Source organism: Pimephales promelas, chromosome 1, assembly GCF_988280905.1.
Source record: "Pimephales promelas chromosome 1, fPimPro1.hap1.1, whole genome shotgun sequence".
NCBI classification, from domain to species: domain Eukaryota; kingdom Metazoa; phylum Chordata; class Actinopteri; order Cypriniformes; family Leuciscidae; genus Pimephales; species Pimephales promelas.
Genome location: NC_142769.1, coordinates 23558925 through 23703103, shown reverse-complemented (window position 1 = coordinate 23703103; position 144179 = coordinate 23558925). Strand labels below are relative to the sequence as shown.

Genomic DNA, 144179 nt, shown 5'->3' with positions numbered 1-144179 from the left:
GATTGGCCCAGTGGATTGACTGAAACATTGAGCTGTTACACACAGACCGGTGCAAGGATTCTCTTTGATATGTACCTGCGAAAAGCAACAAGTGTTTGATGAGATGAGGAGAAGCTTCAAAATTCCTTATTTCTGAGCAAAGTTGAAAGGGAATCAAAATCACCAACTTCTGATTTAGGTCAACTAACTCGATAAAACACAAAGATGCCTGAATTACATGTCAAGAACACTTCAAAAATAAAGAATAAAACAACAAGTAAAGTGTAAATAACCACCGACATGCAAGAGAGCAGTCCAAATTCCCTTTTCAACCACTGAAATGGGAAAATTTGTTTCGGTGTGATCAGGTTTCGGTGGACTAACACAAACAAATGCCTGCTGCCATCAGATAAGACGGATAGGACAATTGCCAGGCACGTTTTAGGGTCATTTCAATGGGGACAGCAACACCAAGCCCTGCAAAGAGGAATATCTCTCAATCAATATGGCAGGAAAGTGAAAATGTCAGACTAGTTTAGTCCATTTTTATATAAGAGGAATAAGGGGTTAAAAGAGAATGAGGTTGTGACATGCAAAACCAAAACACAGTTGGCTGGTGGAACTTTCCTGGTCATGCTATGAGAAAGAAAAATGTCTACAAATAATTTACCATATAACTGCAGCACATCCACTACATATTCAGAGAATTGCTTAAGGATGGTTGATTTGCACACAACAATTCAAAGAAGCATCCTTATCAAGGGTTAAACTTCAGCCATCTGGTGTCATGTTTGGACTGTATTCAGCATAATGCCTACATTATATTGAAAGTGCAAGTCCCTTTGAGCATTCAGATGGGCAATGGGCAGAACTCAACAGGTCAGAAAAAGACAGAAAGTTTTGATTTAACAGAAAGTAATTTGCACTTGCACTAACACACATCTTTATTGACATGACCAAATATACTAAATAATTGGTGTCAAAAATAACAACATACCCAGACATTCTAAATGATATAGCGGCTCAGCAATAGTGGATTCACAGTAAACGAAATGCTCTCAAAATTCGCTCTCACCTACCATTTACATTTGCTTTTAGAGCTATAACTATCAAAAATCTCTCACAATGGAAGTCAGGTAATTGAAGTATAATTGCCATCATTTTTCAAATGGAACTTGTATCACACATGCATTTTTAACTCACTAAAACTTAAAGGTGCAGTGTGTATTTTTTAGCATCATCTAGCGGTTCGGTTACGAGTTTGCAACTACATTTTTCACACATTAAATGTATGAATCTAAAATATTTGGCCATGGTTTATGAGGACTAGTCAAATTGTATGCATACATCTGCTTCCTATAACTAGCTTTATATGGTTCGTCATTTCAGAAAGAGAGAACAGGAGACTATGGGACTGGCAGGACCTCAAAAGAGGGAGTAATCAAGGACCATCAAATGCTCAAAGATGAAAGGCTGAGAAATGCGATGAGAGACAGAAAGAAAAAAGACCTTTGACAAGGAAAGCAAGGGAAATTATGCCATGTTGCCCTGCCAGCGTAATGGCATGGCTGTGCAACTCATCAGTATGACGGGAGTTCTTCAATGAAATGTGAAATGAAATGAATTTCATTTATTTGGCATTGATCATGGTCCACAACTACAATACATGAACTTAAAGTATATGCATGTAAACAGTGCTGCTTACAAAAATGGAATGAAATGTAAAAATTACCATTAGCATGTTATCTTCCTTGAAACTTTCCAACTTGTTCGAAAGAGAATATTCTCTTGTCAGGGTGGGGGGAAGTAGGGGTGCTGCAGCACTGTTTTCACAGGATTGCAAATGCAACCCAAATTTTTGTCACATTTATTTTATTAATTTTTACCATTTAGTAATTTATTTGTAATAAACACTTTAAGTGGGCTATTAGAAACGTGTTATTTATGTGTTAAATTATGTTTTTTTTGTTGTTGTTGTTTTTTTTACAAACGCACATAGTATGACGTCATATTGAAACGTTGCAGTGTGCGTAGAAAGAATCTGTCCGCTCTACCCCGTTTTAAATGAAAAACAATTTTAGCCGGACTATCCAAATCTTATTAATCTCAAATTTCAAAGAGATTTGCTTTTATTTCTTTGAATGAATTCATCAGTATTCATCTATATAACTCACTCTTCAATCAGAGCATCACCAACCTCCAGTGGGTTCGGTGAAGATTGATTTATGAAATGTTTTTTGCAAGGGGGGCTGGAGAGAGTCTCCTGCCACAGTTGATAATGGCGGTATCTGTAGCCAGTAGTGCCGTGCACAGTAATCTCTTATTCAAAACACTGAGAGAGCAATGTGGCCTCAGCTCTTGAAGACTGAAAAAGCTATTTACAGATCAAGGTAGATATCTATCTGCTAGCACATAATAAATTACCTGCTCAGTGAATATGATCACATTAGAATATTTCTGCCTCAAACTTGTAATGGCAAACTGCTGAAAAATACATTTAATATAAAATAATAAAATATACATATTAAATGTAATAAGTGATGACTGTATGATAGTAATAAACTAGCTCTCTGCTTCTTAAAAGATACGGTGTTGTCATCTAATGGCACCACATTATACAAAGTGTAGGCGTCCAGATGGGGGTGGGGTGGCTTAATAATAATTGACTTGCCAATTATTATCTTAAAGGGATAGCTCACTTTGAAATTAATTTTTGATATGTTTTAGCTTACCTCAAGGGCATCCAAGATGTAGGTGTCTTTGTTTCCACAGTATTTTCAATTTTGATATTTTTAGGTCAAATCATTCTTGTCTGTCAGTCATATAATGGAGCTTTATGGTGTCTACCCTGGGTCCACCTCAAAAAGCATGCACAGAGAAGTCCAAATTAAACATGATTTAATGACTCGTAAATGTAAGTACACATTGATGGCCTAAGACATGAAACGAGTGGTTTGTTTGAGAAAACGAACAGTATGTATATCGTTTTTAATCTTGTAATCACAGTCACGTCCAAGTTATCTGAGGGCGAGGGGGCTTCTATCTGCGCAAGCGCGCCGGAAAGCCCCGGAAGTAATCTCTCGGGCGTGTACGTCACTCATTGTTTACACAGAGATTTAAGAAGTGTTATCCTTCACTGTGAAGATCTAAACATATTTTGATATACAGGAAATTGCAATGGAAGACAATTTCGATATATCAACAGACAAAGTTGATTTTTTTCGCAACCGCGCAAGAGATCACTTCCGGGGCTTTCCAGCACAATTGCGCAGACCGAAGCACCCGTGCCGTCAGATCACTTGGACATGGCTGTGATTACAAGAGGTGAAAACGATATAAATACTGTTCGTTTCCCCACACAAACCGCTCGTTTCGTGTCTTAGGCCATCAAGGGAAATGAATCAACCAAAACTAACTTTAGCTGGAAAATAACATTTTTCAAGAACCGCCATAAAGCTAAAACAATCTCTGTTACCTAAAGTATGTGTTTCTCTGTAAAGCTGCTTTGAAACAATCTACATTGTTAAAAGCGCTATATAAATGAAGATGTATTTACTGGCACGCATATATATATATGACGCCACCAGCACACAACACTGCGCATGCACATAACAGCGTCCACTACGTCTTGGACCATCCAGCTATGTCATCATACTACAGGCTGCACCGAGGACCTCTTGCAGAACTTTGTTGGGAGAATGAGTTTTCTGGATTATTCATAAATATAATGAATAATTGTGTCTAATTGGCCCAGATGCTACATTGTGCAAATAAGCGCAGAGGAAGCATCAGATATGGAAATGGCCATTTTGCTTCTGACATGCACTGTAAGCAGTAGACCAATCACAACAGTGGGCCATCTGACTAATCAGAGCACAGTTAGTGGAAGGGTTTGGAGAGAATCCTTTAGGGAACTGTTTAAGGCATTGTGAGAAAAGAGGTTGAAATGTATATTATAGTGTTTTTTGACCTTGGATGCATGTAAACATACTGTATGAGTACATACAAAACAAAATTAGGAGCATTTAAAACAGCATAATATGGGCACTTGAATATATTTCGAGGTAAAACAGGACATTCGATGAGAAAATTCATCATGTTAGCCAAAAAGCATGTCATGCAGAACACATTTTGATAAGACAAAAGTATTTTTTTTTTTTGGCAACACTTCACACTAATGTCTTGTTTGTTATGTTTTAACGAACATGAACTAACAATGATCAGTTCATTTGTTACAGCATTTATTAATTTTAATGTTAGTTAATAAAAATGCAGTTGTCTATTATTTGTGCAGTGCATTAGCTAATACATTTACAACTTTTGATTTTAATTATGTATTAGTAAATGTTGGAATTAGCATTAACTAAGATGAATATATATGGCTAATTCTTAGTTCATGTTAAAGTATTTAACTAATGTTAACTAATCAATTGTCAAGTGTTACATTTTTTCATAATATGCACTAGTCAAGCGACCAGGAACATGCAAAAAGTAAGTAATTTTGATATCATATTGACTTTATTACTTTATATCCTTTGTGTCAAGATTTTTTTTAGCAGGATAAAAAGATGGTGTAACCCAGCTGGTATCATTGGAGTGTGATATCTCTTTATACAGTCGACATCTACAGTATGTACTGCTGAGTCTCTCCTTCAGTCAAATACTCTCCCAGTTTATGCTGAGATTGTGAATATGCACATCAATCAGCTTATAGTTTGAAGTCTATGCTCATCCCAAAGCCAGATCCACTGATTAAAATTAAAGACTGATAAATAAATAAGAAGCTGAAGAGAGTAATCCCCACCGTGCATCAGAGGAGTAAACATCTTAAAGAAGAAACTTGGAAACACGTCATCTCACAGGAGGATCTTTGAAGGTTTGTAAGATATGACATGAAGTCTGTGCAGACAAATTCACTTTGAAGAACTAGTAAGAATTATTTGTTATTATGGAACAACTGTGTATATGGAACAAAATATAAAAATGTATTTAATTACACAAAGAATACAATTTACATTATTCTGTACAACATCATCTTTTTAGTGACATATTCGGACATTTGCTGTTACTGTGCGTTCACAACGGACGCGAATAGTGCGTCAAATTCGCATCTACCGCGTCTAGTTTGACGCTTGACCACTTTGTGTTAATTCGTGCGTCAAGAGTGAATCTGACGCGCTTAAAAAACAAAGTTTGAAGCGAAATTTAAACGCGTCAGAATCGAAATCCGTTAGCGGCCATTTTTTTATGTCGACCGAGCATTCATCGAGAGAGTCATCTCTCTGTATTTGCTCTGGAGAGCAGAACAGCGGTGTGGGGATCATCGTCGCCGTATTTGTGTCCACCGGACCCTTCGGAGGTGAACTGTTTGGCGAGTTTCACCATTTGCTTGCTCCAGGAGCTGCACCTGGATGACGGTTGCAGTCAGCGGTACTTCCGCCTGTCCCGCGCCCAGTTTGATGACCTGTTGTCCCACATTGGAGCGAGGATCACCCGCGCCTTCATCCATCTAATCTGTCATTTATTTTTGTTTTGATGACAAATAGAGCCAGCCTCCAAAAGTTATTAACCTGTCCTGTTATTTTTTTTCTCTCTCACGTCCAGACACAAACTTATGAACATATGTTGGTTGACTTCACATCATAATAATATTTCATATAATCTAGATATGGAATAAATAACATTCAATACAAAATGAACCTGTCTCACATATTGAAATAAAGTTTTGAGCGATAAAATATTTGCTTTGTTGTGCATTACAACCACACGCATTTCGTCATGTTACAAAATAATTTATTGAAGCATCCAGATACTTCACCACGTGAGCAAGCAGCAGGCTCCTGATTGGTTAACGCGGCGCGTTAGTTCAGATTTTTCAACTCGGGCGGTAGACGTGAATTCGCACGAATGAGGCGTATTCGCATCTACCGCGCCGCGCTCTATGCCTCATTTGTGCTGCAGGGAATTTTTTACACACGTAACACGCCTTTGCATTGACTTAACATTGAAATCATTCGTGCCTGACGCACTATTCGCGTCCGGGGTGAACGCACCTTTAGACAATTTTTTTCAGAAAAACAGCAATCAAAACTCCAATTACACAAAACATATGAAAACAAAATAAGGTTACAATTTATTTTAAGGGGTCTGTGTTACAGTATTCTGCGCATTTAAGTACTGAGTAATAATATTGCGATTTCGATTGCGATTTTTTTCATTGTAAATAATGTGTAATGTTGCTGTTGGTGCATGAACAGTATTTGCAAAGTTGCTGCGCTGAAAGTTCAAAGTAAGCAGAGATATTGTATTTTAAAATTCAGGAAGTTTAAAGGGTTAGTTCATCCAAAAATGAAAATTCTGTCAGTATTTACTCACCCTCATGTTGTTCCAACCCCGTAAGACCTTCGTTCGTCTTCGGAACACAAATTAAGATATTTAAGATATTAAGATCACTCCTGTAAACTAGTCCATAGGCTTCTTGAGGGAATGACTTGCTGGCCTCGAAAAGTCATTAAAGGACATCGTTAAAATAGTCCAAGTGACTACAGGGGCTCAATCTTCAGTTTATCAAACGACAAGAACACTTTTTGTGCGCAAAAACAACAAAAATATTTGTTTTAACTATTCCTTTATTCCCCCCCCTGCCTCAAGTCAGGTTACTAGTTTAATAGCGTAAGCTTCTGTTACTGTACGTCACACGCATCACACACATGACCAGCGTCAGCCAATAGTGAGCCTACGTGTAACGTAGCTCTACGCAATCACACTACGTTAACTGACTACAGGCCCATAGAGAGGGAAGTGAATAGTTGAAATAAAGTCGTTATTTTTGTTTGTTTTTGCGCACAAAAAGTATTCTCGTTGTTTGATAAAGTTAAAATTGAGCCACTGTAGTCACTTGGACTATTTTAACGATGTCTTTGATGACTTTTCGATGCCAGCAAGTGTCATTCCCTCAAGAAGCCTATGGACTAGTATGCAGGAGCGATCTTAATATATTAAATATCTTAATTTGTGTTCCGAAGATGAACGAAGGTCTTGCGGGGTTGGAACAACATGAGGGTGAGTAAATACTGATTTACTGATTTTTGGGTGAACTAACCCTTTAATGCCTACAAAAACGTCTCATAGAACATAGAATCAGGATGAAAACCGGTCGTTCAAATGACAGTGGAGAAAGCGGCTTACAATAAAAGTCAAAAATAAGGCTTTAAAGAAAAAAAAAAACACAGACATGTTATATTGCAAATATATCATGCAAAGAAAAAAAGTAGTAAACCACTCCCTAAACTACCATGGGGTTTGGTTTAGAGTACTTGCATGTAATTATGCATAATGTATACTGCATAATGTACAATGTATATGTACATGTTATACAGAACATGTAACGTGTAACAAGGACATTGTAAAATAAAGTGTTACCCAAATATTAATAGCAATACCATCTCCAACAATGTTTTGTATAGATTAAACCTTTATATTGTCATTATGAAACTATTGACATGTCAAAACAAACACAGTTTACCTTCCACTACAAACAACACATGACAACAAGTCTCAAGAATGACAAACGAAACTAGCTTCAAAAGCAACAATTTGGAGATGCATTCCAACTGTTATTTGCAGTTCGATTTGAACACCAATAGGCAAAAAATACTGTTTTCAAACATCATGTTTTCCTGTATTTTTGCATAATGTTTATTTAGCCTATGTGAAGACAGATTTTCAATGTTCATGTAACAGAGTTCCAACTGTTCTCTGTTGTTCTGCTCTGTTAATTATACACATTTTAATTATACTGTTTCAAAGCAATCCTTTTGTAGAACAGCTGCCATGGCCAGTCTGTCAATCGCACAGTGCAGACAGATGAAGACTGGAGAGTTAAACACACGTCAGGCAATAAAGGCAGCACAGAGAGGCCTATTATCCCTGCTTCTCTTCACTCTCTCCACAAGCATCTTCAGGACAGCAATGGTCTCGCCCGCAGCGAATGCTGTCACATGCTCAAACAGCAGGTCCTTAACTTCCACTAATAACCAAAGTCAAGCGAGACACTTTGCTGTTTTTGTCTGGATTTTCATATGCGCTATAGCTGTGGATGTAACAAGGGAAGAAAGACTCGGATAATGTGTTTGTAATGAATAAGAATATAACAAAAATATAATATGACAGGCCAATAAGACAACGGCATATTTTTCATTTGATTTTAATTCAGGAGAAAGGATAACATTAATAATTATGTAGGCCTAGCCATAATTATGTTGGAGGGGAAGTATAGATTTTACATGTCAGTGTTAATTTGATCCCATCCAGGTTTTAAATGTATTTTCCCTTGTCATGAGATCATGAAAGTAAGAAGATTTATTAATTATTATTAATAATAATTTGAAAACAAGCCATTTTTGTTTTAATGCATTCATGAGTCCAGACAAGCTGTAGGATCATTCCAGGATGATATTATGCAGGTCTTATTCTGACATACAGTACCTGTGGTGAAAAAAGTATCATATTTATACACTGAACAAAATTTAGGGGGAGGGGTCCAAAAACCAGTCAGTATCTGATGTGACCACCATTTGCCTCCCGCAGTGCAACACATCTCCTTCGCATAGAGTTGATCAGGTTGTTAATTGTGGCCTATGGAATGTTGGTGCACTCCTCTTCAATGGCTATGCGAAGTTGCTGGATATTGGCAGGACCTGGAACACGCTGCCGTATACCCTGATCCAGAGCATCCCAAACATGCTCAGTCAACCCGGTCTCATCCCAAGACGTCATATAACTGACGTTTTGGGACGTCTTTTGACCATACGTCAATATTCGCCTTTTTAGGGCCCCCTTAAACGTCAGTAGATGAGGTTATGGGATCCTAACTCTACCCCAGACCTAAACCTAACCCTAAACCTAACCCGTCACCTAACTGACGTAAAAGGTAAAGCGTCAGTTGTATGACGGCCCGGGATCGCCATCTACCGACGTTTAAGGGGGCCCTAAAAAGGCGGATATTGACGTATGGTCAAAATACGTCCCAAAACGTCAGTTATATGACTTTTTGGGATGAGACTGTGTTAGCTCAGTGGATGACATGTCCAGTGAGTATGCTGGCCATGCAAGAACTAAGATGTTTTCAGCTTCCAGGAATTGTGTACAGATCCTTGCAACAGGGGGCCGTGCATTATCATGCTGCAACATGAGGTGATGGTCGTGGAAGAATGGCACAACAATGGGCCTCAGGATCTCGTCACAGCATCTCTGTGCATTCAAAATGGCATCAACAAAATGCACCTGTGTTCATTGTACATAACATACACTTGCCCATGCCATAACCCCACCGCCACCATAGGCCACTCGATCCACAACGTTTACATCAGCAAACTGCTCACCCACACAATGCCATACATGGTGTCTGCCTTCCCCCGCAAACCTAAGCCAGTGGTACACCGAAGAACCTACGTGCCCTCTATGTCCAAGAGGGGCAACACTGAAACACATCTTAGTGGGATGCAAGACCAGGTCACCCAAAGTTGTTATACCTGGCGGCACAACCAGGTTTTAAAGAGTCTTGCAGCTGTGCTAGAAAGTTGAAGGGCAAGTGTGAATGCCCTTCCTCTCCAGTCATCCCGGGGGCAGCTGATACCATTTGTTCGAGAGGGCCTCACCACCTCACCGCCACAAGACCGGACACTGGTCAGCTGGGTAGAGCACGGGACTGGAAGCTGCTGGCTGACTTGGGCAAGAAACTCTGCTTCCAGCTGAGATCGCAGTTACAAACCAGCGACAAGACCTTGTTTTGTGGTCAGCATCACTCAAGCTTGTTTACATCATTGAGTTCACCGTGCCCTGGGAGGGTGCAGTGGAGGAAGCTTATGAAAGGAAAAGGCTGCGGTACGCTGAACTTGCATCCGATGCACAACAACAAGGCTGGAAAGCGAACATACGCCCAGTGGAAGTAGGCTGCAGAGGGTTCGTAGCCACCTCAACATCCAGGCTACTCAGGGAGATGGGAGTGCAAGAGAAAGCCCATAGGCAGGCAGTTAAAGACCTCTCCAGGGCTGCTGAAAAAGGAAGCCAGTGGCTGTGGATGAAGAGAAAGGACTCCGTCTGGGTCGTCAAATGAAGTGATGGCACCTAGGGAGTGAACCCAGGACGCTGGGATACACTGCTGAACCCCCTGGAGGTGTCGTGGGTCAATCAGCGAAACACCAAAGAAGGAGGGCGCCCACTTGATAACCCAAAGGGTGACATCACTCATTTGATTATCCCACGGAGTCCAGTCGGTGCCTCAAGTATGCATGTATCGAGGGATATCAACATCTAGTCCTATACAACAGACCTGCCATCTCCCCTGTACAGTGAAAACCGGGAGTCATCCATGAAGAGAACACCTTTCCAAAGTGCCAGACACCATCGAATGCGAGCATTTGCCCATTCAAGTTGGTTACGACGACGAACTGCAGTCAGGTCGAGTCCCCGATGAGGACAGAGAGAAGGCAGATGAGCTTCCCTGAGACCGTTTCTGACAGTTTGTGCAGAAATTGTTTGGTTATGCAAACCAATTGTAGCAGAAGCTGTCCGGGTGTCTGGTCTCAGACGATCTTGGAGGTGAGGATGCTGCATGTGGAGGGCCTGGGCTGATGTGGTTACACATGGTCGGTTGAATGTACTGCCAAATTCTCTGAAATGCATTTGGAGACAGCTTATAGTAGAAAAATTAATATTCAATTCACGGGCAACAGCTCTTGTGGACATTCCTGCAGTCAGCATGCCAATTCCACGCTCCCTCAAAACTTGCAACATCTGTGGCATTGTGCTGTGTGATAAAACTGCACATTTTAGAGTGGCCTTTTAGGCCACGTTTACACAAAGCCGGGTATTTAGCAAAACGAATATTTTCCCCCTCTCCGTTTACAAAAATAACATCGTTCACACACCCGCATAAATACGCCGTCCAGTGCCATAATAACTATAACAAACCTATTGGCGGGAGTGTAGGGTTAAGGATAAAGCCATGCAAGCCAAACAGAATCCTCAGATTCGACAAGAGAGAACCTAAAACACCGTTTCTCCCAGTTCACACGACAACACATAACCGGCGTTTTCAGAAATCTCCACTTTGGCCGGAGTTTTTAGAAATAATCGTTTTCTGTGATAAAAACAGCAGTTTCGTGTAAACGAGAGGCCAATCCGCAGGGACATATCTGCGTTTTCCCTTCGTGTAAACGGGGCCTTATGGGCTATATGCACGCATAAGTTCCGCATTTGACGCAAGGATGCTCGTCCATTTCCGGTTGTGGAGATTTAAGCGGAGGAGAACCGAGAAAAACGGGATTATGGCAGAGTCTTCAAAATTTACTGTCCTCCCGTCTTTGAAACGAAACGTACATACGTTTAGATGTAATTTTATATATAGTTATGTTTATTTAATATAATTTTAAAAAGAAGTATAAACACAACGAGGGGTGTCTGTTTTATCTGTTTTTGTGACTAACGTTTCTTTATTATAACCATGGAGTATAAAATTCAATATAAATTCTCGGTATTGCATTGGACTCTACGATCGGCGGAAGTTATCGAGCATCCTTAATCCTTCACAGGAAATACCGCCGTGCATAGAGCCCATTGTGGCCAGTCTAAGGCTACGTTCACACTGCAGGGCTTAATGCTCAATTCCGATTTTTTGAAAAAATGCGATTTTTTTGCAAGGCCGTTCACATTTCCAATTAAATGCGACCTTTTGTGATCTCCTGTGTGAACGTGAAATGACCCAGAAGTGACCCGCATGCGCAGAAGAGTAATCAACGGTCCAAGACGTCACTTGTTGTTTGCAGAATAGTTCGTTTTTTTCATATGTTGCGAGCTTTTGTTTTATTATTATTATTGCCACAGCCCATATACAAACACAGACAATAATTATTTTATCGACGGGCAGTTTGCACATAAATGTAAGATTTTTCCGATCCTCACCGACCTCGTCATAATACCCGTTTAATTGATAGTGCGTGTCCGCGGCGCTCCTTGCTTTGTCACCGGCGGCCGCGGTGTTGCCAGATTGGGTGGTTATTCGCTACATTTTAAGGCATGTTCACACGTGTTTTAGCCAGGTTTTCGCTTGGAAGGCTCTATATCTGGCACCCTACTGTACAAAGTTATACTGACAGAGAGCGCACGTTCACATACACCAGAATGAACGTGTTCACAGTAATGTTCATCAGGCAGTAATACAGTAAGTTTATTTCGGGCGAACGTGAATAATATGATACGCGAAAATATGAACGCGTTCATGCACTATCGTTCTTTGAACGCGTTCAGGCACAACACTGGGGAAGAGACACGTCTGCAGTGGCCCATAACAGTGAGGAAACGCGTTGGAGTTAGCGTGTATTGGCTGGCTACAGGTGCTTGCAATGACGTGTGGGTCGGATATATGTGACCTGGCCGTTCAGATTGAAGTCGCATTTCAAAAGATCGGATACATATCGGATTTAGACCACATACCCAAGTGGCCTGGGTCGCATTTCAAAAGATCGGATCTGTGTCGTTCAGACTGTCATGAAAAAATCAGATACAGGTCGCATAGGGGCAAAAAAATCGGAATTAGGACGTTTCAGCCTGCAGTGTGAACGTAGCCTAAGGCACACCTGTGCAATAATCATGCTGTCTAATCAGCATCTTAAAATGCCACACCTGTGAGGTGGATGGATTATCTCAGCAAAGGAGAAGTGCAGCTCATGAAAAATGGGGGCAAAAACAAAAGTGTTGTGTTTATAATTTTGATCAGTGTACAAAGGTGTTGCACAGTTTGAATGGAGAGAGGCTGAACAGTCTCCATTCTCTATCTCGTATGCCTTGCTAGCTTGAATGTAAGTCTTTCCAATTATATTAGAGCATGGGGAGAGTGCAGGTAACTCCATTCACATGGATCTGTAAGGGTCAGAGTTGAGCTGTGGGACATGAGTAGAGACGGAAGAGGATACCAATGAAGCTTTAATGAACTGATTGATGTAAAATATACTGTACGACTGGATATCTCCCATTTATATTTGTATGATGGTGTGCAATGATTGTCCCTTGCACTACATGTCAGCAACTCATTTGAGCTTAAATGAAAGTTTATAAGACTAGGGTATTAGGGAAAGACATAACATTTTTAGCTTCAGCTGGTTTTGGTCACACAGAATTAATCTGAGAGTGACTTTCCCTGGTTAATATGTATTGTAAGTTATTAGCCAATTATCCAAGCACTAAATGCATTAGCATTCATGAGTTCTCACCCCTGTCAGATTCAAGAGCTCTCACAGCCACACCACCCTGCTGCTGTTCTGAGCCTCAACCACAGCCTGAGGCCATCATTACACATGCCACCCCAAAGCAGCCACTGACAAGCCTGTTCGAAGTGCTCCGAGTTCCGTTCCCCTACAGCGCTCCATGTTGTCATTTCCAGGCCGCTCCATTCTGAAAAGTATAGGGTTCTTCTCCTTCATCTCCATGAGAACTTGCTGTCAGTCATTACTTGGTCAGTGACCTCATCATTATCCATGATTTTCATTGTTCAATGAGCCACTCAAAAGGCAGTTGTTTTGCTTTTGAATGAGTCAGTATTTTTTAACAAATCAGTTGAGTGAATTACTCAAATAATTGACTCACCACCACCTGCAGGTGTATCAATTTGCACTGAATCCCCAGATAACATGCGTAACTCTGGAACCCACAAACAAAGACAACCGGAGTGATAGAAACAGTGAAAAGCCTGTATACTTTTGGACTGTATATCAGCACATACGTAGATGTTTCTCATTAATGTGATAATCCTTTCAGCAAATGTCTTTTTACCGGCTCCATATTTTCACACTCTCTTTCCCAGTAAACAATCCTGGCACACATATGGAGCTGATTGCATGTTAAAGCCTACGTCTGATTAGTTCATTGTGTCACAGGGAAGGATTGAACTGTTGTCGGTGGAACAATATATTTAATGTAGGCCTGTGTGTTTCTCAACAGACAAATCTGTCTAGTGGATAAAACAGGTACAAGGATGCACCACTTAATGACTTACAGCACACAGTTTGTCCCTTCTCACTGCTTAGAATAAGCATAATTTACAAGGAGTAAAAAGAGCTGTGATTTGCATGCAAAAGAAAAACAATTTCACTAGCTCAGTATCATTAATGGCACAGCTCATCAGTAACGGGGGTATGGCCTACATTGGCACTCCAAAGTCAGTGAGTAAGATACGCTGAGACACTCTCTTACTCATGCAGGCTTGAAACAAACTCTCCAGTGTGCCTGTGCCAGCAGTTCCTATTCAGTGTGATCAAAGCAGAACCCTACTCTCAATCCCCACGGCCTCTTTAAAAGATTGTGCAGAGACAACGGACTAGACAATGGCAAGCACACTCCATAAGCAAAGGTATACACAGTTTGAAAGTAACAACTTTCCCCCACGCAAAAAAGCACACACTCAGCCTCCAAGGTAGCCCAACAGATAATTACTTCAAGCACTATAGCAGCCATTGTAACTTCTTTGCAAAAACTTAACCACATACAGTAGCATGGTTATGTTTTGGTGAAGGAGTAGTACTTTGTTACCCAGTATGTGAATTCACCACCATATTACTATTCCCACACCTTCTAATGAATCAATAGGAAATTATCAGCGTTTAATGAGAAAACATTATTAAACGAGTCACCTTTTTTTCAAGTCTCACTGTACATTCTTACAACTCAAACATTATAAGCATGTAAGTGGTTATTTGTTTATGTTTTGTGAGGTATGCACATACTGTACAACTTAATTTGCATTAACGCGTTAACGTTCTTCTGAGGACGTTATTCTCCTCAATGCATGTTTAACCAATAGTACCTAGATTGTACATTAGGATACTTTAATATCTTTATTAAGTTCACCACCATTCATTTCAGTTTATAAGCTGTCAGATGAGACCAAACATGACATAGTTACATATTAGAACAGACCAGTAAATAAGAAATTATGTTGTTGAGTCAAGTCAGGTCAAGTCACCTTTATTTATATAGCGCTTTTAACAATATGGACTGTTTCAAAGGAGCTTTACAGTGATAATAGTAAATTAAAGTAAAAGAGATTGTTTTGGCTTTGCAGCAGCTCTAGAGTAAAGTTATTGTCCAGCTAAAGTTAGTTTTGAAAAATTCACTTCCGTTGCAAAGATCATTAGTCATTAACTTAGGGGCCTCTTAAATGACACCATTCTAACAGAAAACACTTAACGCACTCCGGCCCGCTCATTCACAGAATTATTTATCGCGTCCAAGTAGCCATGTGAACCTGAACTATGACAACATTTAATCTGTACAGAGGTAAAGGGATGGAGAAGGGGGCCTTCACAGGAGAGAGACTAGTTGACATTTCAAGACTGCGTTGTCATCATGTCCATACGGCCTGGGTCTGGCAGACTGCGGTAAACCTCTGGATAAACATAAACTTAATCTATGCAGTCTAACATTGAATTATAGAAGTTCATACTGTGTTATGTGTATGCTAGGTAGGTCAAAGAGAGGTGTTTTTAGTCTAGATTTGAACTGACAGACTCTGCTTCCTGAACAATGTTAGAAAGACTATTCCAGAGTTTTGGTGCAAAATAGAAAAAGGATCTACCGCCAGCAGTCGATTTTGATATTCTAGGTATTACTGAAAAAACTGAACCTTACTTCCTAGTTCTAGTAAGAACTCGAGCTGCTGCGTTTTGGACCAACTATAGTTTATTTATTAAGCATGCAGGGCAACCATGAGGTTTTACAAATACTAGACTAATGAAAGATTGGTATTAAAGAGCACACTCAGGTTCCAAACCAACGGTGAGGTTTGACAGAGCAGTCATCAAGTGTTAGACAGTATTCTAGGTTATTTCATGAGAAAGTTTTTTGTTCAATAATTAAAATGTTAGTAGGAAATTACTTGTCATCCAGTTTTTTTATATCAACACTGCATTCCGTTCATTTTGTGAATTGGTAAGTTTCGTCAGAAATATAAAGCTGAGTATCATCAGCATTAAAGTGAAAACTAGTGCCATGCTTCCTAATGATATCTCCCAAGGGTAGCATGTACAGAGTGAACAGCAGCGGTCCTAGTACTGAGCCTTGTGGTACTCCATACTAAACTTGTGATCGATAAGACATATCTTAATAAGTGTGTGTGTGCTGGTGTGTGAGAGAGATACGTGTCACTGAGTGTGTGTGTGATAGTGTGAGAGATAAGAGAGAAACAACCCAGATTGTGACAAATTTAGCCACTGTTTCAAATAAATACCTAGAGTTTTGTTTATTTTCTTCAAATAGGGTTGAAAAATAAGCAGATCAAGCTGTTTTTAAGGCCTCTCTGTACGCAGTCATGCTCTCTTTCCATGAAATGTGAAAAAACTGGCACTGCTTCCTTTTACAGTACTGTACTTACAGTGTACTTACCTAGAAAGTACTGGCTTAATATAAGGTAAGTACATGGAACAGTGGTAGGTTTAGGGGTAGGTTCAGGGTTAGTACTAGTTATTACCCAGTAATTGTAGTTACTAAAATAAGTACATAGTATTTACATGGGTAACTGGACTGTAAAAGGAAGTGTTACCAAAAAACTCTAGTTTTGGTGTCTTCCAGTTGTGCTCCATTTTTCTGGCTGCTCTCTTTTAAGGGCCTGACTGTGCTCGTTGTACTACGGCGTTGGACTATTTTCTTGAAGTTTCTTTAAGCGCAAAGGAGCAACTAAAGTGTCTAAAGTGCTTGAAAAGAGAGTCAAAAGTTTCTGTCACAATATTGAGTTCTTCTATCTATGGATGTTTTTAATAAAGCAATCTTTAGTAGCAGAAGTGATAGGTCTAACATATTTGTAACACGGAGTCGGCTTTGAAGCTTTGGCTAAATGAAGTATACACGAGACTAGAAAATGATCTGAGATGTCTTCACTCTGCTGCAGAATTTCAACAGCATCTACATTGATTCCATGTGATAATTTTAGAGTTTGACTATGACAACGAGTAGGTCCTGACATATGTTGTCTAACTCCAATAGACTTCGTATGCGTGTGGATTTAAAGACATGAAGCTTTATTTACAAGCATTACTGTTGCTTCGAGGAAGCTTATTTATGATACACTTTGAATTTTAATACAATATAGTGCAGTATAATAACTGGCTTGTATTGTAATATTTATTGTATATTCGTATTTCTACCTAATTACATACATTATAGGTCAATTACAACCTGATCTCACGAGAAAGCTTCTTTTTGAGGTAGCGATAAAAGTAAGGATAAATGTCCACCCCTAAACATACCCATCTTTGGGATGTATAAGCAGATCAAACAACAATGTTTGAATGAGAATCGATTTAGCCACCAACTAGCCAAAACATAAAGCAATTGCCATGATTGTGTTGGGCAATTGCCTGTGTCGGCAGTGTGCCCACCTTAACGATTTTTTAAAAAAAAATCACTTATCCTGCTTGTCCATTCATTTACATACATATATCCTAAAAATGAATCCTGTGTGACTGATGTTATGCAAAACAGGTTATTTGAGTTTTGACTCAATGATGCTCTCTGTCAGTTGGACGTTTAAACACTTCTGGTGCCTTTACTGTCAGCTGGTATAGAAATCCTGTCATATAGATCAGTGAGCAAGGCTATTTTTGATTGGCCATTGGCTATATTTGTTACACAGACCTGGCAACCCTGCACCCAGGTTTACCTGCACACCAACACTTCCCAGTGTCAAACTCCCTTGCCATTAAGCCTATAGGGGAATTCAGCTACTACTCGACTTGCATATCGCTGTAATGAGACAATCAGTTTCTAATTGAACTATTTGTGTCTCAGCAATTATTACACCAATTAGTCTACCTTGAAACACTTCCAGCAAATATTCCACATCTATACCTACATCCCACTTTTAATTAAGATCTTGTTGGGTGCTATCAAGCCTTCTGCACATTAATCTGTCCGCATTACCATGTTTAACAAGAGTTTGGTGTCAGCAGATTACCTTGATTGGATAGGAGGATAACTACACCAGGACCAAATTTGCTTTCCCCTAAAGCAATGTTCTGTTCGTTTCATTTATTTTTTTTAATGAGAGGTAAATTGCACAAATTGTTTTTTTTTTTTTTTTTTTTGGCAACAATGGGAAGGTCTGTAGGCAGTAGCACTGTAATTTTTCACAACAGACACTTAAATAATAAATCAATAAGAGGCAGTCTTATGTAGTTTGCTTAGTCAGTATGTTCAAATGAGGAGGCAGAGGCATTTCATTTTCTGTCTCTGCATTTCCGCTCAGTCTCAATTTCCATGTTGCTTTCCAATTGCGTTCTATTGATGGTGGGTAATTGATTTCGACAGCACACTCATCTCTACTTTACACCTCGGTTTTAACATATCAAAAGCTTTAATGGTGCATCGCAAAATCTTATTTATTACTGCCATAAAATAGAAGCTATTTGCCTGTCTTTTTGTGTTTGCCATTGGCCTCCCCGTCTGTGTTGTTGGGTTGTCTTTATCAGAAAAATTCGGTTTTGTAGAACTTTGTCATGTTGAAGGAATGAAGTCATTCAGGCGATGAATCGTGCATCGTTTCATAAGAGTCAGAGCTTGCTTGCCAGTTCAGTCTAGTCCCTGATCTCAGGTCAGCGCGAAAAGCCAAATAGATCGGTATTGTTTCAGCTTGGTTGCACTGCACTGGCTGGATTACGACAGTAGCTCTTACAAGGTTCACTGGCATTCTCTTGTATTATCTGGCCCTGGGCAATGCGCTCAAACTCGCATAGACACATGCATTCGCATGTACAAAGAGAAGTAAACAAATGTTGATTTGTGTTCAAAGGCAAACAGAGAGAAACAAAGATATGGCGCACAAATGCTTGACTTCACATATCGAATTTTGCAGGGCTTATGAAGACAATCCTCACAGGCACAAACAATGCACAGTGGTTTACCTCTTACAGACATGGACACACACACACACACACACGAATCTCGCTCCCTCCTCGACTCCTCTTCACTGTCTCATTAGTATGTACAGTGCCCAATGTGCTATCTAGTCAGGCTGGCAGGACTGGGTTCTTGTCATGTTATCTCCGCATAATCTGTGGCTGTAGACATTTGCAGTTCTGCACTGATTAAAGCTGGCCAGCAGAAAACCACTGCAATCCTCTTACGGCTCTTACGTTTCAGCAGGCCAAATCAGGCACGCTCCAAGCCCAATGACTCAAACCAATCTCTGCACTTACTGGAAACCTTACTTCACTCTCTTTTTTTTTCATTTACTACATCTTGCTTTTTTAAAGTCAGTGTGAGATACACAAGGCTTTGAATTTGGCATAGAGAGTAACAGGAGACCGTTGATATCAGGAAGACGCGATGGCAGACCTGTTTATTTATTAAGAAATAAACAAAAAATGCAACACATATATATATATATATATATATATATATATATATATATATGAAGAGTTCAGATGCAAAAGCCTCTAAATGCCATTTGAAATTTTCTTCTTTAATGATGATTTTTATCAAACTTGTATATTTAAGTTCAGTAAATTCACTTAGATAACAATTAATAGGTAATTATCATTGCCATTTAAGTGAAATTACTGAACTTAAATATACAAGTTTGATAAAAATTATCATTAAAGAAGAAAATTTCAAATGGCATTTAGAGGCTTTTGCATCTGAACTCTTCATATATATAATGACATGAAAAATAATAATTTAGCACTATATTTAGATGATAATATTATCCAAAGCGCATTCATGGAACAACTTCTGGTCTTGATTCAAAACAAAGTTTGGTAACACTATACTGCCCTACAAAGCAAAAAGGCAGTAACTGCAGTTTTGGTAAAGCATTAATTATTACAATTTTCAGGACATTCAAGGCATCCTTTGTTATATGACAAAACATCTCATCTTAAATGCGTGTCGTTTTACAGAAAAATGGTAGTCGTTTGTACAGTAACTGCAAAAAGCCCTAGCAAAAGTCATTTTTCTCAGTTCTGCACTCTGCGTAGTTACTGCCTTTTTGCTTTGTAGGGCAGTATACACTCTTAGAAGAAATGGTTCTCTATAGAACCTTAAAAGGTTCTATCAGCGCTACATATTTGGGTTCTATACAGAACCCTTTTTAAGGGTTCAACAAGAACCCTTTAGGGGAAAAAAGTTCTATATGGAACCTTTTGGGTTCATTCATTATCATTTGTTTTGTCCTTTCCAGATTAAATGTTTCATATTATTGACAAACATCAAGACCCTAAAATGTATTTATGAATGTATGTGAATGATCACAAAATTCCAGATATGGGGGTTAGAAAATGTATATATTTATATCATTTTATGTAGTTAATCAATATCACACGAAGAGTGCCATTTCAGTAATCAGCATGATTAAAATGTGATATTTAGTTACTACAACAGTTTAATAAACAATAATCTAATTACAACTACAAAATGTTGCAGAATAATGAATTATATGAACAAATAGCCTATAAAGAACCTTTGTGCCAAAAGGATTCTTTCTTGTCATTATAGAACCTTTTAGTAAAAGGTTCTTTGGAGGTGAGTAAAGAACCCTATGCTTCATAGAACCCTTTTTTCAAAGAGTGTAGTTTAGGGTCCAATTCTCACTATTAAGTTGCTAATTAGAATGCATATTACTAGGATACTGGCAATTTATTAGTAAGAACATATGAATGCCCAGCCCGTTCTCATCCTTTAACGTCATATAAAACGCTATATGCAAAAACGGCGCTATACTACGCACATGGCACCCTTTATCGTTAATATAACACGCAAACCCAAGACGTTATAAATCCTTTAGCGTGAATATGACACGCACACCCTACCCCACACCTAAACTTATCCCTCACAGCGCGTGTTATATTAACGATAACGGGTGCCATGTGCGTAGTATAGCCCGTTTTGTCATATAGCGTTCTATATGACGTTAAAGGATGAGAATGCGTTGGAATGCCTTATTACATGACCATATTCTACATCCTACCCAATGCCTACCCAATACCTAAACTTAATAACTACCTTACTAACTATTAAATTAATAAGCAGTAATTTAGTTACTAAGGAGTTTATATAGGCAAAAGTCACAGTTAATAGTTAGTTAGTGTTGAGAAATGGAGCCTAAACTAAAGTGTGACCTTGTGGGGTTTTTTTTTTTGGTTTTTTTGTTTTGTTTTTTGTGCAAACAAATCCCTTGTGTCACTTTATAAAATTGAGGTTAAACCACTGGTGTCACATGGATTACTTTAATGATGTATTTCCTATCGACCTTGAATGTGTAAATTGCATTGCTCCCAGTGAAGGGACAGAAAGCTTTTGGATCTCATCAAAAATATTTTCATTCCTGTTCCGAATATGAACGTCTTATGGGTTTGGAACGACGTGAGGGTGAGTAATTAATGACATAATTTTAATTTTTGGGACATTTTTCACTTCTCAGACATTTTAATTCCGATTCAACATGTTCAGTCAGTAAAAACGAGCCCTGAGAGACGGCAACAGACTCCAACACTGATCCAACAAAACCTTTGCCTTCGCATTACAGACATTGCAGTTTAATGACCAGGCCACATCTGCAGTCATCATGCCTACCAGGACTATGGCATGTTCATTCAGATTTTACAACATTTTCTTTAAAATAGAGTATAATGGAAAAGGGATTAAGACGTATTCAAGGTGTAAAAAAACTGGGGTTAAACTTTTCTTAAAAAAAAATTTATAAATGAAGAGTTCAGATGCAAAAGCCTCTAAATGCCATTTGAAATTTTCTTCTTTAATTATGATTTTTATCAAACTTGTATATTTAAGTTCAGTAATTTCACTTAATAGGTAATTATCATTGCCATTTAAGTGAAATCACTGAACTTAAATATACAAGCTTGATAAAAAATTATCATTCTAGAAGAAAATTTCAAATGGCACTTAGAGGCTTTTGCATCTGAACTATTCAAATACATAAATAAATAAAAAATATAGCTGCAAGCAGCAATAAAATAAATACAAAAACCAACATGCGTACAAAGAGAACATTTCTATGAATTTGACATGTTCCTTTTTCTTTATTGTGGGCACTGCTATTTGTCATTTACCAAGGTAAGTGTTTGGACTGAAACGCTCTCCACAATCAGCTCTTCATTTTCATGGATCAGAATCATCCCAGCACAATAGCAATGCAGTTGGGAATCCAGCATTTATGCCTTACGGCATGTCTCCCAAGCAGAGTTTATGAACTACCCGGATCTGCTACTATTATAACCAGATGAATCATTTCTTCATAAGGATTGTTGTCAGCTTGGCAGCTGAAAGCCAAAGCCTCATTGGGAGTGAACTGTTACGAAAAAAAAACTCTGAACCCTTCATATAAAACTAACGATGGAATAACCCACTCACTGCAGCGACCAACATCATTATAAAATGCAGTAGTTGTGTATTCTTTGATGCTGGCTCTCACTAAGTGTGAAATATTAAGCTTGTGAAGAATACAGACGTGTTATACACTGACAAAATTTTGATTCACTGGAGAGGCGAACAGAACAGAGTCTTTTACTGCAGAGGGCCTGCAATTCACAAGCATCTAACAAGTGTGAAGAGTCATACAGAATCAATGGAATATGGATCGTGAGTAGTGTGTGAGGTACTACGGCAGTATATCGATATGAAGTGCTTCTCTCTCCTTGTGGCTATGGATAGACTTTTAAAGAGCTCTGCAACATCAAAGGAGGAAAACAAGCCATCAGAATTAATGTAGACCAACAGTCTGTGAAACAGAGCAAAGCATCAAAATCAGAGGAAAAGATGAAAGTACGAGCAAAATATACATGTAAAGGCCACTGTGGTAAACACAAGCAAATTGATGAAAGATATACATGGCATTTTTTCTTTCCATTGTTCGGTAATCTCTTTCCGGGTCCTGGAGAGGGGGTAATTTCACAGACAATGTCAGAGATTGTTTCCATAAAGACTACATTGCTTCAATCTTTTTATGGTAAACTGCAAGAATGTAATTAGGTCCAACTAAGTAGTTTTCTTGTCTAAAAAAGCAGTCCAAATCAGAACACCACACCTTCTTTTGTAACTCTTTACTTTTGTTACTCTATAACATTTTATTAGTGTACACTGTACAGTGAACACTGATGAGACGTGTGGCTGTAATGTGCACAATGAAAGAAATAGGGAATCAAAACTACAAATCTTAAATCTACACAGAACATTCAGGAGATAGAGGGTGAAAATAAATAAAACTAACAAAAAAAAATTCACCACAAGAGGGCGCAGCTTTAACAACAAGGTCAGCGTAGGTCAGGGGTCGGCAACAGACGGCCCACGGGCCAAAACTGCAATATATTTAGTGTGATCGGAGTCGTAGTGTACATCTAGTGTGATCGGATTTTCGTTGCAGATAAGACACCGGCTTTGCATTTACAAAACTAGGAACGCATAGTTGTCTTGCATTATTCTTTGTATGACTATTTTCTCTGTCAACTTTCCTCTTTAGACTTTAGATTCATCTGGGATAGCTAGATCAACATACTGACCATTGTTACAGCCTCTGGTCTAGGTCAGGTTAGAAGAAAGATCTTCAGGGGTGAGCTACTGCCAAAACAATAAACAAACAAATAAAACTACAAATAAAATGAAAGAAACAAAACATATACCATACCCTACTCGTTATCTAGCCCAATAAACAGAAGAAAAGTAAAGACCCTTTTGGCCTACAAAGAAAACAAGGCATCCCTACGGCTTCACAAATAATAACACACTTACATTAGGGTGCTCATCTTTTAGAAACAGACCACACTATATAAAAATAGTTAACAACACTCTGTTAACACCACAAAGAGCACCAAGATCACAATCTATGTCTACATTTTCACCAGCTAACACACACAGTACAACAAGTGCAGTCAAAGAGGCAGAGAGATCTCCCTCCAGAGGAATTCTGGGGAATTTATAGTCCAGGACTCTTCCTGAAGATAGAGCGGATATTGTGTCATTGACAGGCGACTTTTTTTTTTTCCAGGACGGCCACTTATTTAAAACAAATTTGAATTTTTTTTACGGCAATGGTGTTTTGGGACGCCTAAAAACGCAAACTTTTGAAAACAGGTTTCAAAGTGCAAGTTTATGAAAATGATCCTGTTATTGTCTTGCATGCGTATTACATTTTAAGTCTATTCTTGTCATGTAAATGTATCCTTGGACGATACCGGAAAAAGGAACCAAATGAAACTCAGGGCTTAAATACAGGTGAAACGTAATAAAGGTAAACAGAAACAGGTGTGTGGAATCTAATTAACAGCCAAGGAAATTAGGAACTCAGGCAGGCAAAAACAGGAACAAAACACAGTAAAAAATGAAACTAAAACAAACTATGCATCTGTTGAATAACAGTTATTTGCTACTCTGAACTGGCATTATTCTGAGAAATGCTCATTTACCCTTTGAAAGTTGACACAGTTCTTCACCACAATGTCTGTTGGTCAGAACGCTGGAGGATGGGATCCCCCAGGGCAAAGAACATGGCAAACGGCTTTCATTATGATTGGAATCTAGATCTATAAAGTGGGGCTCCAGATGCCTCTCTGTTATTTTCAGCCCCTCTGGCAACAGCTTTCAAAGGTTGGAACATATTCAATTATATTCATAAATGTAAGATCATCACACAGTTGACAAATATAGAACAGATTTGTATTATTTAAATGCAACCTGGGAGAAGAGAAAAAAGACTGCGAGCGAATAAAATTATAGAGAAAATATGCAAATTGTGTAGGATTAAGATTAAGAAGATGAGCAGGGGCTGGTGAACGCAGAGCAGAGGGCTTATGACGAGAGAAGGGAGGGCTGATGTAGAAGATCAGAAAGACATGAGGAAAGAATGTAGGAGAAAAGAGAGACTTGGAAGAAGGTGAGATTGGATGGGAGCAGGACGCTGAAAGGGAAAAATGAAAATGAACTGAACACAAAGAGCGATGAATAGAGAAAACAAAAAGTGGAGATAAAACGGTTCTGGGAAAGACAAAGCTTTACAAAACTGCAGGCTGTTGTTTGAGGTTTCAGATGTTGCTATGAAGAAAATAAAATAAAGAAGACTGGGTAAAGAAAAAATGATTTCTTCAACTTCCATTTACTTTCTTTAACATTCACAAAAATCTCTTACTACAATAATACAAACTGGGGTTAAACGAAATTTATTGAGAAAAGTGCTATAACATTTTTGTAACCTCATATTTGGAGGTTCTGGTATCACAAAAAAAAAAAAATGAAAAAAAATACAATCCTCTTCAATTCCCCAATCAAACACAAGTTCTGTCATGAAACTTGATGGCGCAGGCGGATAGGTCCTTAACCAATCTGCTTGCAATCACATTGGCTACAGTATGTCAAAAAATGCATACTTTGAGTATTACTTGATGACCGCTAAAAAAAATATGTTCTATATATTATGTTACTTTTGCCCATGTTGTCATTATCGTGACCTATCTGCATCAGTTACGTCACTTCACTGCAATTTACAAATCCTCTCCCGTGGCCTCATGGGACAGTAAAGTGTCCATTGTAAGCAAACTGCAGAATCTCGCTGGAAGTAGATTATCCGGTTACGTTTGCCAACTCTTATTTGAGTACTGTGAATACAGACATAGGCCTACATCTTTTGTCACAAACTGTTTTTCTTCGCCTACTATATAGGGAAGCATGCGATTTCTGATGCAGCCATGTGTTCTCAATAGAGCACAGCTATCGTACAGCAGCAGCAGGTCTCACATGCTCACAGTAGTATTTTGTGTACGTATTGGACAGCAAGTCCAATACTACTCTGAAGAAGCAATAACCAATAACAGTAGCAGAGTAGCAGATCTATTCTGCCCAAACAAAACATATAACATTGTCATATTCATTACCATGCCAAACACTCTGAGAGCTGCCATGATAGAACTGCAATGAATCATTTGTTTCCAAACAGCTGGTGTAAACCTTTATGAAACTCCTTACATAAAATATGTACTTCAGCTCTTTCTGAGTTTATTTGTCATCTGGTTTTATGTTTCAGCTTCATATCATTTTATGAAACCATCTGTTTCTCATTTTGTTTGCTTGTGAAGAAATAAACAGCATTTTGCAATGTCTAACTGAACTGCTATCTTGTTGGAGCAAAGCATCTCATTTAGACAAAGTTTCATGTGCCTCCAACATATCAGTGTAAAAGATCAAAAAAATAAAAAGAGTCAGGGAAATGGTTCAGGTTGCAATTGCTTTCAGAACCTTTAACTCGAAAAACCTAAAAACATTGCTAGGTTATATTATGTTATATTCACAAAAAAATATAAGAAAGAAATGGTATGCATTTAGTAGCCAATTTGAGTGGTCCTACAGTAGCCTATTTGTTTAATTTCTTCTTGTTACTTGCATTGTACACTGTAAAAAAAATAAATCTGTAAAACAAGAGTATTTTCTGTTATTTTACAAATTCATTTTTTAAAGTGTACAATGCAAAAAAAAAAAAAAAGTTTTATAAACACATAGGACCACTCAAATGGTGGACATTATCCAGTAATTTTACGGACATTTCTGTTAACACAATGCGATGAAGTTGAAAATTTCAAAGCACAGGTAAAACATGTAAAAAAAATAAATAAATATGGAAAATTCCATTACTACAGTGCATTATACCCTATTTTTTTTACAGATTTAGAGTGTAACATAATCTCTCTGTTTCACAGACATGGCTTAAGCCTAGTCCCAGTCTAAAATGCATGTCTGAGCTGTTTTAACTGAAAGAAACTTGCTCTGACATATTATCTTAAAATATGTCAGTGTCATTGTTTTGTCTTATATGGTTTATACTGTGTCCTAACTACACTGTGCCACGACACGCGATAAAATGTATCTTTTCATCTATCTATCTATCTATCTATCTATCTATCTATCTATCTATCTATCTATCTATCTATCTATCTAACTATCTATCTATCTATCTATCTATCTATCTATCTATCTATCTATCTATAAATTACAGTAACGTCTGTCTGACTGTGTGCCTGTTATTCCCCCTCTCACACTGCACACTGAGTGGCCACTCCCCTCTTGCACTATAGACACTGAGGGGAGTGGCCACTCAGTGTGCAGTGTGAGAGGGGGAATGGCCACTCAATGTGCCGTGTGAGAGGGGGAATGGCCAGCGGCTAGAGCGGCAAAAGTCAATGTGTGCTTCTGTTACCAATAGATATTTAATGAAATCTTTTACATTTCTAATCCAAATCTCAAACTTGGCACCGCAGTTACTCGTGCCCATAGCAAGACACCTGTAAAGTTTGAAATCTATCAGTCTAACTGTTCAAGAGGTATGCGAATAACAGGCACACCGTCAGACAGACGTAACTGTAATTTATTGATAGATAGATAGATAGATAGATAGATAGATAGATAGATAGATAGATAGATAGATAGATAGATAGATAGATAGATAGATAGATAGATAGATAGATAGATAGATAGATAGATAGATAGATAGATAGATAGATGGATGGATAGATAGATTCCGCCCACACGCTTCTGATTGGCAGTGCATTTTGATTGATTTTGATGCATCTCACAATCGCGTCACATCTAGTGTGGACAGACAAATTATTTGTCGCTGGAATATTATCGCATCGTGTCTGGTAAGGACACGGTGTAAATCTAAGCCATGCATGTCTGTGAAACTAGGCCTTTGTCTATCATTACTGCATTATAGTAATTACTGTAGGCTATTTCTTCTTTATTTTTTTTCTTCTGATTTCTTTCTGTAAATGTGGTGTTATTTACCTCTTGGTGTAATTTACCCAGCCACACCAAGGTGTTTGTGAAGTTTGTGTGGATAAAGAACATCTTTCCCATGCAGCCTTGAATGAAGCAGCGGTCTGTGGGAATCAAAAAAGAAGAATCTTTGATGTTCACACCTGGGATGGACAGTTTGTGATTGAAATTTTCTTCTACGTTGCAGAAGTCTACCTTCAAACCTGAAGCATTATTGTGTCAGCAGCATAGACTACAGTTTGTCTCTGCCACAAACATGATGAAGATGTGGTTGCTCTTTAGTCAGTTCATATACTAGATATTGCTCTCCATGGTAATGCATTATTGACTTCAATGTAAAGCTGCACACAACAGGTCATGGCCTGTAGCTTGATCAAAGCAAGATTTTCAGGCTTGTTCTATACATTTTCTATACAACATTTGCTATTCTCAAAAAGTGAATAGTGTTTAAATAAACATAATTTGCTATAAGGGGCGTTGCTAGACATTAAGCTCTACTGGGGCACAAGTCCCCCATTGTTTGTCTAAGATAGTAACAGACACTAAAGAGAGTGGGGCTTACCGATAAGTCAATTACGTATAAATTTCATATCCCAAAGAATGATTCATTGTTACCACACAAAATCAAAGACAGTAGAGTGCTGAAGGCAGGGGCGTCTGTTTCAAAAACACCAGGATGGGGAATTAGGTAGTAGGTACCTTAGGGAGGTTTGGGGGCATGCTCCCCCAAGAGATATGGATTTCTCACACCTACATATGCATTTTAAGGTGTTTGATGGACAAAAAAATTTGATAACAATAGCTTTAAAAGCATGTTAGTGGGCAGCAGTAGCTAAATGATCTGTCAAGCAGATAACACATTCTTAAATATGAGAATGAGGATAAATGCTGCAATGAAAGATCCACACTACAAAATGTTAATGTGTCAACATTCAAAACTATTTTAACTCATCCAAAATGTGTTTTTACGTGGTAACTCTACACACAAACATAAAATGATTAGCCCACATACACACCAAACACAAAGATATGAATTATGTAAAACACAAGCCTACTCTCGTGTCTTTTGCGTGTTCAGTGTGCTGTGGAGTGTATAGGAGTTTGTCACACGTATAGGCTACCAAACAGCAAGCCAACATTGAATAAACATTGGGTTTTTTTTTTTTTTTTCATCTGAATCATCATTATGGTTGATATTGAAATTTGAATGCAAAATTAATGTTGAATCACCATTACCCTGTCGATGAAAACCTGATGTTCAATCATAGAAATTTGATTGAAAATCAATAGATTTTTGGTTGATCCGCCGATCAAAGGTTAACGTACGCTACTGCACCGGACACAGCTCATTTTTGGACCCTCGGCACAAGCGTAAAGATAAGCTTAATTGTTTGTACCAAATCAAACACTGTTAGGCTGATGCTCTGCTAACTGACGCGGTGCTGCAGGAAATATTTGTTTAACTAACCTGCCAAAAGTAGCTAGGCCTACTTTGCAGTGCTCTTCTAGGTTATAAAGTTAGCAAAACTTCCGAGTACAGTCTGTTTTTGTGATAAAATAGCTCAAAATAGGCCTATGTCTGTAGCCTATTTGATTTAAATTGTTTATTGTTTATCATACCTCCTTCAAAATCTCTCCTTTCTGCTTCATGTCCCTGCTTCGTACAAAAAATAATTATTATGTCCATGAACAGAAGCAAATAATAAAATAATATTTGTATTATTTACAAACTTTTGTTCCGTCATGTTTTCATAATACCGGCAGACGTCGCCGGTGTGCTCAGATGTGTGCGCGCTAGGAAATACAGCTTCTGTTTTCGGTAAACTGCGTTTCTTTTCTAAGCGCTGATTGGTTTATTACTGCGTTGCAAATAGATAATTTCTATTGCATAATATAATTTCTATTAAATACACACTGACAAATAAAATAAATTGTTAAACTTCAAATTTACTGGCACAGCAGATTTATACTGAGTAAAAGGGTAAAAACCCAGCAAAAGGGTCTAGCAACGCCCCTATGGGTAAACCATTCTTAAATTTGTGTTTGTTTCTGAAGGTCAGGGTATTGTTTAGCTTTAGCATGATGAATTCAATGTTCAAGTAAATGCAATACTTAGAACAGTTGTTTTCCTGCCTCAGGACTGCAGGTGAAAATTAGCATTTATAACCTGGCTCATTTACAATCTGTACAGAAATGTTAGATTGTTCATCAATGTGCACTGTCCTGAATAAATAAACAGAAATAAATAACGATGAAACTTTGGGGGAAAAGGCGGACTAAATAAAAATGTTTATTCAAAAGGCAGTGGACATTATTGCCAGCCTGGCGTGACAGGTTATATGTATCTCAAGCTGTTTCTAATTTTGCCTTACTAAAATGCTAAATGGCGTATTGTTTGGATTTTATTTTTCTTCTTTTCATTAGTTACAGCTTCTAATCAAAAAAAAAAATTGCAAAGCAAAGAGCTAGCAAGAGCCAAACAATCTTATGAAAATGATAATCTAGAATCTTCATTAGAGATCATCATAAATGTGTCTTTCAAAATCCAAACGCTCCAGCGTTTCAAAGAAGCAGTTTGTTTTTTGTCCTTTATTGTCTCTCTCATTAATGTGAATATTCATGAAATATTCCTTTAACTAGACACAGGCAATTGAGTCAGTTTACCCAATGGCCTTGTCTCTGTATTTTGTCTTTTCAGAGGTCTTTCAAGTATTATTGAATTTACAAAACCAGTAAACACTTTGCAAATGTATCTCTTAAATCTGCACATGGAAACAACAAATTTCTCACAGCTTGTCTTGGAGAAGGAAAAGTGCACATAATTGCTGAACACACAACTCAAAAATAATTCCAATTAGCAACAGTACCTCCTTCAAGGAGAAACTGTGTCCAAATAAATTGTTGTTAATTTCACCCATGGAGAACATGTTTTGGTTAAATAAGCTAATTAAATCAGATTTTTGTCCCTATTACTTTGCCTTTAAAGTGGTGGGAAAACTCTGAATTAGACACCCTGCCAGATCCATCAGAAATGCCATTCACTAAAACATGACAGGGAGTCAGTCTTTCAAGATGGCTATTTAATAAGCTCTGTGTTCGCATGCCACCCTTAGCTTGTTTAAAAGTGAGAGTGAGTCTTTGATGAATAAATACCCTGATGAAGAAAAGGTCACGTCACAACCTAGCAGCCCTGTTGCATCATACTCCTTGCCCTTGTTTTTCCCACTACTAACCTTTTTAAACTGCTATCACTGCCTCTTTTTTTCTCTTTCAATGTTCAATCATCTTAGAATAAGGGCATTTTCACACCTAGATTGCTTGTTTTCTTCTTGGTACGGTTTGCTTTCACGAGGCAACCTTTCAAAGTGTACCAAAATGTGTTCCCTCAGGTCATATGTACAATTGTCCTCTTGGTCAGCATTTCCTCTGCGTCATCTATCAAGATGATTGACAAGTTCAATCCATGAGCTGGCTTTCAATCCATATTGTGGCTTTATTTGTAACTGTCGAAACACACACAAACACTATTCAAATGAAGCCGTCATTGCCGAAGTTAAATTATATACATTTGTATTAATACTGGAGCAAATTCAAACACAGTCTCTCGCTCCGATCTCCCAGTAGAGCTTAACTGTGTCAAGACTCACGCAAACAATATACAAATGTTATGCAGCTAGAGCAGGAATCAAGCTTCATCGGGACAGCATTCACAGACATAAAAAAAAAATATTTCACAATGATAAAAAAATATCAATTTATAACACAACATACCATAGGTTTAATTAAAAGCCTGCCATTTTTTAGCAAAAAAAAAAAAAAAACCTCATAAATGAAACATTGTCCTTGAGTGTTGGAATCCATCTTCCTTTATATCTTTTTATCTTTTGGAAAGTTGTGGACATGCAATAGTGGATTCTGTGTACCATAGAAGTTGACGCTATACAAGTGTTCTAAAAGCAGTAAGGTGAAAAGTGTCCCATTAGACCATTGTTGGTTTTAAATAAAAATTGTATATTTGTAAAACATTAAGAGCAACACACACAGTTACTTCCTGAATGCAACAGTGTTTTTTTTTTTAGTTGTGTGAATAATTCAATGACTCACTCATTCAGACACTCACATGTTTCATTCCTGAGCGAATCGGGTGAGTGAATCATTCAGTGACTCACTCGCAAAATCAGACACTTGTTAATTCCTGATTCAGTGTTTTGAACAAATTGGTTGAATTCATGATTCAGTGACTCACTCATAAAGGCTGCCATGGCATCACCTTGTAACAATGTAACCTGCAGAAAATAAATCCCTAGTCCCACTAAATACACAGACTAATTGTATTGGTGACTGGAACAAACAGACAAGTGGAGGGATACAAACAGTTGAAAATCTCAGTAAATCTCCATTCTATGAGGCAGTTAAAGTAAACGGGCAGTAAATTCCAGAACCGCTGCAGTCAACAACAACAAAAAAAAAAAAAAAAAAAACACATTTGGCAACGCTCCTAAAAATGTGGCACTGGAATAAATGGCCCTGAGCTCCTTCTGAAAACATTGCATCATTTTAAGCTGCATAGTATTGATGGGAGATTCTACTATAAAAAAACCATATTGATTTCCATTGCCAATTCAAAGACAGAGAGAATAGGGTAGAAAAACACAGCTATGCACATTCTTTCTCCTGTCTGTAAGGAATGCTACAAAAGAATAGCAGACCAAATTAGTCTAATTAAAAGAGAAAAAGAGAAAGACAGAGAAGCAGAGGTTGTTTCATGACGGGAGCTTATTTAATTAATGGTGTTTTTGTGAGGTTTCAACCATATGCTTTTTCTTCTGCTGTGAGTCTGTGTCGTCCATGCTTGGATAGACCAGACACGAAGGGGGTATTGATATGCTAATTTTGCTCCTCATTAGCTGCAATTAATTAGAACTGACCGATGGGCACCGCTGTTTTAGTGTGCTGTTTATCTGGAAATAAGAGGCGCTGCACCGTGATGCAAAACAGACTGACTGAATGACACAGAGGAGATGATGATGTGAAAGAAAGTAATACCAAGGACCAGACCTTGATGAGGAGTCACATCATGACATGAGAGAGAGAGAGAGAGAGAGAGAGAGAGAGAGAGAGAGAGAGAGAGAGAGAGAGAGAGAGAGAGAGAGAGAAGGACAGAGATAATTCTCCAATAATTGTTTTGACTTTTTATGACAAGTTTAGACAGAAGACAATACAATTATAAATTCACTATGCCCCTGAAGACCCTTATAAGTTAAAGGGATAGTTGAGTAAAATGACTTTAGTGTCAGTTACATGACGCGATCCTACGGCATCATCTAACTGACACTAAAGGGCGCCCAAAGCGTCAAATATTGAAGCATGGCCTTGGGGGTGAGAATGGGCTGTTAGTTACTGTCAGTAGGCTAATACGTTTATTATCCACAATCGCTCACAACATCAACTTACAATAAATGCAATCAAATGAGACTAATTCTCTTGGTTTAGTGATTCCTTATTTATTTATTTATTTATTTATTTATTTATTTTTATTGATGTTCTAATCAGGCCCAGTCGGGCAAGTAAAATTATCTTGTCCCTTCAAAAAATCCACTTGCGCTTTAATGTCGAGCCCTGCACATACAGTAGTAAGTGGCATGTAATTCATTAATATAAATCTTATTGTTAATGAAATTACAGGTTTCAGTTAACCATCATTTAATTACCACAATTTATTCTGAATAAGTTAGGCCATACTGCCGTACGTAATTGGTATGTCGTGTTAGATGAGAACCCTGTTGTCACATTTATGAATGTATTTGACATGAATGTAATCATAATGCAAACACAGACAGAAAATACACACCATCGTGGAAATGAGATAAATAGCACATTACTTAAGGGTTATTTAGTTTGTTTAATAAAATAAATTGTATTCTGGTGCTATAACGAAAATCCAATCAAATTTACTTTACCTTCAAGGGGGGCGGGACGAGCTGTTAGGAGTGCGGCCCCCCTTATACAATTGTAGGGGAAACACTGCCTTTACTTTCATTGTATGGAAAGATGCATGGGGGGGGGGGGGAAACATTTGAAAATATCTTCTTTTGAGTTCCACAGAAAAGTGATTCAGGATTTCAAATGATATGTGGGGAGAGTGAACTGCTGGGTGAACTGCCCCTTTAAGACACATTGCATACAACACATTCTGTTCCTCTTATTTTGTATTTATTTCTTTATCTGTACCAAACAATTGAATCCTTGGCTAGCATAACCATTTACCAAGCAAACTAAAGTTGACAAACTGACAATACAATGTAATTAACCCAAAACATTACAGAGTTAGTTAACAACCCAAAGGAAGCAATTTGTACTGGCAATACAATATTTGTAATCGTGTTTGAAATTTTGTTGAAACTCTGCATTCAGATGCATTTCTGCATTCCTGGTTTGCCCTTAATTTAATTTAATATCTATCATTATTCGTTTTGGTGCATCAATATTATGTATACTCATTTTCCGTACACATAAATGACTGAGAAAAGAGAGCTGGCTTGTGTGCTTGTGTATCACACCTGAATCTAATAACATTGATACTTGCACTGAGATGCGTGTTGAATAGAGAGAATCAACTTACCATTTTTGTTATGCTGTTCTCGGGAATACTTGACTTTGACTGGTCAATTACAACATTCCCATGTCAAATATTCACTGCTAAACTGCCCATTTATTCATAATGGTAATCATTATGAAGTATGTCCATTTATTATTTATTTACAGTATTTGATAAGCAGCTGCTGTGTAAGTAGGAAGCATTTTTGGCAAGTGTAGATTATTGCTCAGCCACAATTCAGAATATTCTATACTATATTCACATTATGTATCTGTGTTGAAAAGGATTGTGAGTTTCTCTTATTTCTGACTGGCCGTTTCACAAAGGATTAACTGTTCTGGCTGTTTAAAAGGGATAATTCCGTCACAAAATTAGCCCAATGGCAAATCAAAAACAGCCCAAAGTATGACCATATCCCAAATAGGCTATCAAAACCCAAATTATGCCACTCCTAAACCTAAAATACACATTATATCGTACTAGTGATCGTAAACACAGATCAAAGGCTCCCTAGCAGTGGCCCTCCTTCAGAACTTAACATCAAGTTTATCACAGTTTCATGATTGGTAGAATATTAATATATGAATTCAAGGATTTCCGTCAAATAAAATGTATGCTCTCAGTCTCAACCAAGAAAAAAATTCAACTGATAGCAGCACCCGCGAACTTAGCAACCCTGATGGAGTCTCATGGGGGCAGATATGCAACACTACTCATTTAGCTAAACTCAGTACTTTTAGTTTTCATTTGTTTGTATCAATTAATCTCAACATTTAACACAAACTTAGCATTAACATGTAAAACCAGACAGAGTTCTAGTTTTGCTTATTATAATTTCAAACAGTGCATTTTAGAGTCCAAGTTTGATCTTATTTCATGTTTTTTAATACTTTTAAAATTTAAAATGGGATTTATTACAATTTCTGAGCAGATATTGGATGATGTTACAGACATTGTTAATTGCAATGAGGCATGATCATTATGTGCACTTTGAAATTGCCGAATTGTGTATTTTATTGTTTACTTTTTAATGTTTTTTTATATATAAAAAATCTATTTAATAAAAATACTGTTTTTGGTTTTTTTTTACTTTCTCAAACAATCCTGACAAGCGCCACACATTATATACAACATATTATAATGATTTCTGAAGGATCATGTGACACTGAAGACTGAAGTAATGATGCTGAATAGTCAGCTTTGTCATCACAGAAATACATTGCATTTTAAAATATATTAAAATAGTAAATTGCAAGATATTTCACAACGTAACTCTTTTTAGATTGAATAAATCTAAAAAAAAAAATGAAAAACATCGAACTGACCCTAGACTTTTGAATGGTAGTATACAGTATGCTTTTGAAATGTAATCAGCAACCTGCAGTGATCCTCAACTTTAAACCAGTGAATACACTCCTCAAAGATATCTGATTTCTTCGTCTAGTGTCATTTCTATATCACCAAAGTGAGGATGCCAAACCTGTCCTGAACAGATAGTGGATCTGACAGAGAGGAAGCGCTGAGTCATAAGACTCATCTCAGAGCAGAGACTGATCTCTTGAGAGAGAGAGAGAGAGAGAGAGAGAGAGAGAGAGAGAGAGAGAGAGAGAGAGAGAGAGAGAGAGAGAGAGAGAGAGAGAGAGAGACTTTGACTTTTAAAACTCTTTTAATCAAACAGCTAGTTAAAAAGCATTGTTTTCACCCCTCAGACAAGACAGATATATATATATATAGAGATTAAAATAAAATACATCAAAATAATAAATAAATGAAAACTCTACCAATTAAACCATAACTCTCCAAACACATTTCTCACCACAAGAGCATTTTTCACACTCCACCTTGCATCAAAAAAATCCATATTATTTGTCAATTTACAATAGGCATATTCCACCGCAACCCGATACTTTACCAATGATTTAAACATTCCAACCAGATCAGTATTTCTCCCCTCATTTTTACATGTGTGGGATTTTAGAATTGCCAACTTTGCCTGTCCTAATAGAAAATTTCCAAGAGTGCACTGTGCTTTCCATTCCTTGTTGTGCTTCAAACCCATAATAAACAGATTTTTTGTAAACATAAATCCAAGTACAGCGAATATTTTATGCAACAATTCAAACAAGGGAGTTAATCTAAAACAATCAGAAAAAAGATGAAAAGTAGAATCAAGAAGATTACAAAACGGGCATGTAGATGAAACCATTGCATTAAATTTTGACACAAAGCTATTTGTTGCCACAGCACAATGGAGTATTCTCCATTGGAGATCCCCAGATCTCTTGGGAATAGGGAGTTTATACAAAGACCTCCATGATGGAGTTATCTCTGAAGAAACTGATAAATATTCTCTCCATTTAGTATCAGTGCGACTTTTCAGCTGAGCATAAAACAAAGATTTCACACACATTACATACAACATCCTTTTTTGCCCATTTTGAAACAATACCTCATTAACTCCCTTTAATAAAAAAGTATTATTTAAATTGTCACCCAATTCATATTTCTACTATAAGATCAGGAAAAGTCACAGACCTTTCATCATTTTGAAAAAAAATGTTTACAAAGGTCAAGAAAGATTGAGGAAAAGATTTTTTAACATCCTCAATTAACCCTTCAACATATCTTTCTGATCTAAGTCCAACTTGATCAGCTATTGATCTAGCTGTATATGCCATTGACCTTTTGTAGAGTCAGTACGCACTTTTTGGCTTGACAGAATTCAAAATAAAAGAACATTGCACCATACAATGATCTGAAAGACCAACAGGAAAAATACAACAATTTTTAAAAATACCAGTATGATGTTTAAACACATAAAATCTGTCCAATCTTGCCAAAGATAAAACATTACCACGTGTATGTGCCCAAGTATATTGCCTTTTATCCTCATGATAAAACCTCCACACGTCACTTAATTCATACTTATTTATTATTTGAAAGAGACGCTTTCTTGACGGCATATGGGGTTCAATATGATTTCTGTCACAATTACTCACTGTACAATTAAAATCTCCCCCCAGAAACAAATAATCATCATTAGAAACATCTTGTAAAACAGAACATAATGTATCCAAAAACAACATCCTATCAATTGTTGGGGACATACACACAAATAAAAACAAAATTACAATTCTCAACTTGTGCTTTCACTTTTAAAAGTCGACCTTTCAAAAATTATTTAACTTGATATGAAGCTGGATTAAATGTTTTTGCAAATAATATTGCTACTCCTCCACTTAAAGTGGTATTGTGACTGAAAAAAGATAAGCCTTCCCATTCCTTCATCCAATCATTCACATTATTCACGTCAATGTTTCCTGAATCAAAGTGACATCTAATTTTTTCTGCTTGATAATTTCATACAGCTCAGCTCTTTTTCTATAATCTCTAGCACCATTGACATTCAAGGAGGCAATCCGCACTTCAGCCATACTTAAATAAATAAACAAACAAACAAACACAAGTGAAATCATATAACTAAAGTTCTTAGTCTTCATTTTCATTTAACTCCGTGCCAACTTCCTCACAATCTTTTTCAAACGATACACCTCCCTGTTCGAAAGGCACCCATCTACTAATAAACCTTTAGCTTTGTTATAAAACTGATTCAAGTCAGGAAAATTATCCTTTACAACCACACCCCTTTTGTTTTTTGTGGTATTCAGGAAACGTTTTATGTCATCAACGTCATAACTTCTGCTTATAGCAGCTTCACTCTGTGACAACACTGTACTCGAGTCAGACATTTCACTTCCACTTTCTGACTCTTTCTGATCCTCATCACCCTCGACCACCTCACCTTTTTTAAAACACTTTATGTGACTGATCTTTTCCACATGTTTCCGTTTTGTTGGCACTTTGAACAGCCTACTCTCTGTTTCTATATCAGACACATCGCCCATGTTTTCAACATCACTGTTCAACAAAACAGTTTTTGCAGCAACAGTTTCTGAAGAAGTGTCCCTACCTTCATTTAATGATTCCACCGAGGTCGATCCGGCTTCCACAGGCCCCTCAACAGATGCTCCTTCCCCAACAGGTATATCCACAGTCGGCACTGCTTCAGCCAGACCGACCTCAGCCGGTTCAGACGCAGGCTTATCTTTAGTTGAAGCACTACCTCCAGCTGCACTCTTATCAGGACATGAACGTATTAAATGGCCCGATTTACCACATCCAAAACACTTCATTTTATCAGTGGTAACAAACACAACATATTCAAAATCATCCACACGAAAATTTAGAGCCAAGTCCAATTCCGCGTCATCTTTGATGATCATGAACGCAAATCTCCTGAATGAAACTATGTGTTTCAATAAAGGAGACTCGCACCCGATCGTGATCTTCTTAATCGGTGAAACCAACTTTCCATACCTTGATAGTGCTTGTTTCAAAATATCATCACTGAGAAACGGAGGGATATTTGATATTGTGATTTTTTTTGACGGTAACAACAGCGGTAGAACAGGTGTAAGTATTTCATCAATGATTATGCCTCTCGCAACTACCTCATTTGCTCTTTCCACCGAGTTTAAAAAAATCACGGTCGCACCATTCATTCTAGATGCGGAGAGAATGTTTTGGTGACCAACAATCTCTCCTACACCCAGACAACAAGTTTCTACACTCGCCACGGATACGATCTTAACTCCGTGACGGCGTGTTAAAACATCGAGCCCAGTACCAGCCTGAGCTGCCATGCTTTCCAAGAAAGCAGGCAGCACAAATGAACACCACACAAGACAAAAAAAACAAGTGAAACAAACAAATTCAAAAGAAAGAAAAAAGCGAAAGAAAAAACACAAAGAGAAAGAAACAAATACACGCGCTCAAAATTCACGCTCTCACTCACGCTCCACAAACGCCCACGCATGCGCAGAGAGAGAGAGAGAGAGAGAGAGAGAGACTTTGACTTTTAAAACTCTTTTAATCAAACAGCTAGTTAAAAAGCATTGTTTTCACCCCTCAGACAAGACAGATATATATATATATATATATAGAGATTAAAATAAAATACATCAAAATAATAAATAAATGAAAACTCTACCAATTAAACCATAACTCTCCAAACACATTTCTCACTACAAGAGAGAGAGAGAGAGAGAGAGAGAGAGAGAGAGAGAGAGAGAGAGAGAGAGAGAGAGAGAGAGAGAGAGAGAGAGAGAGAGGCTTTCTCCATCTCTATCTCTCCTGTCTTGAGAGATGGCAGAGGATGCCCTTGGGGTGTGTCTGCCAGTCTGAAGTCATGGGATTTGTTGCTCTGACAGCCTTCATCATCATCATCACATGCACCTTCTGCTGTGTGTGTTGAGAGAGAGAAAGAGGGGGGGGGAGCTTTCTCTCTCTCTCTGGACATTATTTTCTCTTCTCATTCTTCACATTGTCCCACCCCTTTACAACATGCCTTCACATTCCCTCCTCATTGCCGCTTTCTTTCACCAGCACAAATGATTGTTAATCGCCTGGACATTCTTTCAAATATTCACATCAAAGGTTTCCTTGCAAAAGGTTTCATCTCCATTTGTCTCTGTGCAAAATCTATACATTTATACATGTCATCCTGTAATCTGATTTGAGCAAGTCAACCCTCAGCCTATCACAATGATAATCAGACCCAGCTGTCTGCGCCCCTATCCCTATAATTGGAATTCACTGTTAGCAGACCAAAATTTTCAGTTGTACATAACAATTCCAACTGTCTGAAAGGCTACAAAATAACTAATGTATTAATAAAATGTGTCTGTTTACTTGTAACAGATGGCTGTTCTTTGTAAAGAGCATTGACATGCAGTTGAAGGCACATACAGAGCTTCACTTCTCTTTTTTTATTTATTCAACCACATCTTTCCTGCAGCATTCATTTGCTTTCTTATCTTCACACTCAGAGAGACATCTAGTGTGTGGGTTTTATCAGGAGCACATCTTAACCTCTTATCTAGTTTAATAACTTTGTAATGCCAGCAACAGGGTGAATCACTTTGATGGAATAAATAATGCTGCAAAAGGTGCATTGTGATAGAATAAGTTAAAAACATTCATAGATCATAGCACTGAAAAAAAAATGTTGTTGGATCAAAAAAAACTTGCTACAAATAATCGTTTGCTTTGTCAAAATTAAAAATAATATATATATATATATGTATATATTAGGGGTTCAGATGCAAAAGCCTCTAAATGCCATTTGAAATTTTCTTCTAGAATGATCATTTCTATCAAGCTTGTATATTTAAGTTCAGTGATTTCACTTAAATGGCAATGATAATTACCTATTAATTGTTATTTAAGTGAAATTACTGAACTTAAATATCCAAGTTGGATAAAAATCATCATTAAAGAAGAAAATTTCAAATGGCATTTAGAGGCTTTTGCATCTGAACTTTTCATATATATATATATATATATATATATATACACACACACACACACACACACACACACACACACACACACACACACACACACACACACACACACACACACACACACACACACACACAGTATATATTTACCCAAATCACATTTCTATAGTCAATTGAAAGTAAAAAAATACTCTTTCAACCAAAGAGATTTGTTTAATTAGCATTCAATTATAAATTATTATTTGGATTAACTTAATTTTTCAAACTTGATAAATAATAAATAAATAAAAAATTGCACACAACATGAAATATCACTATTTTTCAATATCACTATCTTGTGTGTAATTTTTTTTTAATCACAAATATTGTCTGAAAAAAATAGCCTTTTACACTCTGGAATCAAACATTTAATTATTTATTTTAGTGCAATCCAAAGAATTCAAAAGAATGCAAAAGGAAGAATGTATTTTATTTACAAAAGTGAATACTGAAACCGTTTTAGTGCATGACTTAATAAAAAAAACATTCAATAATAAAACCGTCAACAATGTCATTTTGTAAAAAAAAAAAAAAAAAATCCATCAGTAAATGTGTAAATCAATTCCATTTGCTACAGTAAAATGGTCACTCTGACATTTCAGATTACCTTGCATTAAATTTAGGAATGTAACAGAAAACATTTAAAAGCCCTTAATAAGCCCTTAATTATTCTCTTGCAAGGGAAGGTCAGACAGTTATACAAACATTCAGAGCCTCCCTGCCTCCAGAGTGTAAGACGAGGAGGAGGAGCTGTGCAACACCTTTTACAGTATATTCTACCAAGGTCTTTTTCAGCTGTTTCTTTTCTTAGTAGTTTTCCACAAACTTGGGCACACTTTTGCACATGCTCCTATTCATCATACTTCTGACACTGGGATCAACAATTTTTTTCCATTACAGTGCAAAAAAAAAAATGTAAATAAATAACGACTATTCATTTTCTTCTGTGTGGGCCTCAGAGTGAGTTCACGAGAGCGTCACGACGCATGTGCGAGAACTGAGATGATGACGCTCACAATCATTTGATGGGAAAGTGTGAAAGGTAAGCCGTTCATTTTGCGGGATTGGTAAGGTACTTTTATGTTTTCTCGTTGGTTTCTCACGATTCGGACATCCAATAAATGCACACTTTAGAACCATTTTAAACACTACATCGAGACCCATCTGCGTCATCTTCTCAGTTATCCGCATGTGTCATGACGCTCTCGTGAACTCGCATCAGAGGCCCACACAGAAGGTAATGAATGGTCAAATAGTCTTTATTTTTTGCACACAAATAGTATTCTTGTTGCTTGATAAACTCAGGTTTGAGCCACTGTAGTCACTTGGACTATTTTAACAATGTCTTAACTAACTTTTCTGGGCCGGCATATGCAATTACAGAGCAGCCAGGAGTGAGCCAGCTCTCAGATTTAATAAAAAAATACCTTAATATGTGTTCCTCTTCTACAGATGCAACTTTTACTCATGTAAAACCTCACTACCATCAATGACAATGCTGATGTCCAGGAGAGTGCTTAGACCATCACTTTCACAGAGCACAATAATGGCCATGGTGGCCTGCCCAAGTTCTCTCTGTGCTTCATCTTTCTGGACAATCTGAAAGACACACATGCAAAAAACAAACAAATTCTTACTCAGAGAGTTAAGTCATTATTCAACTGCTCTTACCAAAAACAGACCAATTACTTACCATTATCTTCTGACTGGAATACAATGTCTCCAAACTGTTGTCATTCAACATCTGTATCTTTAAAAAAGACAAACGTTTAGTCGAATGATGACAAATGGGGTTTCGCTTAGAAAGCCTATCGACTTCGAGTATACAAATCGAGAGAATACACATATGACCTGGAGGGATACATATGGAGAAAACTGGGGTGTCCAGCCACAGGTGGAATATTTCAACCCCAGGGGTGGTCAGGTGGCTTGCCACGGGAAAGACATGCTCTGAGAGGTGGAAATACATATGTGGGGGTCGCTCAGGGGAGTGACTATGCACACGGGAGGCACCTAGCCGATGCACAGTTAATAGACACTGGTGCCGATGTCAGGAGTGCTGGGGAAGCTCATCTGAGGAAAATATCACAAGTATCCAGTCCGTAGAGTGTAATGGCGAGCAAGCAAAGACACCTGAGCGGGTCCGGTACTAGCTGGTTGAAACGAGTTCATGAGAGGACACAGGCTCCACTCGGAGATTGTAGAATCTGGTGAATAGGTGATAGGTGTTGCCCAGCCTACAGCTCTGCAGATGTCTGTTAGCGAGGGGCTATGCACTAGAGCCCAAGAGGACGCCCCACTCCAGGTGAAGTGGGCAGTCACACCAAGGGAGCACAGTAGACCTCGCTGCTGGTATGCCAAGCAATGACGTCCACTATCCAGTGGGACAGCCTTTGCCTGGAGAGAGTCTTTCCCTTCAGCTTCCCACCATAACAGACAAATAGCTGGCCTTGAAACACTGCATTCTGTCTACACAGGCGCGGAGAGCATGCTGGACAGAGCACTGCCAAGGCTGGGTCTGCATGCTCCAGGGGCTGCGCTTGCAGGTTCACCACCTGGTCCTGAAAGGGAGTGGTAGGAACCTTGGGCACATATCCAGACCGGGGTCTCAAGATCACATGAGACTAGGCCGGGTCGAATTCCAGGCACGCTTCGTCAAGGAGAATGTGTGCAGGTCCCTTACCCTCTTGATGGAGGCCAATGCAACCAGTAGTGCTGTCTTCATTGACAGAAACTTAAGCTCCACTGATTGCAAAGGCTCAAGGGGAGCACTTTGCAGGGCAGTTAGAACCACTGAGATATCCCAAGAAGGAACAAGAGAGGGGCGAGGAGGATTCAGTCTCCTCGCTCCTCTCAGGAACCTGACACGATCAGGCCGTGCTTCCCCACAGACTTACATTCGACTGGGCCATGATGTGCGGAAATAGCGGCAACATAGACTTTGAGGGTGGAGGGAGACAGTCTTCGCTGCAAACCATCATGAAGGAAGGAAAGCATGACAATGATCGGAGGTCTCCAGGGGTCTTCTCTGTGAGAAGAGCACCAGTTGATGAAGAGATTCAACATCACATCAATGATGAAGAGGTTCCACATCAATGCATAGACATGTCTTGTGGACGACACTCTAGCGGAAGTGGTGGTAGCCACCACCGCTGGTGGTAGGATACTCAAACCTCCCTCGTCCCATCCAGGAGCCACACTTGGAGGTTCCAAAGATCTGGATGAGGGTGCCATAGGGTGCCTCGTCCCTGAGAAAGGAGGTCCTTCCTCAGAGGAATCGGTCAAGGAGGTGCTGTCGTGAGGAGTACAAGTTCGGAGAACCAGATCCGGGTGAGCCAGTATGAACAGGCTTTTTCTCTATTTTTCTTTCACATTTTTTTACTGTATTTTTTCTGCTTTTGAGTGCTTTGATTTTTTTTTCATAAGTACCTGATTCTGCCTTTTAACTTTCGTAAGTTCTTTCCTCAGCTTATCATTCTGATCTATCATGCTTGGGGTGAACATTAAATTACCTATACAATTAACGTGATTCTTTTCAATTTTATATTTTATTTAACCATGTTCCACCATATTTGCCATGCTTTGCATGTTAAAAGATGCAATGTTTTGTCTGTCAGGCAGAAATGTCAAATAAAGAAAGGACAAAAAAATACAAAGAAAGACTCAATTATGACCATGCAAGGAGAGGGGAGGTCCTGAGGGAAAAGAGGAAAAAGTAAAGAGATCATGCCAGTTCACACAGAACAGACACCTATAGGGATGAATGTCTAGGACACAACTAAGCGTAAATTCAACACGGGAATAAAACTACTGTAATTACATATTTTCCATTACCGGGTATAAAGAGAAGAAACAAAAGGGAAAACTCAAGGCATTCAGTGTGCAGTAACTTCCTCCTTCAAGAATAGAGATAATGAGAGATGTGGGGGGTTATGTTACAGTGTTTTGTTGTTCCCTGGGTTAAACACTGGATGTCCTCAGTTTTCACAGTGTATGTGCGTTCTCACTACAAGATCCTGCCTGTCACTGATTGTTTATTGCCTTACAGCTGTTTCTCGTCACCCTGTTAGCACTTGTATAGACCATTTCACAAGATGTAAACAACACTGGTCCAGAAGCACTTCCTGTTTCAGTTTCTAACTGTTTTCTTTATTTCACATGTAAAGAAAACATCTTAAAGATGTTTGTTGAACTTTTTGATTCAGTTTTAAATGTTCTGTTGGTTGTATTTTATCCCAGCTTTTATGTAGTGTTAAAAAACTGAAACAGGAAGTGCTTCTGGACCAGTGTTGTTTACATCTTTTGAAATGGTCTATACACCCTGTCTGTTTTAGTGTTTGTTATGGAGTCCTTATGATTGTGTATTTCTGGGCAAAAAAAAAAAAAAAAAAAAAAAAAACAACAACAATGAAAGTTGTGTGAAAGGTCAATTTTCAATTTAAAGCAATTTGTTTAAATTACAACAAAAAAAGAGCGCCTCATGTGACGTATCTCATATCTCTCGGTCTCATTTTTCTCATGGACGATCGGAAACATAAAAGGAGGAGCGATGACAGGGAAGTTTTTATGTTGTTTTTATATATATATATATATATATATATATATAATATGTGACAGCAGTCATCCATGAGGGGCTGTTGTCTTTTGATTTTTCATTTTGTTGTTTGGTTATTTTACGTTATTAAAATCTTTGAATGTTCCTTGGTTCCCGCCTCTTCCTTCCCACAATGTCTTATTTTGCTACAGTGAAAATTAAGAGTTTTTTTTGTGAAAGGTAAGGTTAGAATATAGTTTGCACATATAAAAATAATTATGTCTATGGAAAGTTTGCATAAAATATGAAGTTGCATAAAATAAAATAATAATAATAAGTTGTATTTATATAGTGCCTTTCCAGGGCTCAATGATGCTTTACAATGAACAAGCAACAATACTGGCAATGGACAATGACAAAAAACAAAACAACAGTAGGTAGATGAGCGTACAAGAAAGGAAAATTATGTAGATGGGCGGCATACAGCATACAATCAGACACAACGAAATGTAGTACAACTTAAGAATGGTGACATTGAGAAAATAAGTGAGTTTTGAGTGTAGTTTTAAAGTTAGAAATAGTATTAACACAACAGAGTGATCAGGGGAGAGTTCCATAGTTTGGGTGCAACGACATTGAATGATCTGCTCCCCGCTGAAGCTAGGCGATGCAGAGGGACAACGAGAAGGTTAGAGTCGGAGGATCGTAGAGAGTGATTCGGAGTGTAAGTGTGGTTACAGAGATGGGGGAGCCAAGCTGTGCAGATTTAAAATTGAGCAGGAGGATTTTGTATTTCATACAATAGGCCACTGGAAGCCAGCGAAGATCATACAAAATTGGGGTGATATGGGTAGAACGTTTGGTGTGAGAAAGTATTCTAGCAGAAGAGTTTTGAATGTAGTGCAATTTGGAAAAGGAGCTGGCAGATAGGCCAATGAAAAGGGCATTACAGTACTCAAGACATGATGTGACAAATGCATGGATGACAGTTTCAGCGCCATTGATACTGATGCGATGTAGATGAAAGAATGCTGATTTAGTGATAGAATTAAAATGAGTCAGGAAAGAAAGAGAGGAGTCAAAGATTATACCAAGATTTTTAACAGTACTAGATGGTTTCATGTGAGAGCCAGCAATCTCACAGGTGAAGTTGGTAGGAATTTTGCAAGTGAGTGACGGAGATCCAGTAAAAATGATCTCGGTTTTGTCAAGTTTCAGAAAATTTGAATGAAGCCAATCTTTTATTTCATGCACACAAGCAGAGATTTTGTCGATTGTGACAGATAAAGCAGGTGTACAGATAGTATGTAATTAGATGTCATCAGCCTAAAAATGATAATTAAAACCATGACGGTGGAAGATCTGATTCAGAGGTATTATGTAGATTATGAATAATAATGGCCCGAGAACAGATCCCTGGGGGACACCTTGCTTCAGGGGAACATTAGGTGAGCGCAAATCTTAAACTGAATGCAGAATTCACCTTTGGCTAAGCCCTGCCTCCCTTAGTTACTGTTGCTACATCCGTCAAACTTCATCTGCGCTCTGCATAGCTTATGCTGTGACAGCTCTTCCTGCTGAAATGTTATCAAACTTTTATGAAGCAGCAAATAAAGTGTCCGATAAGTGGGCAAAGGGGGCTGCAATATACGTTCGAAGGCTATATTTAAGACATACAGGTGAAACGCAAGAAACAACAAGGCATCCAAATAGGCTAGAGGCTAAAGCATAACGTTACCGGTCAGTCAAAAAATGAACTACCGCATATCCTAATTGAGATGGAGGCTGGGACTAACAATATCAGGGAGCAACACTGTTCATGCAAAGCTGGGTTGGTCTCTATTCACTTCTATAATCGTTATTACAAAGCAAACGGACTACATGAGTATAACTTTGTATTTGTGTGTGCTAGCGCATCAACAACCGGTATGAGAACCTAAAACATTATAAAAAGGTCTAACTAACTTCACAGTAAGGTTAGAAGCAAAAAAGAGGTGCTTGTTGATGTTTGAGGGGTTTAGCTGACTGAGGACGTCCATTTCAAAGACGACACTTGTAAGGATTTGACTTCGGTTTTGGGAAGGGAAAAAACAGACACCCCCCTCCAACCTCTCTGGGAAACGCGTATCTGTGTTACAAATGCCCCAGGCACAAACGTTTAACCATATTTTTGATAAAACTACGACGGTAGTAGCCTGCCGAGACCAAAAATATGAGACGCCTGTGTTGAAAGTCAATGGAGCGCTGTGAAAAAGTGTCGGACCTCTGTGGGAGCTCGTTCTTGGCTGCTCTGTGATTGGTCAATCTACATTCTAGGGCGTGGCTTAGCCAAAGGTGAACTGTCTGTCAGAGAGATTCAATATCTTGACTAGTGCAGTTTCAGTACTATGAGTAGGGTGACTTATTTTCAACTAAAAAATATTGAACGTGGGAGGCAACAGTACTTTCCAGTAATTTTGTTATGAAGGGTGGATTTGAAATAGGACGATAATTAGATTAAACTGGAGGATCAAGGTTGTGTTTCTTGAGAACAGGGGTAACAGCAGCAGTTTTGAATGGCAGAGAGAATGAAACAGAGGTAAAAGATGCATTGATGAAGTAAGAGATAGATGCAGAGATAACTGAATGGCAGAGATTTAGAAGCGGAGTAGGAACAGGGTCAAGACGACAAGATTGGATTTCAAAATTAACTCAGAGACAGAAGATGATAATGTTTAATGTTCAATGTAATATTGTGCTAAAGACTGAAGCTTTTGCTTTGGGTGGGACTTACCCGTCCCATGTAAATAAAGATAAGAAATTCTTCCCTTATGAGGATGAGTCAGATCATTGGCAGAGGTTTTTACACCAATGAGGATGTATTTATAAATAAAGACATTGATTTTACCTGATAAAATACTTCAAAAACTACACAGTACACCCTTAAGGAGCAAACTTAACATTTAGCTTGCTAATATGTGCTATTTATTGCTAACAGTTTGTTAGCTAACTAGTACTATCGTACAACTCTGTGATGTGACAGAAAATGTGTATAAGATTGATTTAATCAGGGAACCACTGAGACAAATTCAGTTGGTCAATTCAAAACATTTCAATTTGATGATATTGAGGTTATGTTTGTGTTATGTAATGGATGCAAATTTAAAAATCATGTTACATCCATGTTTAAATGGCCACTGGGAATGATACACAGGAAGAATATATCAGCATAATTAGTCAACTTATAATTATGACATCATTTGAGTTGTCAAGAATGTTCCTCATAATGCCCAATTTCTGAAAAAAAAGTCACAACGTAGAAAACATCTAACCCATGACCACACTTGATGCAATTTATTTGTTATCATTTAAGACATAAACATGCAATTATTTTTAAATGAATAAACACCTTGACTGAAATGTGCACTGTCTAGTCAAAGCCTATAAGAATTTTGATTGAAAAAATACCACACCATTGAAATACAGTAGGCCTAGCTGAACGAATTAGTCTATAGGCATTGAGAAATTAAAAGATAGAGATAAAACATATATTTTATTTTTATTTGATGAAAATATCAAATATGTTGTAATTGAACATCTAGGTATAGTAATTTTCAGCAAAGTCAATAGTTTTAAAATTGCTTTCTTCCTGTCTTCCACTCTGGATTATGTAGGTGGAACAGAGGCGTGAAGAATCCCCCTTGTGTCCTGTGCCAGCTTTCTGTGTTTCCTTGATAACTAGCGGGATAATAAGGCACAGAGTGGACACGAATTTCATTTCACATTTTATTGAACACATCCACACATGTAGGAGAAGGGTGGAAGGTGGTAGATATAAATGTATTATGGGCTATAAAGAGCAGCAGGGGGTGTGAGGGGCAGATTAGTGCCTCCTCACTAATTAGTGATTAGTGACTCCTCTTGTCATGGTGGGAGATACACGTTGAAGCCATAGACTGTAAAAAAAATATGGACAAAGCATCTGTGACGTCACCCATAGAGTCTATTGCCCCTTTTCCACCAAAGCATTTTGAGAGCCGGTTCGGAGTCAGTCCCTGCGCGCGAACCAGTTCTTTGTGTTTCGACAAAGAACCAGTTCTCGGCCGGGAAAACTGGTTCCAAAGCAGCACAGAATCTTTGCTGGACTAGAACCGTTCTTTTACCATGTCATGCTTACGTAGGGGGCTGGGACACGTTTAGATGTGTTCTAAACATCTTTTCTGACCATAATAAAGGAGCTAAAACGTATGGCGACGTACACAGTGACGTAACGACATCGTTCCCTGGGCGCTCTCAGTGGAAAAACAAACAGGTTCTGAACGAACCAACTTTGAACCAGCACCAGTTCCAAACCAGTTCAAGGTACTATCTGGGTAAACTCATGTGACAAGTTAATACTATGACGAATGAATGGAGTTGTGTTTGCAACTTCTAGGTAAAATAAGCTAACGTTAGCAGCTAACTGAAAAGCTGCGAAATTTAAAAATATTGCTGTTATTGCGTCACAACATGTAGTTTTAATAGTTTTCAGTCGACAATGTAGTTGTTTAAAGCTCAAATCTGTGGTTTATTTATAAAGATTGCGCCTATTAAAATTTGATCTGACATTTTCGTTGTATCCAGGGGTTCGCCGGGCGCTCATGTAACGTTACTCTGCATGGAACAGCCTTGCCTCGGCTAGTGCTTCTGACGTTTGCCGCTGGCTCTGATGTCTCTAGTCTACTCCACTCCATTAGGCCCTGGAGATGATGAAGCCCTTGCCTTTCTCACAGCCTGCTCTACCTCTTTCCACTTGGGTACACAGACCTCCATTTGGTATTCTGGGGGATTGATAGGTTGTCTGATGGAATTGACATACTCTCATGCTTTTTTGCATCTGTATGCATGTCCTACAAATATCTCTCTAGCTAAACCCTAGATGCTTTTAAAGTGCCTTTCTTCTCCCTGGTGAATAACTTCTTTACGGATTTGAATGGGTCTTTATAGAAATTTGCACGTTTCTTCTTTTTTGTAGCGTTTCTGTAGGCGCTCAGCTCTGTGTAATGTTGCCAGCTTATCTTTTATCTTATAATGGTTTGAAATTAGCAGGTTAAAAATGCTTCACATTTTGCCAGAGGAAAAAAAAAAGACAAAAATGTCACATTTATAAAATCTCGAGCATAGACAATCATTCATATGGGATCTCGGATTCGAATGATCACGTAGTGGTTTGGAGAATGAATGGTTCCTGACTGTTGACCTATAAAACATGACCTATCAAATGGTGATTCAAATGTTGCTAGACAAACTACACTTTCAAATAGCTCCCCCACAACCAACAGTTTACTCAAATCAGAAATCAAGATCATTTACTCACCTGCAGGTTCAGCAGACAGCCATGGTATCCAGCATGGAAAACTGAATGAGCTCGAGCACTTATATTTCTCGTTCTAACTCTCTAATCCCTTTATTGTACCGTTGAATATCATTGTTAAGATTTCTTAAATTAATCGTGGCCTACTTATTTTTAATTAAAGTTGCATTCGTGTGGTTTAAGAACACTCCGGAGAGATGACGAGCTCAGAAGACGTTCTAATTAAGTTGAGGAATGTTTTCTAGATGAAGCGACTTGACTATCATTAAAGATACACACTTGAGCCCTGAACAGTCCAGTGTGCAGCTGGGACTGTCTTATACACATTCAAGAGCTTTCTCAGCAAATAACATAGCTGCTAATCTCTGTCTTTCTCTCTACTTTTGAAAGTTGTTATTATAAGACTGATAAGCACACAATTGGCGCTTAGAGACTGACTTGGGATTTTAATTACAGGGGTTTTGCAAGTTGTTTATTTTCAGTGTGAAAAACAAGATTTATTTGTGTTTCAACTTCAAATTCTACACATTCTACAAATTCTACACGATACCATTCATTTTCAATGGTGAGCGGGCGACATCCGGCGACACGCGCGACAGCGACCGTTGGGGCATGTCTAGCGACGCGACAAAATTGAGAAATGTTTAAATTTATGCAAATGGTATATTCGCGAGCGACAACCAATGGGCTATATGCACGCATAAGTTCCGCATTTGACGCAAGGATGCTCGTCTATTTCCGGTTGTGTAGATTAAAGCGGAGGAAAACCGGAGAAAACGGGATTATGGCAGAGTCTTCAATATTTACTGTCCTCCCGTCTTTGAAACGAAACGTACATAGCCTACGTTTAGATGTAATTTTATATACAGTTATGTTTATTTAATATAATTTTAAAAAGAAGCATAAACACAACGAGGGGTGTCTGTTTTATCTGTTTTTGTGACTAACGTTTCTTTATTATAACCATGGAGTATAAAATTCAATATAAATTCTCGCTATTGCATTGGACTCTATGATCGGCGGAAGTTATCGAGCATCCTTACACCTTCACCGAAAGTACCGCCGTGCATAGAGCCCATAGGAGTGAAGTCAGTGGAGCGCTTCACTCTTCAGTGCTGAGTGAGTCTGACCGAGGCAAGTTGAACGAGAAGCTCATTTTAGCCTTCAGAAACTGTCCTAGTATAATTCATGATATATCTCCGTGTAGGCTACATACAGTGGTGTTCATCATACTGACTCCGTGAATGAATGGTTTCAGGGAACCCAGTTAACTGCTGCAGTTAACTTAAATTGCCGCGATGGCAAAGAGCACTGTTTTTCATTCATCTTTAATATTTTGCATTTTATGCTGATTCCATTTATATTTAGACTTTTCCTTACAAAATATTTGTTTGTAGCAGCAATGAAACGTATTTGTTGTCTAACATAGAGTAACTTCCGTGAATATCAGTCACAAACATTACTAGGCAACCAGTAGTGGGGAACGCCTTCCAGCGCAGCCACAGGCGACCTGCACCGACAACAAAGTCGCGTGTAGTGTGAACGGGGAGTAGGCTATCTGGCTGTATTGCAGTCGCAACGCTTTGACGCCACCTGGCGTCTGAAATAAACATTGGACACATCAGTTTGATCTTTTATTACCTGCTGTGCACCTTTAAACTGAACTTCAATCATCTCGTTTCTTTTTTTATTGTGTTTGCGCGCGCACAAGGCAGGACAGAATCTGGTTTTACATTATTATCACAACCACCAACTCTGGATCCCATTTCTGCCTAAAATGATCTTGCAGGCATCATTGATATTGTTTTTTTTTCTAAAGCACGTTTATCAAAGCAATTTAATGCCCTAATTGCATTAAAGTCTAATCCTGGCTTTTAAACCTTGTCTGTGAAACCAGGCCACCGAGTCAAAATTGGCCTAAACGTCGTAGCTAGTAATGAGAAAAATATATGATTGTATGATGTAAAACGTTGAATGACATTAGTTAATGTTATGTTAACATTGATGTTATGTTAACATCAATGTTAACATTGAAATCTGACATATTTGTCATAATTTGCCAAATGACTTTTTGTCATAACTTTGTATTTTTTGGTCATTTATTTCATAACTAACCTATGACTTTGAATGCTTTTCATCTCATAATTTCGACCTTTTACAATGAAAGATTGTTTTATTATGTGCTTCCATACACCATTCCGAGTCTGACCCTAGGAAATTGATTTTCTTTTTTCTTTTTCCTCACAAAAATGTTAACATAATACAAATGAATATTCTTCACGTCACACAGTTTAAGTACAACTTTTATTAATACTGGAATCATCACAGTGTGTTTTGTTACATTAGCTGTGACTAAACTTAACAAAAATTAGAAGGATAAATATTACCAAAAGGGAAATGATGTTATCAGCAACAGTGGCAAATTAGCCTTAGGAAAACAGCACAATAAATTAAAGCAGAAGAGGAAGCGAGAAATAAGAAAGAAAGAGACGACAGAACCTGTAGCGTTAACTTACTCAACTTCAGTCAGAGGATGACGGGGGGGAGGATGGGATCGGACGAAAAGAACAAAAAAAAAAACAATACACACGTCATATCTTTTACATGAGAAGTAAGTATTCAGAAATAGTCAAGTGTTGAGCGGTAGGGCCTTTTGTTAGGCATGGGTGATGCTACTTGTATGCGAGCGGAAAAGAAAAGACTCTCAGCTCAGGCTAACGGCGTAAGACATACGGCCCAGTTTCCATGACACCCGGTTGCCAAGCACTCTTTCCACGAGCGCGCGGTGGAGATGGCAGTGAGCGGAAATCGCAGTGTCGTGGCTGAACCGAGCGTGGGAGACGGTTGTCTTTCAGGGCATTTCTCCATTTTCCAGGAGCAGCGGGTGGCTAAGGAAGATTGGGGGGCTCTACGCGTTACGGTCTAAATGAGCATTTTATCCCTCTGTCACCCGAAACAAATTATCATTTATTGTCTGTAGCCATTTTAGAGATGTGAAACACAACGCAGAAGGAAATGGGACGACAGAGAAAAGGCTTGAGTGCAGTTAGTGAATGGACAGTGAATATCAAAAAGGCATAAAGTTGCTTAAGGCTAACATTATACTATTGATTGTGCTAACTCTATAGGATTTGGTCAATAATGTAAATATAAAGGATAGCCAATAGATTTATTTTTTGGCATTTGCTTGGTTTACCAACAAATTTGATGTGAAGGCAAAACTCAAGACAATTTTACAGTTTAAAAAAATATATCCAATGTGCTTGCCTACTTAATAATGGTTCTTCAGGTAACAGCAAATCCCATCAAAATGTCTGAAAGGGATGCATTTAATTTTTTTTTAATGATTTATTTTTAGGTGAGAGTGGGAGACGTTTGGCCCCTTTGTTGTGAGATGATGTTAGGATTAAAATAAAGTATTGCTCTCAAAAATCACATTTACACATCAAAGCACATATATTTCTAAAGCACTTCTTCCCTGATAATAACTAGGAACAAACAACCCAATCTCATGAGAAAATGTGGTTGTTTCAATCCATGTTTGGGTCAAATATGTACAAACCCAACCATTAGGTTTAAAAATTCAAGAAAAAAACTTTAAACCAACGCTTGGGTTTGTTCAAATTTGACCCAAACATGGGTTGAAACATCCCAAACATTTTTAGAGTGAGGGTGGTGATTTCGTATAAGTTTTGTACAATGTGATCTGTATGAAAAAGTATGATTTTTAGAATAATAAAACATGAAGGTCCAAGTCTAAACCTTATCGACCGCACTGGGCTCCACTCCAAAAATTCAGCAAAACATAAAATAGTTCAGAATGTCCACGAGAGTGTATTGGACAAATTCTGAATTCTGAGCTTCACAAATTTCAGGTGTAAGATATAACAGGCTAATAAAATCACATTTTCACTGCTGAATTGTGATTGCTTGACTTATAGTGAGAGTATGACATTCAGCAGGAGACAAATGAACATGACGCGAGTAATGTTAAACACAGAGAACACACATGAAAAGAAAAATGTTTAGAATCACCTGAGAACCAAAATAGTCAATCTGCTGTGTGAGTATGTGGGTATATAGACACTGAAGGCTGAGCTCATAAGTGATAGTTTTTCTGTCCCCCCAGTTTCGACTAAAGGGGCGTTTAACTGTCCCCTTGCTTCATGACCTCAAGAGCAGAAACCAGCAGAGACTGACTTTACAATAAAGAGACAACAGTAAACCAACTACCTGCAATCAGGCTTTTGTGTCTTTTTCCCCTCTCGCTTCACTTCGCACCTGTTTCTTTCAGCAATTATTCTCAGCTGACCATGTCTTTCTCACGCTTACTCGTCTCATCCTTCTTTCTCTTTCACTTCTCGTCCAATCTTCCTTCTCTCCTGCCTTTACGTGTCTGTGTATTTAATGCTGTACATTGAACTTCTCAGAGCTTTGTGTGATTTGCAGGCGATGAAGCTTCACATGAAATATATTGATATGTAACAGATATTTTTTTTTCTCTTCGTCCAGCAAACTTCACTATATTGCTGCCAAAGTCAATGCACTTGTCGTTGATTCTTCACGCACCCCATAGCAAGACAACATTTATGTGGGACATTTGTTTTTAGTGAAGCCACAAATACTGTTCACCTTCTTTTACAGTATGTACGTATGCATATGAATATATACAAATTATATCTGACCTGCTCTTTCACCGGCTGGCAGTGTGGGCTTTGCATTGCTGTAACCCTGTTCTCTCATTCCAGCCCGCTCTCAATACGCCCTCCGAGTTCCAGAACGGCATTATTTTAGGCAAGATATCGGTACACTCGTACATACTTTCACAAAGCAGACATACTTTTCCTTTTGAACACGCTACAGGCATTCCTAAAACAGAGTGCTCTATGCAAAATAAATAATTTAAAAAAAAAACAACAACCCGAAAGTCTGAGTATGGAGCAAGTGTCTGGCGCAACAGCACTATTTATGACTGCAGGGGTTTTAGGGAGTCTTGGGAGAACAGAAAGTCACTCACAAACAGACACTACATGACTAAAACTATGTTTTGACCTCCTACATATCACTTCCACATCCAGTATCATCACAGAGCATTGTTTTTCTTCACGTCCGGTGAACCGGGGTAACCTGCGACCTTTCGCGTCATAGGTATTTACTCCTACATTATCTATAACAGGCAGTGGAATGCTTTTATCATAAACAACTGGATGAGTTTCTTCCCAGAGTTCATTCTCTCCACCTCCTTTATTCATCCCCTTCTTCCCTCTGCAGAACCAAAATTCTTATGTCCCAAAAAATGGCAGCCAGGTGTGTGCCTTCATCTTAGCTCATTCTCTCCACTCCTCCGACGGATATAAATCAGGGGACTGTGGTTTGAGGCTTGACAAGGAAAAGATCATTTCTGAAAAACTCAAATTGGAAATTAAATATAATGCATCAACCAATTCCCTTTCAAGATCATTAGTCACACTTTACAATAAGATTCAATTGGTTAACAGTTACCGCAATAGGTATCATAACTAACAATGAACAATATACATATATGAGTGTGTGTGTGTGTGTGTGTGTGTGCGAAAGTCTCTTATGCTCCCTAAAACTGCATTTATTTAATAAAAAAGTGTTGTTTACATCTTGCAAAATGGTCTATATATATATATATATATATATATATATATATATATATATATATATATATATATATATATTAAAATGAAATGTATTCCTGTGATTGCAAAGCTGAATTTTCAGCAGCCATTACTCCAGTGTCACATGATCTACGATCAATCCTGCTTAAAACTTTTGGGAAAACTGTGATTCATTTTATTTATTTTTTTCAGGATTATTTAATGAATAGCGAGTTTGAAATAAAAGTATTTATTTGAAATACAAATCTTATGACACATTATAAAAATCTTTATGTAAACTTTGATCAGATGAATGTGTCCTTGTTGGAAAAAAAGGGCAAATTTATACTGCTTGAAATTTAAAAAAAAATTAAGATTTAGAACAAGTAGAATTTAACATGAACCTAATTGCTGTTCATTGCTAGTTACTGGTAGCTAATGCATTAACAAATAATGTTAAGAAATTGAACCCTATTGTAAAGAGCTTCCAAATCATTTTTCCTACCTCTTTCACATCTTACCACTCTCTTTTTTCTATATCCTGACATTGCTATGCACATTTGTCTCCCTAAGTACCAGGGCACGTGACCGCGGCGTCTCACAGCATTCACCACACATAGTGTGGCCACAGTGACAACTAGTGGTCTAAACTACACCTTGAAAGTGCTCTGCATCCTCTCTATTTCTCATTTTCTTTTAAAATAAGCCACAATTCGACTCGACAAGAAGTCTTCGAAAGCATCTGCTTCCCCGAAGACACCTGAACATCAAAAACGTACAGCTTTATTAAAAGCTGATCTTTGACACCTTCCCCCATCAAAGAAAAAAGAAAAGCATTATTGCTCCACATTATCATGGTGGTTTTTAAACCCTAATTCTACAAAAAATCCACATACCTGACATATACGTTTCCTACTCATAGGAGCTAGGAGGTGATTACTTGCTTGTAAATAAAACGAAACCACAGAAGTGTACACATAAAAGAGAAATCCTGTCCCTCTACGCAACCACAAGCTGACCTGCAGCAGAGCCCTGCTCACCTCCAGACTGCAGACCAACATACAACAGCAATACCAACTAGACTTTCAGGATGTGATGTTAAATTTACCGGAGGTGAGGGTGGGGTTAGAGAGAGAGCAAGGATTTTCAAAGAGGACCTGCGTACCCCATGAGCTTCTCCAGCACTGATTCCTGGGGTCCATAGTTTGAGGAGGGCCGTTATTCTAGGGGGACCATGCGAAGATCTGGAGCGGACCACAAAAATCCCCCAAACATCCTGGCCCCTTATTCTTTTATTAATTCATTGTCTCACTACAGTTCAACTATCCCGCAGTGATGGGCGTGTTAATAAGACAAACATGCGTTCGAACACGCTAAGAGTTATAGTGGCCTGAGCCTGCTGTTACATATCATTTACTTTTTTTCATTACTGTTATTCATTATTTCTATAATGACTTTTAAACATTTAATTTTTTAATCCTCTTTTCATAGCTCGCTTTCTAAAGAGAGTCATTGTGAAGTTTTTTTTTTTTTTTTCTGGGTTACTTCTCTCTTATTCCCCATCTCTCCAGGAGGCATCACAAAATCCGGGGCGCCGAGCGGTCGTTGGAGACGGTTTTGCGCAGTCGCACCCCTCGACGAATAGACCTCAGCATGTCCTCACCCTCCGCTTCAGGGTCCGGCTCGGCCTCGGGGCCCGGCGGGGGCTGATTCGGAAGCAAGGGGAAGGGGAACTGGCCCTCACCTAAGGCGTGAGCGCTGGCCACCAGCTCCCCGATCTTTTCCACCAGGCTGTGGCGGTTTGCAGCCAGCAGGTGATCTTCTTCACCCGGTTGGCCGTACACGCTCATCTCTAGGCCGCCCACGCCCCCTGAACCCCAGGCTGTGTTGGGCAGGCTAAGCCGCTTTGGAGAGGCCTTCACGTACTCAAGCGCTCCCGGGGAGGCGTCATCCGGCACATAAAAGACACATTCTTCGCTGCCCACGCGGGCGGGAGGGCCTGCGTTCCCGCCGGGTGAGTCAGGCACAGTGGGGGTCTTGACTGGCACGATGGGTGGGCGTATAGGAATAGGGCCAGCATTAGAGAGGGTGCGTCTCACCCCGGGCTTCGTAGATGGTGTTCGGCGAATGGTGGCCGTGCCTCCGCCTCCGCCGGGTGGTCCGCCCAGAGCGCCCACTCCGCTGGGCAGGCCTGCTGTGCTAGCAGGACGCTTAGTCTGTATCATGCGCCGGTAGTTCTGTGCGATGTTACTGTGGCGAGGAATTGTGGAGGATTTGTCGAATTCAGCCTGACCGTCAGCCTCAGTGTCTCCATTCACTGAGTAACCATCATAATCGGAGCCTAACAAAAAAAAAAATCCCACTTTTCAAATTTCAAAACTTGTTTTTAATTGAATAATGAGTAAATAGCGGTTAGTTACTGTGTAAATTGAGTGTTTCTGACTGTGCATTACCCTGTGAGGGGATGGTATCTTCTGAGCAGGAGGGAGTAGTTGTCTGAGTGCTGTATCCACTCGAGTACTGAAGGGAGTCTCGGCTGCTCTTCTGTTGCTCCATGCTGAGGCCTCGAGTCAGAACCATGGCCAGATCACTAGCAGCTGGAGAGACCTCCTCACCATGCTGCACCATAACACAATATAGTTATTTTAAGCACAGACTCCACACACTTGTTTATCAAGAAGAAACACGTGTAAGTAAAAAGTGATATAAAATGTTTTTAATATTACTAATATTAAAAAAGGAGAATAATTGTTAAACAAATGATTTTTTTTATTTTGTGCCAATTCCTAACAATTATGTAAAATCTGTGAAAGTATAAGTGAAATTTTTATTTATTATACATTAACTGCTAACTATGAAGATATGCTGAAAATGCTTAATGCAATACATCAATAAATCAATTGAGATGTGGTGGAAATTACGTACACTGTGATTGAAATGTTCATTATGTTGCAAAAATTTAGAAAAATGTAATCTGATGAATGGATGTCAATGTTGGAAACTGTTAATGGACAATGGCTTGCTCAGTTGGGGATAATCAAATGAATTAACCAATCAGTAATATCATTAATCAGCTCTGCCAAACGTGGGAGTTTTTCCACTAAGAAACGAACATTGTTATTATGTTTTTTTGATTGATATTGTGAAGCTGCTTTGATACAATCTATATTGTTAAAGGCGCTATATAAATATATTTGACTTGACAAACTTAATAAGCTAGTAAGAGTAAAATGTGTTTTAAGACTGTTACCTTTATTACAGTGGTTCTCAATTTATTGCCTCTAAGAACTCCCAATCATAATATTTGAAGGCTGCTTATTTTCAAACTTTTTAATTTAGTGGCAATGTATTAAAACAAAATCAAATTCCCAAATTCTAGACGTTTCAACAACCGAACGTTCTTCAGGGTTTACACTTTGTATTTCCTTTTTATTGTGAATTTAAATAACCTTTCTAGTTGTTTGTCATTCCAGGGTTTTTTATTTATTCATGATTTTTTTACTCACAAATTGCAATTTCTACCTTATATATTATATTTTAGAGCTCAACATAACTATAAAAAATTATATTCAGTTTTAAAATTCCCTCCAGGTTTAGAAGAGCATGAAAACTTAATAATAAAATTTAAATGTATAAAAACTTAATAAATTAAAATAAATATGACATCAGTTTACACTTAGATTTTTAATGGTTTTAGCTTTATTTTGAGTAATTTTTAAAAAATAATGTTAAGCCACTGCCTTATTCAATTCTCAAGGCCAGAACCATCCATCTTTGTAAAAACAGCCCTAAGCAAACGAGCAGATTATGTCTTCTACCCAAATAAAAAACGCTAGGCATTTTCAAAATTAAAATCTGCATGATGAATGTTTTATATGGTGAAAGTTACCTTGGCAGCTATTGTAGCTGGGGTCATCCTTGGCCTCTGGGGGTCTTCTGAATGCATCCCAGAATACCCCTGTGACTGAGGAGAGGTTTCTGCCTCCTTCAGCCTATCAAGAGGCTCCTTCCTCCTCTGAAGCGTGCTGGCCAACGGCTGCTCACTGGAACCTACCTTGGACCAGTCCTGAGGAAGTACAAGCGGTTAGTTCAAGGCAGTGTAAAGCAACAAATGCAACGGTCTCAGGGGCGGGAGAGAAGCCTGGCCCACGATCCAGCAGTTTGAGTGTCCTTTCAACAATGTGCTTTAGAAAAAGCCCAATCTCAGTGTTTGTGCCACTGTTTGAGTTGGATAAACTAACAGGTACTGTACCTTCCGTGGCCTGCTCGGTTTAGCAAATCTCACAGCCAGAGATTTGAAACCAGGATCAAACAGCCAACAGCAAAAGTGCGTGTTTAAAAGCAAAATGAGGTAATGGATGAGGTTAAGCAGAATGAAACCAAAACGGAGCACTGTCAAAAAGTGTTATTCAGGAGGCACGTATTCAACACACAAGAACGCACATAAAAGAAGAGGAAATAAACAAAACTGCAATGACAAGTGCCAATGAAGACAAACCTTCCAGCAAGGAACCTTGGATGTGGGAGAGGGTGTGTTGGATCCAGGGGAGCGGTTATAGGGTGGGGACGCAGGAAGTATGACAGAGAAAGGCCTGATGGAGCCAGTGTGAGAGAGAGCAGGGCGGAAGGTAGCGAAGGACGAGCCAAACTGCGGAATGGAGAGATAAGATCGAGACCGTCAGAGTAGCAAGAGACCCCCTTTACACAATGGTATGGGAGCCTTTGCGTGTGACTTTGCAGATGCACGCTGAGAGTGGCAGGGAAGATCAGATCTGATTACAGCAGCACAAAGCTGATGACGGCAAGAAAGAACGTGAAGACCCCAACCTGCCAGTCAGCATCAAAACCCTCATGCATTGTCACATGGACAAGTACAAAATATCCCTGACAGTTTCAGCACATGTATGTCTGGTGGACAGAGCGCCCGTACTTACTGTGGTTGGAGAGCTACACTCACTAACTGACTGGCAGGTCTCAGATGCTTCTGAGGACGCTGAACTTGATGACTTCTGCAAGAGAGATAAGAATAGACAGGCTATAAGCAGAACTGTAAAAAAGTATATGATCAATACGTTATGACAACATGTTTTTAAATTGCTTCTCATCAAAATAAGTTAAGCAATTTTCAACTTATTTCAGTTAAGTTATAAGTTAAGATTCAACTCATTTTTTCAGTGTAATATAATTTAAGTTGAAATGACTTAAACATCCAAGTGGATTGAACTTAAAAAATTTAAAGCAGCAACTTCTATTTACAGCGAGGGAACCAGTCAATGAGGGGCTCTTATAATATATACTTATAATAAATGCACACTTCACAAACAGATAAAAGACATTTTAAATTTAAAACATTTTTTAACCAAAGGACTTTAAGTCATTTGTCTTTTCATATTTAGTGTTGTCATATTAATTACTATTGAAAAGAGAAGAGTTTGTGGTCAGTGATTTACAATTTAAATAGAAAACTGTTAAATTGCAATAATATTTTACAATATTACTGTTTTTACTGTTTAAAAAAATCAATTCAGCCTTAGAGACATTTTAAAAATCTTTTATAATTTTTAACATTTATAATACCTATAATATTTTATCATACTTTTAATGTATTTTAAGAGCTACTTTTTTAGCGCTATAGGAGAGCACTCATTCTCTCTCATTTAATGAGTATGTTGCCATCTGCTGGTTGTTTTCATATCTAGCACATTGTAGAGGTGTGTGAGTGTTTATGGCTAGTACTTTAGCATCCTGGTTAATGTAATAAACCTCTGTAATTAATTATCTTGACCGTTTGACTAAAAAGAAACTAAACGATTCAAAGGGTTGTTTATTCGTGTGCTTAAGGTACCATCAAAAAATTTACATTACCTAGTGTGCTTTTAAATTTTCTATGCTAGGTTGACCCGCAACATGCTTATTCGTCAGTGTCGCATCTCGGCCATGTATTAAAAAATCCTATTTTTATCCCATTGAGAGAGTAGCATGTGAGCTCCGAGACAAGTCTATTTCTTTTGCTTTACACCAAGAAACGTGCTTAAGAAAGTAAAAGTACCTTGTCTGTGTACATAATGTAAAGCCTATGTTCCACATATCAAGCTTCACAAGCTAATTTCAAAGCTCTTTCTATAACACTTTTTCCCAGAGCATGTAAACAATTCTGCCTCACCCACGTTCTGAACATTGGTCAAGAACTGTTTGATATACAGAGTCTTGTCCACAAGAGGTCACTGTAATCTTTCAAAGAGGGAATATTGCTTCATGTTTAAATCTGAGACAGATGTGTGGTAACAATGTGGCTTCTTCAAGCAATTATGTGGGGCTTCAGTTTCAGTTTGTCATTGCCGTGTCAGCGGCAAATGAGTTAGCACAACTTGGTGAGCTCATGCTTACAAACTTATTTTGTATTTAACACATACAGGTGCATTAAATTTATCAAATATGTCAGTTAAAGACTTATTTATTTTAGGTTTAATTTAGGATCATGAATTTTGGATCATGTTACACTGAAATACTGGAGCAATGATGCTGAAAATTCATCCTTGCCATCACAGGAATAAATTACAATATATTCAAATAGACAACAGCTATTAAAATTAAAGCAATATTTCATAATATTACTGTTTTGAATATATTTTTGATCAAATAAATGCAGTCTTGGTAAGTGTAACAGACTTTTTTTCAAAAAACATCTTACTGACCCCAAACTGTTGATCAGTATATGATGAAAACAAACCAAAAAGGGAGAAATAAAATATTTTTGTGCATCAAGACAAAAGTGTCAGCCATTTTTAAACATATTACTGACCACCACAAACAGTAGTGTATATAATACATAAATATTTACCATCTATTACAACAATAGATAAGTTTGCTCTTGTTTTGCAAGGGTCAATTTGACTGATATATCTGAACGTGACTGAAAATTAGTTAAATGTACCTTATAACTTTCCATTACCAACATTTCTTTAAGACAACAGGGTAATAACAAACACAAATAAACAAGAAATAAATACCTGGCTGGTTATATCGGAGGGCATGGGTGATGGGGGTTTGGAGTAGACGTTGGCGTCCTGGGAGATGAAGCCGGAGTCGTGGGAGGAGACGCTGCTGAGGCGGTGTGCAGCGGTTGTTAGCGGTTGGGCCAGGCTGCGGTAGCGACAGGACGAACTGGGTGAGTGAGTCTGAGAGCCACCAGAGGATCGAGAGGCACTACTATGGGCGCTGTTTACACTGCTGCAGGGGCAAGGGAAAGTGTGACAGGGCAGAGGACCAGGGTACAAGGGTGGGGTACGGAGCGTCAAATATGGGCAGGTTATTTTGTGAGAAGTGTGAACCACATCCACAAAGTCAGAATGAAAATGAGAGGTTTTTACAGGATGACAGGAACAGATAAAGTCAAGCATTTTGTGATTGATGTAAAGAAAATTGACATAATAATGATAGATGAGAAAAAAAGTTGTGGGTGAAAAGGAGATGGACAAAGAAAGGTCTCGAGCAGGGGTTGATGGGTAAGGATGGAGGTCAGGGTGGGGGGGAGGCAGAGGGAGAACATATGTAAGACAAAGTTTGACAGGTGTGACACAGGAGGCCTAGTATGGAGATTGAAGGCTGTGTTCAGATGTGTCGGCACTTTGCAGCCAACGCACTTGAATCAACCCCCATGACTCCATGCGAGGTGGCACACACAAACAGGTACTAAATGACACTATTACAAAATGAAGCTTTAATTGGCCCTGGAGCCAAAGCAAAACAATAATGGTCTAATCAAAAACTCTAAAGGGGCTGGATAGTTATGTAAAAGTGATCTTGAAAAGCTTTCACTTCTATTGAAGTAATTGTTTCATCATATTTTGGGTTAAAAACAATACAGGGATATTAGACATATTCTGCTAATGGGGTTTAAAATGTATTTAACCTGGAATATTCATTTAAAAGAGCACAGCACTGAAGTTACGCTCATCAGACGCACTAATTGCTAGAGAATTAGAAAAGTAATAAAATCCTATTAAACAAGCTACTTTAGTCTTATTTTGTTAATTGTAATCACAAGGACTCAAAGGATGAATATCATGAATCAATAAGCATTCAACTGTTGTCGTTGAAAGCAAGGTATTTACAGGAATACAAAATAACATTCAAGGACCGCAGTGATCTGTCTCTTGTGACTATTATGCAGTCAGGAGGTTACATGGGATGCCGACATACAGTACAGGGTGATTGTGTAGCGCAGCAGCAGTAGCATCAGCAGCAGCAGCTTTCTTATAGTACGCACAGTTTGCATTCAAAATATACACACTTTCACACAAAATATAACCATGTTGGAAAATGAAGTTATTAGCTAGATGCAAGATGGTCATTGGCATTAGCATTCCCTTAAAGGAAAATTCACCAAAAATCTGTCATCATTTACTCACCCTTATGTCATTCCAAACCCTTAAGATTCTTATTTGAAACACAAATGAAGATATTTTTAATGAATCCTGAGAGATTTCTGTCCCATTGAAGGTCCATTCAGCTAAAACTTGATATTTCAAAAAGTTTATAAAGACGCATGTATGAAGCCTCAATAAAAAAAAATAAAAAGTGATTAAAAAGTGTTTTTTTTTGTATTATTATTAAACAGCTCAATTAATATGGATTACTTTTATGATGTCTTTATGAACTTTTTGAAACGTCATAGTTTTGGTGCAATGGGCTTTCAATGAAGGGACTGAAATTTTAGGTTTCGTTAAAAAAAACATCTTAATTTGTGTCTTGAACATGAACAAAAGTATAGGTTAAACCAATTTCATGGTAAGTAAACAATGACAAAATTTTCATTGTTATGTGAACTATCCCTTTAAGATGGAATGTCCAGCAGCCATCTGGTTTGTTTGCTGCTCCAAAATGGTCTACCAGCTTAGATCAGCTCAATACCAGCGACCGTATTTCAAAGAGCATAAGCTTGATTTTCTAGCAAGGTAGTTACAAGTATAAGCTTCAATTCAGCAATTCATATTTTCCAGTAAACTGTACTGTTTTTTGCAACAGCAATTACAACAATGAAAAGCCAAGCAACATAGTTCACAGCACAAGCAACAAACCTATCCAGGAGATAAAAGGCTAATAAGCAGAAATAAAGATTTTACATGTCTCTCTTTATTTCTTCATCACTCTTGCTCTTACCTGCACATGCTGCTTTTCCTGGATCCGGAGCTGCTGGGAGAGGAGGGGGGAGTCTGGTACGACCAAGAGTAATCAGAACCCTTAAGGTCTTTTATTACCTGAGAGAAAGTTACAGAGATACACACAAATGAAATATGAATGGTCTTACTATGTTGTGTTTCTTTAAAGCACTGCACATGCTTCATGATGACTGAAGTGTATAAGGAGTATGTGCACCTGCTCGCTGGCTGGGGGCAGTTTGTGGGGGTCTGTGGTTAACACGGTGAGGTCATCAATAATGGCCTGGAGATGAGTGATCTCTCCCAACATGGCAATCTCTCCATTCTGACAATTACACAAAGGAGAAGAACAAATAGTTCATAGATCAAAAATGTAGTAGCCTGCAATCAAGTGTTATTTTTTACCAAATTGAGTCAATAAAAATGAGCTTTGTTGGTATTATTAAGGTTGATTCAATATGTTATATACATTTTTTGACTAGAATAAAACCAAGATACTGCCGAGCCGGTGTCTGGTCCTGAGAGGGCATCACCGCCCTGACCGCCCGCTGGACTCTGTGTTTCGCCCTGACCGCCCGCTGGACTCTGTGTTTTGCTCTGGTCCCCGGTTAAGCCCTCGCACCTTGTTCCTGTCTGACATGTACTTCAGACCTCTACCTTCCGCACCACAGGCCATCCTGTGTCTTACGTGTGAGGGTTCGAAGTATCAGAACAGGGTCCTACCCTTTGTGTGCTCCATAGCCAGTTGGGTCTTCAGGTCAACTGGGAGAGAGTAATCTCACCCACGGATTGAGTATCTCTTTCTCAGTTTGGAGAAGGACTCGGCCCAACATTTCTCTTCAAGAGGAGAGTGCGTTTGGCTGGTGTTATGTAAAAGTGAGAAAGGGTCCCACTGATAGAACTTTCAGAGGCTACTGGGGCATATGGCAGACACAGCCACTTGGCTTCCTCCATATAATGACCACTTCAGCACTAGCTTCATGATCAAGTCCCGAGGTGACTGTGGCAGAGCAGCATGCCCTGGGTGACAACAGATCACTCTGGCCTGCTGCCAAACCCTCACCGACTGAGGGGCCATGTACAAAGAGCTTGCTTTAACAGAGGCCTGGGCGACCTCCGACTGGGCATTTGTGCCTCGAGTTGTTGCAGTTTTTTTCTAAAACATTAAAAACATTTAAACATCTTACCGACCCAAACCTTTTGAACGGTGATGTACATGGGAACACTTGACACCAGTTAAATTCTTTTAAACGATACCTGCTTTGTTAAAATTTTACTGCATTCACAATAAAAAGAAAAGTAAACTTCATTAACTTCATTATTTTTCCGCCTGTCTTTTGCTTTAATAAATGTCCATATATAGTTATTTCCTCAAAACAAAGTCAACTGAGAATGAGATTAAAAGTGCTGTCAAATCTAAAATCACATGGCCTCTTAACTCTTTCCCTGTCAGCATTTAAAAAAAAGTCACCAGCCACTAAGAAATGCTTTTATTGATTGTTTCTGCGCCTTTTTTGTCTGTGTTTTGATTTGGAGATTTTCCAGAGCAAGAAATCAATGGCTGGGGAAGCATTGTCTCGTAAATGACAGAAAATTCTGTCAATGGCAGGGAAAGAGTTAATAAATGGAGCAGGTATACAGTTGATGTAAGTGGGGTTGAGATGGGCAGTACCACTACAGGCTGCAGGAAGCCGATGAAGGTACAGAAGCGTCCTCTCTCCTCCACTAGAGCTCGCCGCACTGCCTGCTTCTCGGTCTCCTCCATCAGCAGGTACATGTCATTCACATCCTGCATGGCGCTGTCCAGCTGAGGCTGAAGGTCCCCCCGGCCTAAAGGGGGTGACAGAGAGCATAACAGAAAAAAAGGGAAGGAAGACAGGGAGAGGGATGAAACAAGGTGGAGAATGGACCGAATGAAAATGGCCAAAGTATCAGACAAAAAAGGTCAAATGGAAAAATGAAAAGATTGTAAAGAACAATCAGAAGAAAAAAAAAAAGTGACACAAGAGGGAATACAGCATTAGAACATGATGATCATTCTCTTTTCCAGCCTCCAACAATACAGACGTAATGCGAACACAGAACTACTCCGACTAGCACCTACACAACAGACGGAGACAGACACCTCTGAACTCTGCGATCGAACATCTTCTACTCTTAATGAAACACATTGAACCTCCCAGAGGAAGTTAAAAGGTTAACTCATGCAGACTAGATTGTTAGAGATGGTCGTGACCTTTGCTGAGGAAGCAAAGTCAGTTAGCCGCAGAAGAACTGCTTCCAGGAACACAAGCAGCTTGCATGCTGGGACGGTATCAGCAAAATCATGCACTAAGCAAACCCTTAGCTGTTATAACGGGAGAAATCACTTGTAAGTTGTCAAGCCAAAATGTCATGTGGGTGTTAAATCCGACAACCACAGAAGCTGTCTGCAGACGTGTTGGGGTCTTTTTCAAGTTGAGGCCGGGTTAAAGGGCCATGCAGAGAAAAGAGTGAGAAGAATCTAAGTGAGCCACAGCTTTGCGTGGAAAAACATACTTACCCTGTAGCTCTATAGAGGGAGAGTAGATGAAAGAGAGAGAGAACACAACGCGGGTGGGAATCCAAAGAACAGAGAGAAAGAGATACAGAGAAAGAGAGGAGGGAGAGCACTGTGTTAGGGTTAGTATTAGGAAGCAATTCAGCTCATTTCACGGCCAAATTGTTTCAGAAAAGCCAACCACCACAGCCAAATTAATCAAAAACGAGCCAAAAATGTACGATTTAATGTGCAATGGATCCAAAAGAAAATCAAAGAGGTAGTCTGGTCTTAGAAGGAATGAGATTCCAGACTTGTAATAAGAGAAAAAAGAATAAAAAGAATAAAAGGGAGCTTTTCCTTTAACACCGGACTCTTCCTAGTAACACAGGATTGTCATCCTATCTTCAAAAGCAGAAATTATTGGCTGCTGGGATATGAACACGAACTGCTTAGCAAATGAGGTGAGAGTTGCACTTCTGCATTTCAGCCGGCAGAGGGGGTTGCTTACATTACAGAGGATTGTTTGCCTGATATAAAAGGATCAGTATTTTCACCAAGCGCATTCACATTGTGCACTCTATGCAGTCTATGCGGCTTTAACAACAGCACCAAGATTCATCTGTCCATCATCGACCATTACAGCCACTAAAAACACAGTGAACGCTGATGGCCTCCAATCAGCTGGTTGTTCTGAACGTCAAATAAAACAGCAAGTTTTGACCTTGAGGAAATGTCCTTGAGTTATTCCCAACACATTTCTGCTTTGTAATAGGGCAAAGTTATGTAATATTTATCTGCTCCATCAGGTTCACTGATATTAAAACACTGGTATGCTAGTGTGTCATTGGTGGGTGCTACTATGACAATATTTCACAGAATAAATTGACCAATTTTTTTTGTCCTGCTGAAAAGTTCTTAGTGAAAACAAGGTGTGTTACCTTTCCTGGCTTTTTTCTGTAATTTCATGGTGTCTGAAGATTTTTTCTTTATTTCATGACGAGACCGTTTGTACTCTGTGAAAATAGAAGTATGTGAAAATGAATGTGTTGCTTACTTTTTAAGAACTGACACAGTGTACATATAGACAAAATCAAGTGCTTAGTCACCTTTGGCATGGTCCTTGTCCAGTTGATTTGCGGTCTTCTTCCAGTCTTCAATGCGGTCTTGTAGAGGAGTGATCAGGCTCTCCATCAAAGCACTGAGAGCAATGGAGAGAAAATGGTTTTCAACCATTCATAGCTGAGTCAGAGGTTCTCATTCAGTTACAGAGGGATATAAACATTTAATAGGAAATATCATCAAATCGGTGGCAGGTTCTGATCATGCAAAATGAAAACGTTGATTTACAGTGTGGCTTAGAGTTTGAGGCTACCATTCATTGGACAGTCAGAGGGAATTGTCTGCAGATGTCCACTAATGAAGTGTGAGTTTTTGTGTTCTCTTGCCATGCCAGTGTCATTAGATTTTGAGAGTGAGTCTGCGATTATAGTGTGCAAAACAAAACACAAAATAAAACAGACACAAAATATTGATTGATTTACTGATTTGGGTTGTAATTAATGTTAGAAAAATGGACCATGTAATGCCCCAATAAACCAATGAGAGTCCAGTACTCCAGGTGACTTGTCATAATGATGCATAGATAACACTGTTCAGTTTCATATATGATTTCCATATGAAATGTATAGCAATTACTTTTGCCCTTGTTTGTGCTCTAGTATGTTCTTATGTTGTGTAGAATCATATGCAGTATTAAGTATATTTGTATTGTATATAGACTTCTGAACTATAACACATACACTAGGAAGTAGTTAACAGGAGGAGTGCGGTCGTACTTAGTAAAATGGCGTAGTTTCGCCTCAATGCTGCGATGCCTCATACACATGCGGGTCAGCGCTGATCCGATATCCCTGGTGGCACCTACAGGATGCACAAGTGAAAGAAAACCTGTCAGAACAACACTGAAATTACTGTACTTTTATACGCTGCACTTTAATCACTAGCATTTCAAATTCAAGACATTAAAATACTTAATGTATGACAACTCTTAGAATAGCATGTAGCAATTCTAAGCAAGTATGGCCTTGCTAGAGCTAATAAATACACGGGCACGCTGCTGCCATTGTTATTTGTAAGATATATGCTGCTGCTGCATAAATAAACATACATAAATCCCGTAGCAGATCTAGGCAGATGGAGCTGAGGGAGGTGGAGTGTTTCAGAGTAACTCTGATAGTGTGATACCACCAGATGAATGAGATTCAACCAGATTAGAGAAGTTCGGTAATCTAGGCCTTACAGGGTTAATCTAGGCCTGCCAAACAGGCACAAACCCTAACATATCACCGTTTCACCGTTCAAATTAAAACCTACCTTTTTTCTCAAGTTTATTAAATTGGAAAATTCTCTTAACTATACTTTTTGCATCTATGAAATACTAAGAGGTTGCAGATCTTGTGAGAGTCGCTAGACGCTATGTTTAAAATTTGTACTTATTATAAAAATTCTATTCATTAGGTCTACGTAGTTTGATTTTTTTTTTTATATGCTATTCTTAACTGTATGTGTACCTTTGATGTTTCTGTAAAGCACTTTGGTCAACATTTGTGTTGTTAAAAGGTGCTATAGAAATAAACTTTGAGAAGTCGAGGCACTGCTGTGTGCGTTTATGTTAGCATTGTTTGCCTCGGGTGTATTCGCTTCACCTCCTTTGCGTCCCTCTTGTTCCGCTTTTCCAGTCATCTTTTGGTTTCTTGTTTTACCCCCACTCATATTCCAGTCTTTTACCTAAACTTGGATAATATTCTCTGAATTCAAGGGGTTTTAATCGCCTGACTTTACGGAGCTCACGTTTCACACGTCCATCTCGTTCCGTCGCATACCGGAAGCCCCCAGAAATAAACTTTGAACTTGACCTTGAAACAAGAAGCTAATAAATGCACGATTTTCAGTATATGTGGATTGTGAGAATTTTGATATTTTCATATGAAAAAAAATGTTTACAGTATTGCTAAGCAAGGTTTCTTTTTTTCTAACAAGACTTAAGCTAATAGGTGGATCTTGATACAATGTAACTAAACCACCTGGATCCTAGAGCTGCAGTCTTGAAACCGTAGCCGCCGCTATTCACAAGTTTCCTACGCCCCATGAGGCCTTGCGTCAGAAGAAGTGGGCGCGACTTCCGGTTGGAAGTAAACAAAGCGCGACTTGACATGCTTGATACTCGTTCATTCAACAGTTGACAGTCATTCAAGTTATAGCGATCCAAACTAGCTAACGATGTGGGAACACAACCACAACGAAATTAAAAAGGGTGAAATAACAGTACCTTTACCCTCTGCAGTAATTGATTGGGAGTATTATAATAACATTATTAATAATCAATACTTATCAAGGCATGGTGACAGACAGTTGTGTGAGCTGACAAACAATTAAAATAAAAAATACACACTTAGTCATTGTGCTCTGGAGTTTATTCAAAATTATAAATGAATGTGCTACTGGAATACATTAACTGGCACATTTGGTATTCTGTCAACACAGGCTTTGATCCTGAGTTTAGGTGTAACATCAGTAGCGAACAGCCAAACACATGCTGATAGAGTTTATAGAATATTAAGAATTTAAACAAATGTACACAGGAAGATTCGTCGTCTTTTGGGAGGTGATGGAAACTACAGTCGTTGGCAGGATCAGAGACGGGCTCTGGCAGGATCACTGTGATTTCGTTTTCAGCTTATGTTCAAAACAATCACGTTTAAGCCACTGAACTAGTTTAGTCCGGTTATACATACAACCGTGAACAGCACATGTTGTCCCTGAGCTCCGTAACGACATCTCTCATAAAGATTTGCGTCTTTAAATAGTAAAATAATTATCCGAAAAACAGCTAGCCTCTTCGCTAACTAACACACAAAATACCATTGGAATGCTACTTCCGCCGCGTCACCGGAAGTTTCACCCACTTTATTTTTTACAGGAGCGCCCCTCGGAAACTTGTGGATATAATCCAGTTTGATAGGTGGCGCTGTAATAATAATAAAAAAAAAAAAAAAAAAAAAAAAAAAAACTAGGGTCCTAGAACTGGGGTTGTGCAGGAACATACTACTGGATTAACATAGAACAGTAATGTAGTTAACATAACATAACATAGACCAGTATGTCTATGTTAGACCAATGTAGTTAACATAATATAGACCAGATTAACATAGACCAGTAATGTAAGCATGTATGCTTACTGAAGTCCAAATAGAGTGGTTTAATTTATCAAATTCCTCAAAGTGCGTGTGTAACCTGTAGCCATAGTATAAACTAGGCTATTTTTAGTAGCAGGTTGTAAAAAAAAAAGAAAAAAAAAAACCCTTTGGAAAATCCTGACCCTGTTTATAAGAGGCAGTGTGCTTTCTTCCAAAGAAGGTGGCCTGGACAGCTATAATTTTCCTGAAGTGTTTAAAATGTCAAACTGAATTTTTAAACTAAGAAGTTTGTAAGTGTTGCCTGGAACCACAACAACCCTTTAGATTTAACTGTACCATGACCTTCAAAATAGGATACAATTCTTTATTTACAATATAAAAACACTGTATTTCATATGACTGTCACAGCACAATACAAAAAAAGAAAGAAGACACTTTTGAAGATGACAAGTTGAAATTTGACTAACAATCTAACTCAATGTCATGTCATCATATCAATAAACATTAAAGGTAGCCTATATGTTTCTCTGTTACCGGGGTGGCTGCGGCGAATTATTCTCCAAATGAGTCTTTTCAGCTTATTCTCAGGGTGATGAAAACCTACATTCCACCATGAAATCCTGGTCTGTGCTGACCTCAGATCTCCAGTACCACCAGATGAATGAGATTCAACCAGATTAGAGAAGTTCAGTAATCTAGGCTTTACAGGGTTAATCTAGGCCTGCCAAACAGGCACAAACCCTAACATATCAACCATGGCCCTTAAAAGGTAAAAACTATGCCTTAAACATTGGGTTTAAGAGCAATCTATTTTTTTTTACCATTTATGGAAAATGCAGCCCGATCTCATGAAAGTTCGTATCTATGGCACGAATGTCATTTCTCGTGGCATTTATACGGCAAAAACAGTTTTTGCGTGTATATGGCACGCGATTTTCGCGTACATATGATACACACTTTTTTGCGTATAATACGCACGAACTCCCCACCCCCCTAAACCTAACCCAGGGTTTTTTAGTGCGTACCATATACACGAAAAAAACACTTTTGGCGTATAAATGCCACGAGAAATGACACTCGTGGTATAGATACGCATCTTCATGAGACTGTGTTGGAAAATGATATAGGCCTATTTATATCTCACTGGTATTTATTTCAGCATATCTGTTAAATAAATCACCACCTGTAATTTTAAGTAATTTTATTATTTTAATTGCTCATATCTCGAGAGCCTAATTTGGTTCTCATTTATATTCTTAAGTATTCACACTGTCTCAGATGTTTCTCCTACAATTTGAGGAGATATAAAGACATAAACGAGGCTTGAATTGAATTGTTGACAATTGAGTGTTTACAGATATAAAATAAATCTGAATCAGATTGTTTGGTTTTGAAAGAATTTGTTAATATTGAAATGTCAGACATTTGTACTTAGTGTCTTGACAAATATGATAATAATTTGAGACATTGATGAGAATGTTTGACAGATTTTTCGAACAAGTACTGGATCAACATCCTTATTGATCCGGGAACAACATTCCAATCAACCAATCAGTTGGAAGGATAGGTTATCAGTTAAGTTTAGTTTAGTTAAGTCAAGTTAAAGGTATAGCGGAGGATCTTTCCGAATTTTAGAGAAGACCCGCCCTCTCCAATTTTTTAAAAAAATGCACATGCACAAACAACACAACACTCTTGCTCCCGAGAGCTAGGGAACGTCTATACGCCTTGCACAATTATGTTGCAAATTCTAAACTAACTAAAAAACATTCAGAAAAAAGACAACATGTCAAATGCCCTTCCGTGTTTTATTTACTTATTATACTGATCGATTGAGTGACCGAGGACTCAAGACATGATATGTGCAACCCTGTATCACACGAAATACGTTCTGAGGAAACTATTTTGCAAATCGCAATTACGTTACATAGCAACATACATAGCTCTCATTGTTAATACGTTATTTTTATACATAGTTGCATATGGAGAAGTAGCTTGTTGCATTTGTGTAATAATAAACACACAAGATTTTAGAATATTTCAGCGTGATACCATTTACCATTTTGGACAAAAGGCTACTTTAGACAAATTGAGATGTTTACCGTGTCTATGCGGTGCATGACTCGTGCCAGGGCTAGCATTGTAGCTTGCATTAACTTTTACTAGTGATTTTAAATGGATTTCTCCAAATAGAGTGACAAACTTTACCTGTCTGGTAGAATCTTCGCGACTGCGGCATCAGTGAGAAGCCCAACCTGTGCTTTTAGCGCACGCCAGTGTGTGATATTCACCCAAAATCTCTCTGGTCTTGTTTCTATATTCTGCGGCCTTTCTCTTCTTATCATACACTTAGTAAACATTTTTTCTCTTTCGACCCTCAGCCATTTTCAAAGGAATGGCTGAAACCGTAACTCCGACATAATACACCTGAAAGTGAAAACTACATAGGGATGAGCACGTAGCCTACGACGGCCTTACGTAAACATATCACCAGAATGATTGACACTTAAGTGGACCAATAGTATAGACTACCCACCCGGTAAAAGAAAATCCTCCGCTATACCTTTAAGTCAGGTTTTGGCTTACAACAAGGTTTAGGGGTTTCTACACCATTTACACCAACCAAGTTATGAGTATGGTTAAGTTTAGGGGTAGGAATAGGGTTAATTTAAGACTATGTTTTGGGGTAGGATTGGGTATTGGTAAAATCACAACGACCTTTGACATGCCTTTGACTTGCATTGTCATTATTTATTATCTACTGTTTTGCCAACAATCTATTGCCATTTTACGAGAGCAGTACGGTGTTCACTGACACAGAATTTCGGCTGAGTGCATTGAGTTAAACATGCATGTGTGCCAATACACACACACACACACACACACACACAGGGCACACATGCATACAAACATTGTTTCTCCAATGAGAGCCTCCCGTAAGCCACGAGAGAAGCTCCATTCATAATTAACACATTCCTGCCTCATGCCTCCTGTTCTACCCAGCAACCATTCATTAATCCATCCCACAAACACACAGCAGAGTGAGATGATACAGTGTCTAATGTCAAAGTACCACCATACCTTAAGATAGTGAGAAAACATTACGAAAGACAAAAACCGGGAACAAGCGTGAGAGTAGAAAGAACCAAGTGAGGTTGCACATTTTAATTGCTTCTAAAATAAGACGTTCTTTAATGTTTGTTTGTATGTTTGTAACCGATTTCTCCAATCATTTAGTTTGCTTGAACTCTGCACCAATCATCTGCAAGTTAAGATTCAAATCTGCCTTCATCCTATCAACAACCAATGGATAGAACCAGAGACAATTTATATAGAGACATGCCACTTTCTATAGAGACATTCCTAAATGCTCAATACAACTATATAGGGAAAACCCGTAACGGCATAGATGGCAGTTGTATGCACATGTCCCGCCCCTACTAAAACAGCAGAGACGAGAACCCTTGCACATGCGTTGAAAACATATAACCTGTGGGGAAAAGGGTATTTTAAACCATATTTTGGGGTAAAGTCATCAAACTTATTTAGCGATTTTTATCATATTTTACTGCTGTTTCTATAAAAGCTGTTTTTATGTCCCGGTGACCAGTAAAAGTGCAGTTCTGACTCTCTGCCCATTCATTTAGATAGGAGCCTGGTCTTGTTAGTCCGAAATAGCTGCCCGGAGGCGTTGCCAAGACGGCGGCCGAGTGGCAGGACTTGCCTAAAAGGATTTTGATAGAACCAAGTCCCCGCTCTATTTTTTTTTTCTTTTTCGATAACTTCAATGTACGTCAAAATACGCTATATAAGATCTGATGCTACTTTTATCGCTACTTTAACGTAAAGGGAGACAGCAAACATCTGGCTAATGATACAAGTTCTCCTGGTGCATGCTCAGTTTTCCGAGTGAGTGTCTCTTGCAAACCTTTCTGAGAAAATATCAAACTGAAATGTGATGGCCACTTGAGAATGTCCAGCTCAGCATGTGCTCCGAAGCAGTGTACTGTTATTACCGCAGTAATCTGTACAGAGTGGCAGTATTCACACAGCGCTGTCGCTTCCATCTGTTACAGCAGCCTGTGTTTACTGTTAGCCTCATCGCTAAGACCCGCACTGCCACACTAGCCCCCACATATTGATTTTTCTCATGACATTTAGTCACCACAATGTGAAAACGACCATCCTGGGGAAAGATGAGCGGAAAGCGTTAACAAACTGGTGGACTGTTGTAAAAGAGTGAATAAATTCATCATCTTCCTCATGACTGAATGACTGTATTTCACTAAGTCTAATATTCACAATATAATAACATTGTCAATACAATGAATAAATCAATATAAATGTAATGTCTCATAGGCTTGCATACAATATGGGCACCATAAAGGTCATTTGCAGATACAGAATTCCTACTTTATTATTTTAAATTTACTTTTATTATTGAATTTAACTGATCAACAGTGACAGTAAAGACATTTATAATGTTATAAATACTGTTCTTTTAAAGAGTCCATGTATCAATATATTCACAAAAATATAAAGGTGTCATACAATACCATTTTCATACAAGTTTATTCGATTGTTTAGTCTCTAAATGAAAAGTTTGTAATATACTTTAATTAAAAATTCTTGTTAGTATTGTAAGAAAACACTAACTTTATCAAAAACAGCACCGTTTCAGCGCCTATGTCTTTAAATGATAATGATCTTCGTTCACTCTGCCCCTCTGTTCTGCGGGCGTTTTGACACAATGCACGTGGAGTGTTGCCTTGACAACAGTTGAGGGTATATTTAGAGATATAGAGCGAATGGCAGCGGGAGATTCTGAGGACACATCTGTGCAACCGTATCAATTTGAACCGGAGTCGGACCCGAAACAAGATGACGGCCGCAATGAAGTTCGACAATTAAGGCTTGAACAGGACGTTTCTGAATGGTTGGCTAACATAATGTCACTTTCATCTATCTTTGTATACTGGCAGGGTAGAGTAACTTAGTGAGATGTACGAACGCTATGAGCCCTATTTTAACAATCTGAAATGCAAGTATCAAGCGCAAGTAACTTTGTGGGCATTAAGTAACCTTCGGATCAACCTCAGTCAGTTGTCGATTAGCTTCCACTACGGACTTCCGGGTTTCCTGTTACCAATTCCGATGCATCCCTACATCATACTGGTGACCACATAATATCTCTGTGTGTGTGTGTGTGTGTGTGTGTGTGTGTGTGTGTGTGTGTGTTTCTGTGTCAGCGTGTACTGTATGATCATCTACCATCATTTTACATCTGAGACAAATGGATGAGATCTGCCTGTTGTGAATTGCTTCTGTGGCTTCCGAACTTAATTGAATAGAGTAACTGGATAAAGAGGGCCATTTACTTGGCAAACAACCAAACAATAAACTTGCCATCTCTCAACCCATAAAGAAAAAAAACTAGCATAAAGATGAACACAGAACAGTGATGTATATATAGCTAAAAAAAAACCTAAATATTAGCAAAATATTAACAACTTAGTAGGTGAGCAGAATTAAGTCAACGCAAACAAGCCGGGCCCTTATAAAACATTCACGTAAAACATTCAGCCTATTTCACTCCTGTTAATATTTTTTACATGTCTTTTTTTGTACAATAAACAATATTGGTACAGAACTGGTTTGAAATCTAGGTCTTCCAAAGTAGTTGAGCACCAGTAACATAGAAGAGGCAATAAAAACAGCAGATGTACAGGTACTTAGCCATATACAGTAAATGAATGCAAACAGAAACATGTAATGGCTCTGCTAATATTCAAGTACTGTGATTATTGTTTTCACTCTCTCTATGGGCAGTTGGGGAGCTTCTACTGTCCAGTATCTTTACTTTTTCTAGAGAATCAGATGATGGGTGAGACATGTAGCAGTACAGGTCTCAGGACATACAGGCCAGTGAGTGGTCCAAAAATCATTTAGTCTGTGCAGAATGATGGGACAGTTACTGCCATGACAGGGAGTGCTGCTCGCCAGGCATCTATTCTATTGCTACTCTATTGCCTTCTTTTAAATTATGTTAAATTGTGTTTTGAAAGTTTTGTCAATTTTGGAAATGTCCACTATATAATTACATTAAATAAAAAAAGTTATTTTTTTTAACAAAAGAGCCAACACTCTCTCATGCAATTTGCAATTTACATTACTTTAACATTTTAGAGAATTTGTATGAATTCCTAAGATCTTATTTGTAAGTTTTTGTACGGTCTAGTTTCTGAGGGTTTAATTTAGGACCTTCATGCTTTCATGAAAATTAATTCAAATTTGCCACCAATTCTCCAAAACGTAAAATAGTAAAATTTTCTAACGAGATCAGGTTAAAAGTGCCAAATAAAATCACTAGAATAAACTTAAATATTAATATTCTGGCTGATACAAATAAAATAAATTGAAAAATATTTCCATGTTATGGCCAATAACCGATAAATGCATAACCGACATTGCACAGTAAAAAAAAAAAAAGTATGATAAACTTCTATACTATTCTGTCAACCTAAATGAAAAATGAAACACTAAAAGATACTACAGTGAATGTTTGCTTCACAACATTATAATGTACAGTATAAAAAAAAAACGTAATGAAATATAATCACTGTACCATAGTATATGGACTATGAAAATATTAGAATATGCATTAAAAGTGATTTTATTTCACATCTTTCTCCACCCCCTCCTCTCCCTCTCTCCCACCTGTCAATTTTCTCACTACTCACCAAACCCCACACGACCCCTTTCCTAGAAGTAATTCAGACATCCCTTTTTTCTCCGTCACGAGAGCTGATGACGTGTGGCACATGTTGCCTCATGACTCCCTGTTGAGCTGCTGAACATGAAAGACTGTCAGAGAGACTTCAGACTGCAGGGCCTCAAACCCCCACACAGACCAGCCCTCACCTCTCCAGAACATTCCTGCTCTCAATTCACCAGACCAAACCTTTTCTGCCAATAATCAGTAATAACACAGGTGCTTTAATATGTATCTAAATCATAACAACAGATAGTGACACACAGGGATTCTAACATTAAACTAGCTTTATCATAACGATCATTTACACAACAATTCCAGTACTTAGAAAGGTAACAAATGACCTTTATTTTACATTAGTGTTATTATTAGACCCTCAAATCCATTTAATCATTCAGTGAGGGAGAATTGAGCTTATAAATTACATCAAGCCCATTTTTCATGGACTATCAATTAACCTCAATGAGGCAATAGTGCTATTATCATTTCCACTTCATGCAAATACGTCATACGAAAGTGTTTCCTTTGCCTTGCTCCTATGGCTTTATGCCCTTCATGCTTTGCCATAGCAACAGGAGACATTAAATCTGCTCAAGGATTTTTGCCTGCTAATTTTCTTCTATGCACAATTCATATAATGCAGACATACTCAAGGTTTCACTGTTATGCAACTGCATGAACACTAATACTTTATTCAACTCATATATGAGAAAATTCTAAAGGGGCTTCCTTATAGTAATTTTAACTGAGCACGATCGGATGATCATCATTTGCAGATTATAAGTGAATCTGTTTGATTATGGAAGACATAAGCATGGTATACTATACACAGTATGAGTTAATGTAGAGATGCCAGTAAGGACTCAAATACAGGCCACATTAAGAACTATAGATTATGAAGAACTGGGTCCTAAAGATCAAATGGAGTATAGTGGGGGCTTCTTTGTTTAAATGTTTACAGTATAAAGCTGGTCTAGTTCCCAACAGTCTGTGTCCCTTTTCATCAGACATTCGTGGACATCTCGAGAGCCCTCATTACATAAAATATATAAGAAAATACAAAAAAAAAAAAGAAATTCCAGTACTCAAAATAAAGTAGACATTTATTCTCTGTGCTGCTTGCTGCCTGCAAATGAAATTTTGTTAAAAATAATGTACAATATTTTAGTTCGCTAATGTTTTTTTTTTTTTTTTACTATTTTGTATTTTTAGGTGAAGTAAATTATATGTATGGTAAATTATAATTATGATGCATTTATAATCTGTTAACCACTTTCGGAGTATAGAAATGAAATATCCAACTTAAACTGTTGTAAATCCTGAATGCATTGGAGCACATACTTAAGTTTGATCTCATTTTAAAGAAGATTATTGCTGAAGAGAAACAAAAGTGAAACTAAAAAAAGTTACAGAAATGAAAGTTGTTTTATTTGAAAAAAAAATGAATTAAAATTATATTTAAATGTTAATGTAACTTTTTCTTTTTTTTTTTTCAAAAATACATTTCACTCAGATGTACAGTATGTCACAATACAGGACAAATTATCTACTTCTACATTGTGACTTTAAAAAGAAATGTCCCTAAATACTCAAAACAAGAAAAGCTATATTGTCTCCACATCATAGAAAAGTCTTGTTTGGCACAGACACTCGTGCAGTTATTATAAAGAGGCATGAATACACTATACACTACATACAATTAAACAGCAGTACTGTGCTGTTTGAGGGTGCATGCTGATGCAAAGAAAAGCTAGCAGGAAGAAAGAGAAAGACAACAAACGATGACTGCAGCAGCACATGAAAAAGCATAATTCATGCAAGCCTTGATTCCCCTCTCAGCATGCGTCTGTACCTCAGAGCTTTTGCCCCAAAAACTGCTTCTGATTAGACTGAGATACTCAGAAAGAGCAGCTTAGAGAATCACTGGCATTGAATTATATGTCAAACCTGACACCGCATGAATTTCAACAAATAAATAAAAGGGGGAGTACATGCATAAAAACAAGGGTAAGGAAGCTGGGACGATTTGACCCAATTTGGATTGATAATCATTCACAATCAGTAACCCAATGGTGCTGGATTGGGAATGTGGACGCAAAAGAGAGAGAGATCATCATAATTGTTATATTTAAATTTCTAAAAACACCAGAGTGAATGTAATGTGTAAAGTCTAAGTACAAATCAATGCAAAAAAAAAAAAAAAATTAATGGATTATTAATGCTATTAATTAACATGGAAGTCAGTGGCATGTTATATATTTTGCTGTGGCACATAAAACACACACACATGCATAGGTAGTGTGGCAGTGCAGTGGCCACTGGCTGAGCTCAATTCCTGTAGAGAGTGAATCGTAAGGTCAGGTGAGGTGCTACACTGAGTCAGAGTGTGTGTGTGTCACTTTGCATTACATTATCTGGGCAGTGATACACTAGTTATGCACTACAGTGGTGAACCATACCTCACATCACAGTCAACACCAGGTCATGCTCACTCAGATCTCACCACTCAAGTCATTCTGCATGACAACTGTAGCACATTAAGGATCAGAGAGTGAGATCTGGAACATCTAAAACTGATCATCCTAAATGTTCACCACCACCTTCAATAATGTATTGGAAGTATTCAACATTTTGCATTGACTGACATTTTTTATTGACTGACATATTAATTCAGACAGTGGGCTGACCTGCAGGGACATAGATAGGCTGTCTCTCTGGATAATGCTGCCCTCATATTTTAATGACTGTGAGGTAGAACATCTGACACATTTGGAAGGGGTCACACTTATCCTCAGAGAACACTTATACCAGTTAAGGGTTGCACCAGCTATAATCTTACTTAAACTGATGCATTAAAAATAACTCTGTTAGCGTTGTGTTTTTGATGCATAAAATTGATTAAAAGAGACAGTAAAGACAACCAGTCACACACATGAGATCACAGCAATATTTGTGGACAGCAACAATCTAATCTATTCCCAATGAACCAAGTCCTGCCAAAATAGTTTCTCATTCGAGAACCCGTTTTTCTCTAGCCTGACTTCGTCATACTCGTATTCTAGTCAGAATGTGAGTCTTATACAGCTTCATAGGGCTTTGATTATGAAACGTGTCTTAACCAAACCAGGAAAAAACAACAACTCTGCACTCAATTGGATAGACCTACAACCAATCAGAGCAACACAGTAAGTGACATATGTTGAGCTACGCATAGTTGTCAACAGGACTCAAATGCTTTTAACCCTAAGTTAATGTAAGATATGATTTCAAATTTTGTATTTATTTTTTGTTAAACTGTGTTGAGCCTTTCATTTCATATTTTTACGCACTGTAGAAATAATACATTTGCCTTGGTTCTTTATATAATTTTGTATTCGAAAAAAAAAAAAACAGAACTTCACTGCACGCACACTGGAAGAAGTAGGAAAATAATGAGTGTTGCTTATTTTACTAGGTCTTACATGAGTGCAATAAAAGGACAAACCACAATGACCACAGGGTTTTCATTACATCCCATCTTTTTAGCGACCATCGGAGCCAGCTGATAAATTGCTGAATCCCGTAGGAAGGCTGCAAACACATCTTTCCAACTGACAAATGCCTTGATTGTAGGTCTCTGTTCGTCTTTTAAAATTAATGCGCTGTCGATTTATTTTAACAGACGTGATAGCGGAATCTATAAATTACAATTCTCCAGCTGCAGTCATGTTTTAGGGAAACCAGTTCAACCCAAGCGCTCTTTGATTACGTAATGATTACGTAACTGCAGATCATCTGTTCATCATCGTATAAAGCCCGCCCTGGCAATTTGATTGGCCCGACTATAATTACTCCTCAATGGATCAGTCCAGACCTGAACTTCTCAACCAAAAAATGAAAAGGGGGCGGGGTTTGGGCTGGCATCCATCACAAAAGGTAAGAAAAGTTAACTCATGACAAACATCTGTCTCATAATTCCCATTTAAGCAACAGCTAAGCGAAGTATCTTATGCACAGCTGGGTTAACAGATCCCTGAACGCAAAACCACAAAGCTCTTTTCTACATACATAGCGCAAGAGCATTTAATGCACAGTACTCAATCATCTTACTGCCGTTTGCTTGGATATACTCTGTTGAGAATCCCAAATGTAAGTGAGATTCCAAAAATATCAAAAATCCATATTCTTTCAGGCCCAGGAGAAAATCTGTATCTAGCAGAAGCCCCACAATAGCAAGGTAAGTTCATATCTGAGAGGAGCCAAGTGTCTCCAATCCTCTATCAAGCCATACTGTCCATTAACACACATCAGCAGTTAAAAAAAAAGTCTAATTAAGAGGGAAAGAAAGTAGGTCTCCAGGCCTCAATGTCCCTCTGATTGAGGCCAACCATCCCTCAGAGACATTAAAGCACCAATCATGTGCCATCTAATCGAGACGTGAAACTTTCCGTCCCCAAAGTTAGAAGCATAGATCCAGATCAGCCAGGCCCTCTGGTCATTCATTACCACACAACACTAGGTCAGTATGTTGCTCCTCTTGCAACCTTCTGATCTTCCTGACCAGGCCTCTTTTTAGACATGAAGAAGCCTCATTCAGCATCTGTCACAGACTCCATTTATATCGCACCAGCTCAATGCAAATTAACACCGTCTTTCCAGGCCCAGGCCCAACACCCTAATGGCGCTTTTCCACTGCTGGCATGGCTCGCTACGGCTCGGTACGGTTCGGCTCGGCACAGCACGGTTTGACTCACCTTGCTTTTCCACTGCGCGGTACGACTCGGCTCAGCACGGTTCGCTTTAGCTCACAGTTAGTTAGTACCGCTACTACTGTAAGTGGGTGGGATTATAGTCTGACCGTTAACGTTTATCCGCTCCTTGGCAACCAGCGAGAGGAACATCTGCACTTTGTCCACTGACAACGATTTAAGTTTTAAAGTTTTAAAACAGGTGCTTCAGCGGTGGCTGTTACTGGCCATTTAAATCTAGCAATGTTTGATGTCTCGCAAATACAGTGATGCTGGTAGTGACGATTCTGTCTGACTCTGACCAATCAGTGATGTGCAGTGTGTTCACAACATTTTAGTATCAGTACGGTACGCTTGGAACCTCAACAGAGGGGGTACAATTTAAAGCGAGCCGAAGCATGCCATACTGTACCGTACCATGCAGTGGAAAGGCGCCACAAGTGAGCTGTACCGAGCCGTACTGTACCATGTGGTGGAAAAGCACCAAAGCGTACCGTACCAAACCGTGCCGTACCATACCATGCAGTGGAAAACCGCCATAATTGACCACTTTCAAAAACTCAACCTGGATATTCTTTTACCTGACAGATGAACAAAACCAAACAAGACTCCTCAATTGCTCAGTTCAGTGTGCAAGATCACATCAGTAATGTTGATGTGCACATTTTTCGTTTTAACACTACAGAGAACTCACATTAACATATTAACCTTCCACTCACGTCTTAACACTCTTCAGCGTCAGAAAGAATTTCCAACTCTAAACCATCATAAGGCTGTGGGTTTGATGCTTTCCAGATGGAAACTCAAAGCAAAGGACTAAGCATTGAGAATTTAAAGGCGTTATTGGATTGTTTTTTTTTTTTTTTTTAAGGTGAATGCTGGGTGAACCTTTTTCATTAGCTGGTCTAGTAGCAATTTGAGCTATGCTGTAATGCAGATAATCGGGCATGTTGGCTTAGTTTATGGCTTTCACTTCAAAGCTTCTGATCACCTGCTTTAACGTGAACCGAAACAGACGATTGGCCCCGAGGTGCAAGACAAAATCCAGCAGGCCAATCAGCGCAGCTGTTAACTATGGTGTAGTAATGGAGGATGATTGGAAATAGCTGGGCTGTGGGCCAATGACAGGATCTGGGTTTGATTAGCAAGCACTTACCCAGCCCTCCTGAGGTTGAAGGGAGAATGAAGCAGACACAGGGGAAGGAATATTTACTCTAAAGGGAAGTTCTTGGCAAAGGACACTGCTATGGCTAAAAATACTCCAACGCCACTGCCGACACCAGATGTCCTTTTCATTAAAAAAATAAAAAGGTATGGGGGGAAAAAATAGACTAGAAGTTTTAGCCAAACAAGAATTTCATAGCACAACCTCACCCCTGCCAATTTTTTGGCTTTCCACCGTTGAACTTTTTTTAATCTGCTCTTGGATCAATCCACCCCAACTTGCTCACATTTTCTTTTTTTGTTCCGGCTCTTTCGGATATTTGCCAAAGTATTTCAGGAAACAAAATGACCTCATGGTTGACGGATCCATGTACAGTAGGCGGTAAAAACAGCACTCGGAAGACATGAGCTCACCAGCACTAAACAATACAAACGCTCACTCATTTGAGCTGTTGCCATAGTGCACAGTCCAAAATTTCTATTTTTTTCACCCCTTCCCACAGTCTTTGGAGATAAGGAAGAATAACGTTTCATCAATGTGGATAGTGTGAATTGCTGACGTTCTTGAGAGGAAGATCAGAGTTTCCCTTTGAACATGAACCTTTTTACTAGGGCACGAGGCCGGTAAAATACCGGTGTGCCCCAGTAAAATATTTCTAAAAAATTCCTTCCCCTAATAATATTTAATTTATTCTTTATTGTATGTGCACTTGTGCAGCTTGATTACTGATGGGGGACCTTTGCCGCAGTAACGACGAAAGGTTAAAAACGCCCTGGAAATAATATCTCTGACTGTTTATTATTATGTAAAATTACTTTAGAAGCTGCTATTAATATGAATATGCAAGAAAATTAAGAAATCCCAAGGCTTTTGTTATTAATGAATAAAAAAAGCAAAATAGCAGTATGTTCAATGAATCATTTACACTATACTTTCCCACAACAATGCAAATTACAAAGATAGGTTTTGCTGTACTGAGCCAAAAATGATATTCAGAACCAATGTCAGATGGTCAAACATTTATCTTTGCTATATGTTTTCACAGGTCACAGTTCACCAAACCTAAACTTTGGTAATCTGTAATAAATTATACTTCTTGCACTCCAGCAGACTGTAAAGTGAGCTCACAGTTATAATAATGTACTCAAGGGTTAAACCACCTGAAACATCACAGCCACGAATCCACTCTGATGTGCGGTAGTTTTTCTTTTTGTTGTCTTGATTGCATTCCTGAAATTACAAAGTTCCTGATACAACTGAGCATGATTATAAGTATTATAAAGCATTCAAGAGATAAAGAATTTTGGTGGAAATCTCACCCAATCTCTAGGGACAGAAAATGACTAAATGACTAGGATGTGACCCACTGATGTTTCATAGCAAGTTTCCTGATGCACAGATAATGACCGAGGAATGGTGTTGAGATGAGATCAGGAAAGACTGTGTATGCTATATGCATGGGAATGAGAAAAGAGGAAGTGTGTTTCTGCATCTATCAGGAGAAGTGCTGACGGGATGGAAAGAGAAAGGCCCAAAGACAGTCTCCAGGGCAAGAGAGGCCAAACCAGGGGTCAAGGTTTGGATGGTCATCTCTAGCAGTCAGTCGTGTCTGGTTGATGCTGAAACTACACCATTAAGTCATGTTGGAAAATTACATCAGTTCCAGAATAATCAGTCACATGGCATTTATGGCTCAGCTGACAGGCTCAAAAAAGTGTTTCCAAAAGCAGCTTCCAATTCACATATTTTTAAGGCTGAAGAGACCAGCCAAGCAACTGCCATTGAGATGAATGGGACACTAGTGGATAGCTTTTACCAACTATATTAGAACTCCCTGGGCAGAAGCCTCTAGACTACACATAGGGAGAGCAGCTCTGAGAAGGAAGAAAAAGAAGCCAAAACCTGTTTTACTCTTCCTTTAACTAGATCCTCATGATATACTGCCAGGCAGGGGGGTTAACACATGAAGCATTCAAATATTATTGAACTTAATGGTAATAAGTTACATCTCATATGGGTTATTATTATTATTCACTTTTAAAAATATTCTGTGTGCCATGAAACTGTAATGGAGCCCTATTGATTGATTGATTGATTGATTGATTGATTGATTGATTGATTGATTGATTGATTGATTGATTGATTGATTTAACCAGGAACGTCCCGTTGAAATACAGTATCTCCTCTACCAGTGAGTCTTGGACAAGATCATGGAAAAAACAAAAAGTAGATAGAAGTACATATAACCACACAATAAACAATTGCAACACCAAAATCGAATACAGTGATGAGCAATTCATCAGCTAACAGGGAACTTTCTCAACACTTGAGCTAAGGTTCTCTCAGTTATGAATATACATTATTGCAGTAAAGTTCATAGTTTGTTCAAAGTTATCTGGTCTTTAATAATGTTCTGAAAATGTTAGCCCAAAAACATTATTTATATATCATTCATGGATTTTTTTTTTCTCTGAAAAATGTAAAGACGTTTTTTAAATGTTACTACTTGTTTCAGAACATTCAAAACATTAGGGAGTAAAGTTCTCATCTTACAAATTTATATTGGAATGTATGAAAAATGTAATTAAAAAAATAAAATAAAATACAAACAACTGGATGTTTTGAATGTTCAGAAAACGTTCATAAATAACTTTATCATAATTTAATGGGTATAGAAAAATGTTTGAAGAATATATTTTTAGTTTTAGTGTACAGAACAATCAAATAATCTACAAAAATCATTACATAAATCAATATAATGCTACAACACTGCAACTGTCTACATGATCAGTGGAGAATTGTATGTGACTGTGTGTTAACGCACATGGATATGCATGCCTCTTTCACACGTGCCGTCTACCTCTAAACCTGATGTCTGCAATATTACGCACCATCTGCTGAGTTTTGCCCCATACACACAGGCGTATAAAAGTAGAGGCATGCCAGGTCTCATAAAAACTCGGTCTGTGTGTCGCAGTAACAAAGAGGATTACATGCTCGACCACAGACATAGTGCATGTACACACACACGCACACAAATACACACACAGTAGTGCTATAATATCCACTAACTACTGTTTTAGATCTGCTATAATCCCACTTTAACTGACTGTGGTGATCTAACCACTAACCCAAGGGCATTTTACATACACACAATCAACATACTGATGCATGATCTAGTCAGTTTATCAGTGTCTTCATGAAAACATTATTTCATTCAGAAAACTCTCAAAATAGCCTAACTATAAATACACCCATCAATACGCCATCTCATATTCTCTCTCTCACACACACATACAGCTGTAGCTGTTAAGATTTTTGCCATATCAGTGTCACAGGCTATATAAAAGCAGAAACAGATTCATCATTCAATAAATGCAATCATTCAATAAAACTCAATCTATAGAATATATTAAAGGTGCTATATGGAACTTTTCGTTTAAAATGAATCCCTTTTTATTGCCTGTGTGTGAAGGGTTTTTAATCACATATTACAAGGATCCACTTGTCAGGTTTTGCTATTAGCTCTGAAGGCCAGTATTCCTATTTTTATGTGAAGTCTCTGGGTCGGATTTTCTGCGAAATCCATCGGATGCGACATGCATGTGCACTCCCAAGCCTCTCTCCTTTTTATATACAGTCTATGCGACGACACTGCAGAGAAGGGCATGGAGTCTGATAACACCAGAAAATGACCTGCCTCCAGCACAACACAGACTCCAACACAAACTCCACATAAATATAAAAAACAAAACAAAAATGTATCTGCTGAAGCTCGTCAGGCCAAACGTGAATCGGATCGACTTAGGACAAAGAGCGTTTGAATTATGGAGAGACCTCCGCTATTTTTATTTTGATAAATTACAAGTTTTCAGATATGCTAAAATAATGGTAAACTATAATGAAATCCAGTAGCAAGGTAAACTACAACATACATGAGACATGAAATGAATACAAAAGACTGTTCCAGGATAACAAAAAGTAGGTGCTTTATGATGTAACTTTTATTTCATATACTAGATTTACTGTCTAACGTCACTCATCCACTACTATCATGTTGTTTATAGCTAATACACATTTCCAGACACATTCAGTACAGTAAAGTTACTTACTACGATCTTACCACTGAAATTTTTCAGTCTAGTTCACTAACCGTTTTCGTTGTCAAATTATACATTAACCTATGTTGACATTTCTGATTGTGAAAGATACATGAATAGTTAGTGAAATGCCTTATGCCCTATGCAACATTACATTTGCGCCACAAATGTAATGTTATCATGGTAAGAGCATGGAGCATTAGTTCAACATCAAGCTGATAAAAATAAGTAGCCTATTATTGTAAGGTTGCAGTGGGAGTTTACATGAGTTTCCAGAATGTTGTGTGATGCTTTCTCCGGCCGTGTACCGTGAGTGTTCGCTCTTGTGTTCGAGACCGAGTACTTCGCAAGAGCACGAGCACTCTTGTAAAAATTGGTTCCAATCTGAAACATCACCGATAGAGGCCACTAAAAGATACATACATACTGTATAGCACCTTTAAACAATTTTGTAAATAACTCATAAAAATCATTGTCTAGTGAGATTAAAAATGGGGCATACAAAAAATATGTTTCACATAAAGTTTTAAAGGGATACTCCAGCCCATTCTCATCCTTTAACGTCATATAAAACGCTATATGCAAAAAACGGCATTATACTACGCACATGGCACCCTTTATCGTTAATATAACACGCGAACCCAAGACGTTATAAATCCTTTAGCGTGAATATGACACGCACACCCTACCCCACACCTAAACTTAGCCCTCACAGCACGTGTTATATTAACGATAACGGGTGCCATGTGCGTAGTATAGCGCCGTTTTGTCATATAGCGTTCTATATGACGTTAAAGGATGAGAATGCGTTGAATACTCCACCCAGAAATGAAAATTCTGTCATCATTTACTCACCCTCAAGTTGTTTCAAACCTGTATGAGTTTCTTTCTTCTGCTGAACACAAAGGAATATATTTTGAAGAACGATTGGAACCAAACTGTTCTGGTGAACCATTGACTTCCATAGTATTTACTTGGGTGGAGTATCCATTTAAAACCTGTGTAGATTAGAATTGAACAGAATAGATCGGAGTAATTATGTTCTTAAACGTTTTGTGCCGTTAGATCACCACAAAAAATAAAAAAATAAAATGTATGTTGCTTTATACAGAATTTGTTTGATTGTTCAGAAGAATAATATCAAATTATGTTATCAAATTAGGTTATTAAAGCAATTGTTAATAACATAAACTCTTCAAGTAAACAAAAAGTTCCTGTCAGTGAGTTCATTACAGAGAGCAGAACAGAATTCTGGGTATTTTAGGCATTCCAAACACTCCACAGGGTTAATGGGATCCTCACAACTCCTTACATTTTTGGGAAATCCTAGATGTCTGCAAAGCAAGTACTGTAGGAATCTTTGAATCAGTGTTACAAGGACAAGAGTCCAAACAGGATCTAATAACAAGGGAAAAATGTAAGTCTCCAGCCTGCTCTATATCAAAAGAAAATAAATTGTGACAATGAATGTAATAAGAAACTGAAGAATATGCATCAGATATTTTATGTGAAAGAAGAGGTGGCAGTTGATAAATAAGTAGAAAAAGACAAAAAAAGACATTCATCATAAGTTTGGTCTGGGAAAATGGTGAGACTCCAACATGTTGCCAACTGCTGCCATTTTGTGTAAATTTAGCATTATTGCAGCATGAGATTTAAACACTTTTCCCTCTGTCATGGGTCCAGATTTCCCTCTTTCGCTGGGTGGACAGGCTCCCTGAGAATGGCTTTGCTAATAGCAATCCCATCTGGCTGAGCTCCAGCCCTCCTTTTTCTACAGGCTGTGGGAAAAAGTGTCCGGCACTGCAGAGCTCTGTAATCATTTCACCAGGAATGAAAACACAGAGCCCTTGCTGACCTTTTCCGTGTCCAGCGTTTCAAACATGACAAGACAATGGTAACAAACTAGACAAACACACACCAATAGCCAAGAAGACCATTCACAGGAAAACTTTAGGGACACAAATTCTGCACCAATAGTGTGCTCCATGCACATCCAGGGGAGACTGAGAGATTCAGAGTGAAAAGAGCTGCCAAACTCTAACCTCTCCCACTCTCTCTAGGCCTAATCGGTATCCAAAGTTTCCATGTTTATGGGGATATTCCATAGACAATGATTATTATACTGTACAAACTGTATATTCTACTCCATCACCCAAACCCCAAAACCTACCCGGCATCTCATAAAACTTCCTGCAATTTTACATTTTCAAAAAATTATCATTCTATATGATTTATGGCCAGTTTTCCTCATGGAGACCAAAAAAGGTCCCAACAAGGACAATGATTTTGAATAAAGCCATCTTTGTAGAGACATTTTGTCCCCATAATGTAGTCATTTTCTGTTTTAGATGTATTTTGGCCACTGTCCATACACATAATACTTGAAGCTTCAAGTATTCCAGTGGTGTTTGTGCATTACAGATGTCTATTTCTAGACATGAACACATGCAGCAAAATGAAGTACTTTGTATAACAAAGATATGCAAACACAAAAAGACAGCAAATCCCAAATCAGGATTTTGCAGAGGTGATTGCCATGCCATCACACACAAAGGAGTCAGACCAACAGAAATAGAAATGATATACAGTGAGAGACGGAGAGATACGGGTAAAATCAGATCGAAACAACAGGAAAAGTAAAATATAACAACAGACATATTCAAAAGAGAGAGAAGTTTCCCAAAGACAAAAAGAGAAGCACTATAAACATCCTTCTTCCACTGGAAACAAGAGAAAGTGGACAGGAAAGAGACCATAACAGATTGAGAGAGCAGAACATGTAATTACAGTACAGCCACTTCACATATCCATCAATAAACCTGTCAATGTCTACTCATTTTTTCTCCATTCATGCTCTAATAATCTCATTATTCCGATCTATATTCATTCTCTCTGTACATCAGACCCTGTCATCTCTCAATCACATGGTGCACACTGCGAATGTGGTGTGTGGACTACGTGGATGGTTAGTTCGGTATTTTACACTTAAAGCCCTGTTCTAAGATCGTTTCTGATGAAATAGAACGGTTAAGATTGAAATTTGGACAACTGATGCTGTCCCGAGAATTTTAGGCTTCTGTCTTAGCTGTGTTTTTTTAAGACAATAAGACGACCCTTCAAGACATTCTTTGACTGTCTGGGGTGCTGGGGTAGGGCGTAGAAACATATGAAACACCTTATTGCGCTGGATTGACGTCTACATGTAAGTGAGGAGAACACACAAGGGTGCAGTGCAGACAAAGCAGAGGTAGATCAAAAGCTCCCTGGATTGACATATTCAGATCGTGGATGGCATAGCAGAGAAGGAGACATAAAGACAGAGAGAGAGAGACAGAGAGAGAGAGAGAGAGAGAGAGAGAGAGAGAGAGAGAGAGAGAGAGAGAGAGAGAGAGAGAGAGAGAGAGAGAGAGAGAGAGAGAGAGAGAGAGAGAGAGAGAGATTTTAAAAATACATTTTATTACAAATCGGTTTTAATTCACACAGGAGTACATATACAGCTGAATCAAAAACTCACAATATAGAGTTAAAAATCAAAGTATTACTAAATATATGACAAAGAACACCTTTTATGCACCATCTTTGCTCAAACAACCTTAGATTCTTTGTTGCATTGTAATAATGGAAATCAATTTGAATTCTTGATTTCACCAGCATTGAAAAAATCAATATTACATCTGTATCAGAATCTTTTTCAATTTTCCTTTTTCTGCTTACATAAATTGCCATTTTTGCTTGACCCAAGAAAAAGTTAAACAACTGACACTCATAAGATCGTTTTCTCGAGTACTTAAAACCACAAATAAAAATCTCCATTGAGAAGGCTTCATCAAACTGTTTAAATACATCTTGTAAATAAATAAACAACGGTTTTAGTCTTATACAATGCATAAAAGTATGAAACACAGTTTCTCTTTGGGAACAAAAAGGACATTCCTGATTAACTTCATGATTTATCCTTGAAACAAATGCATTAACAGCTAAAATTCCATGTAAAACTCTCCATTGCAAGTCCCCTGTTTTTTTAAGCAATGGTGACTTATAAAGTGCCCCCCATTTAGGTCTAGTATTCTCACTTAAATGTAAGACATTGCGCCATGGTGTATCTATTTTACCATCAAGACTCTTCTTATTGAAAGCTTTAACACAACACTCGTACATAGCTTTACTAGATGCTTTTTCTTTTCCCAGCAACCTCAAATTACTACACTTTAAAAAAAAAACCATCACACATTTCCAAATCAGGACTCAAAGACAAATTCGGAAACGGATCATCATTCTTTGGTTGAACACACCCTTCTTCAAAGTCTTTTAACATTTGTAACTCCTCTTTGGTAATGATTTCTTTCCACTTAGACAACAGCCGAGTTACCACCCGTGTTGACCTCATCCTCAACTTCTCTTCCATTGCTTTAGAGTCAGATAAATCATGTCCAGTTATACGAACTAGGCTTCCAAGAGTAACGATGTGAGATTTAATGAGTACGTCCATCAAAGCAGGAAAACATCCCTCCTTTGACACATCCAAACGTGATCCACCAATCAACGGTTCTTGAAGAGTCCAGTACAAAGAGTCTGTTATTTCACTTCTCGATGTTTTAAAAAGTGACCATACTTTGAATAAATTACAATAAAAAATAGGTAACTTAGATACAGAAAACTTCTTGAGGTTCGTCCAAAACAAAGACTTGTCAAGACCCAGGCCTTCAAAGTTCCTAATAATAATGGAAGCAACCAAACTCCAATTCTCATTCTCAGAACTTTCAAGAAACCTTTGTACATACTTTAGCCGAAAGGCGGCCACTCGACTCTGTAGATGAATCAGACCCTGTCCCCCTTCATTTTTAGGCAGATACAAAACACTTTGTGGCACCCAGTGTAAATTATCCCCAAAAAAATTAACTAAAATAGATTGAATTTTTTTCAGAAGAATTACTGGGGGGTCAATACATGCTAGCCAATGCCAAAGAGTAGAGGCTGCCAAATTGTTAATAATTAACACCCGCCCTCTATATGACATGTTAGAAAGTAAAAACTTCCATTTATTCAAACGACCCACAATTTTCTCTTCTATCCCCTCAAAATTCTTCTTTACAGTTATATCATCTCCCAAATACACACCTAAATATTTAAACCCATCTCTACTCCACTTTAACCCCGCGGGGAGACTGGGTTGTCCATGAGTCCACTTTCCAACCAAGATAGCCTCACTTTTATTCCAATTTACTCTAGCGGAGGAAACAAACATAAAATCCCTTAAAATCTTTGTTAACGTTGACACATCGCTGTGTTCTTTAATGAAAATCACAATATCATCAGCGTAAGCTGATAGTTTAAATACTTTTTCACAATTTGGAATAGTTACACCCTTTAAATCTGCTCTAAACTTCCGTAAAAGGGGTTCAATTGTTAAACTATATAACATACCAGAAAGAGCACAGCCTTGCCTGATACCTCTAAAAACACTAAAAGGGGCACATAAGTCACCATTTACCTTCAGTAAACTTTCAACATCACAATAAAGAGCTTTTAACTTATCAATAAAAATGCTATTAAACCCAAAAGCTTCTAAAACCTCCCATAAATAACTATGTTCAATTCTATCGAACGCTTTCTCTTGATCTATTGAAATCAAACCAAAATCCACATCAAAGAGCCTACTGATGTCAAACATATCTCTAACAAAAGAAATATTATCGAAAATTTGCCTTCCTGGCACACAATAGGTTTGATCAGTATGAATGACCTCTTCCAAAACCCCACTCAATCTATTTGCCAATGCCTTGGACAGAATTTTATAATCGCTACATAGCAATGACACAGGCCTCCAGTTTTTTATTTCACTCAGGTCTCCCTTCTTGGGCAGTAAAGTCAACACTGCTCTACGGCAGCTCAGTGGTAATCTTCCACTGTTTAGACTTTTGTTGATGACTGCAAGCAGATCGGCACCAATCTCAGGCCAAAAAGACTTGTAAAAGTCTACAGATAGGCCATCTATACCTGGTGCTCTGCCGCCTTCCATGCCTTGAAGAGCTTTCCTCAGCTCTTCTAACGTTATCTCTCTACAGAGACCGCTGTTCGCCTCTTCAGTCACCTGAGGAAGATCCTCAATAAACACATTAGTGTTTGACCCGTGTATAAGTTCACTGCTATATAGTTCTTTATAAAATTCTACCGCTCTCTTCCGAATTTCTGTATGATTTGACAAGAGTGCCCCATCTTTAGAACGCAAAGCATGTATACATCTTTTTTGGCCATTTTTCCTTTCCAGATTGAAAAAAAATTTGGAAGATACATCCATCCACTCTATATTCTTATACCGGGATCTGATCATAGCCCCTTGTGCTTTCAGGTCTAGAATTCCTGCCAATTCTTTGCTTTTTCGATTTAAAATTTCAATAAGCTCTTGATTTTGTTCAGTTCCAATAGATTCTTGTAGTTTCTTTATGTCTTTTTCTAGATTTACCATTGAAGTATTTATTTCCTTAGTGATGTTGTAAGCATACTGTTGACTCAATTGCTTGATCTGCGTTTTTCCAAAATCCCACCACTGCTGCAAAGATTGGAAATCAGATTTAGTGGTTCTATATTCATTCCAAAAAAACTTAAAAATATCTCTAAATTCCATGTCATTTAAAAGACTGTTATTAAAATGCCACATTGCACTCTTTGGTTTTACGGATCCTAAAGTTAAAAAACACTGTACTAAACTATGATCCGAAAAACTAACTGGAATAATAGAACAATCTCTAAAAAGATTAAGTTGATGTCCAAAACCATAAAATCTGTCCAATCTTGCTAAAGACAACCTATTATTGTAAGAATGAACCCATGTATATTGTCTGTGCGTCTTATGAAAATTCCGCCAAATGTCAACCAGATCATGTGTTTCTATTAACTGAATTAGCCTTTTTCGAGAAGCCATATGAGGCTCAACATGATTTCTATCTGAGGCAAATTCAGTGCAATTATAATCACCTCCAAATAAGAACAAATCCTCAGTATTACAATCACTTAATGCTTTACATGATATATTCAAAAAGCCCATTCTTTCAACTGCATTGGTGGGAGCATAAATACAACAGAAGCAATAAAAAGCATTGTCAAATTGAGCCCTTATTTTTAAAAATCTGCCTTTTACAACTTCTTCTACTTCATAAGAAATTGGAATGGAGTTTTTAGAAAATAAAATAGCAACACCGCCACTTAGAGATGAATTATGACTAAAAAAGGTTAACCCATCAAATTCTCTTGCCCAATCTTCTTCATTGGAAACATCACTATGAGTTTCTTGTGCAAACAGAATATCTATTTTCTTTATCTTCATTAACTCATATAATTCAAACCTTTTCTTCCCTTCTCGTGCCCCATTTAAATTAAGGGAAGCAAAATGAAACTCCTTCATTAAAGAAAAGAAAAGGATAATCAAGACACAAAAAAGCCTCATCTCATAAGCGTAATTTTAAAACTATTCAGCATTGATTCCTAATTGAAATTGTACTTTTGTGAGAATTTTTTTCAGTCTGTAAACTTCTTGATCAGAGAAAAGACCTTCACTCCTAAAACTCTTTGTTTTTTCTACAAATTGCATCAAATCAGGAAAGTATTCTGAAATACGCACATTTCTTGCATTCTTTGTTGCTCTCAAAAAGAGCTTAACATCATCCACACTGTAAGATTTTTCTGTAGTTTCGTCTTTCGTCTGATCAAAAGTAACACTGCATTCTGAAAGGTCAGTGTCACTTTCAGTATCAGTTTGACTATTTCCCAGTTTTTTTGAATTACTGTAGTGGCTCTGTTCCATTCTCCTTTTTTGTGGTGTTTTGAAAACACAATCAGCTTGTTCCCCCCCAGAATAAAGATCCTCGCCTTCCACCTCCATGTCCTGGTTGATTACTGAACCCTGCATTTCTAAACCATCAGTTAACTGGTGCCCCTCCTCAGGGACAGAGGCTTCTCCTACTGCCACTGCCTCTCGCTCACCCCCCTTTTCCTTCAAGGCTGCAGCATCACCTGATGAATCTGTTGAAGTTGCATCTACATGTTTTTGTACAGTGTTCTCATCAACTAACGTTACCACTGTTGTAGGCACTTCACTCCTGACAATTTGTACTGCACCTTCAACCTCACCAACCCTTTCAACTGAGGCTGCTGAAACTTTTTTCCTTGATTTCTCATCTTTTTTTGGACAAACCCTCACGAGATGTCCTATTTCCCCACAACTAAGGCATTTCATGCTATTGGTCGTAGCATAAACTACGTAGTTGAAGTCGTCGTGATTAAAATTGAACGTCAAATCCAATTCCTCCTTATTGTCCTTTAATACCATGTAAACAAAACGTCTGAAAGACACTACGTGTTTCAGCAACGTCGACTTACAACCAATCTGAATCATTTTGATTGGGGAAACTAATCTACCATGCCTCTCTAACAATTTCACCAACACTTCGTTTTTTATGAATGGTGGGACGTTTGATAGAGTAACTTTTTTGGACGGAGTAGACAGCGGTAACACTGGAACAAAAACATTGTCAATGACAACACCACTTTCAACCAACAAGTTTGCTAATTCAACGGTTTTCAAAAAAACAACAATTGCGTTGTTCATCCTCGATGCTGACAGAACATTTTCGCAGCCAACCACCTCTCCTATGGCCAAACTGCACTCTTCCACACTAGCGTTCAAACTTAACTTCACCGCATGACGCCGTGTGAGGAAATCTAGCGTCCTCACACCTGAAGTCATCCTGCCAGTTATAAAAACTGGCAGACAGACAACACACCACTATCTTAACCCTCCCAAACCCGTATACCACAAAGTAGAAAGATAAAAGATAGAAAAATAGAAAACCTAGTTTTGACACAGCGGCCAAAAAAAGAGAAATAGTCCACACACTCACCACGCTTCCCACTCGCTCGCTCAACAAACGCTCACGCATGCGCGCAAAGAGAGAGAGAGAGAGAGAGAGAGAGAGAGAGAGAGAGAGAGAGAGAGAGAGAGAGAGAGAGAGAGAGAGAATGGCAGTGTAGGGTTAATGAAATGTGTGATGATAGCACCAGCTGAGCCAGCAGTAGAGCCTGTAGAGGTAGATCACGCCTGAATGCTGATTCTTAATAGCAGGGATTATGCACAGTCCGGCCTGGGCTCACCCACTGATCACCCTACAACACTCATGCTCCACATACACACAGGTGAAAACACACACATTCTGAAAACAACACATATCACACTCATCATTATCATAGATTATGCAATCTATGATTTCGTTATCAGTGAACTGGACTCATAGACAATTGTTAGGTTTTTCTAGGCAGTTTTTCCTGTAAATTCCATGGCGAAATTACACAAAAGGCATAGACACAAATTCCACTGGCACTAAAAAAAATTAAAAAAAATACACATTTACTGATCTCTGAGCTAGAGAGAAACAGCACCTCCTCAATCGTTGGATGAGAAAATAACTGAAAATACAACAAACTAAATAAAACAAAGATTACAAAACACAAGGTGAAATTCTTCCAAATGGAGGCAGTGTCTATATTACTTCCTTAGAATTCCATGTATTCTCAAGGTGTGTTCATAACATGAATGTTTGGAACGAAAATTCGGTCTGATTTTAGTATGCAATTTGTTTGTTTATATTAAAGCTGTTCCGGGCATGTGACCAAAAAAAGCAAATCTTATTGGTTGGCCAGTTTTTTTTTCCCCTCTTCTAAATCAGTCACATTGCCACATGTAAATGTTTGTGTCAGTCTAAACAGACACATTAACAGCTATTCATTCAAATAAAATGTTTATTGTGCTGAATTTTCACATTTGTACATGTAATGGACATTTGTACTGGTGTTAACAGGCCTTTATAAAGTTCTAAGGCCCCATCTACACTACTACGTTTTAGTTTAGAAATGGAGACCTTTTGCTACGTGTGCACCTCCCACCCAGACTGAAACGACAAAAACGAAGACCTAAAAAGGAGAAGTTTAGAAACGCCAACCCGTTTTACATTTTGAATCTCCGGAGAGCATTTTTGTGAAAACGGGTCAAAACGGAGGACTTTAGAAATGATGACGCAGAGCCTCACAATCGGCACTTTAATTGGTTGTCATCAGTTATGTCGTATCCTTTTCCCTGATTCGTCAGCCACCCATCCCATGACCCTTCCTTGGGAAGAAAACATACAACAACAGCCTTGACTACCAGTTACGTTGGTGACTGCAACATGGATAACGAATTACAAGCTTTACTGACTTTGATGTCTTTGCTAGCAGCAGTTGAGCAAGTAAATTCTGCATTTTACAATGCTAAAACTGCCTACATGCACCGGAGGCAAGTTATTATTTGAAATATCTGTGAAAATTCCCATGTGCAGCGGTGGTATCGACCATACAGTACATGGAGGGTAGCTCTTTGCAGAGGTAACTTAGCTACTTTCTTCTTCGTCAAATCTGAGGAATAGTCAATCTGTGTCCTGTTTACACTGGCACTTGCATGCCACATTCATAGGTGAATGGTCACATTTTCAGTCATTTTAATGTGGATGGAGATCAATTCTAATAGTGAGCGAAAACGCTGGTGTGGACGGAGATTGTATTTGTTTTAATTCTCCGTTTCTAAACTAAAACACAGTAATGTGGATGGGGCCTAAAAGTGTGCATGTGAAAGGACAAAGGAGCATAACAAAATATAGGTGAAAACAGTCACGACAAGGCATGCAGTGCCTCCTTAGCACCGTGTTTGGATGATTAGCCTATCAATACAATTTTGGTCATCTTTTATGTTTAAAAACATTCACAAATGAGCCAGAATGGATCAAACTGGAAGAAATGCATGGAGATGTTGAAAATGTATCTTACTTCCCATGTTGCCAGATCAGCAAATACAAAGAGTCCTTGAGAACAATCATTTGACTGAATAAGAGCAAATGGCTTTTAATATATGATTTGGCAACTAACCCTTCATTTTGTGCTAGTCCTTGCCGAGAAAAAAAAAAAGGTCATGAGACAACAACAAGGTCAAATTCATTGGGACTACCTGAAATGTATAAACCTGAAATGTATCCTACCTTTTGTATAATTCAACCAAAATTAAGAACTGTGCTTATGCAGCTTCATTTTATTTTATGCTGTTTTTGGGCTGGAAGTTATATACAGCTCTACAGTATATTTTACATCTCCAACGATCAAGGAACTCTCCTTATGATCTGACCCATTTAAGTTAAATGTAAACAGAGTCTGATACAATGTCTCCATACATATGCACTGACTTCACACTGGTTCAAATTAAAGGTATAATTCACCCAATAATGACAATTCTGTCATCAAAGAAAGTGAGAAAGACAGTAATGGTGGACTCATCAGAGAACAATGCATGTTTACCATTGTCCATAGCCAAGGTTTGCACTGTTGACACCAATGAAACTGACATTTGGGCATTGGCTTGATTAACCAAAGGTTTGGCATTAGCAGTACAGCCTGTTCTATTGCTCTGCTAATCCAACCTTCACACTCTGCTCTTACTGATGGAATGTAAAATTAGAGATGATTGGCCACCAGGGCACGTATACATAGGCCATTCATATACTGGCCAGTGTTTCAGTTTCATTGTCCAACCCCTGTATGTTTCAGTGTTTTTTGGGGGTTTTTTTTAATGTCAATGTATACAGATGCAAACCCTTAAGTGAGGAGTCTTTCAAGAAAATGCTTTTCATCTAAAGCCAATCTCATCTGAACTCTCTTAAAAGCTGAGAGTTTCTCTCGAGTGGAAAACTAGGTCATCTCCACCTCTCTGAGTCAGCCATTTGTTTTTGAGAATGTGCTACAAAAACAACATTATTGTCTTTAATTAAGCTGCGTTCACAATGCTCATCTATTTGGTTCTCTTCCTCCCTCTGCACCCCCCCCCCCCCCTCGCTCTCTCCCTCACTCTCTAGCCTCTCTTTAGGACACTTCCTTGTGTCACAGGCTCTCTTTGTGCCTGCAGCCAGCAGCATGTACGTGGGAAGCGGCAGAAACTAGACTCCGCTGCCAAGGCAAGTCTCCCGTCTTCTTAATGAGAGCGGTGGGTATGTGTGTGTGAGCGCATGGGAGTATATGTGCTAGACAGAGAATCTGTTACTAATGACGAAAGATACAGCCTCTTCACAGTTCGCCCACACTGTAAATCCTGATTCAGATTCATCTCAGTCTTCACCTACAGCTTTAAGGTTTGAGCTTGTATCCTCTGTTGAACCCTTGCAATCGTTTAATACTGTAAAAAAAACTCTAAAACAGCTTGTGGCAACAAGCAGCTTTGCATGTAGCCTACCATGTTACTCTTTGCCACTCTGCAAACACTGTAAATGACTGCAACATTTTTCCCAGTTTCTTAGCAACACTATAAGCAACAGGGGCACATCTCTCTCTGTTGCTAGGCAACAATGCAGCGATCGTCCTTCCTTTTTGCAATGAGCTGGCTGGTGGTGAGGTATAAAGTCTACCTGTGTGTTATGTGCCACAGCACTACATCCAGTGTTTCACATTAGCTTGGGGGAAAAAACAGTCGACATCCTGTGGTAAATGCCAAGAGCACCAAAAAGCCCACACTCTCCCATATGGATTAGTCTGTTATTACAAGGGTCTGGTCATATTGAGCTGTCAGAACCAATCAGAAGATAGGAATTAAGGAAAAGCAGAAAAAGATGATAGAGTTACATGAGGGAGAGCCGACATGATCTCTCTAGATGCTATTACTTGCATTGGGCACAGGAACTTATGTTTTGATTAATATAATCCATACACACCAGTCTTTCGATCAGTTTTTGACATCTCTATCAGCTTCAGAATAGCTTTATGAATCCTCTCAGAGGACAAGAGCTGGAGGGTCTACACAGGATCCTATCTTAATTAGGTCTATAACTCAAACCACTGTTAATATTTAATTGCCATTAAGGCAAAATCGAGCCTCCGAACATCCATATTGTGCATGCTGTTTCAGAGCATGTAAATGTACGGATGTAAATGTACCGTCACGCCCGTAAATAAAAAAAAAAAAAAACACAAGAGAAATGGATCCAAATGCAGATTCCTTAATAAAATAATAACCAAAGTAGATTACAAAAGGACATGAAAACCAAAACTGTGCACATGTAAGCTTAAGGACAAAACCTAACAATAAACACAGGAAACACTATACGCATGGGTTATTAGACTATCAGCGGAGCAGGAAACATGAATAAAACTACAAACTAAGACTACAAAACAAAAGCACACTCTAAACCAGTAGTTCTCTAACTGTTTTGGTCAAGCCCCCCTTTTTATACCTTCCAAAACCCACCCCACTTCTGATGACCAAATAATTTCACTAAAAAGTATGAGTAACAATCTGTTACTCAAAACAAGTGCGAACCAATATTTGCAATTGTGAAGTGTCCAATATTTTTTCTATTTTCTTCTTTTTTCTATGTCTTTCGAAAAAGAGTAGGGGTGTAACCCCAGCATCCAGGCCAAATTTGCCCCTTGGCCTCTGTCCATTATGGCCTCCTAATCATCCCTATATAGCTTACTAATTGGCTTCATCACACCAATAAGCTGGTGTGTGTGCGGCATTCTGGTGCAATATGGCTGCCGTCGCATCATCCAGGTATGGATGCAGCACATTGGTGGTGGTTGAGGAGATTCCCCCCTTCCATATGTGAAGCGCTTTGAGGTCTCAGAAAAAGTGCTATATAAATGTAACGAATTATTAAAGTTGTAAAGCAAGTTTTTCAAAACTTTTACGGTATGCATGTTTACAAACAAAAACAAGCTGCGCGGTGGAATTCAAAAATTGCCTTTTGTGTGAACTGGTATTTAGGTAATATCACAGAGGCAGTACACAGTGCTGTTCATAAGACCAACAGCAAAACTGCAAGTGTGATATTGCTTATACACAATAGTTCAATAAGCAATAAGTTACAGTTTGTCTTGATTGCTTACACACAATTCACGAAACAAATTATCATTTTCTCACAACTATAAACACAATCTCAAAGAAATCATCTACCAGTTTGTACAAACCTCAAATTTCCACTGCCAGTCAAAAACATATTTTCTTTTGTCAAAATCAAACTTTGGCATCAGATGACACAAAACAACTACTTAAATGTTTACAGATGGAGTGTGAAAACAAGTAAAATGTGTTAAACGTTTTGAGAAACATGTCTTTATTTCGAGAATTGAATGAATGGTTTAGGAAATTTGGCCAACTGAATCGGCTATATGTTTGCAAATAAGAAAAACTGTAGTAAATTACTTTGAAAGTTACTTTGTCCAGTTTTGCCTGTCCAACAAAACAGTTCCAAATCCACTGCAGAATCATCTCTGACATCTAGCAAAGCCCAGTAGTGATGTTTTGTTCCTGAATGAATCAGTATTTTTGAATGAATCAGTATTTTTTCAATGAGCGAATGAATCAATGACTTAGTCATAAAGACTGGTGTAACAATGTAACCTGGAGAAAGGCCATGTTTACCCACAAAACAAACAGAGACAAAGGGAATAAGTTACATTACGTCCAGTCAAATTTTAGGTCCAGAAATAACTGTTTTAGCAGTTATTTAAGTACTATAGAATGGAGTGAGAAATGAAGGATATTGCAGCCAAGAGCTTAAAATAAAATCAACAAAAGAATCCAACTTATAGTGCTTGTAAATTACCGATATAAGAAGAAATAAACACTTACAGCGAAAAAGAGCGTCCTTCTTTCTTGGTGGTCTTTATTAGAGTGTGAACAAATGTGTGTTTCTCTTCAAAGAACCTGTTCATGGAAATCTTTATGTCTGGTTTTTAGTTGAGGAGCTAATTTCAAGCATCCTGTATTTTGTTAATAGTGTTTTTTTTTGATTATAAGGTTTTAATGATAGTGTAGTTTGGGATGATGAAGGATTGCTGAGCTGTACAAGTCTCTCAGTAAGAACAGGTGTTCCCTAGAGGAGGTCAGGGTGTGTGTGTGTGTGTATTCAGGGAGGTATACAGGGAAAGCTGAGTCAGGCTCACCATACTGGCGGGAGGTCCTGCACCATCAAACCGCCCTGTAGAATTAAAGAGCAGCAGTAATTTTCCTGTAATAAGAGAGTGTTGATGGGGAGCACAAAGCCAGTGATGGTTGGTAAGAAGAGATTGTATCTTCTTGCCTTTTTAATACCTTTTCTGGCAGCCGTTGCTATCAAACATATATCACAAGGCTGTGTTGTGTGTTGTGTCTTTTCACTTTTCTTTTCTAATCACACAAACCCTCTTATGTCCTTAAGCTGACATTACATTAATAAACAGAGCCTGTATTTTCAAAATATTCAAAACACTCTGTCTTTTCAGATAATGCATCCCGTTATTAAGAAAAGAATAAACAGCTCTAAAAGAAGATGCCATAATAGTGTGTGGCTGTACTGTACTGAAATGGGATCATTCAAGGTCATTGGCTGTCAAAGGCTTGGCTATAGAGAGATAGACTGGCAGACACAGATGGACTTCACTTGATCCTCAGTCATTTAAATGCAGTGTCAGATTATTCTTCCTTGTGAAAAAGGAATGTATAGCACTTAGAGTTACTACAAAAGTTCTTCAATTAGAAATGAATTAAAAGTGAATTAATTAAAATCTGTACATTTAGCATTCAGAATTGCACCTGCTCCCTTTCATTTGGTTGACACACACACACACACACACACACACACACACACACACACACACACACACACACACACACACACACACACACACACACACACACACACACACACACACACACACACACACACACACACACACAGACATGCTTTACATTCAAGAAGCAAAACAAATGAGAGAACTAAAGAATGCTAAATGCTTATTAATCTAAAGATTGCAAAAATATAGGACTACATTCATGAATTATTACATTCGAAATAGATTTTTTGTAACATTGTAAGTCTTGAATTTTTCCGTAATTTCTTAAAAAAAAAAAAAATATATATATATATATATATATAATATAAAATATATAAAAATATATTACATTTGAAATAGACTTTTGTAACGTTGTAAGTCTTGAATTTTTCCGTAATTTCTATATATATATATATATAAATATAAATAAATATATATATATACATATATATATAAAATATAAAAATATAAATATAAATTAATACATACTGAATAGATAATGTTCATTCTTCCATTTTTATCTAGTAAAGATAAAAAAAAAATAGAGTCCGGAAACCCTTAAAAATGCAAAAGTAATGCAACATGAGCAAGACAATAACAGGTCAGAAAGAATCGGCTAATTATTAAAATAATTCCATTGCAGTTTTACTCACTGATCATTAATTATTTTTTGGAGACCATTCCCATATTAAGCACAACTGGTCATACATTGGTGTTTTGTTCTTACACTAAAATGATGGCTAAGGTGCTCCTCGGGTTTCATTTCGGATTATTCATGCTACATATGTGTACCACTTAAAGCAAAATGTACTATCTCTTATTGATATTATAGAGTGTGCCTTGCAAATCTACACTAGACCCTATCAGAAATAGATGTGTAAAGGCGACTGAGAATGTTCCTCTCAGACTGTTTGGCTGGTGTTTGCTTACACGGCCGTGTGAATGGTAACACCCTGCTGCCTACACCAGTCTACTTAAAACATCTGGGGAAATACTAACCCCCATCACACACACAAACACTCAGACACACAAACTGATCCTCCAAATAGCTTGCCGGTTGCTGAGCTGGCAGACTTTTTTTTTTAATGTTTCTCATGACTATGAGGGGCAGCCATTTTGCCCCCTGGTGTATGAATCAGATTTATGATGTTCATTATGGTTGCTACTATTCCGCTCATGCAGGCAGGGCAGTAAAACACCAGTATGAAGCGCCGGACGAGCCTTATGCGGCGCGCACACATCTGCAGAACGCCTTTTTTTACAAGCTCCCGTGCCAGGCTTCCAGGACAGACTGTGATCTATCAACATTTATTCCCACCACAGCCAAGAAAAGAGTGGGAAAGAGAGTCTCTGTGTGAGAGACTGAGCGAGAGGAAAAAGAGAGAGTGAGAGGCCGAAAGGAAGATCGAGAGGACAAGCCAAAGCACTTTTTGTTTTGATTCTGGCTCATGAATTAGGGTTTTCACACACACACAGCCAGACTCCCTCCACTGAATCCGTCTAAACAGAACAAGATTATTATCTAGGCCTCCCAATGCTGTGTTCTTTTCCCCTGCCACTTATTGTACACATGTGAAAAAGCCAATAACTTGGCTAAAGCCCCCATTTTCCTTAAAGGAGACATTGTGAGACCATTATCTTAAATGGTTAATGAAAACATTATCATCATTTTGTCATCTAAAACTGTATGACTTTGTATATCACAAAGGAAGATGTTTCTTGACTGGTCTATCTGAACAATTTAACTTAAAGGGGTCCAAATTAACACTGGACCCAAGCGACTTTCAACTGTGTGCAAAAAACCCAACTTTTTTTAAAATATATGTTTTTATATTTTTAGTTTTAGAATGACATGAGGGTGAGTAAATGATGACATAATTTTAAATTCAGGGTGAACTATCCCTTTTAGTAATTTTATAGCCAATGTGAGAACACAAGAAAAAGTGCTGGTGATAAAGAGAGTTAGCTAGACTCAATCTCAGCAGGAGAAGAGGAGGATGAGTTGAAGGAAGAAGAACAGTAAAGAAAGTAAATGAGAAGCAGATTATAGGCAGTTACTGGCAGGAAGCATCAGTTTCCTCCCTCAGTATAGTGGTGGACCCCCATTGTGAGGATGAAGGCCTGGAGTGTGTTTGTGTGTGTGTGTGTGGTTGTGTTTGTGTGTTTGCTTCCGTTTCGTTGCGGTTCACTGCCATTCCCTCCTCATTGCTTCGTGGCAGTTTGTGGCGCTATGATGGGGAGGGGGTGAAACTTGTCCCAAACATAAACCTTACCAGCTAAACATGAATATGCAATTCATTGGAAAAACGTGCTTGTGGCAATATTTCCGCAAAATAATTTTACATTGCTTTTACTCTTTTTTTGTGTGTGTGATACTAAGTGAAATGTCTAGTGAGTGGCACTAAAAGCACTGTCAGTTTTATCTGGAATAGATGAGCGTGAATCTGGCAAGATTTTATTATATTGGTTGTTGTGCATATTGTGGCAGTTTAGAAATGAAATGTCAGGTGAGTGTCACTAAAAGTTTAATTCTCTATTGTGCTTGAAAATTATGTACCACCAACTCTAAACCCTACCCTAAACCTATCCAACAGTTAGGATTTAATAAAAGCAAAAGTGAGTAAAATGAATTGGTTGAATCAAGCATGCCATTTTAAGTCTTTGAGCTCTTTTCTCATGACTTGTTTCACGAGACTCGTACCTGAGCGCACCGTATCATAAGTGCAATGCTGTACCAGGTGAACTACTAAGAAAGTGTCAGAAAAGCCAGGCATTTTGAGCTAATTATGTGATGTAAATGCCACAATGTATTAGTTTGCAAATCATGCACTGTGGTAAAAGTGTTTTGAGTTCATAACATATTATTGTACAAGAACCATGTGAAATTTCAGTTGGAGCCTGCACTGAATTACATGTATAGGTTTGTGTGTTTTTTGGATTTTACAAAATGTAGGTAGAGACACTTTTTTTTCCCATAAAGCTAGGTTGTAAATATGAGATGCATTTGTATTCTTTTCAGAGTCAGTTTTGATCATTGATATTTCAAAGTAATGGTTAAATAACAACAATAATAATAATGATAATAATAATAGTTCTCAGGGCCCAATTAAAGGGGTGATGAACTGAGAAATCAAAATTTCCTTGAGATTTTGACATCTAAGAGGTTATCATATTATAAAAAAATCCTGTAAGTTTCAGAACTGAAAACGTCCTTGTTAGTCCAATAAAAGCTTTTATTGACACCAGGCTCAGCAAACGACTCGTTTTTCAAAGTGAGGAACTATGACGACAAAGAGGATAAAACCCCAGAAGAAGATCAATGCTTACTTCAACACGGCCGGTTTAGCCCTGCCCACCAATTCGCGCATTACACACAAAACTAAATAACATAGATGCCTACCTCGTGATGACAAACCGGATTAAGCTACCGAGCAATACAGAATATTGTGCAGTGCCTGGTTGTGGAAGAAGACAGTCGCTGCATATGCTTCCTCTGGATTCCAATAGGAATGCATGGATAAACTTTATTTTTAATGACGTTCCACTCCAGCTGATGAGGGTAAAACATCGTCTGTCTGTTCGCTTCATTTCACTGAGGATTGTTTTGTCAACAAGACTGAATTTGCAGACCGATTAAGAGTAAAGAACGGTGCTGTGCCGTCCATATTGGATCTGACAGGAATGGTGCAACACACGGACTCTGGGTCGAACAAGTATGGTCGAATCATTCCGGTTGCCATTTTACAACATTGGACGTTTTCAAAACAAACTGATTTCCCCCAAGTGCATCGACGGGTGAGTTGAAACTCATTATAATATGCAATACTGTTATCCACTCACAGCAGTGGGCGTTTACTTCCAAGTCTTCAGTGCGAGATGCCCATAAAAACCGAGCTTTTTTCAGGTAGGCTCAAAACTTGGGTACAAAATAGCCTATTACTTATTCATTTGGATGTTTTTGAATGCAAAAACAAAGCGAACGTCATAAGTTGACCTCAGACAACAACATACTAAAATTTAAAATGCCAGTTCATGACCCCTTTAACGATCTTTGTGGGTCCCACAGATTGTCCGGTGATGGATGTCCCTGCTAGAATGAAACTTCCCAAAAATAAATGTGATGCATGCATTACGATACATCCTCCTTTCAGAGTTCACTTGACTTTTATCATGTTACACGACACCCCAACCGTGCCCTCATATTCTCTCCTTTTGTCTTAAAATATCTTTGAGCAGCCCTGATGTGGTCAAGTTCAACACACTGTCACATCCATAGACTGTCTGCTTGCACTCTCACGCACTCTCTCTCTCTCTCTCTCTCTAAAGTGACAAGGAGGTATATTAGAGCTTGGTGGTCATTCTCCTTTTGGCATTCAACAAATTTGACATCAGTCAGGTCACATGATCACTCAGCAGTACGTGACCCCTCCTTCCCATAGAGTGACCTGTGTTTAAGAGCACTCACCTGTGCCATGAGCTAAATTCTCGGGTTATCTAGCCAACTTTTATATACTCCACATCTCCCTAATCCACATTTAGGGCTGCTAAAATAAAATAAAAATAGGTGTTCATATCATTCTGATTTGTATATCTATGAAAGCTGTTGTCATCCTTTCAACTACAGAAATTTTAAGTCTATTCTGAGCCAAAGGCTGGATGTGGGCTGATGCATGTCTAAATCACAACAGAAGAAATATCACGGAAAAGCTTGCATATCAAAAAGTGTTAAAGAAGAAACAAGTGATGCGTAGCATAATCTGACCTACATCCAGGACGCTACAAAACTATACCGTCATCAATAATTATACAATCTGTAAATTACTGGCATCTGTCCTTCTCCTTCTGGCAGTGAGTTACTCATCAGTGAACATGAGAATTGGCCAGAAATAAGACATAAAATAATATATTTACTAAGGTTTAAGCATAAAGCAAGTGATGGAAAAAATGTACAAATGGAAATTTATTCAGTATGAGAAGTTAAGATTTGTGGAAATGAATTTTGGAGAATATGAATTTAATTCACAAAGAGATATATGCAATCTTGAGAAAATTGCACATTTTTGAACACTGCATGAGACAAAAGTACATTTATCTGTAAAAATGTGTGTAATAAAATGCCTCACTTTCTTCTAACCACGTTCGTCTATTTAATGCTCCTTTTGTTTATTGTTCTCACTCACTTTCCTTTTGCACCCCAACAGCCTCTATCTGAAGCTTGTGTCACAAGTGGGATTGGATGCGATCCTTCTTGCCTTTATAAGGCATCCGGGAAGGCTCCCAGCTCCGTCAGCTCATTAAAAACACAACATGCCCACACGCACCCATAATAACGCAGATCATCATACTCCTTCAAACACAGTCTTTACCTCAGGCAAGCCACGAGACAAGATGAAATGAGAAAATCCCCCAACCAAGAGAAAAAAAGCCCAAAACAGTAATATGATCATAATGAGGCTGGTGGTTTATTTCCAAACAACTCTTTTTCATCAGCTGATTCCCCTTGAAGATCTTGACTCTTTCAAATCATTAATGAACCATCATGCCGAAAATATCCAAAAACACTCTGCAGCTATGAACCACGTCTTTCTTCCCTCTCATGTATCCATTATACCAATCTGTTTATTTCTGTCATGTGAACATACTGTTCAAAACTCACCAGAGATAAAGATGAATAATGCAGTTGTGTTTAATTATTTGCTGATAAAGTTAGTTACGCTTTTGTCTTACATGCACACAAATGCAAAAATGAACACAAATACACCCTCACATACCATCATCAGCCAAATGAGAGCATTAAATCTAGAGGGTCTGGCTCTGTCCCTTCTATAATCCTTTGTTTTGGACACTCAGTATCTCTCTTTCCAGTAGTGTTTTCTGCCAAGCACAACACTCATAATGGGATATACATACAGAAATCGCACACACATAGTTGGACAGAAATCGCACACACACTCTCCACACATCCGTAATCATGCCTATACCTCTTGTGTTGGTTGCCATGTCCGCCACCTTCTGAAAGGCATCCAGAAAGGCCACTGCTGCTAGCACGGTGGTTCTGAAAAGCACAAAACCAATGGGATAAATTGATGTCGTTGTCTTTTCTTAGCATTCAATAAAACCTTCTTCACATGACAGGTGCGGATGTGAGCCGGAGAATGAACTTACCGGAGTTGAGAGTGCAGCTTGGTGGCCTTGGCACTGAAGTCTTCCCAGACAGGATATGAACACTGCAAAATAACAAAGACACGAGGCGAGTTATGAGTGCGTCCTTTGTGTAAATTTTGTGTAATTTTTGTGAGAAGTTTTGAAAACAGTAATATTTTAGTGGAAAACTGTGATAATCTTTTTTTTTTTTTACAAACAGAACAGACTTTATTTGAAATAAAGCACCTTTTGTAACTATAAATGTCTTTATTGTTATTGTTGATCAATTCAATGCACCCTTGTTGAATAAACATATTAATTTCATTCTAAACTAAAATTTCATTGTGGCATCCATAATCCTAATAGCAAATGTGTGAAAAAAATCAGTATGTGTAAATAAATAAAGGTGAATATATTTAATGGAGTCTGTGTAGTAATTGCAGCAGGACGTTAGCTATAGATAAAACACTGTAGTCATGCGGGCCTTTATATGTGTGTGTATCTATATGGATATGATAATTTGCAGTTGTGTTTTGTCCTGGGGCAGGAACAGGAGTGTCGCCTGATGATAAGGGGACGAGCCATGTACGTCTCTGCCTAGTTGCCACGGAAACGCAGCAGAGAAGTATTCTGTGTGAAGTCTGCTTTACTACTGGCCACAGGCTAAATGCAATATCACAGTAACCGAGCAGAAACTAACAAGCATGTCGACTAGTACACACAATCTTGTGACCGTCATCCTGAGCTGTTATGGTGTTTTTTCTCTCTTGAAATCACTTCAATAACGATCTTGCTTCAAAAACAGTCAAAATAGTCTTCTAGGACAGTAATATACTATGAAACTCTCTACCACTATTTATATTAAGTCAATTTCGACAAATTCGAAAATTTTTCTTATATTAAATTTCTTTCTTGATCTGTCTTTCTTGAAATTAATTTTATTATAGCAAGACATTTTGATACATCACAATAACATAACATGGTACATGGCATGTTTTTGGGCATGATATTACAACTTACAATTATATAACTACTTAAAAAATATGCTACATAAGGTAACATTTAAATTAACTGTATTCACATTAAAGGTCCAGTTTGTAAGAATGACAAGTGGTCAAATAGGTACTGTAGTAGAAATTCAAAATATCGGAGATTGTGAAACATCAGTTGCTTATATCGATGTTTCCCCCGCTTCGACGTTCACACGGGTTGCCAGTTTGAGGACACGCAACAGGAACAAGCGGAATTGAAACCCGAGGAAACTTACACACACTGCAAGTTGAGCAAGATTACACCGACCAAAACAAAAACAGACATTCAAACACGGAACGCACATTTCAAAGCAAAATAACTGGCTGTAGAATTGTTTTTCAGAAAAAATGTATTTTTATGTTTTAGTAGAGTGAAAAAGTTACATACAGCACATTTAAAAGTGTTACTGAATCGACCTAAATATGGTAGGTTACACCAACAAAACTAAATTTAGCGGAAAGACCAGGTTAGTTCTTCAAAGTAACAATTACAGATTACTTTTTACAGTGTTTTTACAGTGTGATATCAGAGTATCATGTAAACAGGAGTGTAGAATATAAGCATGTGAATCTTTTTTTTTAACTTGGTATGTTTTTATTTTCATGGAGGACATCAGCTCTCAAAATATTAGCAAAATGTATGAAATATCACCTTGTTACTTCAATGTAATGTACGTTTTTGAGATAATAAACCCAAGAATCTTCAACTATTATCAATAAGCATGATCATCAGCAAGTAATTAGTGAGCTCACTATCATTGTTGCATCTCCACTTCCAGCTCTTTTGAAAGTATCTCCATAAACCGCCACAGCTGTCTTTGTTAGCATTTTAAGACTGCTGAGTTCAGTTGGGCTTTGAGCAGGCCAGATTCAGACCGTTGTGTGTCAAGGGGTGAAATTAGCCACACTTCAGGGCATAGCTGGAGGTCAAGATTGTGCTCAACAACAGGAAGAAGACCCCTCCCCTTCCTCACACACCCACACATTACCCAAATAACCCCTGTGCCGTGTCTCACCTTGCCTGACACGTCAAAAAGAGAGAACAATTTTGAGACAAAGAGAAAAGAGACTGACACATGAGGACTTGAGCAAAATAGCCTAGAGCGCTGTTCAGAAGGGATTTGTTTCATTCATGACATCTGGCTTACTATTCTTAAGGACGTTTGTCATTTCATCTACTGAATCGGGCAGAATCGGGTTCTCTAATGTTAACAAGGATTTACAAAATCTCTCTTTATTAATTTAATTAACTTTTTAAAGTGCCCCTATTATGCTTTTTCAAACATTACCTTTCATGTAGTGTGTTGTACACACTTTGTGAATGTAAAAGGTGTGCAAAGTTGCAAAATCCACAATAAATGGAGTTCTTGTCTCTCAAAAGAAAGTAGCGTATCTGAATTCCGTATCTCAACTGCCTGAAACGAGTCATCAGTAATTCCAGTCTTCCTTCCTGTAAGAACCTATGTCTACTTTGACCTGCTTTTAAAGGGGGCTTTGGCATCGGGTAGTTCTAGGAACTAAGTTCTAGGAATTAGCCACCAGGGTGGTTCCCCAAGAACTAATGGTTCCCTAAGGAACATTTTCCTGGTTGCATTCGCACCGCCAGTTGGAACAACATAATCCGCGCTCTTTGTTGTGGCTTTTATTTTGATGGAGCTGAGAAAGCCAGCCTGAGCAGTGAGTGCATCACGCTCGCATTCTCCGTGTTCATTAGTTTACGATCTGTCTAATAGTCCTGTCTAATACGTTATTAGATAGAACTGTTATATATAGAAAGTAGGTAGAAGAAGGTATTAGTGTGGTTGACAACCAGTTTCGCTAGCTGAGCAGAAATATATAGTCATGTTTTGTTTGGTCCTCTCAAAGTTGCGTTGGATTTCCTCCTTAGCGTAAAGGTTAGGGGGCCCATCTATCACTGTTTTCCATATTCGTAGAGTTAGTTTGTGTAGTATATAAATATAAGCTATAATCTGTGTGTGTACACAGCTTTTTTTTAAATGATGGGTGCTGGTGTTTGGCCATTCAGCGTACACAAACATCACTGGTAGTTTCTTTTGTGCTGGTTTAGACCGTACTCTGAAGTAGGAGCTAAATTAGTTCCTCCAAAAGGAGTTCCTAAAACTAAAATAATTCCTAGTTCCTGCGGCGCAAACACGCCAAAATCCGGGAACTTCTGCCAATAGTTCTAGGAATTATGAAAAGATTCCTCCAGTGCGAAAGCCCCTAAACAATGTAGTTGTAGCCTGAAAGAGTTTGGCTCATGTTGTCAACATGTCAAGAAGATACTGTTTTCTGTGCTGGGACAGCCCGTTCTCATCCTTTAACGTCATATAGAACGCTATATGCAAAAACGGCGCTATACTACGCACATGGCACCCTTTATCGTTAACATAACGCGCGAACCCAAGGAGTTATAAATCCTTTAGCGTGAATATGACACGCACACCCTACCCCACAGCGTAGTATAGTATAGCGTAGTATAGCGCCGTTTTATATGTTCTATCTATTGTTCTATATGACGTTAAAGGATGAGAATGCGTTGGCTGGGAAAGAAAATCCACTTTGCATGCACTAAGTATGAGGTGGTTACTTGATATGGTAAAACATGTGATACTGTTCATATCACTGTGTATACAAGATATGGACATTTTGGTTCCGTCGTGTACTGCAAGCGGTAGACTTTCTTGAAGCTCGTGAGAGCAACTGGGGTTTGGTGTCTAGCTCATGGATACCTCGACACTTGGTTAGGTGGAAACGGGGATTGAACCACCAAACTTCTGATTTGTAGACATTCTACACAAAACACAGAGCCACTGCCGGTGCTTCGAGCACGGTGGAGAAATTCTGAGATTGCATAGGGAGGAAGGAGATTTCCACCTCCTTATCAAGGAGTTGTGGGATTATGCTGAGCGATTCAAAGTTTACTTCAGGATGTCAGTGGCTCAGTTTGATGCTTTGCTAGCGATACTGGAGCTACATATTAAAGGTTAAACCCCTGGTCAGAGCCTGACTCCACCCACTGGCAATATTTGAAAAATGCTGGAAAAGTGGGCAGGGCCCAGCGGAGGGGGGCGTACACCTGAGACGCATCTCTTTGTATGGAACTTGCCTACGTCACCAACAACCGCTGTGTCACGCACCACCTCAAACATCCAATAGGAAAATTCAACTGCAGTAGCCACCGTTCAACCTTAAGAGGGCAGCACTAAGACGTTTTTACACCATATATTGTAGAAATAGAACACTTTATAAACAAATGTCAAAAAAGTTACTCGAATCAATGACTGGTATTAATAAAGATCCATTCTTACAGATCATTAACTAAAAAAAGTTGGTTAAGTGTTTAGTTACTCTTTAAAAAGAAGACCTTCAATTTCCGTGAACCAATTGATCCTGAACAGTTCTGGATTTTGGCGTTCACTTGTACGGTGGCTCAGAATTGACAAAACACCTTTGGAACACGGATGCGAAAAATGCAGAAAATTGAATCCGATCCAAATAATTTTAATGACGGACGAAAGTTTTGGAGGCAGTGTGTAAACGTGACTGACACAACGTGAGGTCGTATTTATTTTTTGACGTGAAAACTTCAGACGAGAATTTCGGACTCAGTGTGCAAGATTTGTGCCTTTAGATTTGTGTTTGTTTTAGAAGGGGATTAAAATAAAATGTCAAATCTATCAAATGTGAAAGAAAGAAAGAAAGAAAGAAAGAAAGAAAGAAAGAAAGAAAGAAAGAAAGAAAGAAAGAAAGAAAGAAAGAAAGAAAGAAAGAAAGAAAGAAAGAAAGAAAGAAAGAAAGAACAGTACGGCGCATAGGACAGTGGGTGAGCGCAGAAGGGCCCAGTCACTGGTGACAGTACAAAAGCGGCTGGTACGCTGACAAAGATTGTGAGCGTCTCTCCTTTGATCCAGCATCTCGTCCTGCTTGTTTGATGTCTGTTAATTTGCTCTGAAATCTGAACACGTTACTCCAGAGGGGACCCCTGCACTGTTTGAAGTGCTCTAATCTGCAGCACGGGACAGAGGTTCATCATCTTCAGGGGCTTGTGGGAGAGTGATAAGGCACGAGACCCACCCCCCTCATCCATCTCCGGACATTAGCATATTCATAGGCTAATCCAATAGCAGGGCAGCACTGTGTCCAATTATGCAAATACTGTTAGCTGGCTCATTTTTACTAAAATCATTTCACATCTTTCGATCCCTGTCTTTATTTAGTCTCTTTCTTGACTTGCCAAGTGATCCACAAACAATTGAGTAAGTACCTCTCCACACCATTTTAGATAAAGCATGCTCAGATGAGCTCTGTAAAGGAAGCAGGCTATTTTCTGTTTTACCAAACCAAGTGGAAAAAAACGGCACTAAAGGTGAATTTTAGGCCACGTTTACACAAAGCCGGGTATTTAGCAAAACGAATATTTTCCCCCTTTCCCCCTCTGAAAGGATAAAGCCATTCAAGCCAATCAGAATCCTCAGAAACGACAAGAGAGAACCTAAAACGCTGTTTCTCCCAGTTCACACGACAACACATAACCGGCGTTTTCAGAAATCTCCACTTTGGCCAGAGTTTTTAGAAATAATCGTTTTCAGTGATAAAAACGGCGTTTTCGTGTAAATGAGAGGGCAAAACGCAGAGAAATATCTGCGTTTTCCCATCGTGTAAACGGTGCCTTAATAAGGCCAAAGCCATTTCACACATTCCATAAGCAAAAGCACAAAATAATGATACTACAAAATCTGCCACATTACCACAGCAGGCAGCAGCTGGATTTAGGTCAATGACAATTAAGAGAAAAATCTGAAAATAAATAAATAAACCTATATGATCTAAATTTAAAGTATTTTGAACAATGTAACAGATCATGAAAAAAAAGTGTCACACCTCCCAAACCACTGTGATTGTACATAGCAGGACTGCGTTTCCCAAAACGTAAGCCTACAGTAAGTACACCATAGAGCTATTGCATTGCTACAATCAGCCTAGCTCACAAACAATGCTTTTGAGAAATGTAGCCCAGGTGCAGAGATACTTTAATTCAATCAACATTACTAAAAATCTCTGAGAATCAAATGGTGTATCAACCCCAGACGAACACATGTACTGTATTTGTCAGTCACTGTTTTGTTTACTCTCGTTGAGCTTAAATACTTTCTGTCAGCCATTATCCCAGGTTTTGTTGTAGAGGTGTACATGACACACAACCCATGTGCCTCGATAATGTCTTGAGGAGGATTAAATTCAATTGATTATGATGATGGTGCTTGTACAGGTCAGAGAAGTACTCCTTGCTCATTTTGAGCTCCATCATTGTCAATGATCCTTAAGCAAATGATTCCTAAACTTCAGAACCACATTATGTCTGCTGTACTTCCTATAAAAGTGACATATGAAACTAAAAGAGGCAGTCTAGTTCCATAGATGTCTATGAAATCACCAGAGAAGACTGATTTTGCTGCTATTGATCTGGCTTAACAAAGGACGCCCTCTCTGGCATTATTCTTGCTAATAGAATCCCATGAGGAGCCACTGCCTCAGATCTTAAAAGACACATTCTGTCAAAGTTCAAATGACTCATTTTCATTTATGATCCTAAAATGAATAGCTCACTGCTGCCTTCATTTCTCTTTTCTTCCCCACTGCTTCGCTAATGATTGTGGAAGACAAAGGCAGAGCTGCATTAGATAATTCTATTTCTACAACTGAATCAATTCAAATGCTCAAACAAAGGCTTGAGCCATCAAACAATAGTGGATTTTTTATTTCATAATTCATACACTTATCTAGAGTGTTTTTTATAGAGAAGTTTTGCAACTGAATTCTGTTGTCAGCCTTTTCTTTCTATGTCTAAGCTGAAGTATTCGGTATAGTTGAACTGTATAGCTGCTTTTCCACCGTCAGGCCAAATTTTTGTGAAATCAACTTCAAAATTGGAACACAACTTAGGTGCATTTTTAGAGATAAAATTATTTTGTGCTTTTTTGGAAGTGCTTTAACATCTGCAATAATCTGGCTTCTATAGAGACTAACCTTAGGTCTGTATTTCAAAGATTCATACTGGGAAGGCTCGACTTTAACAAGTGACCCACGAGGACTGGTCCCTGATCAGTAGTTCATTAAAAAAATCTTAAAAGGGCCTCTAAAAAACGTTGTTAATGTTTTCATTAGCACTATGCGAGTTGTGGAGCTTAAATGTAGATGATGAAAATTTAACTGTTCAATAGCAATGTTAACATTGTGCTTTTAAAATTATCTCGCTGATACAAATTAATCTAACAGATCAATGTTACACTGCAAAGTTTGTATTGATAAGGGTTAAAAATTTACACTAAATGATATTAACAGAGTGCTACTTGTGCATTACGTTCTTAAAGACTCTTTGGAAAATCACCAAACCTGAATAGCACTGGCAGACAAGCAGTTGTCAGAATAAACAGTGAGATTGTATGCTTCATAATTTATGAGCAAAGCTTACTCTAACCTACTAATACAAACAAATTATGCATGTTTCATTAGGGTCTAAAAAGATTAGAAGATTTGCTCCATTTGATTTATTTTTTCCTCAGCTATAACTAATGATGGGTCTGTGATAGAACCTCTGACTCTTGATATGCTCTTAATAAAACAATCTCTCCTCACCTCCTCCACTTCTACAACGAGCAGATAAAGGGATGAATGGGGGAATGGAGGAATGCACGTATTTGGAGAACAGACATCAAGGGGCTAGTGGAAGCCGTGAAACGTGATTGGCTGTTCTGCTTCCGCTGGGCTTCTTTGAAGCGGCACTGATTGGCTTTGTGCCTTTGTGGGCAGAGGACAGAAACTGCCAGTGTGTTCAAAGCACTCAATACAGTACATAAAAGTCTTTGGTGCGAACGAACGAATGAATGAACGAACGAAAGATGGAAGAAAATCATCTCTATTTCTGACATTTACCACAGCCGCCTGAAGCCATGCCCTAATGAATAATGGAAATCACTTAACATGAGCGCTATACAAGCTCTTCTTTTCTCTCTCCACCTCTCTCTATCTCTCTTTCTCATCCATTCTCTAATATAAATGTGTCTTTCCTTGAACTGCTCATTTTCATTTCCCTTTCCTTCCGATATGAATCCTTCTCTAAAACGCAACCACCAGTAATCTCCATTCTCTTCAGTTTCCTGATAATAACAGAACATACCAACATAAGGATGAGAGCAGTTAGGCACAGATAGAGACTGTATAAACATATATTCCCTATCTCTTTCTAACACAGCCCACCAACCCAACTCAAATCTATTCTTGTTGTCCTGCCTCAAGTTCAATAAGGGTACTTAGTCTGATTGAAAGCTATACCACTCTGATACACTCGATGTTCTATATACTGATGTATAGGGAGGTTACTGTGTTTGACTACCAGTCTGAGAAATGGTGCAACTTTAACGACAGGGTTGTCATCAAGCAGAAAGGACAGGTGCCCTTGTGCACAACAATATCTGTCTATAGCTCTGGATAGAGCTAGTGAGAAACACTTACTTTCCTTTAAAACTGATTTTTTAAACACCAAAGACCAACAATGATGATCCTTATATACTGTATATATAATCATCTATGCATGATTTTTTTTTAAAGTCTCTTTTTCTCACCAATGCTTTTTTATTATTATCTTACTTACCCCAAATTTTGGAATGTCATGGTTTCCACAAAATATTTTCAACATTGATAAAAATAAGAAATGAGAAATGTTTCTTGATCATTCACATTCACAGACGTCCATGAACCATTGCGGATCTCTGGGGATCCTTGAACGCTGTTTCTGTTCAGAGCCATTTACATAGATTTCTAATGTCAAGAATGGGTCTAAATAGCAGTGCCTCTCCTGTCCCTTAATTGCCACTGCATTTAAAGCCCTCTGTTAACACCCCTGATCCTTTGCCATTAGGCTGCACCATGTGTGAAAGATAGAGCTTTAAAATAAAATGCAGTTTGATACATATTCAGCTGCAGGATCAGCTGAGCTTAAAAGGCAACCCAGATGGGGCTCAAACCCACAATCCTCTGCTCTAAAATCTGATCTGAGTCTACCAAGAGGCCACTGGGCTCATATAACAGTATTCCCAACAGCAAAGATCCCCGCTTTGAACCTGAGTAGTAAAATGTTCATTTGACACATATTTCAGTGCTTATACCCATAACCATCACTCTTTGGGAGATTTTCCTCATGTCAGCAGACATAAGAGATGAGATGAGTTTGACAGTCCAAACAAAGACGCACTGAGTATTCCTGGAAAATTGCCAAGAACACTCCGTCATCCAAAACAAGTTGATTCATCTTTAACAAGCTTAACAAGGGGCCAGTGAAAACACATGCTCATTTAGATGGCGAAAACCTGTTGTCTCAGGGCTTTCCAAATTAAAAGAAAAAACGATGAGTGGACATGAGTTGAGTGCTCGTGAGGATTCTCAAGCCTAATTGTTTGAATAAAGCAGTAAAGATCAGTTCACACTCAAATAACTATATTGTTAACTATATTAGCATATACACCATTCTGTATATTATAAGTATGGGGTTTAAATGCTCAAGCTTGTTAAAGTCTTGTGGATTCTGATTGTCTGTCAGTGTTTTTATCATTCATCAGCTGGAAAAAAAATCCCTCTGAAAGTGATTCCAACAATATTGTTCCTTGTCATTGTTATAGTTGTGGTGTTGACTTCCCTGTTTATTCATAGTTAAAGTTACCATTATAGTTATCACCTTTGGTGTGAACGGGCCTTAATACAGACAAATAGTTATTGTCTCATACTCACTCATACTGCACTGCTCTGCAAAAGTGAATCAGACAATGATGTTGGTTAACCTAAATTTAGTTATTAGTAAGCTACATTTACAGCTGTTTCTTCAACTAGGGCACTTTAGGTCACGGAGATTCTCTATAGTTTGTTTCATGTGTCCACTAATAATGTCCAACACTTATAACATGTTTGTAGAAGGATCTGACAAGTCTGCAAATTCTCAATTAGAGGCATGGATGAAGGCTAATACAAGATTGAAATTGTTAAAGTATAATCGGCTAATGCGAGTTTATGTAATCCCAGTATTATTAAACAAATTCAACAAGAATATTACAGACATCTGTTCTAAATGCAATTCATGTAAAATGTAATGTCTTTCGTTGTGTATGGGAGTGTAAAGAGATCTTGAAATTCTGGAAGGGAGTGCAGACTACAATAGAGAAAATAATCAATGCTACAATTTCACTTGAACCAAAAATGTTTATATTAAACTTATATCCTAGTCATTTTAAATTGAGAAGAAGAGAATATATTTGTGTCTAAATAGCTAAGTGTCTTATAGCGCTTCATAGGAAAAAGTTGGAGGCACCAAGAGGAGATGGCTCAAGGAGATGGCAATGAATATGTCGTTGGAGAAAATAACGTATATTATCAAAGGCAGATATAGGGCTTTTGAAGATGCTCAAACCCCTTTATGATTTTCTCAGAAAAAGAAATATATCTGGTTGTATTTTAGAAGATACGTAAGAAAATTATTGTTGGATAAGTCTTGTACTAGGAGGCATAAATTTATTGTGTGTATTGTGTGTATTTTTGTGTGTTTGTGTATGTATTTGTTGGTGTATATAAGTTTATATATTAATTTGTTCCCTTTCTTCTCTTTTGATTATCTGTATGTAAATAACTGAATGCTTATGTCAAAGCTGACAATTAATATAAAGTGATGGTTTTTTTTTTTCTTCATACTTTAAGATTAAAAGTTTGGCTCTGGAACAACAGTAAGAACAGAGCCAAGTTGGTTTTAATGTGATATTATACGTATAACTAAAAGAAAAGATTGAAATCAAATCTAAAAGTAAATTTAGTTTTGTTTTATTTACATTTAAATGTAGTTGTACTAAAAAATCAACCCCTGGAATTTAAAAGTGCCAGAAGCCAAAGAAACAGCCCTGTACCATGATTTCAGGTCCATTTCCAGGCAAACATTCAAAGGATTACTAAAGGCAGTTCAGATTCAGTAGCCGGGCAGAATGAGATCTAGACCAAGTGTGTGAGTCTATATTAGCGTCTCTACTCTAGGCTGGTATGCACAACTCTGTGTGAGGCACGTGAATGTAAACAGCAGTGATATACAACAGGTCCAGCTGGCAAACAGACAACTGTGTGCTTGTGTCATCATCACGTCTAATGCTGGTGTCCCTCTCGCTTGCTTAGGACCCTTTCACCTCAAGAAGGGGGGTGAGAATGTGGGTCTAAATATGACAGCCCACTCCACTCCTCAACCCCTTCCATCTCATTTCTCCATCCCCCTCCCTTCAAATCCGATCAACCTCCCCCCATGATCCAGAGCCATACTCATCATAACAACCCTTTTACAGCAATGTCTCCCCCCCAAGAGCCAGACATAAAAACACACATGTACAGCTCTGCATCGAAATCAAACTGATGCTGGTTTTAAAATACAATCACATTCATAAAAGAGTCTTGCATGGCATATTCCTTTCTGTTCCTATTTGACAGGAAACAGTAATCATTCACATACAGTGACATTTTCCCCACATGATAGTTTCCGGCAGACCTTCTGGGTGAAGAAGAGCTCTAAAACAGTGAGCTGAATCTATACTACATTGATTCGGGTGGGGAATTGGGGCCTCTTATTTATTCCAGTAGTGTTAGGAACTCAGAGATGAAACAAAGAAGATCCAGCTGACATTCTGGTGATGAGACACATATGACAAGTGAGCTGGCATAGCCACGGGCTGCCTACAACCCACTAACAAAGACACGCAAAGGCAGAAACAGAGAGAAGACAGTGGTAGATTTTCCAAATCTTGGCTCTTGAACAATAACTTCATTTTCATTTCATTACTGAATGAAATGTCTGCACTTTCTTTGAGTAACCATCATAAAATTCTTCAACTTAAACAACTATACTGTACTTCCCTGCTTTTCCCATCTCAATATAGCAACATGAGAGACTGGCAAGGACAAACTGCATGTCTGCATTGGATCCACGTGGCAACAAGGTCCAATCACAGAGCGAGCTTGAGTGAGATCAGGAACAGTGCAGAATCTGAATCAACCTACCTACATCTTAAAGGTGAAGCCTGGATCTGGATCTTTAGCACTCGTTCACTACTGAACTGTGCCACACTGAAATGAGGGGCTCTGAGGCAAATATCATCGACCCACTGTGCCAAAGCCACTGTCTGCTCAATAGACAGACATATAGACAGTCAGACATGTTGGCATGATAGCTGACCCATATTTTGCAATGCCCCATTTAACAGAAGCAAATGGCACCATGAGCATGCTGGAGAAGTAAGAGTTAAATTATGAATGAGAAGAGAATTTCTGTGTAAGGAGAGCAGAGATCAGATGCAGATGGGGTGGGTGTGCTGTTTAAAGCTGTCAGATCTTAAGAAAAGAACGTTTTTTTGTCAATACAGTAAAATACTGTGAAATTAACAAGCAGCTTGAAAGCGTCTGATAAGAGAAGTCATGGTCGCTATCATCGGCTGTTATTTCCAGAACGCCAGAATAAATTGCATGGAAACGAGTCCCCAAAAAACCGGTCAGAATACATTCAGAACGATTGTGTGTTTTTTTCACGCTGTGGTTAAAAAATTAACCCTGACAGAAGATCGATACAGTGCTCTCACGCGAGCGCGGTCGCTCTTTTACGCTAATAGACCCAATGATATGACGGAACGCAAGACGCAACATATCTCACGGTGTGTGACACGGAATGGCGCGCGGCCACATCTGCTTAATCAGCAGCAGTTGAGTCTGTTTCCCATTGTGTGAGTAAAACCCCCTCTCTACATCAGCCGAACCGGCTTTAAGGAAAAATGTATCGAGCTGAACGATACAACATGCCTGTATAGTAAACTGTGCGTGCGTGCGTGCAGGCTATGTATGTATGCATCTGTCTGTGTCTGTCTGTCTGTCTGTAGCCTATGTATGCATCCATCTATCTATCTATCTATCTATCTATCTATCTATCTATCTATCTATCTATCTATCTATCTATCTATCTATCTATCTATCTATCTATCTATCTATCTATCTATCTATCTATCTATCTATCTATCTATCTATCTATCTCCTATCTATCTATAAGGATAGTGTCATACAGTAGTTCCCCCTGTCATTTTGGTCTAACATAACAAGGCGATTGTATATTGCATTATGGTTATTTGCTCAAAGCTACTTTCGTGATAACAGGTTTCAGATTTTCAACATCTGCATGCTGGTCACGCTCATGAAGAATTTACGGTTTCATGTGTTTAAAGCGTCGTGTCAAACCTCTCACCTTCATATCATTGACAATCGCCTGGAATAATCCACCAAGAGCCCCGCACTCCTTCTCCACAGACTCCACGTTTATATTATCCATCTTCAGTGAATACAGAACCAAAAAAAAAATAAATCCTTGTGTTGAATTACTCCCACAATATCCAGAAGAAAGCGTGTTGAGAGCTAAAAGCAGGAGAGTGTTAGTGGGTGAGAGAGCTAGATTTCAGCAGAAGCTGTTGGTTTTGCTGCCCAGAGGATTGAGGCAGATGATGGGGAGAGACGAGAGAGATGTGGGGTTAACTCTCTCTCTCCTCGGCTCCGGATCTACTCTCCGCGGTTAGAGGAGGTTAGGCTCGTGGATGGCCCCGTAATAGTCACGGTCATCTTCGCACAACGAGGCTGAATCGAGCTGAATAGATGTGAGAAGCGGAGAGTGTGAGTGGAGCGGTGCATCGGTGCGCCACCCGCCCGGCTGAGACTAGTGAGTGAGTGAACTGAGCAGCAGCGGCGCAGCGCGGCAGGGCCAGTAACTCGATCTATGCGAATCGTATTGGGTAGAACAGTTTCTCTTGTCACATGGAGGCCAAAGGGAGGAGAGATGGGAAACAAACACACAACAGACCAAAGCGACTCATTCGTTCGGTTCAGTCTAAATATGAAACTCTGAAAGACAGACATTTCCAAAAGATTATAAAGGCTGCTACAGCCTCGTTGTCCGAAGATGACTGTGACTATTATGGGGCCATCCACGAGAACATACTATACTGGCCTATATAAATAGCTTAAAATTCTGGAAGACAATGAATTATTAATAATGGCTAATTAGGCTACATACAATTATTTTAAATTAAATATTTCACATTATAATAACATTAATTATTGTTATTATTATTCATCCTGTCATGTTGCATATTGTTTTGTGTATCCAGTTAAGTATGACAGATTAGTGATTGATTAGCTACTAAAGGGGCGGTTTGTTCAATGTTGCTAGCCACAAAGTTGTGGTAATCATTTACTTCCATAGTATGACATATTTTTTTATATTCCACCAAAGAATGAAAGAAATACAGCTTTGAAACAACATGAGGGTGAGTAAAAAACAGAACTTTCATTTCACGAATTCACACTTACATCAATTAAACAGAGTAAAGATTATGCGTATTTGGCGTGCTGTCCAGGGGGAGGGCTCCGAGCTTGGAATTTTTGCCCAAACCCAGAGTACTCCCCCCATTGTTGTAAGAAGATGAGGAGATGGGGTGGTGGGGGGATGCTGTTAAACTGTTAATGAACAGAGGTAAGCTGCATAAATATATATAGCAGCACTCAGCCACTGGCAGCTGCCACTCAGCCACTGGCAGCTGCCACAGTCAGCAACTGGCAGCTGCGTTATATTTGCTGATCAGCCGCGACTGGCTGGATGAGCGTCCAGCAAGCGTCTGTAAGCTGCCAGTCGGATCACGGCCATTTGACTGGTTTAATCGGGATAAACGGCCCAAAAATACCAATCATACACAAGAATAAAGGCATGACATTATATTCATAATAAGAATTTTTTTTTTATTTCCTTTCAGCGAGAGTGTCAGGCAACGCGTTACATTCGCTGATCAGCAGCGGCTGGCTGGATGAGCGTCCAGCAAGCGGCTGCAAGCTGCCAGTCGGATCACGGCCATTTGACTGGTTTAATCGGGACAACAGTACCCAAAACACCGCTGGCAGCTGCCAGTCAGTCAACACACTCAGCCACTGGCAACTGCCAGTCAGCAACTGCCATGCAACTGGCAGCTGCCACAGTCAGCAACTGGCAGCTGCGTTATATTCGCTGATCAGCCGCGGCTGGCTGGATGAGCGTCCAGCAAGCGTCTGTAAGCTGCCAGTCGGATCACGGCCATTTGACTGGTTTAATCGGGATAAACGGCCAAAAAATACCAATCATACACAAGAATAAAGCCATGACATTATATTCATAATAAGAATTTTTTTTATTTCCTTTCAGCGAGAGTGTCAGGCAACGCGTTATATTCGCTGATCAGCCGCGGCTGGCTGGATGAGCGTCTAGCAAGTGGCTGCAAGCTGCCAGTCGGATCACGGCTATTTGACTGGTTTAATCGGGACAACAGTACCCAAATAACCGCTGGCAGCTGCCAGTCAGTCAACACACTCAGCCACTGGCAACTGCCAGTCAGCAACTGCCACTCAGCTGCTCAGCTGCCACTCAGCCACTGGCAGCTGCCACAGTCAGCAACTGGCAGCTGCTACTCATCCACTGGCAGCTGCCACTCAGCTGCCAGTCGGATCACGGCCATTTGACTGGTTTAATCGGGACAACAGTACCCAAAACACCGTTGGCAGCTGCCAGTCAGTCAACACACTCAGCCACTGGCAGCTGCCACTCAGCCACTGGCAGCTGCCACTCAGAAACTGGTAGCTGCCACTCAGCCACTGGCAGCTGCCACTCAGCAATTGGCAGCTGCCACTCATCCACTGGCAGCTGCCACTCAGCAACTGGCAGCTGCCACTCAGCAACTGGCAGCTGCCACTCATCCACTGGCAGCTGCCACTCAGCCACTGGCAGCTGCCACAGTCAGCAACTGGCAGCTGCCACAGTCAGCAACTGGCAGCTGCCACTCATCCACTGGCAGCTGCCACAGTCAGCAACTGGCAGCTGCCACTCAGCCACTGGCAGCTGCCACTAGGCAACTGGCAGCTGCCACTCATCCACTGGCAGCTGCCACTCAGCAACTTGCAACTGGCAGCTGCCACTCATCCACTGGCAGCTGCCACTCAGCAACTGGCAGCTGCCACAGTCAGCCACTGGCAGCTGCCACTCAGCAATTGGCAGCTGCCACTCAGCAATTGGCAGCTGCCACTCATCCACTGGCAGCTGCCACTCATCCACTGGCAGCTGCCACTCAGCAACTGGCAGCTGCCACAGTCAGCAACTGGCAGCTGCCACAGTCAGCAACTGGCAGCTGCCACTCAGCCACTGGCAGCTGCCACTCAGCAACTGGCAGCTGCCACAGTCAGCAACTGGCAGCTGCCACTCATCCACTGGTAGCTGCCACTCAGCAACTTGCAACTGGCAGCTGCCACTCATCCACTGGCAGCTGCCACAGTCAGCAACTGGCAGCTGCCACAGTCAGCAACTGGCAGCTGCCACTCAGCCACTGGCAGCTGCCACAGTCAGCAACTGGCAGCTGCGTTATATTCGCTGATCAGCCGCGGCTGGCTGGATGAGCGTCCAGCAAGCGTCTGTAAGCTGCCAGTCGGATAACGGCCATTTGACTGGTTTAATCGGGATAAACGGCCCTAAAATACCAATCATACACAAGAATAAAGGCATGACATTATATTCATAATACGAAATTTTTTTATTTCCTTTCAGCGAGAGTGTCAGGCAACGCGTTATATTCGCTGATCAGCAGCGGCTGGCTGGATGAGCGTCCAGCAAGCGGCTGCAAGCTGCCAGTCGGATCACGGCCATTTGACTGGTTTAATCGGGACAACAGTACCCAAAACACCGCTGGCAGCTGCCAGTGAGTCAACACACTCAGCCACTGGCAACTGCCAGTCAGCAACTGCCATGCAACTGGCAGCTGCCACTCAGCCACTGGCAGCTGCCACTCAGCAACTGGCAACTGGCAGCTGCCACTCATCCACTCAGCAACTGGTAGCTGCCACTCAGCAACTGGTAGCTGCCACTCAGCCACTGGCAGCTGCCACAGTCAGCAACTGGCAGCTGCCACTCAGCCACTGGCAGCTGCCACTCAGCCACTGGCAGCTGCCACTCAGCAACTTGCAACTGGCAGCTGCCACTCAGCCACTGGCAGCTGCCACTCAGCAACTGGTAGCTGCCACTCAGCCACTGGCAGCTGCCACAGTCAGCAACTGGCAGCTGCCACTCAGCCACTGGCAGCTGCCACTCAGCAACTGGTATCTGCCACTCAGCAACTTGCAACTGGCAGCTGCCACTCAGCCACTGGTAGCTGCCACTCAGCCACTGGCAGCTGCCACAGTCAGCAACTGGCAGCTGCCACTCAGCCACTGGCAGCTGCCACTCAGCAACTGGTATCTGCCACTCAGCAACTTGCAACTGGCAGCTGCCACTCAGCCACTGGCAGCTGCCACTCAGCAACTGGTAGCTGCCACTCAGCAACTGGTAGCTGCCACTCAGCCACTGGCAGCTGCCACAGTCAGCAACTGGCAGCTGCCACTCAGCCACTGGCAGCTGCCACTCAGCAACTGGTATCTGCCACTCAGCAACTTGCAACTGGCAGCTGCCACTCAGCCACTGGCAGCTGCCACTCAGCAACTGGCAGCTGCCACTCATCCACTGGCAGCTGCCACTCAGCAACTGGTAGCTGCCACAGTCAGCAACTGGCAGCTGCCACTCAGCAACTGGCAGCTGCCACTCAGCCACTGGCAGCTGCCACAGTCAGCCACTGGCAGCTGCCACTCAGCAATTGGCAGCTGCCACTCAGCAATTGGCAGCTGCCACTCATCCACTGGCAGCTGCCACTCATCCACTGGCAGCTGCCACTCAGCAACTGGCAGCTGCCACAGTCAGCAACTGGCAGCTGCCACAGTCAGCAACTGGCAGCTGCCACTCAGCCACTGGCAGCTGCCACTCAGCAACTGGCAGCTGCCACAGTCAGCAACTGGCAGCTGCCACTCATCCACTGGTAGCTGCCACTCAGCAACTTGCAACTGGCAGCTGCCACTCATCCACTGGCAGCTGCCACAGTCAGCAACTGGCAGCTGCCACAGTCAGCAACTGGCAGCTGCCACTCAGCCACTGGCAGCTGCCACAGTCAGCAACTGGCAGCTGCGTTATATTCGCTGATCAGCCGCGGCTGGCTGGATGAGCGTCCAGCAAGCGTCTGTAAGCTGCCAGTCGGATAACGGCCATTTGACTGGTTTAATCGGGATAAACGGCCCTAAAATACCAATCATACACAAGAATAAAGGCATGACATTATATTCATAATACGAAATTTTTTTATTTCCTTTCAGCGAGAGTGTCAGGCAACGCGTTATATTCGCTGATCAGCAGCGGCTGGCTGGATGAGCGTCCAGCAAGCGGCTGCAAGCTGCCAGTCGGATCACGGCCATTTGACTGGTTTAATCGGGACAACAGTACCCAAAACACCGCTGGCAGCTGCCAGTGAGTCAACACACTCAGCCACTGGCAACTGCCAGTCAGCAACTGCCATGCAACTGGCAGCTGCCACTCAGCCACTGGCAGCTGCCACTCAGCAACTGGCAACTGGCAGCTGCCACTCATCCACTCAGCAACTGGTAGCTGCCACTCAGCAACTGGTAGCTGCCACTCAGCCACTGGCAGCTGCCACAGTCAGCAACTGGCAGCTGCCACTCAGCCACTGGCAGCTGCCACTCAGCAACTGGTATCTGCCACTCAGCAACTTGCAACTGGCAGCTGCCACTCAGCCACTGGCAGCTGCCACTCAGCAACTGGTAGCTGCCACTCAGCCACTGGCAGCTGCCACTCAGCAACTGGTATCTGCCACTCAGCAACTTGCAACTGGCAGCTGCCACTCAGCCACTGGCAGCTGCCACTCAGCAACTGGCAGCTGCCACTCATCCACTGGCAGCTGCCACTCAGCAACTGGTAGCTGCCACAGTCAGCAACTGGCAGCTGCCACTCAGCCACTGGCAGCTGCCACTCAGCAACTGGTATCTGCCACTCAGCAACTTGCAACTGGCAGCTGCCACTCAGCCACTGGCAGCTGCCACTCAGCAACTGGCAGCTGCCACTCATCCACTGGCAGCTGCCACTCAGCAACTGGTAGCTGCCACTCATCCACTGGCAGCTGCCACTCAGCCACCGGAAGCTGCCACAGTCAGCAACTGGCAGCTGCCACTCATCCACTGGCAGCTGCCACTCAGCAACTGGTAGCTGCCACTCATCCACTGGCAGCTGCCACTCAGCAACTGGTAGCTGCCACTCAGCAACTTGCAACTGGCAGCTGCCACTCAGCCACTGGCAGCTGCCACAGTCAGCAACTGGCAGCTGCGTTATATTCGCTAATCAGCCGCGGCTGGCTGGATGAGCGTCCAGCAAGCGTCTGTAAGCTGCCAGTCGGATCACGGCCATTTGACTGGTTTAATCGGGATAAACGGCCCAAAAATACCAATCATACACAACAATAAACGCATGACATTATATTCATAATAAGAATTTTTTTATTTCCTTTCAGCGAGAGTGTCAGTCAACGCGTTACATTCGTTGATCAGCAGCGGCTGGCTGGATGAGCGTCCAGCAAGCGGCTGCAAGCTGCCAGTCGGATCACGGCCATTTGACTGGTTTAATCGGGACAACAGTACCCAAAACACCGCTGGCAGCTGCCAGTGAGTCAACACACTCAGCCACTGGCAACTGCCAGTCAGCAACTGCCATGCAACTGGCAGCTGCCACTCAGCCACTGGCAGCTGCCACTCATCCACTAGCAGCTGCCACTCAGCCACTGGCAGCTGCCACTCAGCAACTGGTAGCTGCCACTCAGCCACTGGCAGCTGCCACTCAGCAACTTGCAACTGGCAGCTGCCACTCAGCCACTGGCAGCTGCCACTCAGCAACTGGTATCTGCCACCCAGCAACTTGCAACTGGCAGCTGCCACTCAGCCACTGGCAGCTGCCACAGTCAGCAACTGGCAGCTGCCACAGTCAGCAACTGGCAGCTGCCACTCAGCCACTGGCAGCTGCCACAGTCAGCAACTGGCAGCTGCGTTATATTCGCTGATCAGCCGCGGCTGGCTGGATGAGCGTCCAGCAAGCGTCTGTAAGCTGCCAGTCGGATCACGGCCATTTGACTGGTTTAATCGGGACAAACGGCACAAAAATACCAATCATACACAAGAATAAAGGCATGACATTATATTCAAAATAAGAATTTTTTTTTTATTTCCTTTCAGCGAGAGTGTCAGGCAACGCGTTATATTCGCTGATCAGCCGCGGCTGGCTGGATGAGCGTCTAGCAAGCGTCCAGCAAGCGTCTGTAAGCTGCTAGTCGGATCACGGCCATTTGACTGGTTTAATCGGGATAAACGGCCCAAAAATACCAATCATACACAAGAATAAAGGCATGACATTATATTCATAATAACATTTTTTTTTTATTTCCTTTCAGCGAGAGTGTCAGGCAACGCGTTATATTCGCTGATCAGCAGCAGCTGGCTGGATGAGCTTCCAGCAAGTGGCTGCAAGCTGCCAGTCGGATCACGGCCATTTGACTGGTTTAATCGGGACAACAGTACCCAAAACACCGCTGGCAGCTGCCAGTGAGTCAACACACTCAGCCACTGGCAACTGCCAGTCAGCAACTGCCATGCAACTGGCAGCTGCCACTCAGCCACTGGCAGCTGCCACTCAGCCACTGGCAGCTGCCACTCAGCAACTGGCAACTGGCAGGTGCCACTCATCCACTAGCAGCTGCCACTCAGCTGCTCAGCTGCCACTCAGCAACTGGTAGCTGCCACTCAGCAACTTGCAACTGGCAGCTGCCACTCAGCCACTGGTAGCTGCCACTCAGCAACTTGCAACTGGCAGCTGCCACTCATCCACTGGCAGCTGCCACAGTCAGCAACTGGCAGCTGCCACAGTCAGCAACTGGCAGCTGCCACTCAGCCACTGGCAGCTGCCACAGTCAGCAACTGGCAGCTGCGTTATATTCGCTGATCAGCCGCGGCTGGCTGGATGAGCGTCCAGCAAGCGTCTGTAAGCTGCCAGTCGGATCACGGCCATTTGACTGGTTTAATCGGGATAAACGGCCCAAAAATACCAATCATACACAACAATAAACGCATGACATTATATTCATAATAAGAATTTTTTTATTTCCTTTCAGCGAGAGTGTCAGTCAACGCGTTACATTCGTTGATCAGCAGCGGCTGGCTGGATGAGCGTCCAGCAAGCGGCTGCAAGCTGCCAGTCGGATCACGGCCATTTGACTGGTTTAATCGGGACAACAGTACCCAAAACACCGCTGGCTGCTGCCAGTGAGTCAACACACTCAGCCACTGGCAACTGCCAGTCAGCAACTGCCATGCAACTGGCAGCTGCCACTCAGCCACTGGCAGCTGCCACTCATCCACTAGCAGCTGCCACTCAGCCACTGGCAGCTGCCACTCAGCTGCTCAGCTGCCACTCATCCACTGGCAGCTGCCACTCAGCCACTGGCAGCTGCCACTCAGCAACTGGTAGCTGCCACTCAGCCACTGGCAGCTGCCACTCAGCAACTTGCAACTGGCAGCTGCCACTCAGCCACTGGCAGCTGCCACAGTCAGCAACTGGCAGCTGCCACTCAGCCACTGGCAGCTGCCACTCAGCAACTGGTATCTGCCACCCAGCAACTTGCAACTGGCAGCTGCCACTCAGCCACTGGCAGCTGCCACTCAGCAACTGGCAGCTGCCACTCATCCACTGGCAGCTGCCACAGTCAGCAACTGGCAGCTGCCACAGTCAGCAACTGGCAGCTGCCACTCAGCCACTGGCAGCTGCCACAGTCAGCAACTGGCAGCTGCGTTATATTCGCTGATCAGCCGCGGCTGGCTGGATGAGCGTCCAGCAAGCGTCTGTAAGCTGCCAGTCGGATCACGGCCATTTGACTGGTTTAATCGGGACAAACGGCACAAAAATACCAATCATACACAAGAATAAAGGCATGACATTATATTCAAAATAAGAATTTTTTTTTTATTTCCTTTCAGCGAGAGTGTCAGGCAACGCGTTATATTCGCTGATCAGCCGCGGCTGGCTGGATGAGCGTCTAGCAAGCGTCTGTAAGCTGCCAGTCGGATCACGGCCATTTGACTGGTTTAATCGGGATAAACGGCCCAAAAATAGCAATCATACACAAGAATAAAGGCATGACATTATATTCATAATAAGAATTTTTTTTATTTCCTTTCAGCGAGAGTGTCAGGCAACGCGTTACATTCGCTGATCAGCAGCGGCTGGCTGGATGAGCGTCCAGCAACCGGCTGCAAGCTGCCAGTCGGATCACGGCCATTTGACTGGTTTAATCGGGACAACAGTACCCAAAACACCGCTGGCAGCTGCCAGTCAGTCAACACACTCAGCCACTGGCAACTGCCAGTCAGCAACTGCCATGCAACTGGCAGCTGCCACTCAGCCACTGGCAGCTGCCACAGTCAGCCACTGGCAGCTGCACGGTATATTCGCTGATCAGCCGCGGCTGGCTGGATGAGCGTCCAGCAAGCGTCTGTAAGCTGCCAGTCGGATCACGGCCATTTGACTGGTTTAATCGGGATAAACGGCCCAAAAATACCAATCATACACAAGAATAAAGGCATGACATTATATTCATAATAAGAATTTTTTTTTTATTTCCTTTCAGCGAGAGTGTCAGGCAACGCGTTACATTCGCTGATCAGCAGCGGCTGGCTGGATGAGCGTCCAGCAAGCGGCTGCAAGCTGCCAGTCGGATCACGGCCATTTGACTGGTTTAATCGGGACAACAGTACCCAAAACACCGCTGGCAGCTGCCAGTCAGTCAACACACTCAGCCACTGGCAACTGCCAGTCAGCCACTGGCAGCTGCCACAGTCAGCCACTGGCAGCTGCACGGTATATTCGCTGATCAGCCGCGGCTGGCTGGATGAGCGTCCAGCAAGCGTCGGATCACGGCCATTTGACTGGTTTAATCGGGATAAACGGCCCAAAAATACCAATCATACACAAGAATAAAGGCATGACATTATATTCATAATAAGAATTTTTTTTATTTCCTTTCAGCGAGAGTGTCAGGCAACGCGTTATATTCGCTGATCAGCCGCGGCTGGCTGGATGAGCGTCTAGCAAGCGTCCAGCAAGCGTCTGTAAGCTGCCAGTCGGATCACGGCCATTTGACTGGTTTAATCGGGATAAACGGCCCAAAAATACCAATCATACACAAGAATAAAGGCATGACATTATATTCATGATAAGAATTTTTTTTTTATTTCCTTTCAGCGAGAGTGTCAGGCAACGCGTTATATTCGCTGATCAGCCGCGGCTGGCTGGATGAGCGTCCAGCAAGCGTCTGTAAGCTGCCAGTCGGATCACGGCCATTTGACTGGTTTAATCGGGATAAACGGCCAAAAAATACCAATCATACACAAGAATAAAGGCATGACATTATATTCATAATAAGAATTTTTTTTATTTCCTTTCATCGAGAGTGTCAGGCAACGCGTTACATTCGCTGATCAGCAGCGGCTGGCTGGATGAGCGTCCAGCAAGCGGCTGCAAGCTGCCAGTCGGATCACGGCCATTTGACTGGTTTAATCGGGACAACAGTACCCAAAACACCGCTGGCAGCTGCCAGTCAGTCAACACACTCAGCCACTGGCAACTGCCAGTCAGCAACTGCCATGCAACTGGCAGCTGCCACTCAGCCACTGGCAGCTGCCACAGTCAGCCACTGGCAGCTGCACGGTATATTCGCTGATCAGCCGCGGCTGGCTGGATGAGCGTCCAGCAAGCGTCTGTAAGCTGCCAGTCGGATCACGGCCATTTGACTGGTTTAATCGGGATAAACGGCCAAAAAATACCAATCATACACAATAATAAAGGCATGACATTATATTCATAATAAGAATTTTTTTTATTTCCTTTCATCGAGAGTGTCAGGCAACGCGTTACATTCGCTGATCAGCAGCGGCTGGCTGGATGAGCGTCCAGCAAGCGGCTGCAAGCTGCCAGTCGGATCACGGCCATTTGACTGGTTTAATCGGGACAACAGTACCCAAAACACCGCTGGCAGCTGCCAGTCAGTCAACACACTCAGCCACTGGCAACTGCCAGTCAGCAACTGCCATGCAACTGGCAGCTGCCACTCAGCCACTGGCAGCTGCCACAGTCAGCCACTGGCAGCTGCACGGTATATTCGCTGATCAGCCGCGGCTGGCTGGATGAGCGTCCAGCAAGCGTCTGTAAGCTGCCAGTCGGATCACGGCCATTTGACTGGTTTAATCGGGATAAACGGCCCAAAAATAGCAATCATACACAAGAATAAAGGCATGACATTATATTCATAATAAGAATTTTTTTTATTTCCTTTCATCGAGAGTGTCAGGCAACGCGTTACATTCGCTGATCAGCAGCGGCTGGCTGGATGAGCGTCCAGCAAGCGTCTGCAAGCTGCCAGTCGGATCACGGCCATTTGACTGGTTTAATCGGGACAACAGTACCCAAAACACCGCTGGCAGCTACCAGTCAGTCAACACACTCAGCCACTGGCAACTGCCAGTCAGCAACTGCCATGCAACTGGCAGCTGCCACTCAGCCACTGGCAGCTGCCACAGTCAGCCACTGGCAGCTGCACGGTATATTCGCTGATCAGCCGCGGCTGGCTGGATGAGCGTCCAGCAAGCGTCTGTAAGCTGCCAGTCGGATCACGGCCATTTGACTGGTTTAATCGGGACAAACGGCCCAAAAATACCAATCATACACAAGAATAAAGGCATGACATTATATTCATAATAAGAATTTTTTTTTTATTTCCTTTCAGCGAGAGTGTCAGGCAACGCGTTATATTCGCTGATCAGCAGCAGCTGGCTGGATGAGCTTCCAGCAAGTGGCTGCAAGCTGCCAGTCGGATCACGGCCATTTGACTGGTTTAATCGGGACAACAGTACCCAAAACACCGCTGGCAGCTGCCAGTGAGTCAACACACTCAGCCACTGGCAACTGCCAGTCAGCAACTGCCATGCAACTGGCAGCTGCCACTCAGCCACTGGCAGCTGCCACTCAGCCACTGGCAGCTGCCACTCAGCAACTGGCAACTGGCAGGTGCCACTCATCCACTAGCAGCTGCCACTCAGCTGCTCAGCTGCCACTCAGCAACTGGTAGCTGCCACTCAGCAACTTGCAACTGGCAGCTGCCACTCAGCCACTGGTAGCTGCCACTCAGCAACTTGCAACTGGCAGCTGCCACTCATCCACTGGCAGCTGCCACAGTCAGCAACTGGCAGCTGCCACAGTCAGCAACTGGCAGCTGCCACTCAGCCACTGGCAGCTGCCACAGTCAGCAACTGGCAGCTGCGTTATATTCGCTGATCAGCCGCGGCTGGCTGGATGAGCGTCCAGCAAGCGTCTGTAAGCTGCCAGTCGGATCACGGCCATTTGACTGGTTTAATCGGGATAAACGGCCCAAAAATACCAATCATACACAACAATAAACGCATGACATTATATTCATAATAAGAATTTTTTTATTTCCTTTCAGCGAGAGTGTCAGTCAACGCGTTACATTCGTTGATCAGCAGCGGCTGGCTGGATGAGCGTCCAGCAAGCGGCTGCAAGCTGCCAGTCGGATCACGGCCATTTGACTGGTTTAATCGGGACAACAGTACCCAAAACACCGCTGGCTGCTGCCAGTGAGTCAACACACTCAGCCACTGGCAACTGCCAGTCAGCAACTGCCATGCAACTGGCAGCTGCCACTCAGCCACTGGCAGCTGCCACTCATCCACTAGCAGCTGCCACTCAGCCACTGGCAGCTGCCACTCAGCTGCTCAGCTGCCACTCATCCACTGGCAGCTGCCACTCAGCCACTGGCAGCTGCCACTCAGCAACTGGTAGCTGCCACTCAGCCACTGGCAGCTGCCACTCAGCAACTTGCAACTGGCAGCTGCCACTCAGCCACTGGCAGCTGCCACAGTCAGCAACTGGCAGCTGCCACTCAGCCACTGGCAGCTGCCACTCAGCAACTGGTATCTGCCACCCAGCAACTTGCAACTGGCAGCTGCCACTCAGCCACTGGCAGCTGCCACTCAGCAACTGGCAGCTGCCACTCATCCACTGGCAGCTGCCACAGTCAGCAACTGGCAGCTGCCACAGTCAGCAACTGGCAGCTGCCACTCAGCCACTGGCAGCTGCCACAGTCAGCAACTGGCAGCTGCGTTATATTCGCTGATCAGCCGCGGCTGGCTGGATGAGCGTCCAGCAAGCGTCTGTAAGCTGCCAGTCGGATCACGGCCATTTGACTGGTTTAATCGGGACAAACGGCACAAAAATACCAATCATACACAAGAATAAAGGCATGACATTATATTCAAAATAAGAATTTTTTTTTTATTTCCTTTCAGCGAGAGTGTCAGGCAACGCGTTATATTCGCTGATCAGCCGCGGCTGGCTGGATGAGCGTCTAGCAAGCGTCTGTAAGCTGCCAGTCGGATCACGGCCATTTGACTGGTTTAATCGGGATAAACGGCCCAAAAATAGCAATCATACACAAGAATAAAGGCATGACATTATATTCATAATAAGAATTTTTTTTATTTCCTTTCAGCGAGAGTGTCAGGCAACGCGTTACATTCGCTGATCAGCAGCGGCTGGCTGGATGAGCGTCCAGCAACCGGCTGCAAGCTGCCAGTCGGATCACGGCCATTTGACTGGTTTAATCGGGACAACAGTACCCAAAACACCGCTGGCAGCTGCCAGTCAGTCAACACACTCAGCCACTGGCAACTGCCAGTCAGCAACTGCCATGCAACTGGCAGCTGCCACTCAGCCACTGGCAGCTGCCACAGTCAGCCACTGGCAGCTGCACGGTATATTCGCTGATCAGCCGCGGCTGGCTGGATGAGCGTCCAGCAAGCGTCTGTAAGCTGCCAGTCGGATCACGGCCATTTGACTGGTTTAATCGGGATAAACGGCCCAAAAATACCAATCATACACAAGAATAAAGGCATGACATTATATTCATAATAAGAATTTTTTTTTTATTTCCTTTCAGCGAGAGTGTCAGGCAACGCGTTACATTCGCTGATCAGCAGCGGCTGGCTGGATGAGCGTCCAGCAAGCGGCTGCAAGCTGCCAGTCGGATCACGGCCATTTGACTGGTTTAATCGGGACAACAGTACCCAAAACACCGCTGGCAGCTGCCAGTCAGTCAACACACTCAGCCACTGGCAACTGCCAGTCAGCCACTGGCAGCTGCCACAGTCAGCCACTGGCAGCTGCACGGTATATTCGCTGATCAGCCGCGGCTGGCTGGATGAGCGTCCAGCAAGCGTCGGATCACGGCCATTTGACTGGTTTAATCGGGATAAACGGCCCAAAAATACCAATCATACACAAGAATAAAGGCATGACATTATATTCATAATAAGAATTTTTTTTATTTCCTTTCAGCGAGAGTGTCAGGCAACGCGTTATATTCGCTGATCAGCCGCGGCTGGCTGGATGAGCGTCTAGCAAGCGTCCAGCAAGCGTCTGTAAGCTGCCAGTCGGATCACGGCCATTTGACTGGTTTAATCGGGATAAACGGCCCAAAAATACCAATCATACACAAGAATAAAGGCATGACATTATATTCATGATAAGAATTTTTTTTTTATTTCCTTTCAGCGAGAGTGTCAGGCAACGCGTTATATTCGCTGATCAGCCGCGGCTGGCTGGATGAGCGTCCAGCAAGCGTCTGTAAGCTGCCAGTCGGATCACGGCCATTTGACTGGTTTAATCGGGATAAACGGCCAAAAAATACCAATCATACACAAGAATAAAGGCATGACATTATATTCATAATAAGAATTTTTTTTATTTCCTTTCATCGAGAGTGTCAGGCAACGCGTTACATTCGCTGATCAGCAGCGGCTGGCTGGATGAGCGTCCAGCAAGCGGCTGCAAGCTGCCAGTCGGATCACGGCCATTTGACTGGTTTAATCGGGACAACAGTACCCAAAACACCGCTGGCAGCTGCCAGTCAGTCAACACACTCAGCCACTGGCAACTGCCAGTCAGCAACTGCCATGCAACTGGCAGCTGCCACTCAGCCACTGGCAGCTGCCACAGTCAGCCACTGGCAGCTGCACGGTATATTCGCTGATCAGCCGCGGCTGGCTGGATGAGCGTCCAGCAAGCGTCTGTAAGCTGCCAGTCGGATCACGGCCATTTGACTGGTTTAATCGGGATAAACGGCCAAAAAATACCAATCATACACAATAATAAAGGCATGACATTATATTCATAATAAGAATTTTTTTTATTTCCTTTCATCGAGAGTGTCAGGCAACGCGTTACATTCGCTGATCAGCAGCGGCTGGCTGGATGAGCGTCCAGCAAGCGGCTGCAAGCTGCCAGTCGGATCACGGCCATTTGACTGGTTTAATCGGGACAACAGTACCCAAAACACCGCTGGCAGCTGCCAGTCAGTCAACACACTCAGCCACTGGCAACTGCCAGTCAGCAACTGCCATGCAACTGGCAGCTGCCACTCAGCCACTGGCAGCTGCCACAGTCAGCCACTGGCAGCTGCACGGTATATTCGCTGATCAGCCGCGGCTGGCTGGATGAGCGTCCAGCAAGCGTCTGTAAGCTGCCAGTCGGATCACGGCCATTTGACTGGTTTAATCGGGATAAACGGCCCAAAAATAGCAATCATACACAAGAATAAAGGCATGACATTATATTCATAATAAGAATTTTTTTTATTTCCTTTCATCGAGAGTGTCAGGCAACGCGTTACATTCGCTGATCAGCAGCGGCTGGCTGGATGAGCGTCCAGCAAGCGTCTGCAAGCTGCCAGTCGGATCACGGCCATTTGACTGGTTTAATCGGGACAACAGTACCCAAAACACCGCTGGCAGCTACCAGTCAGTCAACACACTCAGCCACTGGCAACTGCCAGTCAGCAACTGCCATGCAACTGGCAGCTGCCACTCAGCCACTGGCAGCTGCCACAGTCAGCCACTGGCAGCTGCACGGTATATTCGCTGATCAGCCGCGGCTGGCTGGATGAGCGTCCAGCAAGCGTCTGTAAGCTGCCAGTCGGATCACGGCCATTTGACTGGTTTAATCGGGACAAACGGCCCAAAAATACCAATCATACACAAGAATAAAGGCATGACATTATATTCATAATAAGAATTTTTTTTTTATTTCCTTTCAGCGAGAGTGTCAGGCAACGCGTTACATTCGCTGATCAGCAGCGGCTGGCTGGATGAGCGTCCAGCAAGCGGCTGCAAGCTGCCAGTCGGATCACGGCCATTTGACTGGTTTAATCGGGACAACAGTACCCAAAACACAGCTGGCAGCTGCCAGTCAGTCAACACACTCAGCCACTGGCAACTGCCAGTCAGCAACTGCCATGCAACTGGCAGCTGCCACTCAGCCACTGGCAGCTGCCATAGTCAGCCACTGGCAGCTGCACGGTATATTCGCTGATCAGCCGCGGCTGGCTGGATGAGCGTCCAGCAAGCGTCTGTAAGCTGCCAGTCGGATCACGGCCATTTGACTGGTTTAATCGGGATAAACGGCCCAAAAATACCAATCATACACAAGAATAAAGGCATGACATTATATTCATAATTAGAATTTTTTTTATTTCCTTTCAGCGAGAGTGTCAGGCAACGCGTTATATTCGCTGATCAGCCGCGGCTGGCTGGATGAGCGTCTAGCAAGCGTCTGTAAGCTGCCAGTCGGATCACGGCCATTTGACTGGTTTAATCGGGATAAACGGCCAAAAAATACCAATCATACACAATAATAAAGGCATGACATTATATTCATAATAAGAATTTTTTTTATTTCCTTTCATCGAGAGTGTCAGGCAACGCGTTACATTCGCTGATCAGCAGCGGCTGGCTGGATGAGCGTCCAGCAAGCGGCTGCAAGCTGCCAGTCGGATCACGGCCATTTGACTGGTTTAATCGGGACAACAGTACCCAAAACACCGCTGGCAGCTGCCAGTCAGTCAACACACTCAGCCACTGGCAACTGCCAGTCAGCAACTGCCATGCAACTGGCAGCTGCCACTCAGCCACTGGCAGCTGCCACAGTCAGCCACTGGCAGCTGCACGGTATATTCGCTGATCAGCCGCGGCTGGCTGGATGAGCGTCCAGCAAGCGTCTGTAAGCTGCCAGTCGGATCACGGCCATTTGACTGGTTTAATCGGGATAAACGGCCCAAAAATAGCAATCATACACAAGAATAAAGGCATGACATTATATTCATAATAAGAATTTTTTTTATTTCCTTTCAGCGAGAGTGTCAGGCAACGCGTTATATTCGCTGATCAGCCGCGGCTGGCTGGATGAGCGTCTAGCAAGCGTCCAGCAAGCGTCTGTAAGCTGCCAGTCGGATCACGGCCATTTGACTGGTTTAATCGGGATAAACGGCCCAAAAATACCAATCATACACAAGAATAAAGGCATGACATTATATTCATGATAAGAATTTTTTTTTTATTTCCTTTCAGCGAGAGTGTCAGGCAACGCGTTATATTCGCTGATCAGCCGCGGCTGGCTGGATGAGCGTCCAGCAAGCGTCTGTAAGCTGCCAGTCGGATCACGGCCATTTGACTGGTTTAATCGGGATAAACGGCCAAAAAATACCAATCATACACAAGAATAAAGGCATGACATTATATTCATAATAAGAATTTTTTTTATTTCCTTTCATCGAGAGTGTCAGGCAACGCGTTACATTCGCTGATCAGCAGCGGCTGGCTGGATGAGCGTCCAGCAAGCGGCTGCAAGCTGCCAGTCGGATCACGGCCATTTGACTGGTTTAATCGGGACAACAGTACCCAAAACACCGCTGGCAGCTGCCAGTCAGTCAACACACTCAGCCACTGGCAACTGCCAGTCAGCAACTGCCATGCAACTGGCAGCTGCCACTCAGCCACTGGCAGCTGCCACAGTCAGCCACTGGCAGCTGCACGGTATATTCGCTGATCAGCCGCGGCTGGCTGGATGAGCGTCCAGCAAGCGTCTGTAAGCTGCCAGTCGGATCACGGCCATTTGACTGGTTTAATCGGGATAAACGGCCCAAAAATACCAATCATACACAAGAATAAAGGCATGACATTATATTCATAATAAGAATTTTTTTTATTTCCTTTCAGCGAGAGTGTCAGGCAACGCGTTATATTCGCTGATCAGCCGCGGCTGGCTGGATGAGCGTCTAGCAAGCGTCTGTAAGCTGCCAGTCGGATCACGGCCATTTGACTGGTTTAATCGGGATAAACGGCCCAAAAATACCAATCATACACAAGAATAAAGGCATGACATTATATTCATAATAAGAATTTTTTTTATTTCCTTTCAGCGAGAGTGTCAGGCAACGCGTTATATTCGCTGATCAGCCGCGGCTGGCTGGATGAGCGTCTAGCAAGCGTCCAGCAAGCGTCTATAAGCTGCCAGTCGGATCACGGCCATTTGACTGGTTTAATCGGGATAAACGGCCCAAAAATACCAATCATACACAAGAATAAAGGCATGACATTATATTCATGATAAGAATTTTTTTTTTATTTCCTTTCAGCGAGAGTGTCAGATAACGCGTTATATTCGCTGATCAGCCGCGGCTGGCTGGATGAGCGTCCAGCAAGCGTCTGTAAGCTGCCAGTCGGATCACGGCCATTTGACTGGTTTAATCGGGACAAACGGCCCAAAAATACCAATCATACACAAGAATAAAGGCATGACATTATATTCATAATAAGAATTTTTTTTTTATTTCCTTTCAGCGAGAGTGTCAGGCAACGCGTTATATTCGCTGATCAGCCGCGGCTGGCTGGATGAGCGTCTAGCAAGCGTCTGTAAGCTGCCAGTCGGATCACGGCCATTTGACTGGTTTAATCGGGATAAACGGCCAAAAAATACCAATCATACACAATAATAAAGGCATGACATTATATTCATAATAAGAATTTTTTTTATTTCCTTTCATCGAGAGTGTCAGGCAACGCGTTACATTCGCTGATCAGCAGCGGCTGGCTGGATGAGCGTCCAGCAAGCGGCTGCAAGCTGCCAGTCGGATCACGGCCATTTGACTGGTTTAATCGGGACAACAGTACCCAAAACACCGCTGGCAGCTGCCAGTCAGTCAACACACTCAGCCACTGGCAACTGCCAGTCAGCAACTGCCATGCAACTGGCAGCTGCCACTCAGCCACTGGCAGCTGCCACAGTCAGCCACTGGCAGCTGCACGGTATATTCGCTGATCAGCCGCGGCTGGCTGGATGAGCGTCCAGCAAGCGTCTGTAAGCTGCCAGTCGGATCACGGCCATTTGACTGGTTTAATCGGGATAAACGGCCCAAAAATAGCAATCATACACAAGAATAAAGGCATGACATTATATTCATAATAAGAATTTTTTTTATTTCCTTTCAGCGAGAGTGTCAGGCAACGCGTTATATTCGCTGATCAGCCGCGGCTGGCTGGATGAGCGTCTAGCAAGCGTCCAGCAAGCGTCTGTAAGCTGCCAGTCGGATCACGGCCATTTGACTGGTTTAATCGGGATAAACGGCCCAAAAATACCAATCATACACAAGAATAAAGGCATGACATTATATTCATGATAAGAATTTTTTTTTTATTTCCTTTCAGCGAGAGTGTCAGGCAACGCGTTATATTCGCTGATCAGCCGCGGCTGGCTGGATGAGCGTCCAGCAAGCGTCTGTAAGCTGCCAGTCGGATCACGGCCATTTGACTGGTTTAATCGGGATAAACGGCCAAAAAATACCAATCATACACAAGAATAAAGGCATGACATTATATTCATAATAAGAATTTTTTTTATTTCCTTTCATCGAGAGTGTCAGGCAACGCGTTACATTCGCTGATCAGCAGCGGCTGGCTGGATGAGCGTCCAGCAAGCGGCTGCAAGCTGCCAGTCGGATCACGGCCATTTGACTGGTTTAATCGGGACAACAGTACCCAAAACACCGCTGGCAGCTGCCAGTCAGTCAACACACTCAGCCACTGGCAACTGCCAGTCAGCAACTGCCATGCAACTGGCAGCTGCCACTCAGCCACTGGCAGCTGCCACAGTCAGCCACTGGCAGCTGCACGGTATATTCGCTGATCAGCCGCGGCTGGCTGGATGAGCGTCCAGCAAGCGTCTGTAAGCTGCCAGTCGGATCACGGCCATTTGACTGGTTTAATCGGGATAAACGGCCCAAAAATACCAATCATACACAAGAATAAAGGCATGACATTATATTCATAATAAGAATTTTTTTTATTTCCTTTCAGCGAGAGTGTCAGGCAACGCGTTATATTCGCTGATCAGCCGCGGCTGGCTGGATGAGCGTCTAGCAAGCGTCTGTAAGCTGCCAGTCGGATCACGGCCATTTGACTGGTTTAATCGGGATA

General features: G+C 40.3%; 1 protein-coding gene across 6 annotated transcripts; it reads right to left on the bottom strand.

The window, feature by feature from the left end:
- Window positions 1-52948: 52948 nt before the first annotated feature.
- On the bottom strand, window positions 52949-124582 carry mtss2b (MTSS I-BAR domain containing 2b). 6 transcript variants are annotated; one of them, XM_089129357.1, is made up of 16 exons: window positions 124072-124582; window positions 110755-110816; window positions 110571-110644; window positions 69805-69889; window positions 69076-69167; window positions 68908-68982; window positions 67991-67999; window positions 67121-67278; window positions 65666-65773; window positions 65450-65547; window positions 63298-63517; window positions 61222-61296; window positions 60786-60935; window positions 60177-60353; window positions 58741-58906; window positions 52949-58628 (listed from the first exon to the last, which is right to left on the bottom strand). In XM_089129357.1, exons 1-16 carry the CDS (start codon window positions 124153-124155, stop codon window positions 57865-57867), a joined length of 2397 nt encoding a protein of 798 aa, XP_088985483.1. In that variant the 5' UTR covers window positions 124156-124582; the 3' UTR covers window positions 52949-57864. The 6 variants fall into 6 exon arrangements, with proteins under 6 accessions (XP_088985483.1, XP_088985484.1, XP_039513851.1 ...); XM_089129358.1 differs by lacking the exon at window positions 67991-67999 and having other exon boundaries at window positions 124072-124581; XM_039657917.2 differs by lacking the exon at window positions 60786-60935 and having other exon boundaries at window positions 124072-124579.
- Window positions 124583-144179: the final 19597 nt, after the last annotated feature.

Coding starts and splice junctions, on each gene's coding strand:
- mtss2b (XM_089129357.1), bottom strand. CDS start 124,155: ATGGATAATATAAACGTGGAGTCTGTGGAGAAGGAGTGCGGGGCTCTT. Junction 65,548..65,665: donor TGCCCCCAGCCAGCGAGCAG/GTGCACATACTC, acceptor ACTTTCTCTCAG/GTAATAAAAGACCTTAAGGG. Junction 60,936..61,221: donor AGTGTAGCTCTCCAACCACA/GTAAGTACGGGC, acceptor TCCATTCCGCAG/TTTGGCTCGTCCTTCGCTAC.